The sequence below is a fragment of the Zea mays genome, chromosome 2, assembly GCF_902167145.1.
Source record: "Zea mays cultivar B73 chromosome 2, Zm-B73-REFERENCE-NAM-5.0, whole genome shotgun sequence".
Taxonomy (NCBI): Eukaryota; Viridiplantae; Streptophyta; class Magnoliopsida; order Poales; family Poaceae; genus Zea; species Zea mays.
Window position 1 is genome coordinate 206,710,719 of NC_050097.1, and position 144,179 is coordinate 206,854,897.

Consider the following 144,179-nt stretch of genomic DNA (forward strand, 5'->3'; position numbering starts at 1 on the left):
CATACCAACATTCCTTACATCCTGGGCAATAATCACTGCCAATCCATGCTGACAAGGTTTCCCTGTGTGCTGCCACTCTTCACAAGAACATTGTCTCGACTCTGCTTTCACTACATGTTTTGTCAAACAATTTGTACTATCTCTCACTTCTGCCAAGTAATTGTCGCTTTTGACAATTGTCAAATGACCCAACCCTCTAGTCTGAGCTTTCAATGTAGCCATAACAGAAGGCAATATCAAACCCTGCAGTCTTTCACCTATCCTTCTCTGCCTATGAAACAACTCCATGGTCATCTCCCTAATCTTATCAGCTAAGTCACAAACGGGTAGGTCCTTGTGATCCTTCACCTAGTTGTTAAAGACCTCAGCCATGTTGTTTGTTATGTAATCACATTTAATAGCTAGGTCGAAACCACTCCTGTACCAAAGGAATTTGTGATGTTGATCCAAATATTCAGCTATCTTTGGAACACTTCTTACTTGGCTGACATGGTGCTCAAACACTTCACTCCTATATGCCCTCGCAGCTGGATACATATGTTCAGAACCTGAGTAGCTTTTGACATAGTTGCCCATGAGATGTCGGAAGCACTCTCTCTTCTCAGCATGAGGGAAACAATGTGTCACTGCATGCATTAACCCTTTTTGAGCGTTCGAACAGATAGCCAGTACTTCAAGTTCGCCAATAGTCTTCTTCAATTGTGACATGAACCAAATCCAACTATCAACCGTCTCAAATTGGAAAAAACCAAATTCTAAAGGATACATCCAATTATGCCCATCCACACCAGTTGCTGAAGCAAGCTGCCCATTCCATCTACAGTTAAGTGCAGTCGAGCCAACACTTAGGTATGGTCTACAACCATCCCTAAAACCTGAGATGCACGGCCCTAGGGCACAAAAAACGATTGAAACAGTACTTCCTCCTTCCACTAGATGTGCAAGTATGCGAATCATGCAATACAACAACCTGCAAAATTGTCGAATTACAACTTCGAACACAAACAAAACCTAAATTCAAGACATACACATTGCTACAAATGTATGAATTAACATACCACAATGGTCGGTAATCCTTTCTTTTCCTCTCGTGCATAAATCCTCCAAGGGCAATCACCACCTTTACAATATCCGACGTATCTGGTAGTCGAAGTTACATCGATTCCAAGCTCGAACTCATGCTTTATGGCATATTGCCTCATAGCAATTTGAAATTCCTTCATGTTAGGAAACAAACTACCAGCTTGCATTGACGGATCATACATAACTGTCGGTACCCTGGATCAGGGGTACCCCTTACTACAGTATGAAGACACGGTGCCCATGCGACGATCTCTAGCCGCGCGGTGAACAGCACCTGACCCCACCACGTGGACGGCTCAAGGGGCGCCACGTGGCCAGAAAAGATGGTATATCCCGTGATGAAGTCAGTTGGACCGGACCTCCACGAGGAAGCGCCGGACCCTGTACGCACGACCCGGACCCCCGAGTACGGTACGGAACTCCCAAGTAGAGTGACAGGTCCCTTGGAGGGGGTCCGGGTCCCTCCGAATAAGGTCCGGGCCACCCATAACGAGCTCTCGGGACAAGGGATACCTTGGCCTATGCAAGGGTCCGGTACTGACACGTGTCCGGGCCTTATCCTGTGCGCTTGCGCTCCCCGCTCAGGCAGAGACTCGATGCTGCCACGTGGCTTGTTACCCGTGACATAAGCCAGCGGGTAGAGCCTGACGTAAGGCCTCTAGGCCGCGCGGTCTCTACATTTATTGCGGAGAGGACGCGCCGCCTGTCCACCCTGATGACAGGCGATGTGCCCCCTCAGCATTTAATGCGTCCTGTCCACTCCGCTGGCAGGCAGCGCCAGGGCAATCCTGCAGACGGCACTGAGAGCACCTAGAGGGGGGGGTGAATAGGTGATCCTGTGAAAACTTAAACTTATAGCCACAAAAACTTGTTAAGTGTTAGCACAATAATTGCCAAGTGGCTAGAGAGGAGTCACAACAAAACACAATACCACAAGAGATCAAACACAGAGATGACACAGTGGTTTATCCCGTGGTTTGGCCAAGACCAACGCTTGCCTACTCCACGTTGTGGCGTCCCAACGGACGAGGGTTGCAATCAACCCCTCTCAAGTGGTCCAAAGACCAACTTGAATACCACGGTGTTTTGCTTTGCCTTTCAATATCCCGTTTGCGAGGAATCTCCACAACTTGGAGCCTCTCGCCCTTACACTTAAGATTCACAAAGAAATACGGAATAAGGGAGAACTAGCAACGCACACAAGACTCAAAATCAGAGCAACAGCCCGCACACAAGTCGCAACAAGAGCTCGCAACACAACTCAATGAGTTCACAACTCAACAAGAGCTCTAGATGCTATCACAATGAACCAAATGCGTGGAATCGATGTCTTGGTGCTTAGGAATGTTGTAGGTATGCTTGGTGTACTCCTCCCTGCGCCTAGGGGTCCCTTTTATAGCCCCAAGGCAGCTAAGAGCCGTTGAGAACAAATCCAGAAGGCCATCCTTGCCTTCTGTCGTCGGGCGCACCGGACAGTCCGGTGCACACCGGACACTGTCCGGTGCCCGATTCCCTTCCTTAAATAGCGAAGCCGACCGTTGCAGATGCGGGAGCCGTTGGCGCACCGGACATGTCCGGTGCACACCGGACAGTCCGGTGCCCCCTTCCGACCGTTGGCTCGGCCACGTGTCCCGCGCAGATCGCGCGGCCGACCGTTGGCCCGGCCGACCGTTGGCTCACCGGACAGTCCGGTGCACACCGGACAGTCCGGTGAATTTTAGCCGTACATCGCCAGTCAATTCCCGAGAGCGGCCAGTTCGCCCGAGGCAGCCTGGTGCACCGGACACTGTCCGGTGCACCACCGGACAGTCCGGTGCCCCAGACCGAAACAGCCTTTTGGCTGTACACAGCCAACTCTCCTCTTTTCTTCTTCTTCCTGTTTCTGATACTTAGACAAGTATATTAGTACACAAAACCAATGTACTAAGACTTAGAAACATACCTTTGCTCTAGATTTGCACTTTGTTCATCCATGGGCATTGATTCACATTTAAGCACTTGTGTTGACACTCAATCACCAAAATACTTAGAAATGGCCCAAGGGCACATTTCCCTTTCAATCTCCCCCTTTTTGGTGAGTTATGCCAACACAACATAAAGCAACTAGAACAAGTGCAATATCACTTCAAATAAAAACTCAAATTTATTTTGATTCAATTTGGCATATATGGATCATCCTTTGCCACCACTTGGTTTGTTTTTGCAAATCAACCACAGAATCCTATCTCTAAGTCAAATCCACTTGTAGAGACATAAAGAGAGGTTTTCCAAAGAAAATTGATTCAAGATTCCAAAAACTCCCCCTTTTTCCCATAATCAACACTTCTCCCCACAAGAGGCCAACTTTTGACAAAAGAGACAATGCAAGAGTTTTGACAAACCAAAAGCTCTATCCTACTATTTTCAAAGTTTCTCAAGTGGTAGCTGATCCATTTATTGCTTTGGCCTTTATTTTCTCCCCCTTTGGCATCAAGCACCAAAACGGGATCAAACTTGGCCCTTTAACCCCATTGCCTCACCAAAATCTTCAATTAAGAGCAAATAGGCAATAAGAGTTTAAAGATGAACTTGGAATAAGTTACCCTCTCATCGGAGTGCAGTGGAAGTCTTGCATGGTCCAAGTCCACCTTTTCCCTTTTAAATCTCCTTCGAGACTAAAACAAGCAAACTCAAGCATATGGTTAGTCTCAAAGGGTCAAGTTGTAACACATCTCCCCCTAAAACTGTGCATCACTTTGCAACGGACTTGTGAGGTCCAGGGAGTGTTTGTACAACTTGAGCACCACAATAAACAACAAAATGCAGAATGAACATGATCAAAAGCATAAACATATGTATGCTACATTTCAATCCAAGTTCCGTGAATCTAAGACATTTAGCTCACTACGCAACCTGCAAAAGGTCTTCTCATCTAGAGGCTTGGTAAAGATATCGGCTAGCTGGTTCTCGGTGCTAACATGAAACACTTCGATATCTCCCTTTTGCTGGTGGTCTCTCAAAAAGTGATGCCGGATGTCTATGTGCTTTGTGCGGCTGTGCTCAACAGGATTTTCCGCCATGCGGATAGCACTCTCATTATCACATAGGAGTGGGACTTTGCTCAGATTGTAGCCAAAGTCCCTGAGGGTTTGCCTCATCCAAAGCAGTTGCGCGCAACACTGTCCTGCGGCAACGTACTCGGCCTCAGCGGTGGATAGGGCAACGGAAGTTTGTTTCTTAGAGTTCCATGACACCAGGGACCTTCCTAAGAATTGGCACGTCCCCGATGTGCTCTTCCTATCGACCTTACATCCAGCATAGTCGGAGTCTGAGTATCCAACCAAGTCAAAGGTAGACCCCTTTGGATACTAGAGCCCGAAGCAGGGCGTAGCAACCAAATATCTAAGAATTCGCTTCACCGCCACTAAGTGACACTCCTTAGGATCGGATTGAAATCTAGCACACATGCATACGCTAAGCATAATATCCGGTCTACTAGCACATAAATAAAGTAAAGACCCTATCATTGACCGGTATGCTTTTTGATCAACGGACTTACCTCCTTTGTTGAGGTCGGTGTGTCCGTCGGTCCCCATCGGAGTCTTTGCGGGCTTGGCGTCCTTCATCCCAAACCGCTTTAGCATATCTTGCGTGTACTTCATTTGGGAGATGAAGGTGCCGTCCTTGAGTTGCTTCACTTGGAACCCAAGGAAGTAGTTCAACTCGCCCATCATTGACATCTCGAATTTCTGCGTCATTACCCTGCTAAACTCTTCACAAGACTTTTGGTTAGTAGAACCAAATATTATGTCATCGACATAAATTTGGCACACAAACAAATCACCATCACATGTCTTAGTGAACAGAGTTGGATCGGCTTTCCCAACCTTGAAAGCATTAGCAAGTAAAAAGTCTCTAAGGCATTCATACCATGCTCTTGGGGCTTGCTTAAGTCCATAGAGCGCCTTAGAGAGCTTACACACGTGGTCGGGGTACCGTTCATCCTCGAAGCCAGGGGGTTGCTCCACGTACACCTCCTCCTTGATTGGCCCGTTGAGGAAAGCGTTCTTCACATCCATTTGGAACAACCTGAAAGAATGGTGAGCGGCATATGCTAGCAGAATACGAATTGATTCTAGCCTAGCCACAGGAGCAAACGTCTCCTCAAAGTCCAAACCTGCGACTTGGGCATAACCTTTTGCCACAAGTCGAGCCTTGTTCCTCGTCACCACCCCGTGCTCGTCCTGTTTGTTGCGGAACACCCACTTGGTTCCCACAACATTTTGCTCGGGACGAGGCACCAGTGTCCAAACTTCATTGCGCTTGAAGTTGTTGAGTTCCTCCTGCATGGCCAATACCCAATCCGGATCTAGCAAGGCCTCCTCTACCCTGAAAGGCTCAATAGAAGAGACAAAGGAGTAATGCTCACAAAAATTAACTAATCGAGATCGAGTAGTTACTCCCTTGCTAATGTCACCCAAAATTTGGTCGATGGGATGATCCCTTTGAATCGTTGCTCGAACTTGGGTTGGAGGTGCCGGTTGCGCTTCTTCCTCCATTACGTGATCATCTTGTGCTCCCCCTTGATCGTACGCCTCCTTTTGATGAACCTGTTTATCGTCTTTAGATGGGGGATGCACCATTGTTGAGGAATAAGGTTGATCTCGTTCATCTTGTTCTTGTGGCCGCACTCCTCCAATTGCCATGGTTCGTATAGCGGCCGTCGGAACATCTTCTTCATCTACATCATCACAATCAACAACTTGCTCTCTTGGAGAGCCATTAGTCTCATCAAATACAACGTCGCTAGAGACTTCAACCAAACCCGATGATTTGTTGAAGACTCTATACGCCTTTGTATTTGAGTCATAACCTAACAAAAACCCTTCTACAGCTTTGGGAGCAAATTTAGAATTTCTACCTTTCTTCACTAGAATGTAGCACTTGCTCCCAAATACACGAAAGTAAGATACATTGGGTTTGTTACCGGTTAGTAGCTCATACGAAGTCTTCTTGAGGAGGCGATGAAGGTAGACCCTGTTGATGGCGTGGCAAGCCGTGTTCACGGCTTCCGACCAGAAGCACTCGGGGGTCTTGAATTCTCCAAGCATCGTCCTCGCCATATCGATTAGCGTCCTGTTCTTCCTCTCTACCACACCATTTTGCTGTGGTGTGTAGGGAGCGGAGAACTCGTGCTTGATCCCTTCCTCCTCAAGGAACTCCTCCACTTGAAGATTCTTGAACTCGGACCCGTTGTCGCTCCTTATCTTCTTCACCTTGAGCTCAAACTCATTTTGAGCTCTCCTTAGGAAGCGCTTGAGGGTCCCTTGGGTTTTAGACTTATCCTGCAAAAAGAACACCCAAGTGAAGCGGGAAAAGTCATCAACAATAACTAGACCATACTTACTTCCCCCTATGCTCAAATAGGCGACGGGTCCGAAGAGGTCCATATGCAGCAGCTCCAGGGGTCTTGAAGTGGTCATCACATTCTTGCTGTGATGCGCTCCTCCCACCTGTTTACCTGCTTGACAAGCTGCACAAGGTCTATCTTTTTCGAATTGTACGTTAGTCAAACCTATCACGTGTTCTCCCTTTAGAAGCTTGTGAAGGTTCTTCATCCCCACATGTGCTAAGCGGCGATGCCACAGCCAGCCCATGCTAGTCTTAGCAATTAAGCATGCATCTAGACCGGCCTCTTCTTTTGCAAAATCAACTAAGTAGAGCTTGCCGTCTAATACACCCTTAAAAGCTAGTGAACCATCACTTCTTCTAAAGACAGACACATCTACATTTGTAAATAGACAGTTATATCCCATATGACATAATTGACTAACAGATAGCAAATTATATCCAAGACTCTCCACTAAAAACACATTAGAGATAGAATGCTCATTGGAGATTGCAATTTTACCTAGCCCTTTTACCTTGCCTTGATTCCCATCACCAAATATAATTGAATCTTGGGAATCCTTATTCTTGACGTAGGAGGTGAACATCTTCTTCTCCCCCGTCATATGGTTTGTGCATCCGCTGTCGATAATCCAGCTTGAACCCCCGGATGCATAAACCTGCAAGGCAAATTTAGGCTTGGGACTTAGGTACCCAACTCTTGTTGGGTCCTACAAGGTTAGCACAAATATCCTTAGGGACCCAAATGCAAGTTTTGTCTCCCTTGCATCTTGCCCCTAATTTTCTAGCAATCACCTTTCTATCCTTTCTACAAATTGCAAAGGAAGCATTCAAAGCATGATATATTGTAGAAGGTTCATTTACTTTCCTAGGAACATTAACAACATTTCTCCTAGGCATATTATGAACATCATTTCTCCTACCAACATTTCTATCATGCACATAAGAAGAGCTAGAAGCAAACATTGCATGAGAATCAAAGACATTATATGCATTACAACTCCTATAAGCATTTCTAGGTTGTCTTATATCATAGTACATAAAGGCATGGTTCTTTTGCACACTACTAGCCATAGGGGCCTTCCCTTTCTCCTTGGCGGAGATGGGAGCCTTATGGCTTGTCAAGTTCTTGGCTTCCCTTTTGTAGCCAAGTCCATCCTTAATTGAGGGGTGTCTACCAATCGTGTAGGCATCCCTTGCAAATTTTAGCTTATCAAAATCATTCTTGCTAGTCTTAAGTTGAGCATTAAGACTAGCCAATTCATCATTAAGCTTGGAAATTGAAACTAGGTGTTCACTACAAGCATCAATGTCAAAATCTTTACACCTAGTACAAATTACAACATGTTCTACACAAGAATTAGATTTATTTGCTACTTCTAGTTTAGCATTTAAATCATTGTTGACACCTTCTAAAGTAGAAATGGTTTTATGACACGTAGATAATTCACTAGAAAGCACTTCATTTCTTTTAACTTCTAAAGCATGAGATTTTTGTGCCTCTACAAATTTGTCATGCTCTTCATATAAAAGATCCTCTTGTTTTTCTAAGAGTCTATCTTTTTCATTCAAGGCATCAATCAATTCATTAATTTTATCTACTTTAGTTCTATCCAATCCCTTGAACAAACTAGAGTAATCTATTTCATCATCACTAGACTCATCATCACTAGAAGAATCATAAGTGACATTGTTTTGATTACATACCTTCTTCTCCCTTGCCATAAGGCATGTGTGACGTTCGTTGGGGAAGAGGGATGACTTGTTGAAGGCAGTGGCGGCGAGTTCTTCATTGTCGGAGTCGGAGGAGGAGCAATCCGAATCCCACTCCTTTCCGATATGTGCCTCGCCCTTGGCCTTCCTGTAATGCTTCTTCTTTTCCCTCTTGCTCCCGTGTTCCTGGTCACTATCATTGTCGGGACAGTTAGCAATAAAATGACCAATCTTACCGCATTTGAAGCACGAGCGCTTCCCCTTGGTTTTGGTCTTGCTTGGCTGTCCCTTGCTTCCTTTAAGCGCCGTCTTGAAGCGCTTAATGATGAGGGCCATCTCCTCATTATTTAGCCCGGCCGCCTCAACTTGCGCCACCTTGCTCGGTAGCGCCTCCTTGCTCCTCGTTGCCTTGAGAGCAAGGGGTTGCGGCTCGTTGATCGGACCATTCAAGGCGTCGTCCACGTATCTTGCCTCCTTGATCATCATTCGCCCGCTAACGAATTTCCCAAGTACTTCTTCGGGCGACATCTTGGTGTACCTAGGATTTTCACGAATATTGTTCACCAAATGAGGATCAAAAACAGTAAAGGACCTTAGCATTAGGCGGACGACGTCGTGATCCGTCCATCGCGTGCTTCCGTAGCACCTTATTTTGTTGATAAGGGTCTTGAGCCGATTGTATGTTTGAGTTGGCTCCTCGCCCCTTATCATTGCGAACCGTCCAAGTTCGCCCTCCACCAACTCCATCTTGGTGAGTAAGGTGACATCATTCCCCTCATGAGAGATCTTGAGGGTGTCCCAGATCTGCTTGGCATTGTCCAAGCCGCTCACCTTATGGTACTCGTCCCTGCACAAAGAGGCTAGCAACACAGTAGTAGCTTGTGCATTTTTATGAATCTGTTCATTAATAAACATGGGACTATCCGTACTATCAAAGTGCATTCCACTTTCTACAATCTCCCATATGCTAGGATGGAGAGAGAACAAGTGACTACGCATTTTGTGACTCCAAAATCCGTAGTCCTCTCCATCAAAATGAGGAGGTTTACCAAGTGGAATAGATAATAAATGAGCATTAGTACTTTGAGGAATACGAGAGTAATCAAAAGAAAAGTTCGAATTAACCGGTTTCTTTCTCTCGTATTCGTTGTGGTCGTCGTCCTTTTGGGAGGAAGTAGACTCATCGATGTCGTAGTAGACGATCTCCTTGATGCGTCTTGTCTTCTTCTTCTTCCCATCTTTGCGTCTGTGGCCCGAGCCCGAGTCGTTGGACTTGTCATCCCTTGGCTCGTTGACGAAGGACTCCTTCTCCTTGTCGTTGATCACGATTCCCTTCCCTTTAGGATCCATCTCTTCGGGCGGTTAGTCCCTTTGTGAAGAGAACGGCTCCGATACCAATTGAGAGCACCTAGAGGGGGGGTGAATAGGTGATCCTGTGAAAACTTAAACTTATAGTCACAAAAACTTGTTAAGTGTTAGCACAATAATTGCCAAGTGGCTAGAGAGGAGTCACAACAAAACACAATACCACAAGAGATCAAACACAGAGATGACACAGTGGTTTATCCCGTGGTTCGGCCAAGACCAACGCTTGCCTACTCCACGGTGTGGCGTCCCAACGGACGAGGGTTGCAATCAACCCCTCTCAAGTGGTCCAAAGACCAACTTGAATACCACGGTGTTTTGCTTTGCCTTTCAATATCCCGTTTGCGAGGAATCTCCACAACTTGAAGCCTCTCGCCCTTACACTTAAGATTCACAAAGAAATACGGAATAAGGGAGAACTAGCAACGCACACAAGACTCAAAATCAGAGCAACAGCACGCACACAAGTCGCAACAAGAGCTCGCAACACAACTCAATGAGTTCACAACTCAACAAGAGCTCTAGATGCTATCACAATGAACCAAATGCGTGGAATCGATGTCTTGGTGCTTAGGAATGTTGTAGGTATGCTTGGTGTACTCCTCCCTGCGCCTAGGGGTCCCTTTTATAGCCCCAAGGCAGCTAAGAGCCGTTGAGAACAAATCCAGAAGGCCATCCTTGCCTTCTGTCGTCGGGCGCACCGGACAGTCCGGTGCACACCGGACACTGTCCGGTGCCCGATTCCCTTCCTTAAATAGCGAAGCCGACCGTTGCAGATGCGGGAGCCGTTGGCGCACCGGACATGTCCGGTGCACACCGGACAGTCCGATGCCCCCTTCCGACCGTTGGCTCGGCCACGTGTCCCGCGCAGATCGCGCGGCCGACCGTTGGCCCGGCCGACCGTTGGCTCACCGGACAGTCCGGTGCACACCGGACAGTCCGGTGAATTTTAGTCGTACATCGCCAGTCAATTCCCGAGAGCGGCCAGTTCGCCCGAGGCAGCCTGGTGCACCGGACACTGTCCGGTGCACCACCGGACAGTCCCACCGGACACTGTCCGGTGCACCACCGGACAGTCCGGTGCCCCAGACCGAAACAGCCTTTTGGCTGTACACAGCCAACTCTCCTCTTTTCTTCTTCTTCCTGTTTCTGATACTTAGACAAGTATATTAGTACACAAAACCAATGTACTAAGACTTAGAAACATACCTTTGCTCTAGATTTGCACTTTGTTCATCCATGGGCATTGATTCACATTTAAGCACTTGTGTTGACACTCAATCACCAAAATACTTAGAAATGGCCCAAGGGCACATTTCCCTTTCAGGCACACATGTCCAGTCCATTGTCAAACAGTGCGCCCGTGCTGCGCGGCGCACTGTGCTCATCATCCCTTATACAAGAAGCTTCCCCTACACGCCAATGCTACGCAGATCTCGGATGTCAGGGCGCAAGAAGATTGCTCCAGCAGCAAACATTAGTAGCTCCAAGTACTACATCCGTTATGTTCCTAGGCCCACATGTCGGGGCTCAGTACCCTTGTACATGCCCCCTTAGCTATAAAAGAGGAGGCATGCAACGTTACGAAAGAGGGCTCTTTTAGACCAAGCTTAGACTTAGACTCTCAGCTCTCAAGCTTCCATAGCAATCCAACACACAGTGGAGTAGGGTATTACGCTCCGGCGGCTCGAACCACTCTAAATCCCCACGTGTTCGTGTGCTCGGTGATCGCTTAGCAAGATAGGCAAAACACTTAAGCCCTTCCTCATCTTAGGATTTAGGGCGGGTGCATTCCGCCACCCGGCCGGAGAATTCCCTCTCTGACATTTGGCACGCCAGGTAGGGGGCTAGGCATTAGGTTTTTGCTTGTTTCCTCGCTCAGCATGATGTTGCAAATCGTGGAGCACCGCACCGAGACTTCAACGGATTTCCTGGTGGAGGAAGAAGTTGTTTCTTCCACGCCACAGGTTCCCAACCGCCTAGTGCCGGGCACTGCTGCTGTACACGCTGCACGGCAGCATACAACAGCGCAGACATCCCGGACTCCATCCAGGACGGCTCCGGGAGCATTGTCAGCAGCCAGGGAGTTGCTGCGTCGCCCTCCTAGCTCCACGGCCTCACCGAGGGCCATGAAGTAGTGGCGGGACGATGTCAACCGACTGCTCGGCATGGCACATTCTACCTCGACTCGATCGAGGCCACGGTCATCCTGGCGCCAACATGAGGCGTCAGTGTCTAAGCGCTCGCCCTCAGTGAGGGGCGCACAGACCAACGACCTCCGGGCAGAACTCAACCGCAGGCGTGCGGGAGAGGACACCCGGGTCTCTTTAGAGAGGGCACGAGAACGCCGCCAAAACATCGAGGGTCACAACCTCGATCAAGATTTCGCTGCGGTAGCACCGCAGGCCCCAATGGGCACCTGGTCCCAAGCGGGTGTCCCCTTGGCCGGCATAGGCTGCGCCGCTCTCGGGGATCATCTCTGTGCGGCGTCATGGTCGTCCAAGTTTCGGCCACACCTGCCGGAAAAGTACGACGGTACGTCAAACCCGTCGGAATTCCTGCAGGTGTACGTCACCGCTATCACAGCAGCAGGTGGGGAACACCGTTGTGATGGCGACATATTTTCATGTCGCCTTGTCTGGATCTGCCCGGACTTGGCTCATGAACCTCGCCCCAGGGTCAATCTACTCCTGGGAAGAGCTCTGCGCGCGGTTCGTTGCGAACTTCGCCAGCGCTTACCAGCAGCACGGTGTGGAGGCCCACCTCCACGCGGTAAGGCAAGAGCCCGGGGAGACTCTCCGGACATTCATCTCCCACTTCACCAAGGTGAGAGGTACTATACCTTGCATTTCCGATGCTTCCATTATCACGGCCTTCCGCTAGGGAGTACGTGATGAGAAAATGTTGGAGAAGTTGGCCACGCATGATGTGGAGACTGTCCCCACACTCTTCGCTCTGGCCAACAAATGCGCCAGAGCTGCCGAGGGCTGTGCATGGCACTCGGCCCCACAAACTGGGGCTGCCCAGTCGGGTGGCTCGGGTGCCGTCCCCCGGGACGGTAAGAAGAAAAAGAAGAAGTACCTCGACTACCAGAAGTCGTGGTCCACCGCTCTAGTCGTTGCAGCCGCGACCGGGGGCCAGGGCGACTGCAACAAATGCCCACGGCCGCAGAGGGGTAACAGCGGCTCATGCCCTGTGCACCCCAATGGTCGCCACAGCGCCGCGGAGTGTCACGAGATCATTGACCTCGCGAAACGCGTCAGCGAGCGGCGCGAGCAGTCTTCTAAGGACGGCTCCCCACCTCATCGCCGACCTGGCAAAGAAAAGGTCGACGACAGCGAGGTGGCCGCGGCTGAACGGGACCTCGGGTATCAGTCACCCGAGGGGGACCTGAAGGATGTCTTCGCCGGAGGCTCCTACTCCGGTGGGGACAACTAGATGGACCCCCAGAGGGACCCCGTGCTCCCTAGTCTACGGGGCCGAAGCCTGCCTTCCCCCGAAAACCCTTCTGGACTCCCCACGGGTCCAGGCTTCTGACAAGTCCATGCAGAAATGGCTATAACACGAGGACGAGGACTCCCTCATCAAACGCAAATGGGAACCCAGGGTTGGGACCTAGTCCTACGGCAAGTACCAAACCAAGAAGGGCTCTGCAACTCTCCCCCAACTGGGAAGGACCCTTCAAGGTGACGGGAATACGCCGACCCGGGGGTGACTATCTTGCTATGACTGAAGGAGTACCTCTTCCTGGCCACTGGAGCATCTCTGTAAGTTCTATCCATAGGAGCAAGTCTGAGGGGTCGAATTTTTCTCCCTTTTGTAACTAGGTAACACATACGTGTACGCCAACCTGGTGAGGTCCGCCCTCATAAGCCCGGCCTGTTGGTCTGCACCCATGCATGACAGGTTATAAAGAAAAGATTTACCCCCTTAGATGTGCCTCTATGATAGTTTTATCCTACTGCTCCATGGTCTTACCTTGCAGTTTTTCGGATGTTATTTACCTAACCTACCCGAATAGTTCCCTTTCCATCAGACATAATGACATCTGAATTGAACAGCCAGGCTTGCAGTTTAGGACCTCTCTGCGAAAGCAGGAGGGCCCGACAACCTGGGGACCGGTTCTAAAGAACGGGAGCCCATTCCATGGGGTAGTCCGGAGTCTGTGTGGCCGCTTAGCCTGGTCCCGTACCCAAAAGACTGCACACTCCACCACTCCGTGACAAGTACCCTAGTATTTGGAGCTATAAGTCCTGTGGGTCCGGCAACCCGGGGTCCAGAACTAGAGAATGAACACTTGTCTCCTGGGGTGGTCCGGAGCCCGTGTAGCCGCTCAGCCTAGTTCCGTACCGTGGGCCTGCACGCTCCACCACTCTGTGACGGGTGCCCTAGTATCTAGAACCACCATCCAGGGGTCCGGACGCACAACTTGGCCTCCCAGACTAGACCCTACAGGTCCCGAGCATGTATCAAAGGATGGCTAGTGTCAGATGGCGGGTCCTGTGGGTGTACTACTAATGCTCCCTAGCCGAAGCTGTGTGCAGGCCCAGGTCCCAGTCGAGGCTACCTCCTGGGGGCCATCGCCAACTCCTTCTTAGGTATGCTGGTCTGCAGCCTCGACAAATCGAGCCTACGTCCCAGGGGGGCAGGTACCAAGGAGGAATCGGTTACACCACACACAACAGGGACAAGTGGTACATAGATAAGTGCTAATAGTGCTTGATAAATAGTACTCAAAAGTACCTTACAAAAAGCAAAAGTATTACATTCGCCTTCAAGCAGAGTTCTAGCTCCATCTCTGCTCTACAGGTATGAACTACCTCCACACCAGTAGGGCCGCGTGGGTAGCTAGCTCCGAGCGGCTCACCAGCGGAGGCGACCACCTCTGCACCGACGGCAGCGACCACCTCTGCACCGACGGCTCGCCAGCGGCGACGACTACCTCAACTCCGAGCGGCTCACCAGCATAGGCAACCACCTCTGCAACGGGCAGCCTCCCCAGCGGTGGCGACCACCTTAGCATGCGCACCATGGCAAAGAGGTCCTCGCCTCCGTCCCCCTACGGGGTGAGGACAAGACCATCCAAGCCATGGAGCTGGGAGCACGGCGGAAGGCGGTGCTTGCGGTCTGGCCGGGACCGCGTAGCCGAAGTTCGCCTCCTTCACAAGGCTGGTGATCATCCTTTTCCTCCGAATGCTGGAGGAAGAGGCAGGCACCAGCCCATGTGGGAGGCGAAGCCGCAGCTCAGCTCGCTCCCCACCACCGCAAGGCTGATGAACATCCTTGAAGCCAAGCACCGGTGGAAGAGCGCCGCTCCCGCAAGACCACGCACCTCCAGCAGAGGGAAGACAAGACCGGTAGCACCGGCCCACTAGGGAGGACAAAAGGCATGAACTCTCTAGCGGCAAGCTCATCGGGTGGATGATGCCGGCGGAAATCCTTCCGCCGAGCGCCGGCGCATTCCATCCAAGCAGGCAGTATACCATTTCGAGCACTCACTCAGTCTGGGCACGCTCGAGATGAAGTCATAAGGCCATGGCAAACTACGGCAACACGAAGCAGAGACCTTGAAGGCAAAGGGGCGTAGAGAGCTCAGAGGCGAAAGGACGCCGCGAGTGGGAGAGAAGCAAGGCATGGCTGCTACTCGAGGGATGAACCCCTCTTTAAAGGCAGACTCCCCTGCTCCCGCCTCGAAGCGCCGCAAGAAGTCTCCCCTGATGCACACTGGGTATCAATCCCATGACACGGGGGCCCGGTCCCACTGGTCATACAGCTGGCATGCTGGCCTTCGAGTGCAAAGAAGGTGAACCGCCGCACAGGAAGCGTGCTATCGCCCCGTGGTAGTACGCCTCCTTCATCTTCGCTACGACCAACGGTCAAGAAGGCGAACCGCCGCACAAGGAGCATGCTACCGCCCCACGGTAGTGCGCCCCCTCGTCTTCGTGCAACTAGTGGTCCAACCTCTAGCATGGGGGCCTAGGCCCACATGTCATGCACCCGGCGCGCTGGTTTCTGGGTGCAGAGAAGTCACACCATCGCTCGCGCCAATACCGCGTCTCCTCAGGGTCATCGCAGAAGACTGAGAAGATAAATTTTCAAAACCAATGTAGTGACTCGAGGCACCCCGCGCATGGCCCAACAAAGACATTAAGTGCGGAGGTCACGGGCCAGTCAGCCGCGGAGACAGGTGTGGCAGTCGGCGTGACCATGGGCGGACCGGTAGTAATTGCATCAACGGGTGCGCAGGGCCAGCGAGCCAATCGCCAATCAAACTTTGGCCCCACCTACAGGCTCGTATCCTCCCCTGTGGCGGGCCTGGGGGCCACTGTCGGTACCCTGGATCAGGGGTACCCCTTAATACAGTGTGAAGACACGGTGCTCGTGCGGCGATCTCTAGCCGCGCGGTGAACAACACCTAACCCCACCACGTGGACGGCTCAAGGGGCGCCACGTGGCCAGAAAAGATGGTATATCCTGGGATGCAGTCAGTTGGACCGGACCTCCACGAGGAAGCGCCAGACCCTTGTACGCACGACCCGGACCCCCGAGTACGGTACGGAACTCCCAAGTAGAGTGCCGGGTCCCTTGGATGGGGTCTGGATCCCTCCGAATAAGGTCCGAGCCACCCATAATGAGCTCTCGGGACAAGGGATACCCTGGCCTATGCAAGGGTCTGGTACTGACACGTGTCCTGGCCTTATCCTGTGCGCTTGCGCTCCCCGCTCTGGCAGAGACCCGATGCTGCCACGTGGCTTGTTGCCCGTGACATAAGCCAGCGTGCAGAGCCTGACATAAGGCCTCTAGGACGCGCGGTCTCTGCATTTATTGCGGAGAGGACGCGCCGCCTGTCCACCCTGCTGACAGGCGATGTGCCCCCTCAGCATTTAATGTGTCCTGTCCACTCCGTTGGCAGGCAGCGCCAGGGCCATCCTATAGACGACACACCTGTCCAGTCCATTGTCAAACAGTGCGCCCGTGTTGCGCGGCGCATTGTGCTCATCATCCCTTATACAAGAAGCTTCCCCTGCACGCCGATGCTACGCAGATCTCGGATGTCAGGGCGCAAGAAGATTGCTCCAGCAGCAAACATTAGTAGCTCCAAGTAGTACATCCGTTATGTCTCTGGGCCCATATGTCGGGGCTTAGTACCCTTGTACATGCCCCCTTAGCTATAAAAGGGGAGGCATGCAACGTTACGAAGGAGGGCTCTTTTAGACCAAGCTTAGACTTAGACTATCAGCTCTCAAGCTTCCACAGCAATCCAACACACAGTGGAGTAGGGTATTACGCTCCGACGGCCCGAACCACTCTAAATCCTCGCGTGTTCGTGTGCTCGGTGATCGCTTAGCAAGATAGGCAAAACGCTTAAGCCCCTTCCTCATCTTAGGATTCACGGCGGGTGCATTCCACCACCCGGTCGAAGAATTCCCTCTCCGACAATAACCCTCTTCTCATTTGGCAGGTAGTGTCGGGTACCGTAACTAGGGGTACCCCCAATGCTCCTTAACCTGGCTGGAAAACATCCTCAAAACAGACCGTAAAGACCGGTAAGCGCGATTCAAAGTTGAAGCCTCAGGGACGCGATCTCGTCTCGCCCGAGCCCGGCCTCGGGAAATAACAGTAGTCCCAGACGGATTCACGCCTCGCCCGAGGGCCTCCTCAGGCAGTGGGCGCACCCTCGGCTCGCCCGAAGCCAAGCTCGGGCAAACTTTGTCGTGCAGCGACCTCGGCCAAATCGCCTTACCAACCAACCGTATCGCATGCGCATTTAATGCGGGAATCGCCTAACACCTTATCTTGACACACGCGCCTCAGTCGGCAAGGTCGAAGTGACCGCAGTCACTTCGCCTCTTTACTGATCGTTCTGACAGGAAAACAACACTATTCACCCCGTTCCGACTACTGTGCCAACCACCAGGGTAAAACTAACGATAGTAAGTCACGACCTCCCCCGAGTTCAGCCTCGGAAGCAACAGGGAGCTCCACCTCGCCCGACCTCAGGCCTCGGCCTCAGCCTCGGCCGCGGGAGAAGGTCTCCGCCTCGCCCGACCCCAGGCCTCGGCCTCAGCCTCGGCCTCGGGAGAAGGTCTCCGCCTCGCCCGACCCTGGGCCTTGGCCTCGGCCTCAGGAGGAGTCACATCCTCGCCCGACCTCAGCCCCGGCCTCAGGAGAAGTCTCCGCCTCACCCAACCTAGGCCTCGGACCGACTACGCCACTAGGGATACATCATTACCCTACCCCTAGCTAGCTGCCTCAGGCTACAAAGGAACAAGACCGGTGTCCCATCTAGATTACTCCGGTAACTGGTAATGATGGTTCCCTGCGGGCGTCCATGACGTCGGTAGTTCTCAACTCTCTACGAATGCAAAGAAACATCAGCAGGACCCCTGCCGCACCGCCAGCTACGCTTCTACAGGGCTCAAGTACTTCTCCGCCGGCCACGTTAGCACACAACTACACCCCCATTGTACAGCTGGACCATCTCCTTATATCTATAAAAGGGGATGCCTAGGGCCTTCCTGAAGGGGGGCGAAGTGGGAGAAACGCAGAGGAGGCTAACTTAGACAGCTCACCTCAGGGCCGGACCCTCTCCCTCTCTCTCTCGCGCGCGACGCTTGTAACCCCTACTACGAGCACCCCGACGCAAGATAATATAAGCCTCATCCTCCCTCTTGTGTTCCATCTTGCATCAACCCATCTGGGCAGGGACACACAACGACAAATTCACTGGTCGGTTGAGGGTCCTCGCGGGTCCAAAACACCGACAGCTGGCGCGCCAGGTAGGGGCCTGCTGCTTGTTGACAAATACTTTCCCGTTGAGTTCCAGATGGACAATCTTCAGCAGTCTCTTCAGCCAGGGACGGTGCTCCACTTTGGGAGTCTCGAGATCATGTCCCCCGACGGCAGCTACGACATGGTACTCCTCCCCTCGTAGCACGACAACAACGACGGTCGCCGGCTCGCCCAGCGGCGGCGAACTCGACGACGACATCTCCCCGCAGCAGAAGAGGAACATCCGGGTTTGCCCCACCACCCTCCTCGCCGGAGGAGGAGAAGACAGAGCAACCGTGGCCAGGCACGAGGCGGCACTTCGTCGGCTGTCGGACCAGAGCGAGCCGACGACGCCGGCACCCCTGCGGGGGACATGTCGGGTGTTGTCCTCGCACCTGAGACAACGACGGGTGTCGCTACCCAGCAACGTGTCAACCCCAAGCGGACTGATGACGTTGGCACCCTTGCGAGGGACTTGTCGGACATTAGTCTCGCACCTGAGATAACGACACACTCCATCCCCGATGCAACTTCACCACCGTCCATCAACCAGGAGGTACCATCTGTTTTCCATCCTGTTCCCTTTAGATTCAGCTTCGATCCACCAAGCGACCCCGCTTTGGTGAGCGCTTTCGCAGGGGCATATCCTGACCTTCCAGGGTACCATATGTGGTCAACTTGGGACCGACTGTTGGCCGTCTCAACCTCCAGACCCGCGGGTTCCGAGGAAGAAGACGACCCTGACTTCAGTTGGGATTTCTCCGGACTCCGTGATCCCAGTGCCATGCGAGACTTCATGTCCGCATGTGACTACTGCCTCTCCGGTTACTCTGACGATGACCATAGCCTTGGCGACGAGGGTCACGACCCAACTCGCGAGTGCTTTCACATCGATCAGGGGGATCACGACGAAGACGACCACCTCGGCATGCCTGAAAACGACGACGCCTGTGCGCCTGCGTCTCGCATTGAGATTCCGCGGGAGCTAGCTGTGGTCCGAGTCCCTGCGGGGGGTCAGGACACACAGCTCGAGCAACTCCGCGAGATACAGGCCAAGCTCGACGAAGAAACGGGGCGACTTGTGCAGCTCCGACAAAACATCGAGCAGGAGTGGGCAGGCCGGGCACTCGCCGGAGGAGTGCGTCATTGGGTCCGGGACGTCCAGCGCCGTATCATTGACGATGCCAGGGCAGGGCTGGCCCCGGCCTTCAGCAGGGCCGGCCAGAACCTAGCTGCAGCGGCGATGTTACTTCGAACAATGCCGAAGCCATCCACCACCGAGGGGCGACGTATCCAAGGCGAACTCAAGGATCTCCTGGAAGATACCGCAGTCCTGCGAGCCGAGAGCTCTGCCTCCCGAAGGCGAGGATGCCCCTCGGAGCATCGCGCAATGTCCCCCCGACGCATGCGGGAGGCCTCGGTCCACACCGAGCGCACAAGGGACGAGACGCCTGCAGCCCCGGACCGCCTCGGCAGCGAACAACACCGCCGCGACCGTCGAGTCTGCCTCGAGGAAAGGGTGCGCCGAGGCTACCATCCCAGGCGCGGAGGACGCTACGACAGTGAGGAGGATCGGAGCCCCTCACCCGAACCACCAGGTCCGCGAGTCTTCAGCTGGGCCATACGACGGGCACCGTTCCCGGCCCGGTTCCGAGCTTCGACCACCATTACCAAGTACTCAGGGGAGACGAGGCCGGAGTTGTGGCTTGCGGATTACCGGCTGGCGTGCCAGCTGGGAGGGACGGACGACGACAACCTCATCATCCGCAACCTCCCCCTTTTCCTCTCCGATGCTGCCCGGGCCTAGCTGGAGCATCTGCCTCCTGCGCAGATCTCCGACTGGGACGACCTGGTCAAGACTTTCGCTGGAAATTTCCAAGGTACGTACGTGCACCCTGGGAACTCGTGGGATCTCCGGAGCTGCCGCTAGCAGCCAGGGGAATCCCTGCAAGAGTACATCCGGCGGTTTTCCAAGCAGCGCACCGAGTTGCCCAACATCACCGACTCGGACATCATTGTAACACCCTGAATTTGGGGGTATAAAATTTCTTTGCTCATATTCACAAATTCAGGTGTTACTTCCCTTTTCTCATCCTTCCTCATTCTTTTCTTTCTTATTTCTATAGGAGAGAAGTGCTTATTTTATTTGTAATTATAGTTTATTATGTTAAGCCCTAAGGGAGTATGAATTGTTGCATCATGTTGAACCCGAGATTTCACTTTTGCTTGGTGCATAATTCTTTGAAAGTTTGATTTGAATTTGTGGCTCATTTGGATTTGAATCAATTGGAGAAAATAAAAAGAAAAAGAGAAAACAATTCCAGAATAAAAAGAAAAGGAAAAGAAGCCCACTCCCCCGCCCTCCTCGGCCTTTCAGCCCAGTCGGCCCAATCCCGCTCGCGCGCCCTCTTCCCCCCCGCTCTCTCTGCCTTGGCGGGCCCGCCCGTCAGCGCAGCCGCTTCTCGCGCGCCCGCCTCCGCTCTCCCCTCTCTCTCTGCTCGCGGGCCCGGGCTGTCAGCCCCGTCGTCCCCGCGTAACCGCCGCCGAGCTGCGCGCGCCCGCCTTCCCCGCGCCCACGTCGCGCGTGGAGCTCGCAACTGACCCGCCCCTGGCCACTTGAGCCCCGAGCCCCACTCGCCCTCTCCCCCTCCCCCATTTGCGCTCCAGTAGACCCTCTTCCCCCCTCGCTGCGCGCACGCAGAGCGCCGCCGCCATAACCCCCACCGTCCCGAGCTCGGTTCCCCGTCGCCGTTGGAACTCCGCCGCGCCCTTTGCCCCGGTGAGCTCCGCCCCGACGTCCGCAACCCGGGACGCGCCCCAAATCCCTCTCCCCCTCCCTATTTCTCTCTGCCCGCGCTCACCCGCCGTTCCCCGTGCAGCCGCGGAGGTCCCCCACTGTCGCCCCGGGCCACCGTCGCGCCATTCCCGCCGCCGAGGAGTCCCCGGAGCCCGCCTTGAGGTAAGGGACCTCTCCCGCCCCTATCGACCTTTGTTTTGCTCTCTGCCGCGTGTAATTCCTCGCCGGAGTAGAGTAATCCCGCCGCCGAGCCGCTCCGCCGTGAACCGCCCCCCTCCGGTGCTCCTGCCCCGACCCAGACCCCACCAGAGGACTCCCCGTGCCCTCCCCAACCTTCCCGGCCACTCAGGTCGCCCCAGAGGCCCGCCAAACGCCCGCGCCCCTCGTCTCCGGCGAGCCCTCCGCCGCGGGGACGAGCGCCGCCGCCCCAGCTAGCCGTAGGAAAGACCCAGGCCGCCCACCCGATCCCCGCCGTTCATCCTAGATCGGGCGGCCCTGATTCAACTCGCCCGGACCCAATCCTGGCCGTCCGCCGGAGATCCAGCGGCCCAGGCCCACTTTCCCCGCACCCCGTCTCCCTGCCGTTTGGGCCCCGCCTGTCAGCCCGCCCCGCGCGCGCTCTGCCCGCCGGCCCCGCCTGTCAGCCTGCCCGCGCCCCGCGCTGCCCGCCCGGTCCCGCCTGTCAGTCGCCCAGGCCGCCGCGCGCTCGCGCGCCCACCCGCAGGATCTAATCCTGGCCGTTCGCTTTAGATCTGACGGCCGTAGTAGCCCGATACCCCTTCGCCCGCGCGTTTTCTTAAAGAGACCCCCGGTTTTCTGGAATTTGAACCCGCCGTCCCTGGTTTCTCGCAGATAAGTCCCTGGACCTTTTATTTAATTCAAAATAGGTATTTAGGGTATAATTTTAATCCCCAAACTTGTAAAATTCATAACTTTGTCATATGAACTCCAAATGAGGTGCTTCAAATTGCAAAATGCTCATTATGTTTTTGTCTATCTATTCAAACAATGTTTCCCTATTGTTTCCATGTACCAATTAATAGTTAATCACTAGTAAGACTATTGGAACCTTATTTGAGATAATTAGAAATTGGTAGACTTTAATAAAAGTTGGATTACTTAAGTTTATGGACCTAAACACCTAAGTTTAGGAGCTTAAAACCAGGTAATGATTTAATTCCACCACTGACTTAAACTTGATTAGTGGATAATGAATCACTTTGTATAGTCCTCTACTCCAGACCTAGGGAACACCAGAGTGCCTATCCCTTTTCAACTATGAACTTGTGATCTCTCTGCTGCATATGTTTGGAATGTTGCTTTTTGTTTGTTATCTTCCCAAGTGCATAGTGTGAATGATTACTTTACGTAGACAACGAGCAGTCTGTGTTTCCCGAGGAAGTTGCAGAGGAAGTCCCTGATCAGCAGTTTGGTGAAGGCAAGTGTCCTCTGTCCCATTATGTCCTATTCATTTATAACTTACTACCCCGCACTACTTACTTGAAACCTAAGGATTGACTAGCTTTACATTTTACTTTATCCTTGATGACCTTATGGGCTATTATGGTTAGCACTTTGCTATCGCTTTAACATAATCAATGAACATGATGTGACTATTTATGATACTGTTATCCTGATGATGTTGATGATCTTGTGATACTCTAGGGGGCTCAGGCTGTTTCCTGAGTACCTCTCCGTAAGGACTGGTTCGTTGAGAGACCACCCGGGATAACAGTGCAACCATGAGGGTGAAATGGGATGCCCTTAGCTGATTAATTAGATGAACTAGAGGTGTAGTTGCTTAGCCGTCGTGCCGTCAATGGGGTCCAGGCACAGTGCTTGCTCTGCCGAGGCTGAGTGCCGAGGTTCTTTCATTTTGCTCTTTGTTAGTCACTCTCCTGCGGGGAGGGGTACTGTGTTTATCAAACTGGAGAAACCTAACGGGCAGCTATGATCTCTAGGGAATCTTTGTAAAAGCTACGTAGTGATGCCCTGCCGGACCACCTAGGTAGTGGTCAATGGGGATTAGCTCTCCCCGGGTAGAAAGGGAATCATGACTCATGGGTAAAGTGTGCAACCTCTGCAGAGGGTAGTGAAACTGGTATATCAGCCGTGCTCACGGTTAAGAGCAGCCTTGGGATCCTCTTTGATTAGAGATACAGATGGTTCGAGATACAAGGATTATGTTATGGTTTTGGTTCGACTATGATGATGTTGTTCCTCGATGAGGAAATGGTTTACGGGTTGGTTAATGCTAAAATCTGGCTCCTACTAATGATAAATACCTGACCAACTAAAAGCAACTGCTTGAGCCTAACCCCACATAAAGCTAGTCCACTTCAGCCAAACGGGACATTTGCTGAGTACGTTGATGTGTACTCATCCTTGCTTTACCACAAAACACCAGGTTGTCCGCATTGTAACCACTGCTCAGGAGAAGGAGAAGCCGTGGAAGGAGACTTCCAGGAGTTCCAAGACTACGATGAATTTTAGGTGTGGGTTGGCGGCAACCCCCAGTCAGCTGCCTGTGAAGGCCTTATCTTTACTGCGTTTCGCTAGTACTTTGATTTACTTGTTAAGACAATGACTATGTGGATGTCTATGACTCGGTGATGTAATAAGTACTCTTTTATGTTATTATTCGAGCATTGTGTGATGATGTTCATTTATGTAATCGCTGTGTACGTGAGTTCTGATCCTGGCACGTACATAGTTCGCATTCGGTTTGCCTTCCAAAACCGGGTGTGACATAAGTGGTATCAAAGCCCATGCTGACTGTAGGACCGCTGACCTAGAGTAGCACTGGTCGTACTAAGGACTATTGACCCTCCCCCTCACCTTGACATCTGATGTTACTTCAAAAAGTCGGTCACCTCGACCAACCCTATGTTTTACTATCTATCTATACTATACCTTGTTAAAATTTTTATCTTATTCTATCTTGGGTTTATTCACTTGTCATATTAGTTCTGCTCTTACTCTTGTGCTTGCGATGTCTTTTGTAGATGGCTCGTCTTAGACACACTGCACGTAAGTCGGTGATTCCTTTCCTGCCGTCTCGACTTGCGGAGCGTCCTCTGCACCGCACCGTGTCTGGTCAGTCGAGTCACCTGGAGAGGCTGCACCACCGCCTGCGTGAGGAGCAGGAACGCCGGCGCCAGCACAGAGAGCAGCAGGGCTCTTCCTCCCAAACCCAGCGAGAGGTGGAGTCTGTGAGGCCCCGTTCCTCTGTGGCCCAGCTGGAGGCGCCCCCTGCACCACCGCGGGACGCCCCGGCTGTTGGAGGAGCTACTGGAGGAGACCCCGATGACGACGACTCAGACCACAGCACGGAGTCTTCTGAGCCGCAGGAGGCAGAAGGATGGGTCGCCCGACCCATCACCCGTAACGCCGCTCGCGGTTGTCACTTCCACGACGCACTCGACACCTTGCTGCGCCAGGCTTTCGACCGGCACACCTGGTCGATCGAGTATCGTTGTGTAGTCTACCAGCATAGTCGCGGGAGGTACCCGGACCACTGGGAGGCTACCTGCCTAGTTCGCCGTCCGGAGGATGACCTCCGGGGTGCGGAGGCCGTTTCGGAGCACTACTCTATCTCCGAGAGGGACACTGCAGATGTAACACCCTGAATTTGGGGGTATAAAATTTCTTTGCTCATATTCACAAATTCAGGTGTTACTTCCTTTTCTCATCCTTCCTAATTCTTTTCTCTCTCATTTCTATAGGAGCTAAGTGCTTATTTTACTTGTAATAATAGTCTATTATGTTAAACCCTAAGGGGGTATGAATTGTTGCATCATGTTGAACCCTAGATTTCACTTTTGTTTGGTGCATAATTCTCAAAAGGTCTAATTTGAATTTGGGGCTCATTTGAATTTGAATCAAATAGAATAAATAAAAGAAAAGGGAAAAACAATTCAGAATAAAAGGAAAAGGCAAAGCAGCCCACTTACCCGCCCTCCTCGGCCTTTCGGCCCAGTCGGCCCACCCCGCGCGCGCCTCTCTTCCCCCCCTTCTCTCTCTGCGCAGCGGGCCCGGCCTGTCGGCGTGCCCGCCTTCCGCGCACCCGCCTTCCTCTCTCACTGCTCGTCCGGCCCTACCTGTCGGCGCCCGCCTTCCCCGCGCGCGCCCGCTCCCTCGCTCTCTCTCTCTGCCCGTGGGCCCAACCCGTCAGCCCCGCTTCTCTCGCGCCCGCATCCGCTTTCTTCTCTCTCTCTGCGTCGCAGGCCCAGGCTGTCAGCCCCGTCGTCCCCGCGTAACCGCCGCCGAGCTGCTCGCGCCCACCTCCCCCGCGCCCACGTCGCGCGTGGAACTCGCCCCACCTCGCCCTCGGCCACTTGTGCCCCGAGCCCCACTCGCCCTCACCCTCTCCCCCCATTTGCGCCCAGTAGACCCTCTCTCCCCCCCTCGCTGCGCGCACGCAGAGCACCGCCGCCATAACCCCGCCGTCCCGAGCTCGGTTCTTCGTCGCCGTTGGAGCTCCGCCGCGCCCTTAGCCCCGGTGAGCTCCGCCCCGACGCCCGCAACTCGGAACGCGCCCCAATTCCCTCTCCCCCTCCCTATTTCTCTCTGCCCGCGCTCACCCGTCGTCCGCCGTGCAGCCGCCACCGTCGACCCGGGTCCCCGTCGCGTCTCCGTCGCCGCCGAGGAGTCCCCGGAGCCCGCCTTGAGGTAACGGACCTCTCCCGCCCCTATCGCCCCTTGTTTTGCTCTCTGTTGCGTTTGATTGCTCGCCGGAGTAGAGTAGCCCCGCCGCCGAGCCGCCCCGCCGTGAATCGCCCCCCTCCGGTGCCTCTGCCCCGACCCAGACCCTACCGGAGAACTCCCCGCGCCCTCCCCGACCTCCCCGACCACTCGGATTGCCCCAGAGCCCCGTCAGTCGCCCGTGCCCCTCGTCTCCGGCGAGCCCTCCGCCGCGGGGACGAGCGCCGCCGCCCCAGCTAGCCGTAGGGAAGACCCAGGCCGCCCATCCGATCTCCGTCGTTCAACCCAGATCGGGCGGCCCTGATTCAACTCGCCCGGACCTAATCCTGGCCGTCCGCCAGCGATCCAGCGGCCCAGGCCCACTACCCCCTCACCCCGTCTCTCTGCCCGCCAGGCCCCACTTGTCAGTCCGCCCGCGCGCGCTGTCCGCCCGGCCCCGCCTGCCAGTCGCCCGCGCCCGCGCTGTCCGCCCGGCCCCGCCTGTCAGCCGCTCCCGCCACCGCGCGCCCGCGCGCCCGCCCGCAGGATCTAATCCTAGCCGCCGATCTGAGATCCAACGGCTGTAGGCGCCCGATACCCCTTCGCCCGCGCATTTTCTTAAAGAGCCCCCCTGTTTTCTGGAAATTGCGCCCGCCGTCCCTGGTTTCTCGCAGTTAAGTCCCTGGCCCTTTTATTTAATTAAAAATAAGTCCTTAGGGTATAATTTTAACCCCTAAACTTGTAAAATTCATAACTTTGTCATATGAACTCCAAATTAGGTGCTTCAAATTGCAAAATGTTCATAATATTATTATCTATCTGTTTATGCAATGTTTCCCTGCTGTTTCCATGTATTAATTAATAGCTAATCACTAGGATAGGATTAAGACTATTGAAACCTTATTTAAGATAATTGGAAATGAGTAGACTTTAATAATAGTTGGATTACTTAAGTTTATGGACTTAAACACTTAAGTTTAGGAACTTAAACCAGATAATTATTTAATCCCACCCCTGACTTAGATCTGATTAGTAGATAGCAAATCACTTTGTGTAGTCCTCTACCCCCAGACCTAGGGAACTTTAGAGTGCCTATCCCTTTCTTGTTATGAACTTGTGGCCCCTCTCTGCTGCATATGTTTGGTATATTGTTTTCTATTTGTTATTTTCCCAAGTGCATAGTGTGAATGATTGCTTTGCGTAGACAACGAGCAGTCTGTGTTTCCCGAGGCAGTTGCAGAGGAAGTCCCTGATCAGCAGTTTGGTGAAGGCAAGTGTCCTCTGTCCCATTATGTCCTATTCATTTATAACTTACTACCCCGCATTACTTACTTGAAACCTAAGGATTGACTAGCTTTACATTTTACTTTATCCTTGATTACCTTATGGGCTATTATGGTTAGCACTCTGCTATTGCCTTAACCTAATCAATGAACATGATGTGACTATTTATGATACTGTTATCCTGATGATGCTGATGATCTTGTGATACTCTAGGGGGCTCAGGCTGTTTCCTGAGTACCTCTCCGTAAGGACTGGTTCGTTGAGAGACCACCCGGGATAACAGTGCAACCATGAGGGTGAAATGGGATGCCCTTAGCTGATTAATTAGATGAACTAGAGGTGTAATTGCTTAGCCGTCGTGCCGTCAATGGGGTCCAGGCACAGTGCTTGCTCTGCCGAGGCTGAGTGCCGAGGTTCTTTCGTTTTGCTCTTTGTTAGTCACTCTCCTGCGGGGAGGGGTACTGTGTTTATCAAACTGGAGAAACCTAACGGGCAGCTATGATCTCTGGGGAATCTTTGTAAAAGCTACATAGTGATGCCCTGCCGGACCACCTAGGTAGTGGTCAATGGGGATTAGCTCTCCCCGGGTAGAAAGGGAATCATGACTCATGGGTAAAGTGTGCAACCTCTGCAGAGGGTAGTGAAACTGGTATATCAGCCGTGCTCACGGTTAAGAGCAGCCTTGGGATCCTCTTTGATTAGGGATACAGATGGTTCGAGATACAATGGTTATGATATGGTTTTGGTTTGACTATGATGATGATGTTCCTCGATGAGGAAATGGTTTATGGATTGGTTAATGCTAAAATCTGGCTTCTACTAATGATAAATACTTGACCAACTAAAAGCAACTGCTGGAGCCTAACCCCACATAAAGCTAGTCCACCTCAGCCAAACGGGACATTTGCTGAGTACGTTGATGTGTACTCATCCTTGCTTTACCACAAAACACCAGGTTGTCCGCATTGTAACCACTGCTCGGGAGAAGGCGAAGCCGTGGAAGGAGACTTCCAGGAGTTCCAAGACTACGATGAATTCTAGGTGTGGGTTGGCGGCAACCCCCAGTCAGCTGCCTGTGGAGGCTTTATCTTTACTGCGTTTCGTTTAGCACTTTGATTTACCTGTTAAGACAATGACTATGTGGATGTCTATGACTCTATGATGTAATAAGTACTCTTTTATGTTATTATTCGAGCATTGTGTGATGATGTTCATTTATGTAATCGCTGTGTACGTGAGTTCTGATCCTGGCACGTACATAGTTCGCATTCGGTTGCCTTCTAAAACCGGGTGTGACATAAGTGGTATCAAAGCCCATGCTGACTGTAGGACCGCTGACCTAGAGTAGCACTGGTCGTACTAAGGACTATTGACCTTCCCTCTCACCTTGACCTCTGTTGTTACTTCAAAAGTCGGTCACCTCGACCAACCCTATGTTTTACTATCTATCTATACTATACCTTGTTAAAATTTTTATCTTATTCTATCTTTGGTTTATTCACTTGTCATAATAGTTCTGCTCTTACCCTTGTGCTTACGGTGTCTTTTGTAGATGGCTCGTCTTAGGCACACTGCACGTAAGTCGGTGATTCCTTTCCTGCCGTCTCGACTTGCGGAGCGTCCTCTGCACCGCACCGTGTCCGGACAGTCGAGTCACCTGGAGAGGCTGCACCACCGTCTGCGTGAGGAGCAGGAACGCCGGCGCCAGCACGGAGAGCAGCAGGGCTCTTCCTCCTCACCCCAGCAGGAGGTGGAGACCGTGAGGCCCCGTTCCTCTGTTGCCCAGCTGGAGGCGCCCCTTGTTCCACCGCGGGACGTCCCGGCTGTTGGAGGAGCTACTGGAGGAGCCACTGGAGGAGATCCCGACGACGACTCAGACCACAGTACGGAGTCTTCTGAGCCGCAGGAGGCGGAAGGATGGGTCGCCCGACCCATCACCCGTGACGCCGCTCGCTGTTGTCACTTCCACGACGCACTCGACACCTTGATGTGCCAGGCTTTCGACCGGCACACCTGGTCGATCGAGTATCGTTGCGTAGTCTACCAGCACAGTCGCGGGAGGTACCCGGACCGCTGGGAGGCTACCTGCCTAGTTCGCCGTCCGGAGGATGACCTCCGGGGTGCGGAGGCCGTTTCGGAGCACTATTCCATCTCCGAGAGGGACACTGCAGAGGCGGCTATGCAGGATGCAGCACGACGTGCACTCTCTCAGTACTGTTCTTTGTTCGGTGGCGTGGCCGACGGTCTTAACCTTCGGTACTACCCCCGCCGCCCTACTGGCAGCACAGAGAGTGTGGTTGTCTCACCTGTTGGTGAGGGTAACCCTAGGTTGAGCAGCACAGTTAACCTAGTCGCAGTGCTTAACACTGAGCTGGACCACTCTCTGGACGAGCTAAGCAGGGCTCGAACGGAGATTGCGGTGTTGCGTGCTGAGCTGGCAGAGCGCCATCACCAGGAGGGTGGTTTTCCCGCACCTGTTGGGACTCAGCACCCATACCGCTCCCCGCCACGTGGTCACCACACTTATGGTTCCCCTGTCTGTAAGACCAGGATAGATCTGGATCCTTAGATCGCTAGCGTTGGAGTTTGTAATAATTCTTAAGTCAGATGTCTCAGTCTTAGGAAGTCAGTTTAGTTTGTTTATCAGTTGCTTCCATTTAGTTTAGTTTGCTTATCAGTTGTTTGCATGCTTGTTATGATGAACTTGTACTGGATTTGAATCTTTGTAATGACTGTAGCCAACATGTGGGTTTCCCCTGCAGTTTGGCTTAGCTAGTAATATTAATGAAGTCAGTTGTTTAGTTGGGAAGCCATTTACTCTTACTTTCCTTTCTTATCTGAGAAGCTGTATTGAATCATGAATGAGGATCAGTGAAGCTCTTTGTTCACTCAGTGTCATGAAGAATTCTGTATTCTCTTTTCTTATGCTGAAGGGTTGTAAGATCAATGCTGATGTGTGAATGTCTTCCACAGATGTCTGACAACAGGCGCCGATGCAACAGGCGTGCTCAGCAAGAGCAGCATGACCAGCAGGAGGAAAATCAGAGGCAGCCTCCCCCGCCACCCCCGATGTCAGTGGAGCAGATGTTCTTGATGCAGACCCAGGCAGTGCAGGCCATTGGGCAGACTCTGGCAGCCATGCAGCAGGCTCAACAGCAGCCCCAACCCCAGTTGCAAGTGCAGATGCCCCAGATGCCACGGGATAGGCGTGGTGAGTTCATGAGAGGGCACCCTCCTACCTTCGCCCATTCTGCTGACCCCATGGATGCAGAAGACTGGTTGCGTGCAGTGGAGAGGGAACTGCGCACCGCCCAATGCGACGACAGGGAGAAGGTTCTGTATGGTCCCCACCAGCTGAGGGGAGCAGCCCAGTCCTGGTGGGAGTCCTACCTCGCCACCCATGCTGACCCCGAAGCCATCACCTGGGAGGAATTCAGCGAGAGTTTCCGTCGGTACCATGTGCCAGAGGGACTGATGATCGTGAAGAAGGAGGAGTTTCTGGCTCTGAAGCAGGGGCCCATGTCTGTTAGTGAGTACAGAGACAAGTTTCTGCAGCTGTCTCGTTACGCACCCGAGGATGTCAACACTGATGCCAAGAGGCAGTACAGGTTCATGAGAGGTTTGGTGGATCCTCTGCATTACCAGCTGATGAATCACACCTTCCCCACCTTCCAGCATCTGATCGATAGGGCAGTTATGACTGAGAAGAAGCGTAAGGATATGGAAGATCGGAAGCGCAAGATGAGTGGACCCCAGTCCAGAGGCATCAGCCGTCCACGTTTCTCAGGCAGTTCATCTCAACAAGGCAGACCTGGTCACCCACAGGGATATCAGAATCAGAATCAGCGTCCACATCAGCAGCAGTTTCAGAGGCAGTACCCGCAGCAGCAGCAGCAGTATCGTCAGCACAACCAACAGGGAGGTAATCAGTATCAGAAGCAGAACAACCAGGCACCTCGCCTTCCTGCCCCAGCAGCGAATCAGAGCAACCAAGCAGCCCCAGCACAAGGAGGAGGCAGAGGATGTTTCCACTGTGGAGAACAAGGCCACTGGGCGATGCAGTGCCCAAAGAAGATGGCGCAGCAGCAGACCAACCCCAATGCTCCAACAAGGCAAGGTGTACTGCAGCCGGCAGCAGGCAATCGTAACCAAGCGTACAACCGCGGAAAGGTGAACCATTTGGAGGCCGAAGCAATCCAGGATGCACCAGATGTGGCAGTAGGTATGTTTTCAGTCGAATCTCATCCCGCAAAAGTGTTATTTGATACTGGTGCAACTCATTCTTTTGTCACTGCAACATGGGTAGAATTGCATAGCATCTCAGTAGAGGCAATGATGCCACCCATGAGGATTAATTCGGTTGGTGGCAAGGTGCAAACAGATAAAATATGTTCAAACATAATGGTGGAAATAAGGGGGATAGGATTCCCCAGTGACTTAATAGTAATAGGCACCCCTGGGATAGATGTCATACTAGGGATGAACTGGTTGATGAAGTATGAAGCAAATGTTAGTTGTGACAAGAGGACCATAACATTGAAATCCCCGTCAGGAGAAGAGGTAGTGGCCGAGCTAAGGATGCCTAAGTCAGAAGAGGGAGTCTGTCATCAGATTTCAGTTGATAGTAGGGAGCCCAACCCGCTCGAGACTATCAAGGTTGTGTCGGAATTTCCGGATGTGTTTCCCGAGGAGCTAACGGGCATGCCACCCGAGAGAAAGGTTGAATTTGCCATAGAGCTTATCCCTGGTACCGCCCCCATTTCCAAAAGAGCCTATCGAGTGTCTAGACCAGAATTGGTGGAACTCAAGAAGCAGATAGATGAGATGTTAGAGAAGGGTTACATTAGACCAAGCACCTCGCCTTGGGCCGCTCCAGTGTTGTTTGTAGAGAAGAAAGATGGTACCAAAAGGATGTGCATAGACTACAGGGCCTTGAATGAAGTCACTGTCAAGAACAAGTACCCCCTGCCAAGGATAGAAGATTTGTTCGACCAGCTTAGAGGTGCCAGCGTATTCTCGAAGATAGATCTGAGATCTGGTTATCATCAACTCAGAATCCGACCCTCGGATATACCGAAGACAGCATTCATCACCAAGTATGGGTTATATGAGTTCACAGTTATGTCCTTTGGTTTGACAAATGCGCCAGCCTTCTTTATGTACCTGATGAACAGTGTGTTCATGGATTATCTGGACAAGTTTGTGGTAGTGTTCATCGATGACATTCTCATATACTCTCAAAGTGAGGAAGATCATGTAGAGCATTTGAAGATGGTATTGCAAAGACTTCGAGAGCATCAGTTGTATGCCAAGCTGGGCAAATGCGAGTTCTGGATTCATGAAGTCTTATTTCTGGGTCACATCATAAATCAAGATGGGTTAGCAGTGGATCCAAAGAAAGTAGCAGATATCCTGAACTGGAAAGCACCGAAGGACGTTCGTGGGATCAAGAGCTTTATTGGAATGGCCGGATATTATAGGCGTTTCATTGAAGGTTTCTCGAAGATTGCTAGACCAATGACAGCGTTGCTAGCGAAGAAAGTTGAGTTTAAGTGGACCCAAAAGTGTCAGGAAGCATTTGAAGAACTGAAGAATAGATTGACTACAGCTCCTGTGCTAGTCCTGCCTGATGTTCACAAGTCATTCTCAGTGTATTGCGACGCTTCGTACACCGGATTGGGATGTGTGCTAATGCAAGAAGGGAGAGTTGTAGCATACTCATCTCGACAGCTGAAGATCCATGAGAAGAATTATCCCACACATGACCTGGAATTGGCAGCAGTGGTTCATGCTTTAAAGACCTGGAGACATTACCTGTATGGGCAGAAGTGCGACATCTACACAGATCATAAAAGTCTGAAGTACATATTCACCCAGTCAGAGTTAAACATGAGGCAGCGAAGATGGTTGGAATTGATCAAAGACTATGAGTTGGAGATACATTACCATCCGGGCAAAGCCAATGTTGTTGCAGATGCTTTGAGCAGGAAAAGTCAAGTCAATATGTTGGCCTCGCACCCAATGCCGTATGAGTTAGCCAAGGAGTTTGACAGACTGAGCCTCGGTTTCTTGAATAGTACGCAAGGAGTGACAGTGGAATTAGAGCCCACCCTAGAGAGGGAGATCAAAGAAGGGCAAAAGGATGATGAAAACATCAACAAGATCCGGCAGCTGATCTTAGAAGGAAGAGGCAAAGACTTTCGAGAGGATGAAGAGGGAGTAATCTGGTTCAAGGACCGATTGTGTGTTCCCGACCTCAAACCTATTCGGGAATTGATCCTCAAGGAAGCTCATGAGACAGCCTACTCCATACACCCAGGGAGTGAGAAGATGTACCAGGACTTAAAAAGGAGGTTTTGGTGGTATGGTATGAAAAGGGAGATCGCAGAATATGTCGCCATCTGTGATAGCTGTCAGAGAACCAAAGCGGAGCATCAGAGGCCTGCCGGATTGTTGCAGCCATTGCGGATTCCTCAGTGGAAGTGGGATGAGATCGGGATGGATTTCATAGTTGGCCTACCTCGTACCCGGGCCGGCTACGATTCCATCTGGGTGGTTGTGGACCGCTTAACAAAGGTGGCCCACTTCATACCTGTGAAGACGACATACACCGGAGCAACGTTAGCTGAGTTATACATGTCACGAATAGTCTGCCTTCATGGTGTGCCGAAGAAGATAGTGTCAGATCGAGGAACGCAGTTCACATCTCATTTTTGGCAGCAGCTACAAGAAGCTTTGGGCACCCATTTGAACTTCAGCTCAGCTTATCACCCGCAGACAGACGGCCAGACTGAAAGAACTAACCAGATCCTAGAAGATATGTTGAGAGCCTGTGCGTTGCAAGACAAGTCAGGATGGGACAAAAGGTTACCTTATGCAAAATTCTCCTACAACAATAGTTACCAGGCCAGCTTGAAGATGTCGCCGTTTCAGGCACTCTATGGACGGAGTTGTAGGACTCCGCTGCATTGGGACCAGCCTGGAGAGAGACAGGTGTTTGGCCCCGACATTTTGCTTGAAGCCGAAGAGAATATCAAAATGGTTCGGGAGAACCTGAAGATAGCCCAGTCAAGACAGCGAAGCTATGCGGACAGAAGGAGAAGAGAACTGAGTTTTGAAGTGGGAGACTACGTCTATCTGAAGGTGTCACCTATCAGGGGAGTCAGAAGGTTCGGAGTCAAAGGCAAGCTAGCACCCCGGTACGTCGGACCATATCAGATTCAAGCCAAGCGTGGAGAAGTGGCCTACCAGCTCGACCTACCAGAGAGTTTGTCAGCAGTGCACAATGTGTTCCATGTGTCACAATTGAAGAAGTGTCTGCGAGTACCAGAAGAACAGTTGCCAGTGGAGGGTTTGGAGGTCCAGGAGGATCTGACATACATAGAGAAGCCAACGCAGATTCTGGAGTTTGCAGACAGAGTCACCCGGAGGAATACCATCAGAATGTGCAAAGTCAGATGGGGTCACCACTCTGAGGAAGAAGCAACCTGGGAACGAGAAGATGACCTGAAGGCCAAATACCCTGAACTCTTTGCTGACCAACCTTGAATCTCGGGGCGAGATTCTTTTAAGGGGGATAGGTTTGTAACACCCTGAATTTGGGGGTATAAAATTTCTTTGCTCATATTCACAAATTCAGGTGTTACTTCCTTTTCTCATCCTTCCTAATTCTTTTCTCTCTCATTTCTATAGGAGCTAAGTGCTTATTTTACTTGTAATAATAGTCTATTATGTTAAACCCTAAGGGGGTATGAATTGTTGCATCATGTTGAACCCTAGATTTCACTTTTGTTTGGTGCATAATTCTCAAAAGGTCTAATTTGAATTTGGGGCTCATTTGAATTTGAATCAAATAGAATAAATAAAAGAAAAGGGAAAAACAATTCAGAATAAAAGGAAAAGGCAAAGCAGCCCACTTACCCGCCCTCCTCGGCCTTTCGGCCCAGTCGGCCCACCCCGCGCGCGCCTCTCTTCCCCCCCTTCTCTCTCTGCGCAGCGGGCCCAGCCTGTCGGCGCGCCCGCCTTCCGCGCACCCGCCTTCCTCTCTCACTGCTCGTCCGGCCCTACCTGTCGGCGCCCGCCTTCCCCGCGCGCGCCCGCTCCCTCGCTCTCTCTCTGCCCGTGGGCCCAACCCGTCAGCCCCGCTTCTCTCGCGCCCGCATCCGCTTTCTTCTCTCTCTCTGCGTCGCGGGCCCAGGCTGTCAGCCCCGTCGTCCCCGCGTAACCGCCGCCGAGCTGCTCGCGCCCACCTCCCCCGCGCCCACGTCGCGCGTGGAACTCGCCCCACCTCGCCCTCGGCCACTTGTGCCCCGAGCCCCACTCGCCCTCACCCTCTCCCCCCATTTGCGCCCAGTAGACCCTCTCTCCCCCCCTCGCTGCGCGCACGCAGAGCACCGCCGCCATAACCCCGCCGTCCCGAGCTCGGTTCTTCGTCGCCGTTGGAGCTCCGCCGCGCCCTTAGCCCCGGTGAGCTCCGCCCCGACGCCCGCAACTCGGAACGCGCCCCAATTCCCTCTCCCCCTCCCTATTTCTCTCTGCCCGCGCTCACCCGTCGTCCGCCGTGCAGCCGCCACCGTCGACCCGGGTCCCCGTCGCGTCTCCGTCGCCGCCGAGGAGTCCCCGGAGCCCGCCTTGAGGTAACGGACCTCTCCCGCCCCTATCGCCCCTTGTTTTGCTCTCTGTTGCGTTTGATTGCTCGCCGGAGTAGAGTAGCCCCGCCGCCGAGCCGCCCCGCCGTGAATCGCCCCCCTCCGGTGCCTCTGCCCCGACCCAGACCCTACCGGAGAACTCCCCGCGCCCTCCCCGACCTCCCCGACCACTCGGATTGCCCCAGAGCCCCGTCAGTCGCCCGTGCCCCTCGTCTCCGGCGAGCCCTCCGCCGCGGGGACGAGCGCCGCCGCCCCAGCTAGCCGTAGGGAAGACCCAGGCCGCCCATCCGATCTCCGCCGTTCAACCCAGATCGGGCGGCCCTGATTCAACTCACCCGGACCTAATCCTGGCCGTCCGCCAGCGATCCAGCGGCCCAGGCCCACTACCCCCTCACCCCGTCTCTCTGCCCGCCAGGCCCCACTTGTCAGTCCGCCCGCGCGCGCTGTCCACCCGGCCCCGCCTGCCAGTCGCCCGCGCCCGCGCTGTCCGCCCGGCCCCGCCTGTCAGCCGCTCCCGCCGCCGCGCGCCCGCGCGCCCGCCCGCAGGATCTAATCCTAGCCGCCGATCTGAGATCCAACGGCTGTAGGCGCCCGATACCCCTTCGCCCGCGCATTTTCTTAAAGAGCCCCCCTGTTTTCTGGAAATTGCGCCCGCCGTCCCTGGTTTCTCGCAGTTAAGTCCCTGGCCCTTTTATTTAATTAAAAATAAGTCCTTAGGGTATAATTTTAACCCCTAAACTTGTAAAATTCATAACTTTGTCATATGAACTCCAAATTAGGTGCTTCAAATTGCAAAATGTTCATAATATTATTATCTATCTGTTTATGCAATGTTTCCCTGCTGTTTCCATGTATTAATTAATAGCTAATCACTAGGATAGGATTAAGACTATTGAAACCTTATTTAAGATAATTGGAAATGAGTAGACTTTAATAATAGTTGGATTACTTAAGTTTATGGACTTAAACACTTAAGTTTAGGAACTTAAACCAGATAATTATTTAATCCCACCCCTGACTTAGATCTGATTAGTAGATAGCAAATCACTTTGTGTAGTCCTCTACCCCTAGACCTAGGGAACTTTAGAGTGCCTATCCCTTTCTTGTTATGAACTTGTCGCCCCTCTCTGCTGCATATGTTTGGTATATTGTTTTCTGTTTGTTATTTTCCCAAGTGCATAGTGTGAATGATTGCTTTGCGTAGACAACGAGCAGTCTGTGTTTCCCGAGGCAGTTGCAGAGGAAGTCCCTGATCAGCAGTTTGGTGAAGGCAAGTGTCCTCTGTCCCATTATGTCCTATTCATTTATAACTTACTACCCCGCATTACTTACTTGAAACCTAAGGATTGACTAGCTTTACATTTTACTTTATCCTTGATTACCTTATGGGCTATTATGGTTAGCACTCTGCTATTGCCTTAACCTAATCAATGAACATGATGTGACTATTTATGATACTGTTATCCTGATGATGCTGATGATCTTGTGATACTCTAGGGGGCTCAGGCTATTTCCTGAGTACCTCTCCGTAAGGACTGGTTCGTTGAGAGACCACCCGGGATAACAGTGCAACCATGAGGGTGAAATGGGATGCCCTTAGCTGATTAATTAGATGAACTAGAGGTGTAATTGCTTAGCCGTCGTGCCGTCAATGGGGTCCAGGCACAGTGCTTGCTCTGCCGAGGCTGAGTGCCGAGGTTCTTTCGTTTTGCTCTTTGTTAGTCACTCTCCTGCGGGGAGGGGTACTGTGTTTATCAAACTGGAGAAACCTAACGGGCAGCTATGATCTCTGGGGAATCTTTGTAAAAGCTACGTAGTGATGCCCTGCCGGACCACCTAGGTAGTGGTCAATGGGGATTAGCTCTCCCCGGGTAGAAAGGGAATCATGACTCATGGGTAAAGTGTGCAACCTCTGCAGAGGGTAGTGAAACTGGTATATCAGCCGTGCTCACGGTTAAGAGCAGCCTTGGGATCCTCTTTGATTAGGGATACAGATGGTTCGAGATACAATGGTTATGATATGGTTTTGGTTTGACTATGATGATGATGTTCCTCGATGAGGAAATGGTTTACGGATTGGTTAATGCTAAAATCTGGCTTCTACTAATGATAAATACTTGACCAACTAAAAGCAACTGCTGGAGCCTAACCCCACATAAAGCTAGTCCACCTCAGCCAAACGGGACATTTGCTGAGTACGTTGATGTGTACTCATCCTTGCTTTACCACAAAACACCAGGTTGTCCGCATTGTAACCACTGCTCGGGAGAAGGCGAAGCCGTGGAAGGAGACTTCCAGGAGTTCCAAGACTACGATGAATTCTAGGTGTGGGTTGGCGGCAACCCCCAGTCAGCTGCCTGTGGAGGCTTTATCTTTACTGCGTTTCGTTTAGCACTTTGATTTACCTGTTAAGACAATGACTATGTGGATGTCTATGACTCTATGATGTAATAAGTACTCTTTTATGTTATTATTCGAGCATTGTGTGATGATGTTCATTTATGTAATCGCTGTGTACGTGAGTTCTGATCCTGGCACGTACATAGTTCGCATTCGGTTGCCTTCTAAAACCGGGTGTGACAGCAGAGGCGGCTATGCAGGATGCAGCACGACGTGCACTCTCCCAGTACTGTTCTTTGTTCGGTGGCGTGGCCGACGGTCTTAACCTTCGGTACTACCCCCGCCGTCCTACTGGCAGCACAGAGAGTGTGGTTGTCTCACCTGTTGGTGAGGCTAACCCTAGGTTGAGCAGCACAGTCAACCTAGTCGCAGTGCTTAACACTGAGCTGGATCACTCCCTGGACGAGCTAAGCAGGGCTCGAACGGAGATTGCGGAGTTGCGTGCTGAGTTGGCAGAGCGCCATCACCAGGAGGGTGGTTCTCCCGCTCCTGTTGGGACTCAGCACCCTTACCGCTCACCGCCACGTGGTCATCACACTTATGGTTCCCCTGTCTGTAAGACCAGGATAGATCTAGATCCTTAGATCGTTAGCGTCGGAGTTTGTAATAATTCTTAAGTCAGATGTCTCAGTCTTATGTAGTCAGTTTAGTTTGCTTATTAGTTGCTTCCATTTAGTTTAGTTTGCTTATCAGTTGTTTGCATGCTTGTTATGATGAACCCGTGTTGGATTTGGATCTTTGTAATGACTGTAGCCAACATGAGGGTTTCCCCTGCAGTTTGGCTTAGCTAGTAATGTTAATGAAGCCAGTTGTTTAGTTGGGAAACCATTTACTCTTACTTTCCTTTCTTATCCGAGAAGCTGTGTTGAATCATGAATGAGGATCAGTGAAGCTCTTTGTTCACTCAGTGTCATGAAGAATTCTGTATCCTCTTTTCTTATGCTGAAGGGTTGTAAGATCAATGCTGATGTATGAATGCCTTCCACAGATGTCTGACAACAGGCGCCGATGCAACAGGCGTGCTCAGCAAGAGCAGCATGACCAGCAGGAGGAACAACAGAGGCAGCCTCCCCCACCACCCCCGATGTCAGTGGAGCAGATGTTCTTGATGTAGACCCAGGCAGTGCAGGCCATTGGGCAGACTCTGGCAGCCATGCAGCAGGCTCAACAGCAACCTCAACCCCAATTGCAAGTGCAGATGCCCCAGATGCCACGGGATAGGCGTGGTGAGTTCATGAGAGGGCACCCTCCTACCTTCGCCCATTCTGCTGACCCCATGGATGCAGAAGACTGGTTGTGCGCAGTGGAAAGAGAACTGCGCACCGCCCAATGTGATGACAGGGAGAAGGTTCTGTATGGTCCCCGCCAGCTAAGGGGAGCAGCCCAGTCCTGGTGGGAGTCCTACCTCGCCACCCATGCTGACCCTGAAGCCATCACTTGGGAGGAATTCAGCGAGAATTTCCGTCGGTACCATGTGCCAGAGGGACTGATGATCGTGAAGAAGGAGGAGTTTCTGGCTCTAAAGCAAGGACCCCTGTCTGTTAGTGAGTACAGAGACAAGTTTCTGCAGCTGTCTCGTTATGCACCCGAGGATGTCAACACTGATGCTAAGAGGCAGTACAGGTTCATGAGAGGTTTGGTGGATCCCCTGCATTACCAGCTGATGAATCATACCTTCCCAACCTTCCAGCACCTGATCGATAGGGCAGTGATTTCTGAGAAGAAGCATAAGGATATGGAAGATCGGAAGCGCAAGATGAGTGGACCCCAGACCGGAGGCATCAGCCGTCCATGTTTCTCAGGCAGTTCGTCTCAGCAAGGCAGGCCTGGTCACCCACAGGTATATCAGAATCAGAATCAGCGTCCGCATCAACAGCAGTTTCAGAGGCAGTACCCACAGCAGCAGCAGCAGTATCGTCAGCACAGCCAGCAGGGAGGTAATCAGTATCAGAAGCAGAACAACCAGGCACCTCGCCTTCCTGCCCCAGCCGCGAATCAGAACAACCAAGCAGCCCCAGCACAAGGAGGAGGCAGAGGATGTTTCCATTGTGGAGAACAAGGCCACTGGGCGATGCAGTGCCCAAAGAAGATGGCTCAGCAGCAGACCAACCCCAATGCTCCAACAAGGCAAGGTGTACTGCAGCCGGCAGCAGGCAATCGTAACCAAGCGTACAACCGTGGAAAGGTGAACCACTTGGAGGCCGAAGCAATCCAGGATGCACCAGATGTGGCAGTAGGTATGTTCTCAATCGAATCTCATCCCGCAAAAGTGCTATTTGATACTGGTGCAACTCATTCATTTGTCACTGCAACATGGGTAGAATTGCATAACATCTCAGTAGAGGCAATGATGCCGCCCATGAGGATTAATTCGGTTGGTGGCAAGGTGCAAACAGATAAAATATGCTCAAATATAATGGTGGAAATAAGGGGGATAGGATTCCCCAGTGACTTAATAGTAATAGACACCCCTGGGATAGATGTTATTCTAGGGATGAATTGGTTAATGAAGTATGAGGCAAATGTTAGTTGTGACAAGAGGACCGTAACATTGAAGTCCCCATCAGGAGAAGAGGTAGTGGCCGAGCTATGGATGCCTAAATCAGAAGAGGGAGCCTGTCACCAGATTTCAGTTGATAGTAAAGAGCCCAACCCGCTCAAGGCTATCAAGGTTGTGTCGGACTTTCCGGATGTGTTTCCCGAGGAGCTAACGGGCATGCCACCCGAGAGAAAGGTTGAATTTGCCGTAGAGCTTATCCCTGGTACCGCCCCCATTTCCAAAAGAGCCTATCGAGTGTCTGGACCAGAATTGGTGGAACTCAAGAAGCAGATAGATGAGATGTTAGAGAAGGGTTACATCAGGCCCAGCACCTCGCCTTGGGCCGCTCCAGTGTTGTTTGTAGAGAAGAAAGATGGTACCAAAAGGATGTGCATAGACTACAGAGCCTTGAATGAAGTCACTGTCAAGAACAAGTACCCCCTGCCAAGGATAGAAGATCTGTTTGACCAGCTCAGAGGTGCCAGCGTATTCTCGAAGATAGATCTGAGGTCAGGCTACCATCAACTCAGAATCCGACCCTCGGACATACCGAAGACAGCATTCATCACCAAGTACGGGTTATATGAATTCACAGTTATGTCCTTTGGTTTGACAAATGCGCCAGCCTTCTTTATGTACCTGATGAACAGTGTGTTCATGGATTATCTGGACAAGTTTGTGGTAGTGTTCATCGATGACATTCTCATATACTCTCAAAGTGAGGAAGATCATGTAGAACATTTGAAGATGGTATTGCAAAGGCTTCGAGAGCATCAGTTGTATGCCAAGCTGGGCAAATGCGAGTTCTGGATTCATGAAGTCTTATTTCTGGGTCACATCATAAACCAAGATGGGTTAGCAGTGGATCCAAAGAAAGTGGCAGATATCCTGAACTGGAAAGCACCGAAGGATGTTCGTGGGATCAAGAGCTTCATTGGGATGGCCGGATACTATAGGCGTTTCATTGAAGGCTTCTCAAAGATTGCTAGGCCAATGACAGCGTTACTAGCAAAGAAGGTTGAGTTTAAATGGACTCAAAAGTGTCAGGAAGCATTTGAAGAACTGAAAAATAGATTGACTACAGCTCCTGTGTTAGTCCTGCCTGATGTTCACAAGCCATTCTCAGTGTATTGCGATGCTTCTTACACCGGATTGGGATGTGTGCTAATGCAAGAAGGAAGAGTTGTAGCATACTCATCTCGTCAGCTGAAGATCCATGAGAAAAACTACCCCACACATGACCTGGAGTTGGCAGCAGTGGTTCATGCCTTAAAGACCTGGAGACATTACCTGTATGGGCAGAAGTGCGACATCTACACAGATCATAAAAGTCTGAAGTACATATTCACCCAATCAGAGTTAAACATGAGGCAGCGAAGATGGTTGGAATTGATCAAAGACTATGAGTTGGAGATATATTACCATCCAGGCAAAGCCAATGTTGTTGCAGATGCTCTGAGCAGGAAGAGTCAAGTCAATATGTTGGCTTCGTACCCGATGCCGTATGAGTTAGCCAAAGAATTCGACAGACTGAGCCTCAGTTTCCTGAACAGTACGCAAGGAGTAACAGTGGAATTAGAGCCCACCCTAGAGCGGGAGATCAAAGAAGGGCAGAAGGATGATGAAAGCATCAACAAGATCCGACAGCTGATCTTAGAAGGAAGAGGCAAAGACTTTCGAGAGGACGAAGAGGGAGTAATATGGTTCAAGGACCGATTGTGTGTTCCCGACCTCAAACCTATTTGGGAGCTGATCCTCAAGGAAGCTCATGAGACAGCCTACTCCATACACCCTGGAAGTGAGAAGATGTACCAGGATTTAAAAAGAAGGTTTTGGTGGTATGGCATGAAAAGAGAAATCGCAGAATATGTCGCCATCTGTGATAGCTGTCAGAGAACCAAAGCAGAGCATCAAAGGCCCGCCGGATTGTTGCAGCCTTTGCGGATTCCTCAGTGGAAGTGGGATGAGATCGAGATGGATTTTATAGTTGGCCTACCTCGTACCCGGGCCGTTTATGATTCCATCTGGGTGGTTGTGGACCGCTTAACAAAGGTGGCCCATTTCATACCTGTGAAGACAACATACACCGGAGCAACGTTAGCTGAGTTATACATGTCACGGATAGTCTGCTTTCATGGTGTGCCGAAGAAGATAGTGTCAGATCGAGGAACGCAGTTCACCTCTCATTTTTGGCAGCAGCTACAAGAAGCTTTGGGCACACATTTGAACTTCAGCTCAGCTTATCACCCGCAGACAGACGGTCAGACTGAAAGAACTAATCAGATCCTAGAAGATATGTTGAGAGCCTGTGCGTTGCAAGACAAGTCAGGATGGGACAAAAGGTTACCGTATGCAGAATTCTCCTACAACAATAGTTACCAGGCCAGCTTGAAGATGTCACCGTTTCAGGCACTCTATGGACGGAGTTGTAGGACTCCGCTGCATTGGGACCAGCCTGGAGAGAGACAGGTGTTTGGCCCCGACATCTTGCTTGAAGCCGAAGAGAATATCAAAATGGTTCGAGAGAATCTGAAGATAGCCCAGTCAAGGCAGCGAAGCTACGCGGACAGAAGGAGAAGAGAACTGAGTTTTGAAGTGGGAGACTACGTCTATCTGAAGGTGTCACCTATCAGGGGAGTCAGAAGGTTCGGAGTAAAAGGCAAGTTAGCACCTCGGTACGTCGGACCATATCAGATTCAAGCAAAGCGTGGAGAAGTGGCCTACCAGCTTGACCTACCAGAGAGCTTGTCAGCGGTGCACAATGTGTTCCATGTGTCGCAATTGAAGAAGTGTCTGCGAGTACCAGAAGAACAATTGCCAGTGGAGGGGTTGGAAGTCCAAGAGGATCTGACATACATAGAGAAGCCAACGCAGATTCTGGAGTTTGCAGACAGAGTCACCCGGAGGAACACCATCAGGATGTGCAAAGTCAGATGGGGCCACCACTCTGAGGAAGAAGCAACCTGGGAACGAGTAGATGATCTGAAGGCCAAATACCCTGAACTCTTTGCTGACCAACCTTGAATCTCGGGGCGAGATTCTTTTAAGGGGGGTAGGTTTGTAACACCCTGAATTTGGGGGTATAAAATTTCTTTGCTCATATTCACAAATTCAGGTGTTACTTCCCTTTTCTCATCCTTCCTCATTCTTTTCTTTCTTATTTCTATAGGAGAGAAGTGCTTATTTTATTTGTAATTATAGTTTATTATGTTAAGCCCTAAGGGAGTATGAATTGTTGCATCATGTTGAACCTGAGATTTCACTTTTGCTTGGTGCATAATTCTTTGAAAGTTTGATTTGAATTTGTGGCTCATTTGGATTTGAATCAATTGGAGAAAATAAAAAGAAAAAGAGAAAACAATTCCAGAATAAAAAGAAAAGGAAAAGAAGCCCACTCCCCCGCCCTCCTCGGCCTTTCGGCCCAGTCGGCCCAATCCCGCGCGCGCGCCCTCTTCCCCCCCCGCTCTCTCTGCCCTGGCGGGCCCGCCCGTCAGCGCAGCCGCTTCTCGCGCGCCCGCCTCCGCTCTCCCCTCTCTCTCTGCTCGCGGGCCCGGGCTGTCAGCCCCGTCGTCCCCGCGTAACCGCCGCCGAGCTGCGCGCGCCCGTCTTCCCCGCGCCCACGTCGCGCGTGGAACTCGCAACTGACCCGCCCCTGGCCACTTGAGCCCCGAGCCCCACTCGCCCTCTCCCCCTCCCCCATTTGCGCTCCAGTAGACCCTCTTCCCCCCTCGCTGCGCGCACGCAGAGCGCCGCCGCCATAACCCCCGCCGTCCCGAGCTCGGTTCCCCGTCGCCGTTGGAACTCCGCCGTGCCCTTTGCCCCGGTGAGCTCCGCCCCGACGTCCGCAACCCGGGACGCGCCCCAAATCCCTCTCCCCCTCCCTATTTCTCTCTGCCCGCGCTCACCCGCCGTCCCCCACCGTCGCCCCGGGCCACCGTCACGCCATTCCCGCCGCCGAGGAGTCCCCGGAGCCCGCCTTGAGGTAAGGGACCTCTCCCGCCCCTATCGACCTTTGTTTTGCTCTCTGCCGCGTGTAATTCCTCGCTGGAGTAGAGTAATCCCGCCGCTGAGCCGCTCCACCGTGAACCGCCCCCCTCCGGTGCTCCTGCCCCGACCCAGACCCCACCAGAGGACTCCCCGTGCCCTCCCCAACCTTCCCGGCCACTCAGGTCGCCCCAGAGGCCCGCCAAACGCCCGCGCCCCTCGTCTCCGGCGAGCCCTCCGCCGCGGGGACGAGCGCCGCCGCCCCAGCTAGCCGTAGGAAAGACCCAGGCCGCCCACCCGATCCCCGCCGTTCATCCTAGATCGGACGGCCCTGATTCAACTCGCCCGGACCCAATCCTGGCCGTCCGCCGGAGATCCAGCGGCCCAGGCCCACTTTCCCCGCACCCCGTCTCCCTGCCGATTGGGCCCCGCCTGTCAGCCCGCCCCGCGCGCGCTCTGCCCGCCGGCCCCGCCTGTCAGCCTGCCTGCGCCCCGCGCTGCCCGCCCGGTCCCGTCTGTCAGTCGCCCAGGCCGCCGCGCGCTCGCGCGCCCGCCCGCAGGATCTAATCCTGGCCGTTCGCTTTAGATCTGATGGCCGTAGTAGCCCGATACCCCTTCGCCCGCTCGTTTTCTTAAAGAGACCCCCGGTTTTCTGGAATTTGAACCCGCCGTCCCTGGTTTCTCGCAGATAAGTCCCTGGACCTTTTATTTAATTCAAAATAGGTGAAAGGGAATTAGGCTTACACCTAAGTCCTAAATAATTTTGGTGATTGAATTGCCCAACACAAATCTTTGGACTAACTAGTTTGCCCAAGTGTATAGATTATACAGGTGTAAAAGGTTCACACTCAGCAAATAAAAAGACCAAGTTTTGGATTCAATAAAGGAGCAAAGGGGCAACCGAGGGCACCCCTGGTCTGGCGCACCGGACTGTCCGGTGTGCCACCGGACAGTGAACAGTACCTGTCCGGTGCACCAGGGGACTCAGACTCAAACTCTTCGCCCTCGGGAATTCTCGGAAGCCGGCACGCTATAATTCACCGGACTGTCCGGTGTGCACCGGACATGTCCGGTGCTCCAAGGAAGCGCGGTCTCCGGAACTCGCCAGCCTCGGGTTCGCGCGGCAGCCGCTCCGCTAAAATTCACCGGACTGTCCGGTGTGCACCGGACTGTCCGGTGTACCAGCGGAGCAACGGCTCCCTTCGGCGCCAACGACTCCCTGCGGTGCATTTAATGCGCGCGCAGCGCGCGCAGATGTCAGGCATGCCCATACCGGTGCACCGGACATCAAACAGTACATGTCCGGTGTGCACCGGACATCCAGGAGGACCCATCAGTCAGAAGCTCCAACGGTCAGAATCCAACGGCAGTGATGACGTGGCAGGGGCACCGGACTGTCCGGTGTGCACCGGACTGTCCAGTGCGCCATCGAGCAGACGCCTCTAGCCAACGGTCAAGTTTGGTGGTTGGGGCTATAAATACCCCAACCACCCCACCATTCATGGTATCCAAGTTTTCCACTTCTCAACTACTACAAGAGCTCTAGCATTCAATTCTAGACACACTAAAGAGATCAAATCCTCTCCAACTCCACACAAAACCCTAGTGACTAGTGAGAGTGATTTGCCGTGTTCATTTGAGCTCTTGCACTTGGATTGCTTCTTTTCTTTCTCACTTGTTCTTGAGATCACAACTCCATTGTAATCAAGGCAAGAGGCACCAATTGTGTGGTGGCCCTTGCGGGGAAGTTTTGTTCCCGGCTTTGATTTGAGAAGAAAAGCTCACTCGGTCCAAGGGACCGTTTGAGAGAGGGAAGGGTTGAAAGAGACCCGGCCTTTGTGGCCTCCTCAACGGGGAGTAGGTTTGCAAGAACCGAACCTCGGTAAAACAAATCTCCGTGTCTCACTCGCTTATTCGCTTGGGATTTGTTTTGCGCCCTTTCTCGCGGACTCGTTTTTATTTCTAACGCTAACCCGGCTTGTAGTTGTGTTTATATTTGTAAATTTCAGTTTCGCCCTATTCACCCCCCCTCTAAGCGACTATCAATTGGTATCAGAGCCCGGTGCTTCATTAGAGCCTAACCGCTCGAAGTGATGACGGGAGATCACGCCAAGAAGGAGATGGAGACCGGCGAAAAGCCCACTACAAGCCACAGGAGCACTTCATCGGAAGAGTCCCGCACCAAAAGGAGGGAGAAGAAGAAGAGCTCCTCCAACAAAGGGAAGGAGAAGAAATCTTCTTCTCACCACAAAGAGAAGAAGGAAAAATCTTCTTCCCACAAGCCGCATCGGAAAGGCGACAAGCACAAGAGGATGAGGAAGGTGGTCTACTACGAGACCGACACTTCATCAACATCGACCTCCGACTCCGATGCGCCCTCCGTCACTTCTAAGCGCCAAGAGCGCAAGAAGTATAGTAAGATCCCCCTACGCTACCCTCGCATTTCCAAACATACACCTTTACTTTCCGTCCCATTAGGCAAACCACCAACTTTTGATGGTGAAGATTACGCTAGGTGGAGCGATTTAATGCGATTTCATCTAACCTCGCTCCACAAAAGCATATGGGATGTTGTTGAGTTTGGTGCGCAGGTACCATCTATAGGGGATGAGAACTATGATGAGGATGAGGTGGCCCAAATCGAGCACTTCAACTCTCAAGCGACAACGATACTCCTCGCCTCTTTAAGTAGAGAAGAGTATAACAAAGTGCAAGGGTTGAAGAGCGCTAAGGAGATTTGGGATGTGCTCAAAACCGCGCACGAAGGAGATGAGCTCACCAAGATCACCAAGCGGGAAACGATCGAGGGGGAGCTCGGTCGGTTCCGACTTCGCAAAGGGGAGGAGCCACAACACATGTACAACCGGCTCAAGACTTTGGTGAATCAAGTGCGCAACCTCGGGAGCAAGAAGTGGGATGACCACGAAGTGGTAAATGTTATTTTAAGATCTCTCATTTTTCTTAATCCCACTCAAGTTCAATTGATTCGTGGTAATCCTAGATATACTAAAATGACCCCCGAGGAAGTTATCGGGCATTTTGTAAGTTTTGAGTGCATGATAGAAGGCTCGAGGAAAATCAACGAGCTTGGCGACCCATCCGAAGCCCAACCCGTTGCATTCAAGGCAACGGAGGAGAAGAAGGAGGAATCTACACCAAGTCGACAACCCATAGACGCCTCCAAGCTCGACAATGAGGAAATGGCGCTCGTCATCAAGAGCTTCCGCCAAATCCTCAAGCAAAGGAGGGGGAAGGATTACAAGTCCCGCTCCAAGAAGGTTTGCTACAAGTGTGGTAAGCCCGGTCATTTTATTGCTAAATGTCCTATATCTAGTGACAGTGACCGAGGCGACGACAAGAAGGGGAGAAGAAAGGAGAAGAAAAGGTACTACAAGAAGAAGGGCGGCGATGCCCATGTTTGTCGGGAATGGGATTCCGACGAAAGCTCAAGCGACTCCTCCTCCGACGAGGACGCCGCCAACATCGCCGTCACCAAGGGACTCCTCTTCCCCAACGTCGGCCACAAGTGCCTCATGGCAAAGGACGGCAAACGGAAAAAGGTTAAATCTAACTCCTCCACTAAATATGAATCTTCTAGTGATGATAATGCTAGTGATGAGGAGGATAATTTGCGTTCCCTTTTCGCCAACCTTAACATAGCTCAAAAAGAAAAATTAAATGAATTAGTTAGTGCTATTCATGAAAAGGATGACCTTTTGGACTCCCAAGAGGATTGTCTAATTAAAGAAAACAAGAAACATGTTAAGGTTAAAAAGGCTTATGCTCTAGAAGTAGAAAAATGTGAAAAATTATCTAGTGAGCTAAGCACTTGCCGTGAGATGATTGACAACCTTAGAAATGAAAATGCTAGTTTAAATGCTAAGGTTGATTCTCATGTTTGTAATGTTTCAATTCCCAATCCTAGAGATAATAATGATGATTTGCTTGCTAGGATTGAAGAGTTAAACATTTCTCTTGCTAGCCTTAGATTAGAGAATGAAAATTTGATTGCTAAGGCTAAAGATTTTGATGTTTGCAAAATTACAATTGCCGATCTTAGAGATAAGAATGATATACTTCGTGCTAAGATTGTTGAACTTAATTCTTGCAAACCATCTACATCTACCATTGAGCATGTAACTATTTGTACTAGATGTAGAAATGTTGATATTGATGCTATTCATGATCATATGGCTTTAATTAAACAACAAAATGATCATATAGCAAAACTAGATGCTAAAATTGCCGAGCATAACTTAGAAAATGAAAAATTTAAATTTGCTAGAAGTATGCTCTATAATGGGAGACGCCCTGGCATCAAGGATGGCATTGGCTTCCAAAGAGGAGACAATGTCAAACTTAATGCCCCTCCAAAGAACTTATCTAACTTTGTTAAGGGCAAGGCTCCCATGCCTCAGGATAACGAGGGTTACATTTTGTACCCTGCCGGCTATCCTGAGAGCAAAATTAGAAAGACTCATTCTAGGAAGTCTCACTCTGGCCCTAATCATGCTTATATGTATAAGGGTGAGACATCTAGTTCTAGGCAACCAACCCATGCTAAGTTGCCTAAGAAGAAAATTCCTAATGCATCAAATGATCATGCCATTTCATTTAAAACTTTTGATGCATCTTATGTGCTTACTAGCAAATCCGGCAAGGTCGTTGCCAAGTTTGTTGGGGGCAAACACAAGGGTTCCAAGACTTGTGTTTGGGTACCCAAAGTTCTTGTTTCTAATGCCAAAGGACCCAAAACAGTTTGGGTACCTAAAGTCAAGAACTAAAATTGTTTTGTAGGTTTATGCATCCGGGGGTTCAAGTTGGATACTCGACAGCGGGTGCACAAACCACATGACAGGGGAGAAAAGGATGTTCTCCTCATATGAGAAAAACCAAGATCCCCAACGAGCTATCACATTCGGGGATGGAAATCAAGGTTTGGTCAAAGGACTTGGTAAAATTTCTATATCTCCTGACCATTCTATTTCCAATGTTTTTCTTGTTGATTCCTTAGATTACAATTTGCTTTCCGTCTCTCAATTATGTCAAATGGGCTACAACTGTCTTTTTACTGATGCAGGTGTCACTGTCTTTAGAAGAAGTGATGATTCAATAGCATTTAAGGGTGTGTTAGAGGGTCAGCTATACTTAGTAGATTTTGATAGAGCTGAACTTGACACATGCTTAATTGCTAAGACTAACATGGGTTGGCTCTGGCACCGCCGACTAGCCCATGTTGGGATGAAGAATCTTCATAAGCTTCTAAAGGGAGAGCACATTTTAGGATTAACAAATGTTCATTTTGAGAAAGACAGGATTTGTAGCGCATGCCAGGCAGGGAAGCAAGTTGGAGTCCATCATCCACACAAGAACATCATGACAACCGACATGCCACTTGAGCTACTCCACATGGATCTATTCGGTCCGATTGCTTACATAAGCATCGGCGGGAGTAAGTATTGTCTTGTTATTGTGGATGATTATTCTCGCTTCACTTGGGTATTCTTTTTACAGGAAAAATCTCAAACCCAAGAAACCTTAAAGGGATTCTTGAGACGAGCTCAAAATGAGTTCGGCTTAAGGATCAAGAAAATTAGAAGCGACAATGGGACGGAGTTCAAGAACTCTCAAATTGAAAGCTTCCTTGAGGAGGAGGGCATCAAGCATGAGTTCTCTTCTCCCTACACTCCACAACAAAATGGTGTAGTGGAGAGGAAGAATCGAACTCTATTGGACATGGCAAGAACCATGCTTGATGAGTACAAGACACCGGACCGGTTTTGGGCCGAAGCGATCAACACCGCCTGCTACGCCATCAACCGGTTATATCTTCACCGAATCCTCAAGAAGACATCATATGAACTCCTAACCGGTAAAAAGCCCAACATTTCATATTTTAGAGTTTTTGGTAGCAAATGCTTTATTCTTGTTAAAAGAGGTAGAAAATCTAAATTTGCTCCCAAAACTGTAGAAGGCTTTTTACTTGGTTATGACTCAAACACAAGGGCATATAGGGTCTTTAACAAGTCCACTGGACTAGTTGAAGTCTCATGTGACGTTGTGTTTGATGAAACTAACGGCTCTCAAGTAGAGCATGTTGATCTTGATGAGATAGGTGAAGAACAGGCTCCATGCATAGCGTTAAGGAACATGTCCATTGGGGATGTGTGTCCTAAGGAATCCGAAGAGCCTCCAAATGCACAAGATCAACCGTCCTCCTCCATGCAAGCATCTCCACCAACTCAAAATGAGGATGAAGCTCAAGTTGATGAAGGGCAAAATCAAGAAGATGAGCCACCTCAAGATGATGGCAATGATCAAGGGGGAGATGCAATTGATCAAGAAAAGGAGGATGAGGAAGAACCAAGACCGCCACACCCAAGAGTCCACCAAGCAATCCAACGAGATCACCCCGTCGACACCATCCTTGGCGATATTCATAAGGGGGTAACCACTAGATCTCGTGTTGCTCATTTTTGTGAACATTACTCTTTTGTTTCCTCTATTGAGCCACACAGGGTAGAGGAAGCACTTCAAGATTCGGATTGGGTGGTGGCGATGCAAGAGGAGCTCAACAACTTCACTAGAAATGAGGTATGGCATTTAGTTCCACGTCCTAACCAAAATGTTGTAGGAACCAAATGGGTCTTCCGCAACAAGCAAGATGAGCATGGTGTGGTGACAAGGAACAAAGCTCGACTCGTGGCCAAAGGGTATTCACAAGTCGAAGGTTTGGATTTCGGTGAAACCTATGCACCCGTAGCTAGGCTTGAGTCAATTCGAATATTATTGGCCTATGCTACTTACCATGGCTTTAAGCTTTATCAAATGGACGTGAAAAGTGCCTTCCTCAACGGACCAATCAAGGAAGAGGTCTATGTTGAGCAACCTCCCGGCTTTGAAGACAGTGAGTATCCTAACCATGTTTATAGGCTCTCTAAGGCGCTTTATGGGCTCAAGCAAGCCCCAAGAGCATGGTATGAATGCCTAAGAGATTTCCTTATTTCTAATGGCTTCAAAGTTGGCAAGGCCGATCCTACACTCTTTACTAAAACTCTTGAAAATGACTTGTTTGTATGCCAAATTTATGTTGATGATATTATATTTGGGTCTACTAACGAGTCTACATGTGAGGAGTTTAGTAGGATTATGACACAGAAATTCGAGATGTCTATGATGGGGGAGTTGAAGTATTTCTTAGGATTTCAAGTGAAGCAACTCCAAGAAGGCACCTTCATTAGCCAAACGAAGTACACTCAAGACATTCTTGCTAAGTTTGGGATGAAGGATGCCAAACCCATCAAGACACCCATGGGAACTAATGGGCATCTCGACCTCGACACGGGAGGTAAGTCCGTGGATCAAAAGGTATACCGGTCGATGATTGGTTCATTGCTTTATTTATGTGCATCTCGACCGGACATTATGCTTTCCGTTTGCATGTGTGCAAGATTCCAATCCGACCCTAAGGAATCACACCTTACGGCCGTAAAACGAATCTTGAGATATTTGGCTTACACACCTAAGTTTGGGCTTTGGTACCCTCGGGGATCCACATTTGATTTGATTGGTTATTCGGATGCCGATTGGGCGGGGTGCAAAATTAATAGGAAGAGCACATCAGGGACTTGCCAGTTCTTGGGAAGATCCTTGGTGTCTTGGGCTTCAAAGAAGCAAAATTCGGTCGCTCTTTCCACCGCCGAAGCCGAGTACATTGCCGCAGGACATTGTTGCGCGCAATTGCTTTGGATGAGGCAAACCCTGCGGGACTACGATTACAAATTAACCAAAGTCCCTTTGCTATGTGATAATGAGAGTGCAATCAAAATGGCCGACAATCCCGTCGAGCATAGCCGCACTAAGCACATAGCCATTCGGTATCATTTTCTTAGGGATCACCAACAAAAGGGAGATATCGAGATTTCTTATGTTAACACTAAAGATCAATTAGCCGATATCTTTACCAAGCCTCTTGATGAACAAACTTTTACCAAACTTAGGCATGAGCTCAATATTCTTGATTCTAGAAATTTCTTTTGCTAGCTTGCACACATAGCTCATAAATGTACCTTTGATCATGTCTCTTTCATATGCTATGACTCATGCGTTTTCAAGTCTATTTCAAACCAAGTCATAGGTGTATTGAAAGGGAATTGGAGTCTTCGGCGAAGAAAAAGGCTTCCACTCCGTAACTCATACTTCGCCATCACTCCGAGCAACTCTCTATTCCTTGGGGGAGAAACGAGCATCAAAGAAAAGGACTTCATCCTTGGGGGAGAGAGTAAAAGCTCAAAAGCAAAAGGACCGGACTTCGTCTTTGGTATAATCTTAACTCATTCATTTATGACCAAAGAGGAAGAAAAACACTATAGAGGGCTCTAATAATTCCGTTTTTTTGGCGATTCATGCCAAAAAGGGGGAGAAATGAGCCCAAAGCAAAAGGACCGCACCACCACCAATTTCAAAAACTTAAAAGTATTTATCAATTGGTATCCTATTATGTTCAAAAGGGGGAGAAAGTAGTACATCAAAACCCTCTTGAACACTAAGAGGAGGCTTTAATTTAGGGGGAGTTTTGTTAAGTCAAAGGAAAAGCATTTAAAACGAGGGGAGAAAATTTGAAATCTTGAAAATGCTTTGCAAACTCTTATTCATTTACCTTTGACTACTTGCAAAAGAACTTTGAAAAGGATTTGCAAAAGAATTTGCAAAAACAAAACTCGTGGTGCAAACGTGGTCCAAAATGTTACATAAGAAAGGAACATTCCATGCATATCTTGTTAGTAGTAATATTGGCTCAATTCCAAGCAACCTTTACACTTACATTATGCAAACTAATTCAATTATGCACTTCTATATTTGCTTTGGTTTGTGTTGGCATCAATCACCAAAAAGGGGGAGATTGAAAGGGAATTAGGCTTACACCTAAGTCCTAAATAATTTTGGTGATTGAATTGCCCAACACAAATCTTTGGACTAACTAGTTTGCCCAAGTGTATAGATTATACAGGTGTAAAAGGTTCACACTCAGCAAATAAAAAGACCAAGTTTTGGATTCAATAAAGGAGCAAAGGGGCAACCGAGGGCACCCCTGGTCTGGCGCACCGGACTGTCCGGTGTGCCACCGGACAGTGAACAGTACCTGTCCGGTGCACCAGGGGACTCAGACTCAAACTCTTCGCCCTCGGGAATTCTCGGAAGCCGGCACGCTATAATTCACCGGACTGTCCGGTGTGCACCGGACATGTCCGGTGCTCCAAGGAAGCGCGGTCTCCGGAACTCGCCAGCCTCGGGTTCGCGCGGCAGCCGCTCCGCTAAAATTCACCGGACTGTCCGGTGTGCACCGGACTGTCCGGTGTACCAGCGGAGCAACGGCTCCCTTCGGCGCCAACGGCTCCCTGCGGTGCATTTAATGCGCGCGCAGCGCGCGCAGATGTCAGGCATGCCCATACCGGTGCACCGGACATCAAACAGTACATGTCCGGTGTGCACCGGACATCCAGGAGGGCCCATCAGTCAGAAGCTCCAACGGTCAGAATCCAACGGCACTGATGACGTGGCAGGGGCACCGGACTGTCCGGTGTGCACCGGACTGTCCGGTGCGCCATCGAGCAGACGCCTCCAGCCAACGATCAAGTTTGGTGGTTGGGGCTATAAATACCCCAACCACCCCACCATTCATGGTATCCAAGTTTTCCACTTCTCAACTACTACAAGAGCTCTAGCATTCAATTCTAGACACACTAAAGAGATCAAATCCTCTCCAACTCCACACAAAACCCTAGTGACTAGTGAGAGTGATTTGCCGTGTTCATTTGAGCTCTTGCACTTGGATTGCTTCTTTTCTTTCTCACTTGTTCTTGAGATCACAACTCCATTGTAATCAAGGCAAGAGGCACCAATTGTGTGGTGGCCCTTGCGGGGAAGTTTTGTTCCCGGCTTTGATTTGAGAAGAAAAGCTCACTCGGTCCAAGGGACCGTTTGAGAGAGGGAAGGGTTGAAAGAGACCCGGCCTTTGTGGCCTCCTCAACGGGGAGTAGGTTTGCAAGAACCGAACCTCGGTAAAACAAATCTCCGTGTCTCACTTGCTTATTCGCTTGGGATTTGTTTTGCGCCCTTTCTCGCGGACTCGTTTTTATTTCTAACGCTAACCCGGCTTGTAGTTGTGTTTATATTTGTAAATTTCAGTTTCGCCCTATTCACCCCCCCTCTAGGCGACTATCAATAGGTATTTAGGGTATAATTTTAATCCCCAAACTTGTAAAATTCATAACTTTGTCATATGAACTCCAAATGAGGTGCTTCAAATTGCAAAATGCTCATTATGTTTTTGTCTATCTATTCAAACAATGTTTCCCTGCTGTTTCCATGTACCAATTAATAGTTAATCACTAGGATAGGATTAAGACTATTGGAACCTTATTTGAGATAATTAGAAATTGGTAGACTTTAATAAAAGTTGGATTACTTAAGTTTATGGACCTAAACACCTAAGTTTAGGAGCTTAAAACCAGGTAATGATTTAATTCCACCACTGACTTAAACTTGATTAGTGGATAATGAATCACTTTGTATAGTCCTCTACTCCAGACCTAGGGAACACCAGAGTGCCTATCCCTTTTCAACTATGAACTTGTGATCTCTCTGCTGCATATGTTTGGAATGTTGCTTTTTGTTTGTTATCTTCCCAAGTGCATAGTGTGAATGATTACTTTACGTAGACAACGAGCAGTCTGTGTTTCCCGAGGAAGTTGCAGAGGAAGTCCCTGATCAGCAGTTTGGTGAAGGCAAGTGTCCTCTGTCCCATTATGTCCTATTCATTTATAACTTACTACCCCGCACTACTTACTTGAAACCTAAGGATTGACTAGCTTTACATTTTACTTTATCCTTGATGACCTTATGGGCTATTATGGTTAGCACTTTGCTATCGCTTTAACATAATCAATGAACATGATGTGACTATTTATGATACTGTTATCCTGATGATGTTGATGATCTTGTGATACTCTAGGGGGCTCAGGCTGTTTCCTGAGTACCTCTCCGTAAGGACTGGTTCGTTGAGAGACCACCCGGGATAACAGTGCAACCATTGAGGGTGAAATGGGATGCCCTTAGCTGATTAATTAGATGAACTAGAGGTGTAGTTGCTTAGCCGTCGTGCCGTCAATGGGGTCCAGGCACAGTGCTTGCTCTGCCGAGGCTGAGTGCCGAGGTTCTTTCGTTTTGCTCTTTGTTAGTCACTCTCCTGCGGGGAGGGGTACTGTGTTTATCAAACTGGAGAAACCTAACGGGCAGCTATGATCTCTAGGGAATCTTTGTAAAAGCTACGTAGTGATGCCCTGCCGGACCACCTAGGTAGTGGTCAATGGGGATTAGCTCTCCCCGGGTAGAAAGGGAATCATGACTCATGGGTAAAGTGTGCAACCTCTGCAGAGGGTAGTGAAACTGGTATATCAGCCGTGCTCACGGTTAAGAGCAGCCTTGGGATCCTCTTTGATTAGAGATACAGATGGTTCGAGATACAAGGATTATGTTATGGTTTTGGTTCGACTATGATGATGTTGTTCCTCGATGAGGAAATGGTTTACGGGTTGGTTAATGCTAAAATCTGGCTCCTACTAATGATAAATACCTGACCAACTAAAAGCAACTGCTTGAGCCTAACCCCACATAAAGCTAGTCCACTTCAGCCAAACGGGACATTTGCTGAGTACGTTGATGTGTACTCATCCTTGCTTTACCACAAAACACCAGGTTGTCCGCATTGTAACCACTGCTCAGGAGAAGGAGAAGCCGTGGAAGGAGACTTCCAGGAGTTCCAAGACTACGATGAATTCTAGGTGTGGGTTGGCGGCAACCCCCAGTCAGCTGCCTGTGAAGGCCTTATCTTTACTGCGTTTCGCTAGTACTTTGATTTACTTGTTAAGACAATGACTATGTGGATGTCTATGACTCGGTGATGTAATAAGTACTCTTTTATGTTATTATTCGAGCATTGTGTGATGATGTTCATTTATGTAATCGCTGTGTACGTGAGTTCTGATCCTGGCACGTACATAGTTCGCATTCGGTTTGCCTTCCAAAACCAGGTGTGACAGTCATCGGGGCATTCCTCGCCGGCACCACTTGCCGGGACCTGGTGAGCAAACTGGGACGCAAGACTCCCACCAAGGCGAGCGAATTGATGGACATAGCCACCAAGTTCGCCTCTAGTCAGGATGTGGTCGAAGCCATCTTCCGGAAGGACAAGCAGCCTCAGGGAAGATAGAAGGAAGACACCCCCGAGGCGTCCGTCCAGCGTGGCACGAAGAAGAAGACCAGGAAGAAGGCGCAAGCAAAACCCGACGCCATTGACGCGGATCTCGTCGCTGCTGCCGAGCACAGGAATCCTCGGAAGCCTCCCAGAGGGGCCAACATGTTCGACAAAATGCTCAAGGAGTCGTGCCCCTATCACAGGGGTCCCGTCAAGCACACCCTTGAAGAGTGTGACATGCTCCGGCGTTACATCAATAAGGCGGGACCCTCGGCAGAAGGTGGCAAGGACCAAGGCAACAACAAGAAGGGGGGCGACAAGGAAGAGGAGTTCCCAGGGGTCCACAACTGCTTCATAATCTACGGCGGGCATGTGGCGAATGCTTCGGCTCGACACCGCAAGCATGAGCGCCGGGAGGTCTGCTCGGTGAAGGTAGCAGCGCCAGTCTACCTAGACTGGTTTGACAAACCCATTACCTTCGACCAAGGCGACCACCCCGACTGCGTACCGAGCCCAGGAAGGTACCCGCTTGTCGTCGACCCCGTCATCAGCAACGCTAGGCTCACCAAGGTCCTCATGGACGGAGGCAGCAGCCTCAACATCATCTACGTCGAGACCCTAGGGCTGTTGGGGGTTGATCTGTCCACGATCCGGGCCGGTGCAGCGCGCTTTCACGGGATTGTCCCCGGCAAGCGCGTCCTGCCCCTTGGGCAACTTGATTTGCCCGTCTGCTTTGGAACTCCCTCCAACTTTCGAAATGAAACCCTCACTTTCGAGGTGGTCGGGTTCCGAGGGACCTATCACGCGGTGTTGGGGAGACCGTGCTGCACCAAGTTCATGGCCGTCCCCAACTACATGTACCTCAAGCTCAAGATGCCAGGCCCCAAGGGAACCATCACCGTCGGATCCATGTACCGCCATGCTTACGAGTATGACGTGGAATGCGTGGAGTACGCCGAGGCCATCACCGAGTCTGAAGCTCTCATCGCCGACCTGGATTGCCTCTCCAAAGAGGCGCCCGACGCGAAGCGGCACGCCGGCAACTTCGAACCAGCTGAGGCGGTTAAGTTCGTCTCTCTCGACCCCAGCAACGACGCCGGCAAGAAAGTCAGGATCGGCTCCGAGCTCGACCCCAAATAGGAAGCAGTGCTCGTCGACTTTCTCTGTGCAAACGCCAAATTTTTTGTGTGGAGTCCCTCGGACATGCCCGGCATACCGAGGGATGTTGCCGAGCACTCACTAGACATCCGAGCCGGTGCCCGACCCGTGAAGCAGCACCTGCGCCGTTTTGATGAAGAAAAGCGCAGGGCCATAGGCGAGGAGGTTCACAAGCTAATGGCTGCAGGGTTCATCAAAGAGGTATTCCATCCAGAATGGTTAGCTAACCATGTGCTTGTAAAGAAAAAAGGTGGGAAATGGAGGATGTGCATAGACTACACTGGGTTAAATAAAGCATGTCCGAAGGTTCCCTACCCTCTGCCTCGCATCGATCAAATTGTTGACTCCACTGCTGGATGTGAAACCCTGTCTTTCCTCGATGCCTATTCAGGCTATCACCAAATCAAGATGAAAGAATCCGACCAGCTCGCGACTTCTTTTATCACACCTTTTGGCATGTATTGTTATACTACTATGACATTTGGCTTGAGGAATGCAGGTGCAACGTACCAAAGGTGCATGAACCACGTGTTTGGAGAGCACATCGGCAGAACGGTCGAGGCTTACATCGATGACATCGTTGTCAAAACGAGGAAAGCCTCCGACCTCCTCTCTGACCTTGAGATAACATTCAGGTGTCTAAGAGCGAAGTGCATAAAACTCAATCCTAAGAAGTGTGTCTTTGGAGTCCCCCGAGGCATGCTCCTAGGGTTCATCGTCTCTGAACGGGGCATCGAGGCCAACCCGGAGAAAATTGCGGCCATCACCAACATGGGACCTATCAAAGATTTAAAAGGAGTACAAAGGGTCATGGGATGCCTTGCGGCTCTGAGCCGCTTCATCTCACGCCTTGGCGAGAAAGGATTGCCCTTGTACCGCCTCTTAAGGAAGGTCGAGCGCTTCACTTGGACCCCCGAGGCCGAAGAAGCCCTCGGAAACTTAAAGACACTCCTTACTAATGCGCCCATCTTGGTGCCCCCCGCTGCGGGAGAAGCCCTCTTGATTTACGTAGCCACAACCACTCAGGTGGTCAGCGTCGCAGTCATAGTCAAGAGACGAGAAGAAGGGCATGCACTGCTCATCCAGAGGCCGGTCTACTTCATCAACAAGGTGCTATCCGAGACCAAGATCCGCTACCCACAAATCCAGAAGCTACTGTACGTAGTAATTCTAACATGGCGAAAGTTGTGACACTACTTCGAGTCTCATCCGGTGACTGTGGTGTCATCCTTCCCCCTGGGAGAGATCATCCAGTGCCGAGAGGCCTCGGGTAGGATAGCAAAATGGGTAGTGGAACTCATGGGCGAAACACTTTCATTCGCCCCTCGAAAGGCCATAAAATCTCAAGTCTTGGCAGACTTCCTGGCTGAATGGGTCGACACCCAATTGCCAACAGCTCCAATCCAGGCCGAACTTTGGACCATGTACTTCGATGGGTCGCTTATGAAAACCAGAGCAGGTGCTGGCTTGCTCTTCATCTCACCCCTTGGGAAACATGTGCGCTACGTGATACGCCTCCATTTTTCGGCGTCAAACAACGTGGCCGAATACGAGGCTTTGGTTAATGGGTTGCGCATCGCCCCCGAGCTAGGGGTTCGACGCCTCGACGCTCGTGGCGACTCGCAGCTTGTTATTGACCAAGTCATGAAGAACTCCCATTGCCGCGATCGAAAAATGGAGGCATACTGCAACGAAGTTCGGCACTTGGAAGATAAGTTCTACGGGCTAGAACTCAACCATATCGCTCGACGGTACAACGAGACTACGGATGAGCTAGCTAAAATAGCCTCGGGGCGGACGACGGTTCCCCCGAACGTCTTCTCCAGGGACGTATATCAACCATCTATCAAACTGACGACGCGCCCGAACCCGAGGGGACCTCGGCCCAGCCCGAGGTACCCTTGGCCGCCGAGGGTGAGGCCCTGCGCGTCGAGAGAGAGCAGCACGTGGTTACGCCAAACCTGAACTGGCAGACCCCGTACCTTGAATATCTCCTCCGAGGAGAGCTGCCCCTCGACAAGGCCGAAGCTCGCCGACTGGCACGGCACGCCAAGTCATTCGTTTTACTGGGTGATGAAAAAGAGTTGTACCACCGCAGCCCCTCAGGCATTCTCCAACGATGCATATCTGTCGCCCAAGGACAAGAGCTGTTACAAGAAATACACTCGGGAGCTTGCGGTCACCATGCAGCACCTCGGACCCTTGTGGGAAACGCTTTCCGATAAGGTTTCTACTGGCCGACCGCGGTGGCCGACTGTCGGTGTTTTGGGTCCGACCGCACACCCGGGGTTGCCCCTCGAGGTGTTTTAGGAGTAGGACGGTGTCGCCGACTGTAGCAAAATGGTTCGTGCCAGATGCACGAGGGACGATGGACGATGTTTACAGGTTCGGGCCGCTTTGAGATGCGTAACACCCTACGTCCTGGTGAGTATGCTTTGTATACGGGGTTACAAGGTTGCTCTCTAAAGCGTAGAGAGTTGAGGTGGATGGTTGAATGGTAATGGGGTCGATCCCTTTGAAGGGGTGCCCCCTAGGCCTTATATATTCAACCGTGGGGCAATACACGTGGATATGATAACAATGTGCACCTAAAAGATAGTGAACCGTTTGAGTCTATCTTCCTATGATTCTGCCGACCTATCCTCGTCTGGTTCCGTTGCATGGGGCTCCAGCGCGGGAAAGTCGGATCTTCTGTTGTGGTCGCTTGCTTAACGCTGTGGGGTCGTCCGGGCTTGCACCAATCCGGCCTTACATCAATCTGCTTTACTGATCGTCCCTCCCCAGGCCCATGAAGGAATGATCTTACGATTCATTGGGCTCTTGGGCCTCTCGTGAGGTCTTTTACCCTTCCGGTGGACCCGGGGGATATCTGTCCCCCACACCGACGCCACTAGAATCGTACGATTCTGCCGAGGGTGTCAATTCTACGCGAGACAGACGCACCTGCCCGCTCAGACCCTGCAGACAATACCTAACACTTGGTCGTTTGTCGTATGGGGTCTGGACCTCATGAGTCCCTTGCAGAAGGCACCCGGGGGCTTCACGCACCTGCTGGTCGCGATCGACAAATTCTCCAAATGGATCAAAGTCCAACCCTTAACCAGCATCGAGTCCGAGCAGGCGGTGGCGTTCTTCACAAATATCATCCATCGCTTTGGGATCCCAAATTCCATCATCACCGACAACGGCACGTAGTTCACTGGGAAAAAGTTCCTGGACTTTTGCGAAGGCCACCACATCCGTGTGGACTGGGCCGCCGTGGCTCACCCTATGACAAATGGGCAGGTGGAGCGCGCCAATGGCATGATTTTGCAGGGACTAAAACCGAGGATCTACAATGACCTCAACAAGTTTGGCAAGCGGTGGATAAAAGAACTACCCTCGGTGGTTTGGAGTCTGAGAACGACGCCGAGCCGGGCCACGGGCTTCTCGCCGTTTTTCCTAGTCTATGGGGCCGAGGCCATCTTACCCACGGACTTGGAATACGGTTCCCCGAGGACAAAGGCATACGACGACCAAAACAACCAGACCAGCCGAGAGGATTCATTGGACCAGCTGGAAGAGGCTCGAGACGTAGCCTTACTACACTCGGCACGGTACCAGCAGTTTCTGCGACGCTACCACGCCCGAAGGGTTCGGCCCCGAGGCTTCCAAGTGGGAGACTTGGTACTTTGGTTGCGACAAGACGCCCGAGGGCGCCACAAGCTTACTCCTCTCTGGGAAGGGCCGTTCATCATCGCCAAGATTTTGAAGCCCGGGACATACAAGCTGGCCAACGATCGAGGCGAAGTCTACAGCAACGCTTGGAACATCCAACAACTACGTCGCTTCTACCCTTAAAATGTTTCAAGTCGTTCATGTATCTCGCTTTCTTTACGTGTATAAATAAAGTCTAACCGTCAAGGGAGGATCAGCCTTGCCTCAGCAAAAACTGAACCTCCCTCGGGGGCTAGAAGGGGGGAACCCCCTCTGCGTCAAAATTTTCCTCGGAAAAGTTTTCCGCCAAAACGACTTCCGTGCTTTTCGACTATATCGATAACGAAATCCTAAAAACGACGAGAGGAACCTTAAATGGCAAGGCTGACCGAGCCGAGGGACTCCTACGCCTCCGGGATACGGATACCTCATTCATCACCTTCCACGAAAAGTAACTCACGCTCGGATAAGTGATTCTGCTACCGACGAACAAGTCCTAACGCAAGAAACAAGAGGAAAGAAAACACAGCTTTATACTCTGACACTAAAAATGTTTAGGCCTCAGCAGCCACAAGAAACATACGCATAGTTAAAACAAACTGTTCCTACAGGCTCAGGTATCGGCAGGGGGAGGAGCAGCACCCTCGGTGTCGTTTCCACCCTCGGCAGGATCTGGCCCGGCCTCAGACGGCGACACGGGCGGAAGGATCTCCACCTCAAAGGAGGAAGCTAGCGCCGCGCTTGGGCACTTGACAACCGCGTCAAGCCTTTGGACCTCGGCTAAGGCAGCCTCCTCTTCATCGGGTAAGCAGTACCCCTCGCTGACCCGCTCTAGATCCACGTCGTAGTGGGAAGCGAGGACGGCGAAGGCCCGCCTAACGCCATGGTGCAGCGCCCCGCGGAGTCTGCTGCGCACATGGCCGCCCAAGGCCCGCAGGTGACTCTGGGGGGAGCTACCCGAGGGGACGTCGTCGAGGCCGAAGGCCCGACAAAATGCCGAGATAGCCTCGGACATGGCCACGCGGTCGACCTCCTTCTGCTCAGCCGCCTAGGCAAGCGCCTTGCAGTTCTTAATGGACTCGTTAAGAGCCGTCTCGAACCCTGCAGACAGCTGGACAATGTTCTTCAGACACGAGGAGAAGAATGAAGACAAAAACAAAGTCACAAAGCAGACAAAACAGACCTTCGGCCCGGCCACGCTGCTGTGAAGCCATGGCTTGGGCGGACTGGGCAGACCCGATGGCCACGGCCAGGCCCTCCGCAAGGGTCCCGGCCCGAGCGGACGCCTCGGCTAGCCGCTCCGTGGCCTCAGCCAGCTGTCCCCCAAGGGCCTCAACCCGGCTCACGGCCTCGACAGCTTGGCTCCGGGATTGGTCCCACTCGCTGGTGACCTGGCCAAGCTCTAGCTGCCACTGCTGCATCTCCTCGGCCTGGGAAGCCACCTGCTCCCGGGCCAATGAAGCCTCAGCTCGTGCCGACGTTGTCTCTATCCGCGCCGCCGCTGCCTCCGACTTCAGCTCATCACAGAGCAGCCGAAGGTCCGCCACCTCGGCGCTTCGTTGGGCAAGGCGCTCATTGGCCTCAGTAAGCGCGGCCCACTGGGACCGCAGCGAATCCTAGACGTCGCTCTCGCGGCGGATGAACAACGACTTGGCGGTGCTCACGTTCGCAAGCTCCTGAGGAAGGAAAACAGGATATCACAAAGAATGCCCTGATCACGTAAGGTGTCCATCAAAATCCTTACCAGGAAGACCCTGGGGACGTCCCTGGAAAGGATTTCCATGGTCGACCGAAGCGACCTCATCGTCGCCTCGGTATATTCACAGAAATTATTCCGAGACTGCTCCTTCGACTCATCATTGAGGGAGAGGAGGGGCTCCAAGGTTTCGCGGCTCTAGAACAGGAGCAGCTGCCCACACCACTCATTGGGATTGAGCTGTGTGGGGATAAGACCGCTGCTCCCCAAGACGGGCCACGGTTCTGCGCGCCCCTCCACCGAGGCATCGGGTCCCCCTGCTGTCGATGCATCGGGTACCACCGCAGTCGATGTATCGGGCCTCTCCTCGGCTAAGGTGACAGGCCTCCGCTCCCCGACCTCGGCAACGACGGCCGCCCTCTCCTGCAGTCGAGAACGGGGAGGTCGGGGATGACCAGGGGCGGGGGCACCTCAGCCATCCCGACATCGACAGCAACAGGCGGCTCCGCGGGCGAATCAGCAACGGCCTCGGCGGGAATCGATGCCAGCGCCGGCAACAAGACAGGCAGGCTCAGAGCCGCGGCCGCGTCAACAGCCTCCCCCGGCATGATGGCTGCTCCAACAGGGGGGTCAACCTGGGAGGCTTGCCCCAGGGCGACCCGCGCCGCCTGGGCCCCTGCCGGAGGGTGCCTTGTGCGGAGGCCAGCCAACCGGCGTGGCGTGCCGCAACACCGGCTGCAGAGGCCGGCCTCGTCTTAAGGTCCTTCATGGGGGCCAGACTAGCCGAGCTCTGCCTTCGCTTGCTGAAAGAGAGAGAAGGCAAGTTCAAGACACATAGCGGAGAAACTGAAGCAGAGGTATCCTCAGATACTTACCCGCTCCGGGGCAAGGCCAACCGTGCCTGCGGGGACACCCCTCGGGCCCCGGTCTCCGCAGGCGCTGTCGAAGGTTGCCTCGCAGCCGGCTTTGACGCCGCTTCCACCTCGGACGCCCGAGGCACCGAGGGGGCGACCTGCCCAGGCGTCGTCACGACGGCCATGGGACCAACCTCCTGTACGGCCGGCGTAGGCGCTTGCTCTTGGGGGACATGCGGCTCGGCCTGACCCCCCGGAGTCACCCCAATTATCTCGGCCAAGGGGTCAAGTACCCCCTCAGCCCGCCTCCGCTCCTCGAACCGGGACCCTGATGTCCCGGCCCCAAACACTGGCGGTGCCAGCCCACCTAGAGGCTGGCTTGGCGACCCCTGGCCCAACCTCGGGTCCGGGCTGAGGCCGAGCCGGGCAGCCATGTCGTCATCTTCGTCATCATCATCATCGTCGTCGTCGTCAGGCGTGTCCGGCGACGACTCCAACGGGAACCTGTCCCTCGCTTGCCTCCGACGGCGCTTCTCCAAGGCTTCCCGAGCTCGCATCCTCTCACGAGCTCGAGCCTTTTCCGCGTCCTTCTACTCCTTGTCCTTCTCTGCGGCGAGCCTACGCGCGGTTCGGTACGCCGCGTCCTCCAGGACCGGTGGAAGGGAGAGTTTAAAACTCCTCAACCCCTGGGGACGAATGAAACTCCAACAGTAAGAGCTAAAAACGTAAAAAACTCGGCACAAAGCAGGAAGAGGACCAGACACTTACCAGGGAAACATACCCACGGTCGGGGCGCATCGCGGGCTGGCTGAGAACGCCAGCGTCCAGCCTCCCTACCGTACCCGCTACCCGCCTGAGGAGGTCGTCGGCGGAGAGGGGGGTCGGGGACATCCGCGGACCCTCCAGATCAACCCCCGACTTCATCTCTGAAAGCCGCAACCGCCGCTCTGCCAAGGGGAGCACCCTCCGACGATGTATAGCGGCGACGACCCCCGCAGCGGTAAGGTTCGTGGCTTGTAGCTTCTGCAAGGCACGCAGAATGGGATGGAGCTTCTCCTGGTTCTCGCGTGTGGCCCCCAGCGCCAGTTATTACCGGCGGCAGTCACCACTCATTGAGAAAACGACGGAAGCATCCCGTCGTCGTTTTGGAGATAAAACCACCGGTTCTGCCACCCCTTGTTCGAAGATACAAGGGAGGCGGGGATGTACTGCGCTGCCCGCTCCGACCTCAGCTAGAGGGTGCAACCACCAGCCCGCACCGCCATACAGACCTTCTTCACGTCCGTCGACGCGGCGAAGAACTCCGCGGAGAAGAGGTGGGTCCACAGGTCCCAGTGGGGGTCAATCCCCAGAAACCCCTCGCAAACCGCTGCGAAAATGGTCGCTTGCGCTATGGAGTTAGGGTTGAAGTTATGCATCTCCACCCCGTAGTAGTGCGGGAGCGCCCGCATGAAGCGGCTCGTGGCATCCCAAACCCCTGCTCGTGGAAGGGGATAAAACTTACCACGTACCCCGGCGGCGGAGTCAGGTCGGCCTCGCTCTCGGGGGCCATCCACTTAGGTTGCGGCCCGCCGGAGAGAGGACGGAGCAAACCATCGGTGACAAGGGCCCCTAGCTCCTCCACAGTAACAGTGGAGAAAGGCCACGGGGCGCGTGGCGGAACGACGGTCGCCTTATCGGCCATCGCCGAGCGGAAGCGGTGGAGGCGGAGGGGATGAGGTGCGCGGTTTTCTCTTCTCTGACTATTCTCTTAGGTTGCAGAAACCAAAGCAGAAGGCAAGCGCAAATGGCAGGGTAAAGAACCATCGCCGGCCCCTCTTCCAGGCATATAAAGGCCCAGGCGAGATCCACCTAAAACTTCGCCCGAACCCGTCGCGAAATTCAAACTCGAAGGTGAAACGGTTTTTCTGTTCCTCGAACGACTCACGCACGTGCAACAGATGCCCCGCGAATCGCCCGTCCTATCGCATTAACTCCCTGGCAGGGCACGCGACACCTCTGGCAGGCGAAGCGGGCGCTCTTTCGTCTCCGTCATGATGACCGCCTCAAAAAAGGTGTGCCACATTGTTTAAATTTATATCCTTTTTCCTTTCTCTCTCTCTCTCTTGCCACAGGGATCGAGAAAAGGGGGATATTTCGAAAGGATCCTTCTCAGCGAAGCAAGTGGGCCCTGAGCCCTCCTACTGATCAGGGGTTCGAAGGTTGCGCCCTGCGGGGCTCGGCAACCGCCCTAGAGCACTCGGGCTCCGAGCCCTTTACTAATCAGGGGTTCGAAGGCTGGCCCCTCGGAAGGGTTCGACAGCCGCCCCAGAGCACGCAGAGTCAGGGATGACCCTGGGTACGTTCGTTACATGGCCAAGGCTCGGGCTACGCTCCTGAGGTACCCTAGGACATTTCCGAGACCAGTGGGAACGATTTGTAATGGAATCCCACCGGAGGGAGGCGCCGAGCCCTCGGACCCTATCAAATGGGTCCGGGTCCAGCAAATCACCTGCAGGTACTTTTGGAGCGCGCCTCTAGGCCACTAGCCGACCCTTATCGAACGGGGCTCGGGCGTCCACTCGGATCACCCGATAGCAACTCACTGGAAACATCGTGTTCGGTGCCCTCCGAGGGTAACATGGCGCTTTCCCCTTCGTTCCTCCTTGCAGAAAGGCGACGAAGGGGCGTACAATAAAAAGCCGAGACAGTCCTTGATCGTCATCTTGCTCCGTGCAGAGGCTCGGAGGCTGCTCTCGCACCAGGCTACGGCCAAATTATCGACCACGTCGACAAACCAGCTTAAAAACTTGGAGCCTGACCATGCACCTGGGCTGCGGCCAGGCCGCATGAGGGAACAACAAGGCCGATCGAGGCATCACAAAAAGAATTAAGACCTCAGAGGAGTCAAACCACTCCTCCGAGGCCTCGGGGGCTACACCCGACGGGTGCGCTCGCGCGCACCCATCGGAACAAAATATGACCGAGAAGGGCTGGTCCCCTTGCAAAAAATCCAGCAGAACCTCCAAGCGAGTACCTACACTCCATTCGAGGCTCGGGGTCTACTGTCGGGTACCGTAATTAGGGGTACCCCCAATGCTCCTTAACCTGGCTGGAAAACATCCTCAAAACAGATCGTAAAGACCGGTAAGCGCGGTTCAAAGTTGAAGCCTCAGAAACGCGATCTTGTCTCGCCCGAGCCCGGCGTCGGGCAAGAACAGTAGTCCCGGACGGATTCACGCCTCGCCCGAGGGCCTCCTCAGGCAGTGGGCGCACCCTCGGCTCGCCCAAAGCCAAGCTCGGGCAAACTTTGTCATGCAGCGACCTCGGCCAAATCGCCTTACCAACCGACCGTATCGCATGCGTATTTAATGCGGGGATCGCCTGACACCTTATCCTGACACACACGCCTCAGTCGGCAAGGTCGAAGTGACCGTAGTCACTTCGCCCCTTTACTGATCGTTCTGACAGGAAAACAACACTATTCACCCCGTTCCGACTACTGTGCCAACCACCAGGGTAAAACTAACGACAGTAAGTCACGACCTCCCCCGAGTTCAGCCTCAGGCGCAACAGGGAGCTCTGCCTCGGCCGCGGGAGAAGGTCTCCGCCTCGCCCGACCCTAGGCCTCGGCCTCAGCCTCGGCCACGGGAGAAGGTCTCCGCCTCACCCGACCCCGGGCCTCGGCCTCAGGAGGAGTCACATCCTCGCCCGACCTCAGCCCCGGCCTCAGGAGAAGTCTCCGCCTCGCCCGACCTCGGCCTCGGACCGACTACGCCCCTGGGGATACATCATTACCCTACCCCTAGCTAGCTGCCTCAGGCTACGAAGGAACAAGACCGGTGTCCCATCTAGATTACTCCGGTAACAGGTAATGATGGTTCCCTGCGTGTGTCCATGACGTCGATAGTTCTCAACTCTCTACGAAAGCAAAGAAACGTCAGCAGGACCCCTGCCGCACCGCCAGCAGCGCTTCTACAGGGCTCAAGTACTTCTCCGCCGGCCACGTTAGCACATAGCTACACCCCCATTGTACAGCTGGATCATCTCCTTGTATCTATAAAAGGGGATGTCCAGGGCCTTCCTGAAGGGAGGCGGAGTGGGAGAAACACAGAGGAGGCTAACTCAAACAGCTCACCTCAGGGCCGGACCCTCTCCCTCTCTCTCGCGACGCTTGTAACCCCTACTACGAGCACCCCGTCGCAAGATAATATAAGCCTCATCCTCCCTCTTGTGTTCCATCTTGCACCAACCCATCTGGGCAGGGACACACAACGACAAATTCACTGGTCGGTTGAGGGTCCTCGTGGGTCCAAAACGCCGACATGTAGTCTTCAAATGATTGGTTTATAGTGTTGTCTCCAAAATTAATAGGCTCCGATTGATCCAAATTACTTGTACCACCTAAAACGGCTTCATCTCTTGTATTTTCATGTGTCTTTTCCCCCTCATTGAGTCCTAGTTGAGAATACATCTGCATCTCACTTGGAACATCATGTCTCCCTTCCTCCTCCCAAAAATCACATAGTACCATAGATTCCCTATCTAACCTCGATTTGTCTTGTACCTTATCATTGTCCTGGATGACAAGTCTCTACTAAGTGAAGTCACATATAATCCTAACCTCACTATATTTTACATAAATGAAGCACAACTGACCTCATTAACATTATTTCCACCTAATGCAACTAGCGGTAAGGAACTTGAACAAGGCGGTGGTGAAGACATTGTTGTGTTCTATTGCAGTACTCAGTGGCAAATGGAGAGACAACAGAGACAAATGACAGGGATAGATTCTTTATTGCATGCAGGGTAGTATATATACAAGTGTTCCCAAGGGGTGTGTCCCTTGGGAATAACTGTCCATGGATGGATTAGATCACATGTACAAATATTTTGTAACACTCCCCCTTGATCAATCCTAATCCATTTGATCATCTGCAATCTGTCATCAAATTCTTGATCTCCTCAAAAACCCTGTGGGAAAATAAGGAGTACACAATATCTTTTGGATAATGAGAATAATCTCACAGTCTCCAAAAGAAAATATGCTTGTAATCATCATGTATAAAAACCCCTGTGGGGAAAATCAATGATGAAGCATATAGCTTTGTTGATATTACCTCGTTAAAAACTTTGGATGAGAAAACCTTAACAAGGCAAAACTCATACAAAGAAAAGAGTGTAATATGATGGTTCAATACAGGTTATATATCATGGGGAATTACTCCCCCTGAACCTTGCAAGTTCTTAAGTCTTCTCATACCAATCCCCTCAACACATGTCTGAAATGTAGAGTATGGTAGAGACTTTGTGAATAGATCTGCAAGATTATCACAAGACTTTGTTTGCAAGATGTTTATATCCCCTTTTTCCTGAAGTTCATGGGGATAAAACAGTTTAGGAGAAATATGCTTATTGATATTACTCTTGATATAACCCGTATCCATCTGAACAACACAAGCTGAATTATCTTCATAGATAATTGTTGGTGAGTCAAGAGAACCAATACCACAAGTTGTGAGTATATGATTCACCATTCTACGAAGCCATACACATTCACGTGATGCTTCAAATAATGCAATTATTTCAGAATGGTTGGTGGACGTGGTCACCAAAGTCTGCTTAGATGATTTCCACGATATGGCAGTTCCACCTTGTAAGAATACGAATCCTGTTTGCGATCGGCCATTGTGGGGATCAGATAAATAGCCAGCATCTGTATACCCAATTAAACTAGGATCATCACTTCTCTTGTAAAAGAGTCCTAGATCCTTTGTGCCATTTAGGTATCGGAAAATATTCTTAATGCCAACCTAGTGTCTTTTCGTTGGGGCAGAACTGTGCCTTGCTAACAAATTTACTGCAAAAGCAATATCCGGCCGGGTATTATTAGCAAGATACATCAATGCACCAATAGCACTGAGATATGGGAATTCCGGTCCCAATGTCTGTTCTTCATCATCCCGTGGTCTGAATGGATCTTTCTTTAAATCCAAAGATCTGACCACCATAGGAGTCTTTGAAGGATAAGACATATGCATATTGAATTTTTCCAATACCTTTTGGGTATATGTACTTTGATGTACAAGGATTCCAGAAGGTAAATGCTCAAGTTGTAGACCTAAGCAAAATTTGGTTTTACCCAAATCCTTCATCTCAAATTCCGTCGTTAAATGATGACGTGCTTCATCAATATCAAGTTTATTCCCTATGATGTTAAGGTCATCAACATAAACTGATATGATACAGAATCCCACTTTGGATCTTTTGATGAAGACGCACGGGCAATCATCATTTTTCGTGTATCCCTTACGTAAAAGGAATTCACTCAATCGGTTGTACCACATTCTGCCCGATTGTTTTAAGCCATATAATGACTTCTGCAACTTCACGCAATACATGTTGCGCTTTGCCTTTGGATTCGGTACATCTATTCCATCAGGAACTTTCATGTATATATCAGAATCCAGTGACCCATAGAGATATGCGGTCACTACGTCCATCAACTGCAAAGATAGACGATTTTGCACTGCCAAAGATATTAAATATCGGAATGTTATTGCACTCATGACTGGTGAATAAGTTTCGTTGAAATCAACGCCGGGTCTTTGCGTAAACCCTTGTGCTACTAGCCTTGCTTTGTATCTCACTACCTCACCATTTTCATTTCGTTTCCGAATGAAAACCCACTTATATCCCACAGGGAAGATATCACGTGGTGTAGGTATTACAGCAGAGAAAACTTCTCTTTTGTAAAGCGAGGCTAACTCCGCTTCGATTGCTGCCTTCCATTTGATCCAATCCGAGCGCTTACTGCACTCTGCCATGGTCTTTGGATCTAGATCATTTTGAAGGTCCTCAGCAATCTGCTCGGAGAAATATATGTCGACATTGGTAGCTTTTCTATCATATGTTTCACCAGTCTCAACATAGTTGATGGCAATTTCATCATTCCTTAGAGACTCATCAGAATTTCCCAAATTGATGTGTCTAGGATTTTCCGATGTCCCAGCCTCGGTTATGTGCACATCCGAGCTGGGTTGTGGATCATCACAATCCACATGATACATTGTATCATATTGGTGTCCTTTTGCATTCACTATTGTTCTTTGCTTCTTAGCAACAGAACAACGCTTATTCACCATACTTCTCCTTTCTAGGAGTTGAGTGGCCTTATTCGGTACTTCCACTCTTTCTGGTGCATTCCTAGCAGGAATGAATGATTTAGTGACACCTTTGTAATTAGTGAATGCATCTGGCAGTTCATTTGCAAGTCTTTGCAAATGTATAATTTTCTGAACTTGCAGTTCAGTTTCTGAAGTACGTGGATCAGAACCTGGAACACTTTGAGTATTCCAATTTATTTCCTGGCATTCTTTTTGGTACTTAAATTCTCCCCCTAATGCCGGGAAATGTTCCTCATCAAAAATAGAGTCAGCAAAACGGGCTGTAAATAGATCCCCTGTTAAGGGTTCTAAATACTTAATGATCGACGGAGATTGAAATCCCACATAGATCCCCACTTTCCTGTGTGGGCCCATAGCTGTTCTCTGAGGTGGTGAGATTTGAATGTATACACAACATCCAAATTTACGCAAATGGGAAATACTTGGAGGATTTCCACGTACCATTTGTATTGGGGATGTTAAATGGTATGCAGTTGGTCGTAATTGTATAAGGTCAGCAGCGTGCAGAACTGCATGACCCCAACACGACGAAGGCAATTTGCAATTCATCAATAATGGCCTTGCTATGAGTTTAATCCTCTTGATTAGTGACTCAGCCAAACCATTCTGGGTGTGGACATATGGTACCGAGTGCTGTACTTGAATTCCCAGCGCCATACAATAATCATTGAATGCCTGAGATTTGAATTCAGCAGCATTGTCCATTCGGATTGAACTAATCCGATGTTCAGGAAAATTTGCCTTTAACTTGATAATTTGAGACATTATCTTGGCAAATGCATGGTTGCGTGTTGATAGTAAACACACATGTGACCATCTAGTAGATGCGTCAATCAGTACCATGAAATACCTGAACGGCCCAGAAGTTGGCATAATTGGCCCACAAATATCTCCTTGAATCCTTTCAAGGAATTTAAGCGGTTCAGCTTTAATTTTGAGATATGATGGTCTCAAAATAAGTTTCCCAGTTGCACATGCGGTGCAAACAAAATCCTGAGATTTGGGAAAACTTGTTGTAGGCAGATTATGGCCAATTGAATTGCCTGTAATTTTCCTCATCATCCCTACGCCAGGATGACCAAGTCGATCATGCCAAATCTGGAATGCATCAACATCTTGGAAAATTACCTTGTATGCAACATGTGCATTGCTCTTAATATATGTATAGTACAACCCTGACGTGAGTGATGGAATTTTCTCGCATATGCGCTTGCCATATTTATTCGGCTTGGTCAAGAAGAGAAACTCTTCTTGATTTTCATCATGGGTTTCAATATGAAATCCATTTTGCCGGATATCTCTAAAACTTAGGAGGGTACGTGTGGAATCAGGATACAATAATGCATCCTCGATCACAATTTCAGTACCCATGGGGAGGGTAATAGTTGCTCGACCAGAGCCAACTATCACAGCATCGCGTCCGGCGATGGTCAAAACTTTTCCATCTCTTTTCTTAAGAGTCTGAAAGTATTTGATCTCCCTAAGTATAGAGTTTGTGGTACAACTGTCCACAAGGCATAATTCCTCTTCCGTCGAGTTGTCATCATTATGCATCTATACATAAGTAAAAATTCTGAATAAGAATTTTATGATGCAACTTAGTACTATACATAACAGGATATTAAATATCACAATGTCGAAACAATATTACAATAATGGTATGGCGACTCAACCAATGAGTTCGCACTACACACAGGACCCAACACTGGTCTTGTAGAGTGTGTTACATCTCAACACATGAGATTGTATACCTCTACTTATTACAACAACATTATCAAGACAGTATAGAACAACCACACAAGCCACAGTGATCATGATCAAATCTCCAAGCGTGAGAGATTTATGCCAAATCTCCAAATGGATCCTTTGACATATACTCAATGATCATATCATCAGATTCATCTTCTTGTAGAAGTGGGGGCTTGTTGTCAACCACATTGAGGTGCTCTTTAGCAAGAGTGTTCTTCAGGTCACCAGAAGCCAGTGAAGAACTTCCAACCTCAATTGGTGCTTCAGTAGAATTGAAATGAGCCTCAAAACCAGGCCTATCAGACTTTGGCTTCTTTAGGGATTGTTGATACAAAAGAACAAGGTGCTTAGGGCAAGTGCAGTCCCTAGCAAAATGGCCCTCAGTACCACATTTAAGGCAAGCTCTGTTGCCCTTAGATGGTAGAGGCTTGCCATTTCCTTTTCCTTTTCCTTTACCTTTCTTGTGGAATTTGTTCTTCTTGAATTTGCGAGGTCCAGGAGGATTCTTGAAGTTTTTCTTGAATCCTTTCTTATTCTCAGTCTTATGCACATTGAAATGTACCTCAGGCAGAGGGGCGGACCCAGGAGGGCGCTGCTGAGCATTCTTTAGAAGAAGCTCATGATGCTTTTCTGCTTGGGTCAATGTGTGCATGAGTTGAGAATATCTCTGGAAATTACTAGAGCGATACTGCTGATGCAATATCCTGTCCTCTGGAAGCATGGTAGATAGAGTCTTCTCTATCTTGTCTGCTTCAGAGGGCTCTTTCTCGCAAAATTTCAATTTAGAACAAATGCTATGAAGAGCATGGTTATATTCTGCAACAGATTTAAAATCTTGCAGACGAAGGTGGTTCCACTCATGGTTGGCTGACGGCCATATGAGCTCCTTCTGCTGTTCATAGCGCTCTTTGAGAGCTTTCCACAAGTTATGAGGGCATCTCTCCATAAGGTACTCTTGCTTAAGGTCCTTATGGATGTAAAGCCTCAAAAGGAAAAGTGCTGTGTTCTTTTTAACCTCATTCACTGGATCAGTACCAGTGATGGGTGCTGCAATGGCATCAATTATCCCACGAGAAGCAAAAGTTATTTCAATATCTGAAGCCCAAGTTGGGTAGTTATGCCCATCAAGGGCGAGTTCCTCGAACTCTTTGGTTGACATGTTCCTACAGTCATTACCATGGACATCCATTAATTTACGCATAAATTAATAGTCACAATGGTGATGTTGTAAGCTCATTATGCAAAAGTTCTTTAAAATTACATATGTAACGAGTTTCTTGAAGGTTCCAAACCTTCCCATGGAATAAATACTTTGAATTTTAGTAAGCATAGTATAGATAATCCACAAATTAATGAGGTAGATCTAGTAGTGGGCAAGAAACTTGCTGCCTAAAAGCACGGTCTCTAGGCTGATAAGTTCACGGATGAACAAACCGCAGCCAATGCTTAGGTCTCCACTACCCATGCTCTACTAATTATCAAAGTAAAATTCACTAACTCTTACATGTGATATGAGTTGCCTGAAGGTTCCAAACCTTTCAATTGAATAAATACTTTGAATTTTTAGTAAGCATAGTATAGATAATCCTCAAACTAATGAGGTAGATCTAGTAGTGGGCAAGAAACTTGCTGCCTAAAAGCACGGTCTCTGGGCAGATAAGTTCATGAATGAACAAATCGCAGCCAATGCTTAGGTCTCCACTACCCATGCTCTACTAATTATCAAAGTAAAATTTCAATAACTCTATATCTTGTTATTTTGGATAGCACGTATAGGTAATCATCCCGAGGGATGTAGACCTCATAGAGATAGGCATTCCAAATGCTGCCACAAGCACGGTCTCTGGGCTACTAAATTCTATAAAGAATTTAGTGCAGCCAATGCTTAGGACTCTATCTCCCTATGCTCTTAATCCAAAATAATGTAATTTCATTTTTTTTGCATGAGTTTTATTAAGTCTGAACTTAATAAATGCTATATTTATATGCAAACATAAATGAATGCGTAAATAATAGCAAGTAGAGATATGTGAATTATTAATGTAAAACAAACAATAATTCACGAACTAAAATCTGCTATATTTACAATAAAACAGATATGTCTTTACAATATATGCAGTCTAAATCACGAATTTAGACGCCTAAGATAACTTTGAACTGAAATTACATATAAAACAGAGTCTTATACTGAATTCAGAACTTAAAAATGGTAAAACAGGCTATATTAAGCCTCTGAAAGTAGCCCAGGCGGCCTGCCAGGCGAGCCAGGCAGCGGCCAGAGGCCTGCACGCCGGCCCAGCCCAGCTGGCCTGCCCAGGCGGCCCAACAGAGGCCCAAAAGCCTTTTATATTGGGGCGGCTAGGGTTTCAAACCCTAACCGCCCCCAGCCGCCGTCGCCCATAGGGGCTGCCCAGCCGCCAACAGGAAATTCCCTGGCCGCCGCCAGGAAAAACCGGCCTCGCGTGGAGGGCGCCGCCAGGGCCGCCAGCCGTCGGCCAGCAGCCATGCGCCAGGCCATCCCGCGCCTGCGCACGGGTGGAGCCGCGCCGAGCGCGCCTCGTGGGGGCCCGCGCCGAGCGCCACAGGAGGCCGCGCCGAGCGCCAGCGGGAGGCCACGCCGAGCGGGCCATGGCTGGCCGCGCCGAGCGCCCTCGCGGGGGCTCGCGCCGAGTGCCGCCAGCCGCCGGGCGCAGGGCCGCCATCGCGCAGCCGCCGGCCACGCGTGGGGCGCCGCCGAGTGCGCCACGGGAGTAGCGCCGAGCGCCGCTGGTGGGCCGCGCCGAGAGCCCTCGGGAGCAGCGCTGAGCGCCCTCGCCGGGGCTTGCTCCCGCGCGCTCGCCTCTGGAGGAGGCCATGCCGAGCGCCCATGTGGGGCCCTCGCCGAGCGCCCACGCCGGGGAGGCCCGCGCCGAGCGCGCAGAGGCATGCCGCGCCGCTTCCCACCCCCTCCCCCCAAACGGCCGACGCGACGGCCGGATCGAGGGCCATTAGGCCCTCCCGTTGGAGGAGGAAGACGAGGCCATACCACTTGGGCGATGGCCAGTGAAGATGATGCGTCCACGTGGAGCATCGATGGCACGCGGGGGCTGCCCACGACGGGCAGCAATGGTCCCGACGACCATAGGCACTGGTGGAGATGGCGAACGACGAGCAACTGCCGCTGCAGTGGGCGGAGGTGGCGGTGGTGCCTCCAAATCGACGTCCATGGGGGCCGATGCAGACGATCCCGCGTCAAACACCGGCGCTGGTGGCGACGGGGATGCAGTGGGGAGTCCACACTCCACCACCGGCAGCGGAACCACCGCTGTCCATCCATGGAGAACGCAGAAGTGCACATTTTGCACTTGTACACGGCGTTCAGGGATCTCGTGCACCGGTGGGAGTGCAGTGGCTTGCCCAACGGTGAACGCTTCCAACATTGCATCATCAACAATATGAAAAACTTCGCGCATACGGCGTATGCGCATGGAAACGGTATGCTCCATACCTTGCTGTTGATGTGCAGATCGATTTTGCTGTTCTTGTTAAGAACAACGTTTCTTCCTTTTCTCCTTCTCTGATTTCCCCTTGAGACAGTGCTGATAACGTGTTGTGTTCTATTGCAGTACTCAGTGGCAAATGGAGAGACAACAGAGACAAATGACAGGGATAGATTCTTTATTGCATGCAGGGTAGTATATATACAAGTGTTCCCAAGGGGTGTGTCCCTTGGGAATAACTGTCCATGGATGGATTAGATCACATGTACAAATATTTTGTAACAGACATCACGGGACCTGCCATTAATTCAACCAATAATTTACAAAATTAAAGGTTAAATGTGCACGATTCATACCACAGCAAGGCACAAATATCTACCTGGAGGGGAAGAAATGGCTATGTCTGCATCATTGAACAGCTCCAAATCAACCATGGTCGATCCACTGCACACAGAGACCGAGCTAGATCTAGTTGGGGGAGGAGACACGAATGGGGGGGAGAGAAGTTGAATGAATGAAGAACAGCAGAGATAAACTCACGGGTGCGCATGGTCAGAGGCAGCGGCGCCCTTCATTCGGGTTACTGCGGACGGACGGGAGGAGAGAACGCGAAGGTCAGACGGCGCCCTTCAATCGGCGGCTCTTGGTCAGAGGCAGCGGCGCCCGGCTTATGGAGATCTCGCGAGGGAGAACGCGACAGCGATGGAGGAGATCTCGCGATGGAGAACTCATGGCGACGTCGTTGTGGGACGGAACCCGGTGTCAACGAGACTAATACTGCTCTGAACCTGTTAATGGAGTAGTCATGTCCATTTTAGAGTGTTGGCTATGCCCAGCTGTTTCATAACGGAGAAACCCTCTCCTAGGCCTCCATTTCGTCGAAGCCGCACCCGTCATGTTTCATAATGTCAAATTTCTCGTGGGGGCCAGGACGGACGAACTGCGAGCACAGGAGAGAGGAGGGCAGGAGGCACAGAAACGAGGCAAAGCCATTTGGGGGATGAGAGGAATGGAGATGACGCCCTCCTCCCGCTCCCCCGTGTCGTCCTCCTGCAGTGCAACCCGTGGCCCGTGAGGCCTCCTTCTCCTCTTCCTTGCTGGCGAGATTGATTGCATGCCGACGCGCAGCCCACGGACGTGTTCGTTCTCAGTTTTCTCACACACCGCCCAAATTAAACAATTTTGATTGTGGGGATCCTGCCTTTGCTTGCGAATATTGCAGGGCTGGCAGCTCGAGCTCCGCGTAGGACGGCGTACCCGGGTGCAAGGAGGAAGGAGAAGGGAGTAGTAAGGTAGGGGGTGTTTGCTTTAAGAAATCACTACATCTAAATTGAGGTGGTGCATCATGGATTCATTCCTCAAATTTGGTGGAATGACTCTATTTCTCATATTAGTACTAACTGACTAACTATGAGGAATGAGGTGGTGATGGATCAACTCATTCTATTCCACAAACCAAACAAAAATAGTGAGGAGTGAGACGATGATGGACTAGATCATTTCTCAAACCAAACACCCTAGTAAGCTCTTGCTCAGTCATTGGAAATGCTTGCTAACGTCATTTTGTGTCCCTGTTGCGTAGTTATTTCGATTGATAATCTTCTTGTTTGGCGAAGTGAAGTGTTGTTCTTGGCAAAACCCATCTTAGAGTGTTCATTTGTTCTTGACATTTTCAGAGACTTGCACTACACACTCCGTTTACTTTTTAATCAAGAATTGTACAATTGAATCACTAGAGACTCCTGCTGTGCAAAAACTCTAGTATCTTGAGCGGAAAGGAGAAAGACGTGGTACGGTCAACGGTGGACAATCCGGAAGCTAGCTGCCTTTTCTTTGTTCTGATTTCGCCGCCGTTGTTAGTGGCATTCTCAGCCTATGGGAAGAGACCTGAACCATTGAACCCTTACAACGAAAGGCGGCTTCTTCAGCTGAGGATTTCCCAAACTTCATCAGAGAAGGTGAAATAATCGTATTACTGATTTTGTCTTGCAACTTATGGGCCATAGACTATATATTGTATGTCATATTCCTCATAATCTGTTGTTACTGACAGTTTCATCAGATACCATTTACAACTCACCTTTCTTGTTTGGATGCGATTATTGTCGGGGACCATAATTAGGGGTACCCTCAAGACTCCTAATTCTCAGCTGGTAACCCCCATCAGCATAAAGCTGCAAAGGCCTGATGGGTGCGATTAAGTCAGGGATCAGTCCATTCGAGCGACTCGATCACGCCTCGCCCGAGCCTAGCCTCGGACAAGGGCAGCCGACCCCGGAGGATTTCCGTCTCGCCCGAGGCCCCCCTCCAACGGCGGACACATCTTCGGCTCGCCCGAGGCCCTGCCTTCGCTAAGAAGCAACCCTGACTAAATCGCCGCACCGACCGACCAAGTCGCAGGAGCATTTAACGCAAAGGCCCTGCCAAAGGCACCATAGGAAGCTCCGCCCGACCCAGGGCTCGGACTCGGGCTCAGCCCCGGAAGACGGCGAACTCCGCTCCGCCCGACCCAGGGCTCGGACTCGGGCTAAGACCCGGAAGACGGCGAACTCCGCTCCGCCCGACCCAGGGCTCGGACTCGGGCTCAGCCCCGGAAGACGGCGAACTCCGCTCCGCCCGACCCAGGGCTCGGACTCGGGCTAAGACCCGGAAGACGGCGAACTCCGCTCCGCCCGACCCAGGGCTCGGACTCGGGCTCAGCCCCAGAAGACGACGAACTCCGCTTCGCCCGACCCCAGGGCTCGGACACCGTCCTGGCCTCTGCCGACGACCTCTGCCTCGCCCGACCTAGGGGCTCGGACTCGGCCTCGGCCATGGAAGACAGACTCGACCTCGGCTTCGGAGGAGCCTCCACGTCACCCAACCTAGGGCGCAGGCTAGCCACGTCAACAGGAAGCGCCATCATCACCCTACCCCGAGCTGACTCGGGCCGCAAAGAACAAGACCGGTGTCCCATCTGGCTGTCTCCACCAGATAGGCAATGATGGCGCCCCGCATGCCCTGTGACGACGGCGGCTCTCAGCTCTCTTACGGAAGCAGGAGGACGTCAGCAAGGACACAACCGCTCCGACAGCTGTCCCTCTGCCAGGCTCCGCCACTCCTCCGACGGCCAGGACATCACACTAGTTGGGTTCCAGGATCTCTCCGGCTGCCACATTGGCATGTACTCAGGGCACTAGCTCTCCCTCGCTAGACACGTAGCACTCTGCTACACCCCCATTGTACACCTGGATCCTCTCCTTGCGTCTATAAAAGGAAGGACCAGGGCCCTCTTAGAGAAGGTTGGCCGCGCGGGACGAGGACGGGACAGGCGCTCTCTTGGGGCCGCTCGCTTCCCTCACCCGCGTGGACGCTTGTAACCCCCTACTGCAAGCGCACCCGACCTGGGCGCGGGACGAACACGAAGGCCGCGGGATTCCCACCTCTCTCGCGCCGGTCTCCGGCCGCCTCGCTCTTTTCCCCCCTTCGCGCTCGCCCACGCGCTCGACCCATCTGGGCTGGGGCACGCGGCACTCACTCGTCGGCCTGAGGGACCCCCCGGTCTCGAAACGCCGACAGTTGGCGCGCCAGGTAGGGGTAGTTGGGGAACAGCTTCCCGTCAAGCTCCAGATGGGCAGTCTCCAACAACCTCTCCAACCCGGGACGGTGCTCCGTTTCGGGAGTCTTGAGTTCATGTCCCTCGACGGCAGCTACGACATGATACTCCTTCCACCGCCGCGCGACAACGACAATGGTGGCCGACAGCCCGCCCGCCGGCGGCGGAATCGACGACGTCTTCCCCGCGTGGCGGAAGAACAACATTCGAGCTCGCCCCGTCCTCTCCCCCGCCGACGGAGGAGGAGGCGGGGCAACCAAGGCCAAGCAGGAGGTCACGCCTCGTCGGCTGTCGAGCGAGTCGACGTCCCTGGCACCCCAACGGGGGGCGCGTTGGGCGTCGACCTCGCGTTTGAGACGAAGGCGAGCGCCGTCTCCCCGCGACACGCCAATCCCGAGCAAGTGGACGACGCCAGCGCGCTTGCGAAAAGCTTGCAGGACGTCGCCCTCATACCGGAGGCGACGATGCAGTCAGTCCTCGACGTGACTCCATCACCGCTCGACGACCAAAAGGTACCAACCGATTCCCATCCTGCGTCATTTGTACTCCGCCTCAACCCGCCTAGCAATCTCGCTTTGGCGGGCGCCCTTGTAAAGGCGAGTACAAACCCTCTGGGGTTTCGCTTGCGGTCGCCTTGGGACCGGCTGACGGACGTCTCGACCTACGGGCCCTCTGGGTCCGAGGAAGATGATGACCCCAACATCTGTTGGGATTTCTCTGGATTTGGCAACCCCCGGGCCATGCGGAACTTCATGACCGCATGTGACTACTGCCTCTCCGACTGTTCCGACGGTAGCCGCAGCCTCGACGACGAGGACTGCGGCCCAAGCCGCGAATGTTTCCACGTCGATCTAGGGGGTCCCTCCGAAGGCAATCATCTCGGCATGCCGGAGGACAGTGCTCCCCCTAGGCTGGTGCCTCGTGCTGACATCCCGCGGGAGCTAGCTGTGGTCCCCGTTCCGGCGGGGGGTTACGACCTACAGCTTGAGCAAGTCCGCGGGGCGTAGGCCAGGATCAACGAGGGAGCAGGAGCGCTTGAGCCGATCCGCCGGGACGTCGGGCAGGCATGGGTGGGCCAACCCCCGGCCGGAGAAATACGTCACCTGCCCCAGGGTCTCCAGCACCGCGTCGCCGATGTCGTCAGGGTCAGGCCACCACCTGCATCCAGTGGGGTCGGTCAGAACCTGGCCGCAGCAGCGATGCTCCTCCGCACGATGCCGGAGCCATCCACCACCGAGGGTCGGCGAATCCAAGGAGAACTCAAAAATCTCCTAGAAGGCGCCGCGGTCCGACGGGCCGAGAGCACTGCCTCCCGAAGGCAAGGATATCCCTCGGAACCTCATGCCGCGACCTCCCGATTCACGCGGGAAGCCTCGGTCTACACCGGGCGCACGCGCAACACCGCGCCTGCGGCCCCGGGCCACCTCGGCAATGAGTGCCATCACCGTGACCGTCGAGCCCACCTCGACGAGAGGGTGCGCCGAGGCTATCACCCCAGGCGTGGGGGACGCTACGACAGCGGGGAGGATCGGAGTCCCTCACCCGAACCACCCGGTCCGCAGGTCTTCAGCCGGGCCATCCGGCGGGCGCCGTTCCCGACCCAATTCCGACCCCCGACTACTATCACAAAGTACTCGGGGGAAACGAGGCCGGAATTGTGGCTCGCGGACTACCGTCTGGCCTGCCAACTGGGTGGAACAGACGACGACAACCTCATCATCCGCAACCTCCCCCTGTTCCTCTCCGACACCGCTCGCGCCTGGTTGGAGCACCTGCCTCCGGGGCAGAACTCCAACTGGGATGACTTGGTCCAAGCCTTCGCCAGAAATTTCCAGGGCACGTATGTGCGCCCTGGGAATTCCTGGGATCTCCGAGGCTGCCGACAGCAGCCGGGAGAGTCTCTTCGAGACTACATCCGGCGATTCTCGAAGCAGCGCACCGAGCTGCCCAACATCACCGACTCAGATGTCATCGGCGCGTTCCTTGCCGGCACCACCTGCCGCGACCTGGTGAGCAAGTTGGGTCGCAAGACCCCCACCAGGGTGAGCGAGCTGATGGACATCGCCACCAAGTTTGCCTCTGGCCAGGAGGCGGTCGAGGCTATCTTCCGAAAGGACAAGCAGCCCCAGGGCCGCCCGTCGGAAGATGCTCCCGAGGCGTCTACTCCGTGCGGCGCCAAGAAGAAAGGCAAGAAGAAGTCGCAAGCGAAACGCGACGCCGCCGACGCGGACCTTGTCGCCGCCGCCGAGTACAAGAACCCTCGGAAGCCCCCCGGAGGTGCCAACCTCTTTGACAAGATGCTCAAGGAGCCGTGCCCCTATCATCAGGGGCCCGTCAAGCACACCCTTGAGGAGTGCGTCATGCTTCGGCGCCACTTCCACAGGGCCGGGCCACCCACGGAGGGTGGCAGGGCCCGCGACGACGACAAGAAGGAAGATCACCAAGCAGGAGAGTTCCCCGAGGTCCGCGACTGCTTCATGATCTACGGCGGGCACGCGGCGAATGCCTCGGCTCAGCATCGCAAACAAGAGCGCTGGGAGGTCTGCTCGGTGAAGGTGGCGGCGCCAGCCTACCTAGACTGGTCCGACAAGCCCATCACTTTCGACCAAGCTGATCACCCCGACCACGTGCCGAGCCCGGGGAAATACCCGCTCGTCGTCGACCCTGTCATCGGTGATGTCAGGCTCACCAAGGTCCTTATGGACGGGGGCAGCAGCCTCAACATCATCTACGCCGAGACCCTCGGGCTCCTGCGCGTCGATCTGTCCTCCGTCCGAGCAGGCGCTGCGCCCTTCCACGGTATCATTCCCGGGAAGCGCGTCCAGCCCCTCGGACGACTCGACCTCCCTGTCTGTTTCAGAACACCCTCCAACTTCCGAAGGGAGACTCTGACGTTCGAGGTGGTCGGGTTCCGAGGAACCTACCACGCGGTGCTAGGGAGGCCATGCTACGCGAAGTTCATGGCCATCCCCAACTACACCTACCTGAAGCTCAAGATGCCGGGCCCCAACGGGGTCATCACCGTCGGCCCCACGTACAAACACGCGTTCGGATGCGACGTGGAGTGCGTGGAGTACGCCGAGGCCCTCGCCGAGTCCGAGGCCCTCATCGCCGACCTGGAGAGCCTCTCCAAAGAGGTGCCAGACGTGAAGCGTCATGCCGGCAACTTCGAGCCAGTGGAGACGGCTAAGACCGTCCCCCTCGACCCCAGTGGCGACGCCTCCAAGCAGATCCGGATCGGTTCCGGGCTCGAGCCTAAATAGGAAGCAGTGCTCGTCGACTTTCTCCGCGCGAACGCCGACGTCTTCGCGTGGAGTCCCTCGGACATGCCCGGCATACCGAGGGATGTCGCCGAGCACTCGCTGGATATTCGGGCCGGAGCCCGACCGGTCAAGCAGCCTCTGCGCCGATTCGACGAGGAGAAGCGCAGAGCGATAGGCGAGGAGATCCACAAGCTAATGGCAGCCGGGTTCATCAAAGAGGTATTCCATCCCGAATGGCTCGCCAACCCTGTGCTTGTGAGAAAGAAAGGGGGGAAATGGCGGATGTGTGTAGACCACACTGGTCTCAACAAAGCATGTCCGAAGGTTCCCTACCCTCTGCCTCGCATCGATCAAATCGTGGATTCCACCGCTGGGTGCGAAACCCTGTCTTTCCTCGATGCCTACTCGGGGTATCATCAAATCAGGATGAAAGAGTCCGACCAGCTCGCGACTTCTTTCATCGCGCCCTTCGGCATGTACTGCTATGTCACCATGCCGTTCGGTTTGAGGAATGCGGGTGCGACGTACCAGCGGTGCATGAACCATGTGTTCGGCGAACACATCGGTCGCACGGTCGAGGCCTACGTCGATGACATCGTAGTCAAGACAAGGAAAGCTTCCGACCTCCTCTCCGACCTTGAAGTGACATTCCGGTGTCTCAAGGCAAAAGGCGTCAAGCTCAATCCCGAGAAGTGTGTCTTCGGGGTACCCCGGGGCATGCTCTTAGGGTTCATCGTCTCCGAGCGGGGCATCGAAGCCAACCCGGAGAAGATCGCAGCCATCACCAGCATGGGGCCCATCAAGGACTTATAAGGTGTACAAAGGGTCATGGGATGTCTCGCGGCCCTGAGCCGCTTCATCTCACGCCTCGGCAAAAGAGGCCTGCCTCTGTACCGCCTCTTAAGGAAGGCCGAGTGCTTCACTTGGACCCCTGAGGTCAAAGAAGCTCTCGGGGACCTGAAGGCGCTCCTCACCAAGGCACCTATCTTGGTGCCCCCAGCTGATGGGGAAGCCCTCTTGGTCTACGTCGCCGCGACCACTCAGGTGGTTAGCGCCGCGATTGTGGTCGAGAGGCAAGAAGAGGGGCATGCATTGCCCGTTCAGAGGCCAGTTTACTTCGTCAGCAAGGTACTGTCCGAAACCAAGATCCGCTACCCACAAGTTCAGAAGCTGCTGTATGCAGTGATCCTGACGAGGCGGAAGTTGCGACACTACTTCGAGTCTCACCCGGTAACTGTGGTGTCATCCTTCCCCCTGGGGGAGATCATCCAGTGCCGAGAGGCCTCGGGCAAGATTGCGAAGTGGGCGGTGGAAATCATGGGCGAGACCATCTCGTTCGCGCCTCGGAAGGCCATCAAGTCCCAGGTCTTGGCGGACTTCGTAGCCGAATGGGTCGACACCCAGCTACCGACGGCTCCGATTCAACCGGAGCTCTGGACCATGTTTTTCGACGGGTCGTTGATGAAGACGGGAGCCGGCGCAGGCCTACTCTTCGTCTCACCCCTCGGGAAACACCTAAGCTATGTGCTACGCCTCCATTTCTCGGCGTCCAACAATGTGGCTGAGTACAAAGCTCTGATCAACGGATTGCGAATCGCCATCGAGCTAGGGGTCCGACGCCTCGACGCTCGCAGCGACTCGCGGCTCATCATCGACCAAGTCATGAAGAACTCCCACTGTCGCGACTCGAAGATGGAGGCCTACTGCGATGAGGTTCGGCGCCTGGAAGACAAGTTCTACGGGCTCGAGCTTAACCACATCGCTCGGCGCTACAACGAGACTGCGGACGAGCTGGCAAAAATAGCCTCAGGGCGAACAACGGTTCCCCCGGACGTCTTCTCCCAGGATCTGCATCAGCCCTCCGTCAAGATCGACGACCCTCCCGAGCCCGAGGCGCCCTCGGTCCAGCCCGAGGTACCCTCGGCACGGCCCGAGGCACCCTCAGCTCAACCCGAGGTACCCTCGGTCTCCGAGGGCGAGGCATTGCGCATCGAGGAGGAGCGAAGCGGGGCCACGCCTGAACGAAATTGGCAGACCCCGTACCTGCAATATCTCCGCCAAGGAGAGCTACCCCTCGACCGAGCCGAGGCTCGGCGGATAGCGCGACGCGCCAAGTCGTTCGTCTTGCTGGGCGATGAGAAGGAACTCTACCACTGCAGTCCCTCGGGCATCCTCCAGCGATGCATCTCCATCGCCGAAGGTCAGAAACTCCTGCAAGAGATACACTCGGGGGCTTGCGGCCATCACGCAGCGCCTCGAGCCCTCGTCGGGAATGCTTTCCGGCAAGGCTTCTACTGGCCAACGGCGGTGGCTAACGCCACTAGAATTGTCCGCACCTGCGAAGGGTGTCAATTCTATGCGAAGCAGACCCACCTGCCCTCTCAGGCTCTGCAGACAATACCCATCACCTGGCCCTTCGCTGTGTGGGGTCTGGACCTCGTCGGCCCCTTGCAGAAGGCGCCCGGGGGCTACACGTACCTGCTGGTCGCCATCGACAAATTCTCCAAGTGGGTCGAGGTCCGACCTCTGAACAGCATCAGGTCCGAGCAGGCGGTGACGTTCTTCACCAACATCATCCATCGCTTCGGGGTCCCGAACTCCATCATCACCGACAACGGCACCCAGTTCACCGGCAGAAAATTCTTGGACTTCTGCGAGGATCACCACATCCGGGTGGACTGGGCCGCCGTAGCTCATCCCATGTCGAATGGGCAAGTAGAGCGTGCCAACAGCATGATTCTACAAGGGCTCAAGCCTCGGATTTACAACGACCTCAACAAGTTCGGCAAGCGATGGATGAAGGAACTCCCCTCGGTGGTCTGGAGCCTGAGGACGACGCCAAGCCGGGCCACGGGTTTCACGCCGTTCTTCCTGGTCTACGGGGCCGAGGCCGTCTTGCCCACTGACCTGGAATACGGCTCCCCGAGAACGAGGGCCTACGACGATCAAAGCAACCAAGCTAGCCGAGAAGACTCGCTGGACCAGCTGGAAGAGGCTCGGGACAAGGCCTTACTACACTCGGCGCGGTATCAGCAGTCCCTGCGGCGCTACCACGCCCGAGGGGTCCGACCCCGAGACCTCCAGGTGGGCGACCTGGTGCTTTGGCTGCGGCAAGACGCCCGAGGGAGGCACAAGCTCACGCCCCCCTGGGAGGGGCCATTCGTCATCGCCAAAGTTCTGAAGCCCGGAACGTACAAGCTGGCCAACAGTCAAGGCGAGGTCTACGGCAACGCTTGGAACATCCAACAGCTACGTCGCTTCTACCCTTAAGATGTTTTCAAGTCGTTCATATACCTCGCACCCACGCAAAGTTTAGTCATCAAGGAAGGGTCGGCCTCGCCTCGGCAAAGCCCGACCCTCCCTCGGGGGCTAAAAGGGGGGGAACCCCCTCTGCGTCGAAATTTTCCTCGAAAAAAGATCTCTTCTGCCAGAATATCTTTCGTGCTTTTTGACTACTTCGAAAAGTGGATCCTGAAAACGACGGAGTACACGTAAGCAGCCAAGGCTGACCGAGCCGAGGGACTCCTACGCCTCCGGGATACGGATACCTCACTCATCACCTTCTGCGATAAGTAACTCGCGTTCGGATAAAGTGATTCCGCGGACCGAACAAGTCTTCATGTTCGGAAGTTCTTCTGCCGAAGCGATCCTTCGAGCCTTCTCGACTGAGTCGGTGGCAGGGCCTCATGGACGGGTGAAAGTACGTGTAAGCGGCAAGGCCGACTGAGCCGAGGGACTCCCACGCCTCCGGGATACGGATACCTCACTCATCACCTTTCGCAAGAAGCAACTCCCACTCACACAAACATCCCTGTTACCGACAAAAAAGTCCAGATACTCGAAACAAGAGGAAAGGAGACGCAGCTTTACAACACAGCGAGGGCGTGTATTCTAGCCTCGGCGGCTGCAGAAGGCACACGCTACAAGACACTCTGACCCTGTAGGCTCGGGTCTTGACACTGGAAGGGGGCAGCAACACCCTCGGCATCGACGACACCTTCGGCAAGGCCCGACCTAGCCTCGGACGGCGACGCGGTCCGAGGATCTCCGCTCCGAAAGACGACGTCATCACCACGCCCGGGCAATCGCTGCTAGGGACTTCTCCGGGAATCCGGCCCGAGCAGGCGGCTCGGCCGGTTGCCCCTGGGGCCTCGGCCGACCATCTCCCAAGGGCGCCAGCCCGACCTGAGGCCTCGGCTGATCAAATCCGGCGTCGGTCCCGCCAACGGACAACCCGGCTAGGCTCCGGCCAACCAGGTTTCATTTTCGAGCCGACTCCGCCTCTGTTCGTACTGATATCGCTACCCCTGGCCTCGGCTCATCGAAGAGCGGCCGAGGGGTCCCTTTAACTAAGCTAGAGGAGCCTCGGACAGCAAGGCCGACCGAGCCGAGGGACTCCTACGCCTCCAGGATACAGATACCTCACTCGTCACCTTGACACGGGGCGACTCATGCTTGGTGAAGCGGTTCAGATAATCAACAGACGAGTCTTAGCGCTCAAAAATGAGGAAAAAACACGGCCCCGTGCCGAAATTACATACATGTTCAGGCCCCGAAAGCCGCAATGAACAAAAAACCCTGGCATTCGGGCGCCAGCCCGACCTGAGGCCTCGGCTGATCAAATCCGGCGTCGGTCCCGCCAACGGACAACCCGGCTAGGCTCCGGCCAACCAGGTTTCATTTTCGAGCCGACTCCGCCTCTGTTCGTACTGATATCGCTACCCCTGGCCTCGGCTCATCGAAGAGCGGCCGAGGGGTCCCTTTAACTAAGCTAGAGGAGCCTCGGACAGCAAGGCCGACCGAGCCGAGGGACTCCTACGCCTCCGGGATACGGATACCTCACTCGTCACCTTGACACGGGGCGACTCATGCTTGGTGAAGCGGTTCAGATAATCAACAGACGAGTCTTAGCGCTCAAAAATGAGGAAAAAACACGGCCCCGTGCCGAAAGTACATACATGTTCAGGCCCCGAAAGCCGCAATGAACAAAAAACCCTGGCATTCGAAGTGCCATTACAAACGGAACTCCGGTTCCCCCTCCGCAGGTAAGAACGACCCCACTCGATAGGGGTGGGCCTGCGGAGCAACAGAAGACCGACGAACGGCTTATCGTTACCCGCTCCAGCAGCGGCGACGACGACGACTTCTGCTCCGGGGGGCCGAACAGCGGCAGCACTGACCTCAGGGCGGATGCTGCTTCCAGGAGGCCCCCGCCCATGCCCAAACTCGTGAGGCAAGGACGGGCAGAAGGCCGTAGAGTTGGAGGTCAGCCCGTGGCCGGCCTTGGCTATCAGCGCCGGCGGAAGAACCTCTTCCAGCTGCCGTGGCAGACGCCGGCACTGCGAGCGGCTCCGAAGCCACTCGCGTCTGAGAGCCAGGCACGGTGCAGCTGCCGGCGCCACGGACGACGGCCGCCCTTCCCTCCAATCACTGAGTGAAGAAGCGGGCCGCCGCCCGCGCAGGGGCCGACCCCAACTCGGCACACTCTCCTCCCCAGCCCTGGTGATGAAAATCCTTGAGGCTGAGGGAGGAGCAGAGGCCGCAGCCCGGCTCGCTTTCCCCCACCATTAAGCTGGAGGTCACCATCTTGGGTGACCGCCGGTGGAGGGATGCAGCCGGGCTGCGTGATGAAAATCCTTGAAGCCGAACGATGGCTGAAAGGTACCAACTCCCACGGAGTTGCGTCCCTCCAACGACGAGGCAAAAAGATGGCGGGTATCCCCCATCCGGGGGCTTGGAAGGTGGAAAGACGCGGTGCATAAGGGAGCAAGAAGACACGGTCGCTTTTCGAAAGGGGTCACCCTCCTTTTAAAGGCAACTCTCCCTGCTTGCACCCCCAACCGTCACGGGCTGAGTCCTCTCCAACACGCTTCAAAGCCCTCCCCTGCGGCACGGGGGCAGGGTCCCGCATGTCATGCAGACCGGCTCCGAGCAGAAGAAGCCAAACCGCTGCGCGTGGTGCACGCAACCGCCCAGCGGTTACAAGTGACCCTCCACTTTTGCCCAGACCAACGGGCGAAAGAGGCGGACAGCCATGCAGGCGGCATGCAACCGCGCCAAGTGGACGCGCTTCTCCGACTCCCGACACGCCAGCATGGGGGCCCAGGCCCACGCGTCGCGCAACCGGCGTGCCGGATGCTGCATGCAAGCAACTGCACCGCCACTTGCGCCACCACCGCGTCTCCTCGATTGCGGAACCAATACCGCGACTCGAGGCGACCCAGCGCGCGACCCAGCAGCGCCAGCCTGACGCGGCGGTCAACGCGGCCAAAAGTGGGCTGGCAGTAACGACGGAGGCAGGCGCGCGGGAGCAGCGGTCACGTCGTCAGCCAAGCTCACGTCCCATCCGGGGGCAGCAAGAGAACCCCCTCTTACGGCGTGAAGACAATGCGCCCGTGATCCATTCCTCGAACGGCTCGCGCACGCGCAACGGCCGCCCCGCCAACTACTCGCCCCGTCGCATTAACTCCGCGGCTGGACAGGCGGCGCTTCTGGCAGGAGCAGCGGGCAACGCTTCGCCTTCGCCGAAACAACCGCGCCAAAAAAGGTACGCCGCGTCGTTCGGTTTCGTATCCTTTTCCCTTTTTTCCTCTTTCTCTATCTCTTGCGACAGGGACCGGGAAAGGGGGATACCCCGAAAGGGATCCTTCCCCGTGAAGGAACCAGGCTCCGAGCCTCCCTACTGATCAGAGGTTCGAAGGCTGGCCCCCCGAAGGGTTCAACAGCCGCCTCAGATCGCGTGGGCCCTACACCCACTACTGGTCAGAGGTTCGAAGGCCGGCCCCCCGAAGGGTTCCACGGCCGCCTCAGGCTACTCGGGCCCCGCGCCCATTACTGATCAGGGGTTCGAAGGCTGGCCCCCGAAGGGTTCACAGCCGCCTCAGACGCCGAGCGAGGGATGACCAGGGGTACGTTCGATACATAACCAAGGCTCGGGCTGCGCTCCCGAGGTACCCTAGGACATTTCCGAGACCAGCGGGAGCGATCTTGTAATGGAATCCCATCGGAGGGAGGCATCGAGCCCTCGGACCCCGTCGCCAGGGGACCGGGTCCGGCAGATCACCCGCAGGTACTTTTGGGTGTGCCTCTGGGCCCCTAGCCGACCCCTAACGAACGAGGCACGGACGTCCACTCGGATTACCCGCTTGCAGCTCACCGGAGACACCATGTTCGGCGCCCATCGAGGGTAACATGGCGCTCTCCCCCCTCCTCCTTGCGGAAAGGCGACGCAGGGGCGTATGTAAAAAAGCCGAGTCTGTCCCTGATCGCCCTCTTGCCCCGTGTAGAGGCTCGGGGGCTGCTCTTGCAAACCCGGCTCCGGCCAAACCGTTGACAGCGTCAACATACCAGCCCGAGAACTTGGGCCCCGACCGTACACCCGGGCTACGGCCAGCTCGCATGAGGGAACAACCAGACCAGCCGAAGCATTACGCAAGGCAATAAGACCTCGAAGGAGTGAAACCACTCCTCCGAGGCCTCGGGGGCTACACCCGGCGGGTGCGCTCGCGCGCACCCACCGGAACAAAATGCAACCGAGAAAGGCTGGTCCCCTTGCAAAAAAGTGCGACGAAAGCCTCCAAGCGAGTGCTAACACTCCCTTCGAGGCTCGGGGGCTACTGTCGGGGACCATAATTAGGGGTACCCTCAAGACTCCTAATTCTCAGCTGGTAACCCCCATCAGCATAAAGCTGCAAAGGCCTGATGGGTGCGATTAAGTCAGGGATCAGTCCATTCGAGCGACTCGATCACGCCTCGCCCGAGCCTAGCCTCGGACAAGGGCAGCCGACCCCGGAGGATTTCCGTCTCGCCCGAGGCCCCCCTCCAACGGCGGACACATCTTCGGCTCACCCGAGGCCCTGCCTTCGCTAAGAAGCAACCCTGACTAAATCGCCGCACCGACCGACCAAGTCACAGGAGCATTTAACGCAAAGGCCCTGCCAAAGGCACCATAGGAAGCTCCGCCCGACCCAGGGCTCGGACTCGGGCTCAGCCCCGAAAGACGGCGAACTCTGCTCCGCCCGACCCAGGGCTCGGACTCGGGCTAAGACCCGGAAGACGGCAAACTCCGCTCCGCCCGACCCAGGGCTCGGACTCGGGCTCAGCCCCGGAAGACGGTGAACTCCGCTCCGCCCGACCCAGGGCTCGGACTTGGGCTCAGCCCCGGAAGACGGCGAACTCCGCTCCGCCCGACCCAGGGCTCGGACTCGGGCTAAGACCCGGAAGACGGCGAACTCCGCTCCGCCCGACCCAGGGCTCGGACTCGGGCTCAACCCCAGAAGACGACGAACTCCGCTTCGCCCGACCCCAGGGCTCGGACACCGTCCTGGCCTCTGCCGACGACCTCTGCCTCGCCCGACCTAGGGGCTCGGACTCGGCCTCGGCCATGGAAGACAGACTCGACCTCGGCTTTGGAGGAGCCTCCACGTCGCCCAACCTAGGGCGCAGGCCAGCCACGTCAACAGGAAGCGCCATCATCACCCTACCCCGAGCTGACTCGGGCCGCAGAGAACAAGACCGGTGTCCCATCTAGATGTCTCCACCAGATAGGCAATGATGGCGCCCCGCATGCCCTGTGACGACGGCGGCTCTCAGCTCTCTTACGGAAGCAGGAGGACGTCAGCAAGGACACAACCGCTCCGACAGCTGTCCCTCTGCCAGGCTCCGCCACTCCTCCGACGGCCACGACATCACACTAGTTGGGTTCCAGGATCTCTCCGGCTGCCACATTGGCATGTACTCAGGGCACTAGCTCTCCCTCGCTAGACACATAGCATTCTGCTACACCCCCATTGTACACCTGGATCCTCTCCTTGCGTCTATAAAAGGAAGGACCAGGGCCCTCTTAGAGAAGGTTGGCCGCGCGGGACGAGGACGGGACAGGCGCTCTCTTGGGGCCGCTCGCTTCCCTCACCCGCGTGGACGCTTGTAACCCCCTACTGCAAGTGCACCCGACCTGGGCGCGGGACGAACACGAAGGCCGCGGGATTCCCACCTCTCTCGCGCCGGTCTTCGGTCGCCTCGCTCTTTTCCCCCTTCGCGCTCGCCCACGCGCTCGACCCATCTGGGCTGGGGCACGCGGCACTCACTCGTCGGCCTGAGGGACCCCCCGGTCTCGAAACGTCGACAATTATATATTTTGTAGATAGATTGGTTGAAATTCTTGGGAAACCTAAAAGTATGGAAGCAAATAAGCAGCATATTGTCTAGTACCAAACAAAATTTGTAATCATGAAGAACTTATTTCAAATACATGTGACATGTTGGATGTTGTGGATTAATTTATGAATCACAAAAGAAGTTGGGAATAACACAGTGCCCAAGATTATATGTTTTTTTCTAATATGCGGTGTCACCTTTGATATTTCATAGCTGTTGAACACTAGAAATGGCTTGCGGGCTGTCCGCGGTGGCTGCGTGGACGGTCCGCGCGTGTGCAGAATTAGTTATGATTCTCTTGTTTCTTGCGGGATTTATTGGCGATCTTCGTGGGATTAGCTCGAGAGCCCACTTATAACGGGTTCAGACTTCCCCTCATATAGAAGAAGGGATATGACCAATTGAACTCACACAATCAATCTAATCAATCATATTTATCATTTTTACCTTATACATTATTGAAAGTCGCTTAGAGGGGGGGTGAATAGGGCGAAACTGAAATTCTCAAAAATAATCACAACTATAAGCCGGGTTAGCGTTAGAAATATAATAGAGTCCGCGAGAGAGGGTGCAAAACAAATCGCAAACGAATAATGAAGTGAGACACGCGGATTTGTTTTACCGAGGTTCGGTTCTCTCAAACCTACTCCCCATTGAGGAGGCCACAAAGGCCGGGTCTCTTTCAACCCTTACCCTCTCTCAAACGGTCCCTCGGACCGAGTGAGCTTCTCTTTCTCAAATCACTTGGGAATCAAACTTCCCGCAAGGACCACCACACGATTGGTGTCTCTTGCCTCAATTACAAGTGAGTGTTTGATCACAAGAAAGAATGCCAAAGAAAAAGAAGCGATCCAAGCGCAAGAGCTCAAATGAACACTACAAATCACTCTCTCTAGTCACTAAGGCTTTGTGTGGAGTTTGGAGAGGATTTGATCTCTTTTGGTGTGCTTTGCAATGAATGCTAGCTCTTGTATAGTGGTTGGAAGCTGGAAAACTTGGATGCCATAAATGGTGGGTGGTTGGGGGTATTTATAGCCCCAACCACCAAACTAGCCGTTTGGTGAGGTTGTCTGTTCGATGGCGCACCGGACAGTCCGGTGCACACCGGACATGTCCGGTGCGACAGCCACGTCACCAACGCCGTTGGGTTCCGACCGTTGGAGCTCTGTCTTCTGGGCCCGCCTGGATGTCCGGTGGCGCACCGGACATGTACTGTTGAGTGTCCGGTGCGCCAGCATGGGCGTGCCTGACCTCTGCGCGCGTTGCGCGCGCATTTAATGCGTCGCAGGTAGCCGTTGGCGCCGAAATAGCCGTTGCCCCGCTGTTACACCGGACAGTCCGGTGAATTTTAGCAGAGCGGCTGAAGTGAATTCCCGAGGCTGGCGAGTTCCTGAGGCCGCTCTTCCTTGGAGCACCGGACATGTCCGGTGTACACCGGACAGTCCGGTGAATTATAGCGGAGTCGCCTCTGGAATTTCCCAAAGGTGACGAGTTTGAAGTTTAAGTCCTCTGGTGCACCGGACATGTCCGGTGGCACACCGGACAGTCCGGTGCGCCAGACCAGAGGTGCCTTCAGTTGTCCCTTGCTCCTTTGTTTGAACCCAATACTTGGTCTTTTTATTGGCTAAGTGTGAACCTTTGGCACCTGTATAACTTATGCACTAGAGCAAACTAGTTAGTCCAAATATTTGTGTTGGGCAATTCAACCACCAAAATTAATTAGGGACTAGGTGTAAGCCTAATTCCCTTTCAATTATAAGTAGCCCTAGTTTAGCCTTACTCTACCTCGAACCTTCACCTCTCTTTGGCTCTACGCCGACTATAAGACACACCCTAGGATCTCTCCTCCTCGGCGTGGTCCCTCCTAGGAGGCGAGATCTAAGTCTGCTGCGAAGAAGATGACCCCCCTGCGCCATCACAGACCGTCTAAGCCCCATGCATGGGCGGACGTATAGCGAAGCGGGGGCCGCGGCCCCCAGTCAATTTGCAGCAACCGCCAATTGTGTCTAGAGTCCATTTAATTAGGCCCCCACTATAATTCAATTGTAGGCCCCCAGTCCCTTATTTTTCATTGATCGCTTGGCCTGTTGGGCTTCTTTTGGAGGCCCACAACCCCACACTGCAGACCTGATCGCTCGGCTACTATATTTTGCTGCCGTAGTATCGCGTCGCCGCCATCGTTTTGCATTTGTGCTTGTGCGCATCCATCCATGACTGGTGCCTGGTGGTCTGGTTCCATCGCAGGTTAGGTAAGCCTCTTGTTTTTACTTTTCTAATTCTTCTACTGTTCTGCAGTGATCTTTTATCATTTTCTTTATCCACACCAAACACTCTAATCGGGATTTTTTAAATTAGGGCAGTAACAAATGGATAAATTTTTGATCAAGAGAGGGCCAACAACAAATTGCACGAATATTGGAGGCAGTTCAAGTGGGGATGCAGCAGCAACAACCAGGCATAATTCGACAGTGCCACAATTAGTTGATTTAAGCACTCTTTCTCGTGATCCTGCTAAAAGAAAGAGAATGGTGGATTATCACCCCAATCAGCATGAAGAGATAAGGAGGAAATATCAGTTATGGGGACCTCATCAACCTCGATCATTCAATTTTCCATATAGAGAAATCGGAAAGAACAAGAAAAGGAGGTTTAATCCTAAGTGGTTTGATCAGTATGCTAATTGGCTGGAATACAGTGAGAAGGAGGACAAAGCCTATTGTCTATGCTGTCATTTATTTAGGGATAGCACTAAAGACAATCACTATGGACATGATGCATTTGTCACAGAAGGCTTCAATTCATGGAACAAGACTGAGAGATTTGTGACTCATATTGGTGACCGTAACAGTTTTCACAACAAAGCAGTCAAGAGTTGTGAAGACCTACTGAAATTAGATCAATCAATCCCAGCGGCTTTGCATAAAAAAGTCAGATTGAAAAAAATGAGCATCTTATTCGATTAAATGCGGCCATTGATGTGTGTCGATACCTGTTGCATCAGGGACAAGCTTTCCGCGGTCATGATGAATCAAGAGATTCTGAAAACAAAGGAAATTTTCTGCAGTTGATAGAGTACACAATCAAGCAAAATGATGTCATTGCAAAAGCATTCAAAAATGCTCCTCTGAATAATCAAATGATGTCTCCAAAAATTCAAAGAGCTATTACAGAATGCTTTGCAAGAGAAATATTGGGTTGCATGATGGAAGAAATTGGTACTGATGTATTCAGTTTATTCGTTGATGAGTGTCGAGATATTTCAGACAAAGAACAAATGGGAGTGGTTCTTAGATATCTTGATAAATGTGGGTTGGTTAAAGAAAAATTTGTTGGTGTTGTTCACGTGAAAGAGACAACAACAACCTGTCTCAAGTATTGTATTGATTTCTTATTTGCAGATCTTGGTTTAAGTCTCAAACAAGTGAGAGAACAAGGTTATGATGGAGCAAGCAACATGTCTGGTGAGTTCAATGGTCTTCAAGCTAAAATTAAGGAGGAGAATGGTTCTACATACTGAAAGGGAAATGTGCCCTTGGGCCATTTCTAGTATATTTTGGTGATTAAATGCCCAACACATATTAAATGAGTAATTATATGCCAAATGATGGATGAAGTGCAAATCGACAAGAAGGTATGGTTCTAGACTTAGTACATTGATTTTTGTGTACTAATATCTATACTATATTTAAAACACCAGTTTCAACGGTCATCATGCGTCATTTTTTTACAAATAACCCCTCACAACTATTTCAAATTAATCCACTGCACGTCTATAGATGCTAAACGACGCCCGGCACGGGCTAGACTATTGCACAGGCACGTCATGCCGACCTGCTAACTGTGTGTAACGCCCTGAATTTGGGGGTAGAATTTTTTCTTCTTTTCTCTCACCAAATTCGGGCGTTACTCTCTTTTCTCTTTCCCCGTTTTGCTCCTTCTACCCAATTTCAAACCAGTATAGCGACAGGTGTCCGTGTCATGTATAAACCAAAACCTAAGTATCATGGGTGTTGCATCATGCCGAAGCACATTTCTTTGTCTGATGTTGAGTGTTCGGCTCGTTCCGTTCCGGATTTCGATTCGCGATTTAATTCCGTTTAGTGGTCGTGCACGTCGTGGGTTTTCGATCCGCGAAGTGGCTCGGCCCAACCCAGCCCGCCCCTGCCCGGCCCTGCGCGCCCCTGGCGCCCACACCCCCCCATGCGCCCCCTCCTCTCTCTCTCTCATTTGGATCTCCCGCGCAGCAACCTCCCCTCTCCCTCTTCCACCTCTATCTCCCCGTGGTGCCCTAGGAATTGGAGACGACGATCACCGGATTTTGGACCCCGAGGTGAGCTCCCCTCCCCTCCCCTTCTCCTCTCTCTCTCTCCCTCCTCTTCTTCCTCCCCCGCGCGCGCCCCTCTTTTTTTTCCTGCTCGCGCGCGCCCCTGCCCTTCCCCGCTCGCCAGCGGCGCGGCCGGCCCCGCCCGCCCCCTGCCGCGGCGGCGACCCCGCCCCCGCCCCCGTCGGCGGCGCTCCCCCGTCCCCCCCCCCCCCCCCCCCCCCCCCGCGCGCGGCGGCACCCCCCGCCCCTGCTCGGCCCCGCGGCGGCGTTTCCCCCGCCCCTGCCCGGTCCCGCGGCGGCGCTCGTCCGCCCGCCCCTCCCCGGCCCCGCGGCGGCGCTCGCCCGCCCCTCCCCGGCTCGTGGCGGCGCCCGCCCGCCCCCTGCCCGCCCGCGGCGACGCCCCCCGCCCCTCCTCCGGCTCGCGGCGGCGCTCCCCTGTCCCCTGCCCGGCCCGCGGCGCGATCCCGCCCGCCCCTGCTCGCCGGCGCGCGGCCCTCGGCGCGGCCTCCAGCCCCGGCGTGGCCCTCGGCGCGGCCTCCGGCCCCGGCACGGCCCCCGGCGCGGCCCCGGCGGCGCGGCCCCGGCGGCTCGGCCCCGGTGCGGCCCCCGCCCCCTGCTCGCCCGGCTCGGCCCCAGCGCGGCCCCTGCCCCAGCGCGGCCTCGACCCCCCCTGCGCGCGTCGTCCTGGCCCTCGACGTGGCCTCGCGCTCCCCGTTTGCCGCTAGCGCATTCCCGCGTGCGCAACCCGCGCTCGCTGCGATTATTTTTTGTTGGTAGTTAATGTCAAACTCCGTTAGTTAGCGTGCTGCGTCGCGCGCTTCGCCGCACGACGGATTTGTCTAATTTCAGGTTCTATCTATGTGTTGCGCCGTGCGCTTCGTCGCGCGATGCGACGATCCATTTTAATTTCAGGTTGTTTAAGGTGTAACGCCGCGCGTGTATTCACGCGACGTTCCACCTTGGACTCAGTTTAGTCGACGTATGCCGTCGTGCGTTTCGTCTCGCGATGCTTAACGTCTCTTCATAACTAATGCGAAGTGTCTCGTTGCGTGCTCGGTCGCGCGATGAGTCGTTAACTTCTTAATTTGTTTTAGAGTGCTATGTCGCGCGTCTCGCCGCGCGACAATCCTTTTTTTATTTATCTTCACCTGCTTATAATGATTAGACATGAAACATGACTTTACTTTACGCTAAACATAGTGTCTACATTAAATTTCCTTCCATTAAACGAGTGGTTCATTTATAATCATGTAACGTGACCGCTCCTCGACTGTCTTGTTCTCTTTCTCTCTTAGCTATAACCGCGAGCCCGCGTGGAACGTCTGTTTACTTACTGCATTCTATTGTATGGTGTACTGTTCTTTTGTATTAAATGTGTGGATGTATGTGTGTTTGCGCTCGCATAGAGAACGATCCGGTCGGAGAACCCGAGGAACTCGCAGGAGAAGCCCCTGAGCAGCAGTCGGTTGGTGGAGGCAAGTGTCCTTTGACCTATCTCTGTCCTATTCATTCTTTAATTCACCTCCCGCATTACACATTTATACTTAAGGATTGACTAGCTTTTGTTATCCATGTCCTTGTTTACCTATTTGGATCAGATTATTATTGTTTAGCTTCATGCTATTGCTCAACTCTAATCAATGAACATGATGAGATTATATATGATACGCTGTTTTCCCTTCTCTTATTATGATGTTATACTTGTGGTCTTCAAGGGGGCTCGAGCGGTTCCTCGAGTGCCTCTCCATAAGGACCTGTTCTATGGATGACCGCCCGGGAAAATAGTGCAACCATGAGGGTGGAATGGGGTGCCCTTAGCTGAATAATTAGAGGATCCGGGGTGTAGTTCGCTTCGCCGTCGTGCCATCAATGGGGCTCGGTGTATGCGACTCGCTCTGCCAAGGTTGATTTGTCCCTTGGGGAGGAGTGCGGTACATTTAGGAAACCTAACGGGCGGCTACAGCCCCGGGGAATCTTTGTAAAGGCTACGTAGTGAAACCCTGCCTATTCACCTTGGTAGTGTTTAAGGGTTTGATCGGCCCGAGGCAAGAGGTAATCACGGCTTGTGGGTAAAGTGCACAACCTTTGCAGAGTGTTTGAAAACTGATATATCAGCCATGCTCACGGTTATGAGCGGCCAAGGGAGCTCCAATGATTAGTGGTACTTGATCAGAGACATTTTGGTTTACAGGTGGCAATGAGACTGATGGTTTTGGTTATGACTATGGTGCTGGTAAGTGGTATTCTTTCCGTTTGGAAAGGATACATCGGGCTAATAACTTGGGTTAATGCTAAAACCTGGCTTTCTATTAGTAAATAATAATCTGACCAACTAAAAGCAACTGCTTGACTTATCCCCACATAAAGCTAGTCCACTACAGCCAAACAGGATACTTGCTGAGTATGTTGATGTGTACTCACCCTTGCTCTACACACCAAACCCCCCATCCCCAGGTTGTCAGCATTGCAACCACTGCTCAGGCGAAGATGAAGCTGTGGAAGGAGACTTCCAGGAGTTCCAAGACTACGACGAGTTCTAGGTGTGGGTTAGCGGCAACCCCCAGTCGGCTGCCTGTGAAGGCCGCGTTTATCTATGTTTCTTTTCCGCACTTTGATTTATTGTAAGGACTATATGGACGTCTCAGACGTATGATGTAATCGACTATTATTTCCCTTTTAATACCATTTTGAGCACTGTGTGATGATGTCCATGTTATGTAGCTGCTGTGTACGTGAATAACTGATCCTGGCACGTACATGGTTCACATTCGGTTTGCCTTCTAAAACCGGGTGTGACATAAGTGGTATCAAAGCCGTGCTGACTGTAGGACCGCTAACCTAGAATAGAATGGTCGTTCTAAGGACTATAGACCTCTGTCCCTGCCTTGACTTTGATATCCCTTCAAAAGTTGGTCATACCGACCAAACCTATGTTCTACTATATAATATACCTTGCTGAAAATTGTGTTTTATTCTAATCCTTCATTTACTTATGATTCATTATTTGCTGGTCAAATTAATTCTGTTCTCACCCTTTTGCTTGTGATGTCTTTTGTAGATGGCTCGACTTAGACACACTGCACGAAAGTCCATCATCCCCTTCTTACCCTCCCGCCTTGCTGAGCGTCCGCTTCGCCGTCCTGTGGCCGGACAGTCCAGCCACTTGGAGAGACTGCACCACCGCCTGCATGAGGAGCAGGAACGTCGACGATAGGAGTAGCAGGGCTCTTCTTTCTCGCTCCAATAGGAGATAGAGTCTGTGAGGAGCTGCTCCACTGTGCTTCCCCTGGAGGCGCCCCTGCACCACCACTGGGCGCCCCAGCCTCTGGAGTAGCTGCTGGAGGAGACCCAGATGACGGAGGTGGCGACGACAGCTCGAGCCACGACACCGACTTCCCTGCTGACCATGAGCCGGAAGGATGGGTTGCTCGACCCATCACTCGCGACGCTGCTCGCGGGTGTCACTTCCACGATGCGCTCGACACCCTGCTACGTCGGGCACTTAACCGGCGTACCTGGTCCATCGAGTATCGCTGTGTGGTCTACCAGCATAGTCGCGGGGTCTACCCGGACCGCTAGGAGGCGACCTGCTTGGTGCGCCGTCCGGAGAACAGTCTCCAGGGCGCGGAGGCCTGCTCAGAGCACTATTCTATCTCTGAGCGGGACTCAGCTGAGGCAGCCATGCAAGATGCCGCACGGCGTGCGCTTTCGCACTACTGCTCGGTTCTCGGTGGGGTAGCTGACGGTCTCGACCTGAAGTATTACCCCCGCCGTCCATCTGGCAACACAGGAGGCGTGATTGTTTCACCTGCTGGTGAGGACAATCCTAGGTTGAGCAGCACAGTCAACCTAGCCGCCGTGCTAAACACGGAGCTGGACCATGCACTAGACGAGCTGAGTAGGGCTCGTGCTGAGATCGCCCTGCTGCGGGCTGAGCGCGCGGAACGTCGTCACTTGGATGATGGTTCCCCCGCCCCTGTTGGGACTCAGCACCCGTACCGCTCACCTCGGCGTGGACGCCAGTCTTATGGCAATCCCGACTGCAGGACCAAGATAAATCTAGAACCATAGATCGTTAGAGTTGGATCTTGTAATTAATACGAAATATATACATAGAAGCTACAGTCTTAGTGTTAGTCTCGCTTTTAGTTAGTCTTAGTTAGACAGGGTAGTTTGCTATATCCTTTGCATTTATGTTTGTCATGATGAACTATGTTTGATTTGGATCTTTGTAATGACTGTCACCAGAGTGTGGGTACCCCCCCTGCATTTTGGTTTACCTATTATGTTAATGGAGTTAGTTATATAGTTGGGAAACCTTTTATTTCACTTTCCTCTTTATCTGAGAAGCTGTGTGGTCTGTGTTGGAGATCAGTGAAGATGCTCATCTGTTCAGTGTTGTTGAAGAATTCTATACTCTTTTCTTATGCTGCAAGATTTGCCAGATCAGTTCTGATGCGTGGTTGCATTCTGCAGATGTCAGAGAACAGGCGCAGAGGAGGAAGGCGTGCTCAGCAGGAAGAGGTGCCCCAGCAACAGCATCTGCCGCCCCCGCCCCCGATGTCCATCGAGCAGATGTTTCTGATGCAGACTCAGGCAGTTCAAGCCATCGGTCAGACTCTAGCCGCCATTCAGCAACACCAGCAGCAACAGCAGCAGGCCCCACCTCAGCCTCAGATGCCTCAGATGCCCAGAGACAAGCGTGCTGAATTCATGAGAGGTCATCCACCAATGTTTGCTCACTCTTCTGACCCAATGGATGCTGAAGACTGGCTGCGCACTGTGGAGCGTGAGTTGCACACCGCTCAGTGCGATGACAGGGAGAAAGTCCTGTATGGTCCCCGTCTGTTGAGAGGAGCAGCTCAGTCATGGTGGGAGTCTTACCTCGCCACCCATGCCCACCCTGACGCCATCACCTGGGAAGAGTTCAGAGGAAGCTTTCGTCAGTACCATGTGCCTGCAGGTCTGATGACAGTGAAGAAGGAGGAGTTCTTGGCCCTTAAGCAAGGGTCATCGTCTGTCAGTGAATACCGAGACAGGTTTCTGCAGTTGTCTCGTTATGCTCCTGAAGATGTCAACACCGACGCCAAGCGGCAGTACCGTTTCCTGAGAGGCTTGGTTGACCCTCTGCAGTACCAACTGATGAATCACACCTTCCCGACATTTCAGCACCTGATTGACAGAGCAATCATGACGGAGAGGAAGCGTAAGGAGATGGAGGATCGTAAGCGCAAGATCAGTGGACCCCAGCCTGGAAGCAGCAGCCGTCCTCGTTTCTTAAACAATCAATCTCAGCAGTTCAGGCAGAACCAGCGTCCACCTCAGCAGCATCAGCAGTTCCAAAGGCAGTATCCTCAGCACCAGTATCAGAACCGTCAGAGCAATCAGTCAGGAGGTCAGTTTCAGAGGCAGAATCAGTAGGCACCTCGTCTTCCTGCCCCAGCAAGCCAGCAGAACAGCCAAGCAGCACCAGCTCAGGTTGGAAACAGAGCATGTTTCCACTGTGGAGAGCAAGGCCACTGGGTGATGCAATGTCCGAAGAAGGCAGCCCAGCAGCAGTCAGGCCTCAATGCCCCAGCAAAGCAGAATGTGCCTCAGCCTGGAGTAGGCAACCGCTCTCAACCGCGCTACAATCATGGAAGACTGAACCACTTGGAGGCTGAAGCAGTTCAGGAGACCCCCGGCATGATAGTAGGTATGTTCCCAGTCGACTCCCATATTGCAGAAGTGTTATTTGATACTGGAGCAATGCATTCTTTCATTGCTGCATCATGGGTAGAAGCACATAATCTTCCAATTACTACCATGTCGACCCCCATTCAAATTGACTCAGCCGGTGGTAGAATTCGAGCTGATAGCATTTGTTTGAATGTAAGTGTGGAAATAAGGGGGATAACGTTTCCCGCTAACCTTATAGTAATGGGTACTCAGGGAATAGATGTCATCCTAGGGATGAATTGGCTAGATAAGTATCAGGTAGTTATCAGTTGTGATAAAAGGACAATCAAGTTGGTGTCCCCACTAGGAGAGGAAGTGGTGACCGAGTTAGTCCCGCCTGAGCCAAAGAAAGGAGGTTGTTATCAGATAGCTGTTGATAGCAGTGAAGTAGACCCAATCGAGAGTATCAGGGTTGTGTCCGAGTTCCCGGATGTGTTTCCAAAGGACTTACCAGGTATGCCACCAGAGCGGAAAGTTGAGTTTGCCATAGAGCTTCTTCCTGGAACCGCCCCTATCTTTAAGAGAGCATACAGAATATCTAGGCCAGAGTTGGTTGAGCTTAAGAAGCAAATCGATGAGTTGTCAGAGAAAGGTTACATCCGGCCAAGCACCTCGCCTTGGGCCGCCCCTGTCTTGTTTGTGGAAAAGAAAGATGGCACCAAGAGGATGTGTATCGATTATCGAGCTTTGAATGAAGTCACCATCAAGAATAAGTACCCTTTGCCCAGAATAGAAGAACTATTCGACCAGTTGAGAGGAGCCAGTGTGTTCTCCAAGATTGATCTGAGGTCAGGTTATCATCAGCTCAGGATCCGACCTTCGGACATTCCGAAGACGACATTCATTACCAAGTATGGGTTATATGAGTTCACTGTGATGTCTTTTGGTTTGACCAATGCGCCAGCCTTTTTCATGAATCTGATGAATAGCGTATTCATGGATTACCTTGATAAGTTTGTGGTGGTATTCATTGATGACATTCTGATTTATTCCCAAAGCAAAGAAGAACATGTAGATCATTTGAGGATGGTATTGCAGAGATTGCGAGAGCACCAGTTGTATGCAAAGTTGAGCAAATGTGAGTTCTGGATCAATGAAGTCCTGTTCTTGGGTCACATAATCAACAGAGAAGGCTTGGCTGTGGATCCGAAGAAAGTGGCAGACATTCTAAACTGGAAAGCGCCAACGGATGCTCGAGGAATCAAGAGCTTCATTGGGATGGCCGAATATTATCGGCGATTCATTGAAGGGTTTTCGAAGATTGTGAAACCAATGACAGCGTTGCTAGGCAACAAGGTTGAGTTCAAGTGGACCCAGAAATGTCAAGAGGCCTTTGAAGCGCTGAAAGAGAAGTTGACAACAGCGCCTGTCCTAGTCTTGCCTGATGTGCACAAGCCCTTCTCGGTGTATTGTGATGCTTGTTACACAGGTTTGGGATGTGTGTTGATGCAAGAGGGAAGAGTTGTGGCTTACTCGTCCCGATAGCTGAAGGTTCATGAGCAGAATTACCCAATCCATGATCTAGAGTTGGCAGTAGTGGTTCACGCACTGAAGACATGGAGGCACTATCTGTATGGACAGAAATGCGATGTTTACACAGACCACAAGAGTCTGAAGTACATATTCACTCAGTCAGAGTTGAATATGAGGCAGCGAAGATGGTTGGAGTTAATCAAAGACTATGAGTTGGAGATCCATTACCATCCAGGCAAAGAAAACGTAGTGGCAGATGCTTTGAGCAGAAAGAGTCAAGTCAATCTGATGGTCGCTCGTCCGATGCCTTATGAGTTGGCCAAGGAGTTTGACAGGTTGAGTCTCGGATTTCTGAATAATTCGCGAGGAGTCACAGTTGAATTGGAACCTACCCTGGAGCGGGAAATCAAAGAAGCGCAGAAGAATGATGAGAAGATCAGTGAGATTCGGCGACTGATTCTAGATGGCAGAGGCAAAGATTTTCGAGAAGATGCAGAGGGTGTGATACGGTTCAAAGACCGCTTATGTGTTCCCAATGTCCAGTCCATTCGGGAGTTGATTCTTAAGGAAGCTCATGAGACAGCCTATTCGATTCACCCTGGTAGTGAGAAGATGTATCAGGATCTGAAGAAGAAATTCTGGTGGTACAGAATGAAGAGGGAAATCGCAGAGCATGTGGCTATGTGCGATAGTTGTCGAAGAATTAAGGCAGAGCACCAGAAACCAACTGGATTGTTGCAACCGTTGCAGATTCCTCAATGGAAATGGGATGAAATCGGTATGGACTTCATAGTCGGATTGCCTCGCACTCGAGCCGGCTACGATTCTATTTGGGTAGTAGTGGACCGTTTGACCAAGTCAGCCCACTTCATACCAGTCAAGACCAACTACAGCAGTGCAGTATTGGCAGAGTTGTACATGTCTCGGATCGTTTGTCTTCATGGTGTGCCAAAGAATATAGTGTCAGACAGAGGAACGCAGTTCACCTCTCATTTCTGGCAGCAGTTGCATGAAGCCTTGGGCACACATCTGAATTTCAGTTCAGCTTATCATCCACAGACAGATGGCCAGACTGAAAGGATCAATCAAATTCTTGAAGACATGTTGAGAGCCTGTGCGTTGCAAGATCAGTCCGGATGGGATAAGCGATTGCCTTATGCAGAGTTCTCCTACAACAACAGTTACTAGGCCAGTTTGAAGATGTCACCATTTCAGGCGCTTTATGGAAGGAGTTGTAGAACTCCGTTGCAATGGGATCAGCCTGGGGAAAAGCAAGTGTTCGGGCCAGACATTTTGCTTGAAGCCGAAGAGAACATCAAGATGGTTCGAGAGAACCTGAAGATAGCGCAATCAAGGCAGCGAAGCTATGTGAAAGGGAATTAGACTTACACCTAGTTCCTAAATAATTTTGGTGGTTGAGTTGCCCAACACAAATAATTGGACTAACTAGTTTGCCCAAGTGTGTAGATTATACAGGTGTAAAAGGTTCACCCTCAGCCAATAAAAAGACCAAGTTTTGGATTCAAATAAAGGAGCAAAGGGGCAACCGAAGGCACCCCTGGTCTGGCGCACCGGACTGTCCGGTGTGCCATCGGACAGTGAACAGTACCTGTCCGGTGCACCAGGGGACTCAGACTCAAACTCGCCACCTTCGGGAATTTCCAGGGCGACTCGGCTATAATTCACCGGACTGTCCGGTGTACACCGGACAGTGTCCGGTGCGCCAAGGGAGGTCGGCCTCAGGAACTCGCCAGCTTCGGGAAACGCCAACGGCTAGTCCGCTATAATTCACCGGACTGTCCGGTGTGCACCGGACTGTCTGGTGCGACTCCGAAGCAACGGTCGTCTCCGCGCCAACGGCTCTCTGCCGCGCATTTAATGCGCGCTCTGCGCGCGCAGAAGTCAGAATCGCCCGTGCTGGCACACCGGACATCAAACAGTACCTGTCCGGTGTGCACCGGACACCCAGGCGGGCCCACAAGTCAGAAGCTCCAACGGTCAGAATCCAACGGCAGTGATGACGTGGCAGGGGCACCGGACTGTCCGGTGTGCACCGGACTGTCCGGTGCGCCATCGAGCAGACGCCTCCAGCCAACGGTCAAGTTTGGTGGTTGGGGCTATAAATACCCCAACCACCCCACCATTCATTGCATCCAAGTTTTCCACTTCTCAACTACTACAAGAGCTCTAGCATTCAATTCTAGACACACCAAAGAGATCAAATCCTCTCCAATTCTACACAAAGCCCTAGTGACTAGTGAGAGTGATTTGCCGTGTTCATTTGAGCTCTTGCGCTTGGATTGCTTCTTTTCTTTCTCACTTGCTCTTGAGTTCACAACTCCATTGTAATCAAGGCAAGAGGCACCAATTGTGTGGTGGCCCTTGCGGGGAAGTTTTGTTCCCGGCTTTGATTTGAGAAGAGAAGCTCACTCGGTCCGAGGGACCGTTTGAGAGAGGGAAGGGTTGAAAGAGACCCGGCCTTTGTGGCCTCCTCAACGGGGAGTAGGTTTGCAAGAACCGAACCTCGGTAAAACAAATCTCCGTGTCTCGCTTGCTTATTCGCTTGGGATTTGTTTTGCGCCCTCTCTCGCGGACTCGTTTATATTTCTAACGCTAACCCGGCTTGTAGTTGTGTTTATATTTGTAAATTTCAGTTTCGCCCTATTCACCCCCCCTCTAGGCGACTATCAATTGGTATCAGAGCCCGGTGCTTCATTAGAGCCTAACCGCTCGAAGTGATGTCGGGAGATCACGCCAAGAAAGAGATGGAGACCGGCGAAAAGCCCACTACAAGCCACGGGAGCACTTCATCGGAAGAGTCCCGCACCAAAAGGAGGGAGAAGAAGAAGAGCTCCTCCAACAAAGGGAAGGAGAAGAAATCTTCTTCTCACCACAAAGAGAAGAAGGAAAAATCTTCTTCCCACAAGCCGCATCGGAAAGGCGACAAACACAAGAGGATGAGGAAGGTGGTCTACTACGAGACCGACACTTCATCAACATCGACCTCCGACTCCGATGCGCCCTCCGTCACTTCTAAGCGCCAAGAGCGCAAGAAGTATAGTAAGATCCCCCTACGCTACCCTCGCATTTCCAAACATACACCTTTACTTTCCGTCCCATTAGGCAAACCACCAACTTTTGATGGTGAAGATTACGCTAGGTGGAGCGATTTAATGCGATTTCATCTAATCTCGCTCCACAAAAGCATATGGGATGTTGTTGAGTTTGGTGCGCAGGTACCATCCGTAGGGGATGAAAACTATGATGAGGATGAGGTGGCCCAAATCGAGCACTTCAACTCTCAAGCGACAACGATACTCCTCGCCTCTTTAAGTAGAGAGGAGTATAACAAAGTACAAGGGTTGAAGAGCGCCAAGGAGGTTTGGGATGTGCTCAAAACCGCGCACGAGGGAGATGAGCTCACCAAGATCACCAAGCGGGAAACGATCGAGGGGGAGCTCGGTCGGTTCCGGCTTCACAAAGGGGAGGAGCCACAACACATGTACAACCGGCTCAAGACTTTGGTGAACCAAGTGCGCAACCTCGGGAGCAAGAAGTGGGACGACCACGAAGTGGTAAATGTTATTTTAAGATCTCTCATTTTTCTTAATCCCACTCAAGTTCAATTGATTCGTGGTAATCCTAGATATACTAAAATGACCCCCGAGGAAGTTATCGGGCATTTTGTAAGTTTTGAGTGCATGATAGAAGGCTCGAGGAAAATCAACGAGCTTGGCGACCCATCCGAAGCTCAACCCGTTGCATTCAAGGCAACGGAGGAGAAGAAGGAGGTGTCTACACCAAGTAGACAACCAATAGACGCCTCCAAGCTCGACAATGAGGAAATGGCGCTCGTCATCAAGAGCTTCCGCCAAATCCTCAAGCAAAGGAGGGGGAAGGACTACAAGTCCCGCTCCAAGAAGGTTTGCTACAAGTGTGGTAAGCCCGGTCATTTTATTGCTAAATGTCCTATATCTAGTGACAGTGACCGAGGCGACGACAAGAAGGGGAGAAGAAAGGAGAAGAAAAGGTACTACAAGAAGAAGGGCGGCGATGCCCATGTTTGTCGGGAATGGGATTCCGACGAAAGCTCAAGCGACTCCTCCGACGACGAGGACGCCGCCAACATCGCCGTCACCAAGGGACTCCTCTTCCCCAACGTCGGCCACAAGTGCCTCATGGCAAAGGACGACAAACGGAAAAAGGTTAAATCTAACTCCTCCACTAAATATGAATCTTCTAGTGATGATAATGCTAGTGATGAGGAGGATAATTTGCGTTCCCTTTTTGCCAACCTTAACATAGCTCAAAAAGAAAAATTAAACGAATTAGTTAGTGCTATTCATGAAAAGGATGACCTTTTGGATTCCCAAGAGGATTGTCTAATTAAAGAAAACAAAAAACATGTTAAGGTTAAAAAGGCTTATGCTCTTGAAATTGAGAAATGTGAAAAATTATCGAGTGAGCTAAGCACTTGTCGTGAGATGATTGACAACCTTAGAAATGAAAATGCTATTTTAAATGCTAAGGTTGATTCACATGTTTGTAATATTTCAATTCCCAATCTTAGAGATGATAATGTTGACTTGCTTGCTAAGATTGATGAATTGAATGTATCTCTTGCTAGCCTTAGATTAGAGAATGAAAATTTAATTACTAAGGCTAAAGATTTTGATGTTTGCAAAGTTACAATTTCCGATCTTAGAGATAAGAATGATATACTTCATGCTAAGATTGTTGAACTTAATTCTTGCAAACCCTCTACATCTATTGTTGAGCATGTATCTATTTGTACTAGATGTAGAAATGTTGATGTTGATGCTATTCATGATCATATGGCTTTAATTAAACAACAAAATGATCATATAGCAAAATTAGATGCTAAAATTGCCGAGCACAACTTAGAAAATGAGAAATTTAAATTTGCTCGTAGCATGCTTTATAATGGGAGACGCCCGGGCATTAAGGATGGCATTGGCTTCCAAAGGGGAGACAATGTTAAACTTAATGCCCCTCCTAAGAACTTGTCTAACTTTGTTAAGGGCAAGGCTCCCATGCCTCAGGATAACGAGGGTTACATTTTGTACCCTGCCGGTTATCCCGAGAGCAAAATTAGGAGAATTCACTCTAGGAAGTCTCACTCTGGCCCTAATCATGCTTTTATGTATAAGGGTGAGACATCTAGCTCTAGGCAACCAACCCGTGCCAAGTTGCCTAGAAAGAAAACTCCTAATGCATCAAATGATCATGCCATTTCATTTAAAACTTTTGATGCTTCTTATGTGCTTACTAGCAAATCCGGCAAAGTAGTTGCCAAATTTGTTGGGGGCAAACACAAGGGATCAAAGACTTGTGTTTGGGTACCCAAAGTTCTTGTTTCTAATGCCAAAGGACCCAAAACAGTTTGGGTACCTAAAGTCAAGAACTAAAATTGTTTTGTAGGTTTATGCATCCGGGGGCTCAAGTTGGATACTCGACAGCGGGTGCACAAACCACATGACCGGGGAGAAAAGGATGTTCTCCTCATATGAGAAAAACCAAGATCCCCAACGAGCTATCACATTCGGGGATGGAAATCAAGGTTTGGTCAAAGGACTTGGTAAAATTGCTATATCTCCTGACCATTCTATTTCCAATGTTTTTCTTGTTGACTCTTTAGATTACAACTTGCTTTCTGTTTCCCAATTATGTCAAATGGGCTACAACTGTCTTTTTACTGATGCAGGTGTCACTGTCTTTAGAAGAAGTGATGATTCAATAGCATTTAAGGGTGTGTTAGAGGGTCAGCTATACTTAGTAGATTTTGATAGAGCTGAACTTGACACATGCTTAATTGCTAAGACTAACATGGGTTGGCTCTGGCACCGCCGACTAGCCCATGTTGGGATGAAGAATCTTCATAAGCTTCTAAAGGGAGAGCACATTTTAGGATTAACAAATGTTCATTTTGAGAAAGACAGGATTTGTAGCGCATGCCAGGCAGGGAAGCAAGTTGGAGTCCATCATCCACACAAGAACATCATGACGACCGACAGGCCGCTTGAGCTGCTCCACATGGATCTATTCGGCCCGATTGCTTACATAAGCATCGACGGGAGTAAGTATTGTCTTGTAATAGTGGATGATTATTCTCGCTTCACTTGGGTATTCTTTTTACAGGAAAAATCTCAAACCCAAGAGACTTTAAAGGGATTCTTGAGACGGGCTCAAAATGAGTTCGGCTTAAGGATCAAGAAAATAAGAAGCGACAATGGGACGGAGTTCAAGAACTCTCAAATTGAAGGCTTCCTTGAGGAGGAGGGCATCAAGCATGAGTTCTCTTCTCCCTACACACCTCAACAAAATGGTGTAGTGGAGAGGAAGAATCGAACTCTATTGGACATGGCAAGAACCATGCTTGATGAGTACAAGACACCGGACCGGTTTTGGGCCGAAGCGGTCAACACCGCCTGCTACGCCATCAACCGGTTATATCTTCACCGAATCCTCAAGAAGACATCATATGAACTCCTAACCGGTAAAAGCCCAACATTTCATACTTTAGAGTTTTTGGTAGCAAATGCTTTATTCTTGTTAAAAGAGGTAGAAAATCTAAATTTGCTCCTAAAACTGTAGAAGGCTTTTTACTTGGTTATGACTCAAACACAAGGGCATATAGGGTCTTTAACAAGTCCACTGGACTAGTTGAAGTCTCATGTGACGTTGTGTTTGATGAAACTAACGGCTCTCAAGTAGAGCAAGTTGATCTTGATGAGATAGGTGAAGAACAGGCTCCATGCATAGCGCTAAGGAACATGTCCATTGGGGATGTGTGTCCTAAGGAATCCGAAGAGCCTCCAAGTGCACAAGATCAACCATCCTCCTCCATGCAAGCATCTCCACCAACTCAAATTGAGGATGAGGCTCAAGATGTTGAACAAGAGGATCAAGAAGACGAGCCACCTCAAAATGACGGCAATGATCAAGGGGGAGATGCAAATAATGAAGACAAGGAGGATGAAGAACCAAGGCCGCCACACCCAAGAGTCCACCAAGCAATCCAACGAGATCACCCCGTCGACACCATCCTCGGCGACATTCATAAGGGGGTAACTACTCGATCTCGGGTTGCACATTTTTGTGAACATTACTCTTTTGTTTCCTCTATTGAGCCACACAGGATAGAGGAAGCACTCCAAGATTCGGATTGGGTAGTGGCGATGCAAGAGGAGCTCAACAATTTCATGAGGAACGAGGTATGGCATTTAGTTCCACGTCCTAACCAAAATGTTGTAGGAACCAAATGGGTCTTCCACAACAAGCAAGATGAGCATGGTGTGGTGACAAGGAACAAAGCACGACTTGTGGCCAAGGGATATTCCCAAGTCGAAGGTTTGGATTTCGGTGAAACCTATGCACCCGTAGCTAGGCTTGAGTCAATTCGCATATTATTAGCCTATGCTACTTACCATGGCTTTAAGCTTTATCAAATGGACGTGAAAAGTGCCTTCCTCAACGGACCAATCAAGGAAGAGGTCTATGTTGAGCAACCTCCCGGCTTTGAAGACAGTAAGTATCCTAATCATGTCTATAAGCTCTCTAAGGCGCTTTATGGGCTCAAGCAAGCCCCAAGAGCATGGTATGAATGCCTTAGAGATTTTCTTATTGCAAATGGATTCAAAGTCGGTAAAGCCGATCCTACACTCTTTACTAAAACTCTTGAAAATGACTTGTTTGTATGCCAAATTTATGTTGATGATATTATATTTGGGTCTACTAACGAGTCTACATGTGAAGAGTTTAGTAGGATCATGACACAGAAGTTCGAGATGTCTATGATGGGGGAGTTGAAGTATTTTCTAGGATTCCAAGTGAAGCAACTCCAAGAAGGCACCTTCATCAGCCAAACAAAGTACACTCAAGACATTCTAACCAAGTTTGGGATGAAGGATGCCAAACCCATCAAGACACCCATGGGAACAAATGGGCATCTCGACCTCGACACGGGAGGTAAGTCCGTGGATCAAAAGGTATACCGGTCGATGATTGGTTCATTACTTTATTTATGTGCATCTCGACCGGACATTATGCTTTCCGTTTGCATGTGTGCAAGATTCCAATCCGACCCTAAGGAATCACACCTTACGGCCGTAAAACGAATCTTGAGATATTTGGCTTATACTCCTAAGTTTGGGCTTTGGTACCCTCGGGGATCCACTTTTGATTTGATTGGTTATTCGGATGCCGATTGGGCAGGGTGTAAGATTAATAGGAAGAGCACATCGGGGACTTGCCAGTTCTTGGGAAGATCCTTGGTGTCTTGGGCTTCAAAGAAGCAAAATTCGGTCGCTCTTTCCACCGCCGAAGCCGAGTACATTGCCGCAGGTCATTGTTGCGCGCAATTGCTTTGGATGAGGCAAACCCTGCGGGACTACGGTTACAAATTAACCAAAGTCCCCTTGCTATGTGATAATGAGAGTGCAATCAAAATGGCCGACAATCCCGTCGAGCATAGCCGCACTAAGCACATAGCCATTCGGTATCATTTTCTTAGGGATCACCAACAAAAGGGGGATATCGAGATTTCTTACATTAATACTAAAGATCAATTAGCCGATATCTTTACCAAGCCTCTTGATGAACAATCTTTTACCAGACTTAGGCATGAGCTCAATATTCTTGATTCTAGAAATTTCTTTTGCTAGCTTGCACACATAGCTCATTTGAATACCTTTGATTATATCTCTTTTATATACTATGACTAATGCGTCTTCAAGTCTATTTCAAACCAAGTCATAGGTATACTGAAAGGGAATTGGAGTCTTCGGCAAAGACAAAGGCTTCCACTCCGTAACTCATACTTCGCCATCACTCCAAGCATCTCTCTATTCTTTGGGGAGAAATGAGACTTCAAAGCAAAAGGATTTCGTCTTTGGTATAATCTTAACTCATTTACTTATGACCAAAGGGGAAGAAATTACTTCGAGGGCTCTAATGATTCCGTTTTTGGCGATTCATGCCAAAAAGGGGGAGAAATGAGCCCAAAGCAAAAGGACCGCACCACCACCGCACCACCACCAAATTCAAAAAAAAAACTTAGTGCTTTCCAAAAGTATTTATCAATTGGTATCCTATTGTGTTCAAAAGGGGGAGGAAGTAGTATTTCAAAAATGGTATATCAAAACCCTCTTGAACACTAAGAGGTGGATCTCTTTTAGGGGGAGTTTTGTTAAGTCAAAAGAAAAGCATTTGAAACAGGAGGAGAAAATTTCAAATCTTGAAAATGCTTTACAAACTCTTATTCATTTACCTTTGACTATTTGCAAAAGATCTTTGAAATGGATTTACAAAAAGAATTTGCAAAAACAAAACATGTGGTGCAAACGTGGTCCAAAATGCTAAATAAAGAGAGAAACATTCCATGCATATCTTGTAAGTAGTTTTATTGGCTCAATTCCAAGCAACCTTTACACTTACATTATGCAAACTAGTTCAATTATGCACATCTCTGTTTGCTTTGGTTTGTGTTGGCATCAATCACCAAAAAGGGGGAGATTGAAAGGGAATTAGACTTACACCTAGTTCCTAAATAATTTTGGTGGTTGAGTTGCCCAACACAAATAATTGGACTAACTAGTTTGCCCAAGTGTGTAGATTATACAGGTGTAAAAGGTTCACCCTCAGCCAATAAAAAGACCAAGTTTTGGATTCAAATAAAGGAGCAAAGGGGCAACCGAAGGCACCCCTGGTCTGGCGCACCGGACTGTCCGGTGTGCCACCGGACAGTGAACAGTACCTGTCCGGTGCACCAGGGGACTCAGACTCAAACTCGCCACCTTCGGGAATTTCCAGGGCGACTCGGCTATAATTCACCGGACTGTCCGGTGTACACCGGACAGTGTCCGGTGCGCCAAGGGAGGTCGGCCTCAGGAACTCGTCAGCTTCGGGAAACGCCAACGGCTAGTCCGCTATAATTCACCGGACTGTCCGGTGTGCACCGGACTGTCCGGTGCGACTCCGAAGCAACGGTCGTCTCCGCGCCAACGGCTCTCTGCCACGCATTTAATGCGCGCTCTGCGCGCGCAGAAGTCAGAATCGCCCGTGCTGGCACACCGGACATCAAACAGTACCTGTCCGGTGTGCACCGGACACCCAGGCGGGCCCACAAGTCAGAAGCTCCAACGGTCAGAATCCAACGGCAGTGATGACGTGGCAGGGGCACCGGACTGTCCGGTGTGCACCGGACTGTCCGGTGCGCCATCGAGCAGACGCCTCCAGCCAACGGTCAAGTTTGGTGGTTGGGGCTATAAATACCCCAACCACCCCACCATTCATTGCATCCAAGTTTTCCACTTCTCAACTACTACAAGAGCTCTAGCATTCAATTCTAGACACACCAAAGAGATCAAATCCTCTCCAATTCTACACAAAGCCCTAGTGACTAGTGAGAGTGATTTGCCGTGTTCATTTGAGCTCTTGCGCTTGGATTGCTTCTTTTCTTTCTCACTTGCTCTTGAGTTCACAACTCCATTGTAATCAAGGCAAGAGGCACCAATTGTGTGGTGGCCCTTGCGGGGAAGTTTTGTTCCCGGCTTTGATTTGAGAAGAGAAGCTCACTCGGTCCGAGGGACCGTTTGAGAGAGGGAAGGGTTGAAAGAGACCCGGCCTTTGTGGCCTCCTCAACGGGGAGTAGGTTTGCAAGAACCGAACCTCGGTAAAACAAATCTCCGTGTCTCGCTTGCTTATTCGCTTGGGATTTGTTTTGCGCCCTCTCTCGCGGACTCGTTTATATTTCTAACGCTAACCCGGCTTGTAGTTGTGTTTATATTTGTAAATTTCAGTTTCGCCCTATTCACCCCCCCCTCTAGGCGACTATCACTATGCAGACACAAGAAGAAGAGAGCTGAGTTTTGAAGTCGGAGACTTTGTCTATCTGAAAGTGTCACCGATCAGAGGAGTCAAAAGGTTCGGAGTCAAAGGCAAGCTAGCACCCCGCTACATTGGTCCGTACCAAATTCTCTCAAGGCGTGGAGAAGTGGCCTATCAGCTCAGTCTGCCAGAGAATTTGTCTGCTGTGCATGATGTCTTTCATGTGTCTCAGTTGAAGAAGTGCTTGCGTGTGCCAGAAGAGCAGTTGCCAGTGGAAGGTCTTGAAGTCCAGGAGGACTTGACCTACGTTGAGAAGCCAGTGCAAATCCTTGAGGTTGCAGACAGAGTCACTCGAAGGAAGACCATCAGAATGTGCAAAGTCAAATGGAATCACCACTCCGAGGAAGAAGCAACCTGGGAGCGTGAAGATGATCTGATGGCTAAATACCCTGAGCTCTTTGCTAGCCAACCCTGAATCTCGAGGGCGAGATTCTTTTAAGGGGGATAGGTTTGTAACGCCCTGAATTTGGGGGTAGAATTTTTTCTTCTTTTCTCTCACCAAATTCGGGCGTTACTCTCTTTTCTCTTTCCCCGTTTTGCTCCTTCTACCCAATTTCAAACCAGTATAGCGACAGGTGTCCGTGTCATGTATAAACCAAAACCTAAGTATCATGGGTGTTGCATCATGCCGAAGCACATTTCTTTGTCTGATGTTGAGTGTTCGGCTCGTTCCGTTCCGGATTTCGATTCGCGATTTAATTCCGTTTAGTGGTCGTGCACGTCGTGGGTTTTCGATCCGCGAAGTGGCCCGGCCCAACCCAGCCCGCCCCTGCCAGGCCCTGCGCGCCCCTGGCGCCCACACCCCCCCATGCGCCCCTCCTCTCTCTCTCTCATTTGGATCTCCCGCGCAGCAACCTCCCCTCTCCCTCTTCCACCTCTCTCTCCCCGTGATGCCCTAGGAATTGGAGACGACGATCACCAGATTTTGGACCCCGAGGTGAGCTCCCCTCCCCTCCCCTTCTCCTCTCTCTCTCTCTCCCTCCTCTTCTTCCTCCCCCGCGCGCGCCCCTCTTTTTTTTCCTGCTCGCGCGCGCCCCAGCCCTTCCCCGCTCGCCGGCGGCGCGGCCGGCCCCGCCCGCCCCCTGCCGCGGCGGCGACCCCGCCCCCGCCCCCGTCGGCGGCGCTCCCCCGTCCCCCCCCCCCCCCCGCGCGCGGCGGCGCCCCCCGCCCCTGCTCGGCCCCGCGGCGGCGTTTCCCCCGCCCCTCCCCGGCTCGCGGCGGCGCCCGCCCGCCCCCTGTCCGCCCGCGGCGGCGCCCCCCGGCCCGCGGCGACGCTCCCCCGTCCCCTGCCCGGCCCGCGGCGCGATCCCGCCCGCCCCTGCTCGCCGGCGCGCGGCCCCTGGCGCGGCCTCCGGTCCCCGGCGCGGCCCCGGCGGCTCGGCCCCAGCGCGGCCCCTGCCCCAGCGCGGCCTCGACCCCCCCTGCGCGCGTCGTCCTGGCCCTCGGCGTGGCCTCGCGCTCCCCGTTTGCCGCTAGCTCATTCCCGCGTGCGCAACCCGCGCTCGCTGCGATTATTTTTGGTTGGTAGTTAATGTCAAACTCCGTTAGTTAGCGTGCTGCGTCGCGCGCTTCGCCGCGCGACGGATTTGTCTAATTTCAGGTTCTATCTATGTGTTGCGCCGTGCGCTTCGTCGCGCGACGATCCATTTTAATTTCAGGTTGTTTAAGGTGTAACGCCGCGCGTGTATTCACGCGACGTTCCACCTTGGACTCAGTTTAGTCGACGTATGCCGTCGTGCGTTTCGTCTCGCGACGCTTAACGTCTCTTCATAACTAATGCGAAGTGTCTCGTTGCGTGCTCGGTCGCGCGATGAGTCGTTAACTTCTTAATTTGTTTTAGAGTGCTATGTCGCGCGTCTCGCCGCGCGACAATCCTTTTTTTATTTATCTTCACCTGCTTATAATGATTAGACATGAAACATGACTTTACTTTACGCTAAACATAGTGTCTACATTAAATTTCCTTCCATTAAACGAGTGGTTAATTTATAATCATGTAACGTGACCGCTCCTCGACTGTCTTGTTCTCTTTCTCTCTTAGCTATAACCGCGAGCCCGCGTGGAACGTCTGTTTACTTACTGCATTCTATTGTATGGTGTACTGTTCTTTTGTATTAAATGTGTGGATGTATGTGTGTTTGCGCTCGCATAGAGAACGATCCGGTCGGAGAACCCGAGGAACTCGCAGGAGAAGCCCCTGAGCAGCAGTCGGTTGGTGGAGGCAAGTGTCCTTTGACCTATCTCTGTCCTATTCATTCTTTAATTCACCTCCCGCATTACACATTTATACTTAAGGATTGACTAGCTTTTGTTATCCATGTCCTTGTTTACCTATTTGGATCGGATTATTATTGTTTAGCTTGATGCTATTGCTCAACTCTAATCAATGAACATGATGAGATTATATATGATACGCTGTTTTCCCTTCTCTTATTATGATGTTATACTTGTGGTCTTCAAGGGGGCTCGAGCGGTTCCTCGAGTGCCTCTCCGTAAGGACCTGTTCTATGGATGACCGCCCGGGAAAACAGTGCAACCATGAGGGTGGAATGGGGTGCCCTTAGCTGAATAATTAGAGGATCCGGGGTGTAGTTCGCTTCGCCGTCGTGCCGTCAATGGGGCTCGGTGTATGCGGCTTGCTCTGCCAAGGTTGATTTGTCCCTTGGGGAGGAGTGCGGTATATTTAGGAAACCTAACGGGCGGCTACAACCCCGGGGAATCTTTGTAAAGGCTACGTAGTGAAACCCTGCCTATTCACCTTGGTAGTGTTTAAGGGTTTGATCGGCCCGAGGCAAGAGGGAATCACGGCTTGTGGGTAAAGTGCACAACCTCTGCAGAGTGTTTGAAAACTGATATATCAGCCGTGCTCGCGGTTATGAGCGGCCAAGGGAGCTCCAATGATTAGTGGTACTTGATCAGAGACATTTTGGTTTACAGGTGGCAATGAGACTGATGGTTTTGGTTATGACTATGGTGCTGGTAAGTGGTATTCTTTCCATTTGGAAAGGATACATCGGGCTAATAACTTGGGTTAATGCTAAAACCTGGCTTTCTATTAGTAAATAATAATCTGACCAACTAAAAGCAATTGCTTGACTTATCCCCACATAAAGCTAGTCCACTACAGCCAAACAGGATACTTGCTGAGTATGTTGATGTGTACTCACCCTTGCTCTACACACCAAACCCCCCCATCCCCAGGTTGTCAGCATTGCAACCACTGCTCAGGCGAAGATGAAGCTGTGGAAGGAGACTTCCAGGAGTTCCAAGACTACGACGAGTTCTAGGTGTGGCTTAGCGGCAACCCCCAGTCGGCTGCCTGTGAAGGCCGCGTTTATCTACGTTTCTTTTCCGCACTTTGATTTATTGTAAGGACTATATGGACGTCTCAGACGTATGATGTAATCGACTATTATTTCCCTTTTAATACCATTTTGAGCACTGTGTGATGATGTCCATGTTATGTAGCTGCTGTGTACGTGAATAACTGATCCTGGCACGTACATGGTTCGCATTCGGTTTGCCTTCTAAAACCGGGTGTGACAGTGTGTCGGGCCAGCCCGTTAGCCCGTCGATCCATTTAATTAAATCAGCGTAACGACGCCCGATACGGGCTAGATGCACGCGGGCCACAACTATGGCACAGGCACGTCATGCCGGCCTGCTAACTGTGTCGGTCCAGTCCGTTAGCCCGTCGATCTATTTAATTAAATCAGCGTAAAATGTTAAAAAAAAACAATACATGAGGTGGGGTTCGAACCCATGCCCTAATAGAAACTGTCTAACCAGTAGAACATCACGCTAAGATGTTTTTAATATTGAATATAAATTGTATATAGGTATGTACATTTTTTAAATAAAAAATAATCGTGTCAGGCCGGGCCAGCACTACGGGCCGAGGCTACAGCCCAAGCACGGCACGACGTTCTTGGCTCTTGCAAGCATCATGTCGTTTCTGAGACCATATTGGCGCAATGGACTACATGGTGTTTGAGGTTGCTGAATTGGATGGAGCAGCAATGATTTGTCACATTAACAGCAAAATGAAATGTTATTTGTTGGTTTTAAACGTTAGTAATTGCTACGAATTAGCATAATTTATATGGAGCGCATCCCGTTTTTATTGATGCCTGACTTTAGCAATCACTCCATATTTTGATCTATCTTTTTTATAAGTTTAACCTCATGTGACTTATTTTATAAACTTGATCTCATAAACTTTCTCTTATTTGATCTCTGTATGATGGAATTATGTCATTTTATAATCTATGTTCATTCAGTCAATCGTTGTGAACTCTCTTCTAATCGCTCACTTCATTTGCCGTGTTGTACCAAGACATATTTGCATGGAGTAAACAATAACATCAGTTAGCCAAATCAAAAAATATATTATACAGAGAGCGGAGACAATCAATAAAAAATCTTGAATTTTTTTGATGGATAGTTTACATGGATATTGTTGTAAGTCGTCACAACGCACGGGCAACCGACTAGTATTTATCTAAGTGCTAGAATCAGAGAAAAGAGAAAAAGGAAAAGAGTTGGCTGGAGCAGCCAAGACTCAGCGCAGTCTGGCACACCGGACTGTCCGGTGGTGCACCGGACAGTGTAATAGCCAAGACTTAGAGGGGGGGGGTGAATAGGTGATCCTGTAAAAACTAAAACTTACAACCACAAAACTTGATTAAGTGTTAGCACAATGGAATTAAGTGGCTAAGGACCGAGCTCTTGTGAAACACAATGGTCGCAAAGAAAACAAGCACAAGAGACACGATGATTTATCCCGTGGTTCGGCCAAGTATAACACTTGCCTACTCCACGTTGTGGCGTCCCAATGGACGAGGGTTGCACTCAACCCCTTTCAAGTGATCTAATGATCGACTTGAATACCACGGTGTTTTTCTTTCTTTAATTCTTTCCCGTTTGCGAGGAATCTCCACAACTTGGAGTCTCTCGCCCTTACAACAAATATCAAAGTGAAAGCACTAGAGTAAGGGAGGGAAGCAACACACACAAATCTGTAGCAATACGCACACACACAGCCAAGACTTGAGCTCGAATGAATCGCAACAAGTTCACCACTAGAACGGAGCTCAAATCACTAAGAAAGTCAATCAAGTGCGCGGAGACGGAGTGTGGAAGATTAAGAATGCTCAAAGTATGCTTGGGTGTCTCCTCCATGCGCCTAGGGGTCCCTTTTATAGCCCCAAGGCAGCTAGGAGCCGTTGGAGGCATTCTTGGAAGGCAATTCTTGCCTTTTGTCGGGTGGCGCACCGGACAGTCCTGTGCACCATCGGACATCCACTGTTCATTGTCCGGTGCAGATCTCCTTCCATTCCTGGCGTAGCCGACCGTTGGATCTTCGGGCTGGTTGGCGCACCGGACACTGTCCGGTGCCCCCAGCCGACCGTTGGCGTGGGCCACGCGTCGCGTGCGGATTGCGCGGCCGACCGTTGCGCTGGCGGCCGTTGGCTCACCGGACAGTCCGGTGCACCATCGAACAGTCCGGTGAATTATAGTCGTACGACGCCGACGAATTCCCGAGAGTGGCCAGTTCGCCAGAGCTCAGCTTGGCGCACCGGACACTGTCCAGTGCACCACCGGACAGTCCGGTGTGCCAGACTGCGCTGAGTCTTGGCTGCTCCAGCCAACTCTTTTCCTTTTTCTCTTTTCTCTGATTCTATCACTTAGATAAATATATTGGTACACAAAAACCAATGTACTAAGTCTAGAACCATACCTTCTTGTCGATTTGCACTTCATCCATCATTTGGCATATAATTACTCACTTAATATGTGTTGGGCACTTAATCACCAAAATATACTAGAAATGGCCCAAGGGCACATTCCCCTTTCAATCTCTCCCTTTTTGGTGATTTATACCAACACATCAAAAAGCAACAAATGGAAGTGCAACATCAATGCAATTGAGAACAAAAATAGTCTTTGACAAGATTTGACATATTTGGATCGTTCTTTGCCACCACTTGGTTTGTTTTTGCAAATTAAAATTATTTTCCTATCTCTAAGTTAAACACACATGTTTAGACTCAAAGAGAGATAATCCAAGAGTAAAACTGATCAAGAGCCAAAAACTCCCCCTTTTCCCATAATCAAGCATTCTCCCCACAAGAGACCAAACTTTGATAGTAAGAGTTATTTTGACAAATCAAAAGTTCTACTCTACTCTTTTTCACAAGTGGTAGCTGATCCATTTGCTTTGGCCCTTATTTTCTCCCCCTTTGGCATTAAGCACCAAAACGGGATCAATCTTGGCCCACAAACCCCATTGCCTCACCAAAATCGTCAAGTACGAGTAAAAAGGCAATAAGAGTATGGAGATGAACTTGGAGTAAATTACTCTTTCATCGGAGTGCAGTGGAAGTCTTGCATGGTCCAAGTTCACCTGTCCCTTTCAATCCACCTTTGAGACTAAATTAAGTAAACTCAAGCACACAGTTAGTCTCAAAGGGTCAAGTTGTAGCATTTCCCCCCCTAAATATGTGCATCATTCACACATGGACTTGTGAGGTCCGGGGATCTCTTGCACAACTTGAGCACCATAAATAAGCAATAATATGCATAAAGGAACATGATCAAAGACATAAAACATATATATGTTATAGATCAATCTAAGTTATGCGAATCTAAGACATTTAGCTCACTACGCAGCCTGCAAAAGGTCTTCTCATCTAAAGGCTTGGTAAAGATATCGACTAGCTGGTTCTCGGTGCTAACATAAAACACTTCAATATCTCCCTTTTGCTGGTGGTCTCTCAAAAAGTGATGCCGGATGTCTATGTGCTTAGTGTGGCTGTGTTCAACAGGATTATCCGCCATGCGGATTGCACTCTCATTGTCACATAGGAGTGGGACTTTGCTCAAATTGTAGCCAAAGTCCCGGAGGGTTTGCCTCATCCAAAGTAGTTGCGCGCAACACTGTCCTGCGGCAACATACTCGGCCTCAGCGGTGGATAGGGCAACGAAAGTTTGTTTCTTAAAACTCCACGACACCAGGGACCTTCCTAGGAATTGGCACGTCCCTGATGTACTCTTCCTATCAACCTTGCATCCAGCATAATCGGAGTCCGAATATCCAATCAAGTCAAAGGTAGACCTCTTTAGATACCAGATCCCGAAGCAAGGCGTAGCAACTAAATATCTAAGAATTCGCTTAACGGCCACAAGGTGACATTCCCTTGGGTCGGATTGAAATCTAGCACACATGCATACGCTAAACATGATATCCGGTCTACTAGCACATAAATAAAGCAAGGATCCTATCATAGACCGGTATGCCTTTTGATCAACAGACTTACCTCCTTTGTTGAGGTCGACATGTCCGTCGGTTCCCATTGGAGTCTTTGCAGGCTTGGCGTCCTTGTTGGAACTTGCTCTCAGCAGCAAGGAAGCCAACAAGGGTGAACGGTGGTGACAACAGGGTTACGTGCACGGGGGCAATAGCTCTGTTGATCTAGCCTCTCACGGGCACTGTGCGGGGGTATTTATAGGTAGCTGAGTGCCCAACGCCTTGTGTTAAGGACGCATGTGCCCTCAGACACCTAGTTTATCCCCAGAATATTCCCATAAAGCAGGGTTACAAGTCGTAATTACAAGAATGCCTTTACAAACTAGGCCCGTAACACAAAGGCGGCCACGCGGGGCCCGTTACAATGGGCCAGATCACACGTGGGCCTTAGAGCAGGACGAGGCCGTGCTGCGGGGAGACGTCACTGCTGGCCTTCGTCTGGTGCTGAATGAAGCGAAGAGTGTCCCTTCCCATTTTGTCTTTGGCAGACCAGCGACTGCAGCGAAAGGCGACGAGCGAAGGGTGGCGTCTTTGCCTTCGCCCCAACATTTGCCCTTCGAGGGACCAGTTCGACGAAGTCACCTGGTGCCGAAGACGTCGCTAGATGGCGGAGACGCTGCCCTCGCTCGAAGTGGTTCCGCGGGGGTTTTTGATGTGACCGTTGATGGACGGCGTACTGTTGGATTGCGGGTTTCCCGAAGCGCCACGTCCTGTCGGATTGCGGGTTTCCCGAAGAGCCGCGCCCTGTCTATAAAAGGGGGGCGGGGGTCGGTGCCTTTTGAACTTTTCCTTCCGCGCTCCGCGAAAACCCTAGCCGCCCGCCGTCTTGCTGCTCGCCTGCCCGCCGTCTTGCTGCTTGCCGGAGATCTGGCTCGAGTGAAGCAGACCGCCCACCGCCGCCGACGGTACGTAGCAATGCCGTCCTCTTCTTCTTCCACCGACACCACGCCGCCGGCGGCCGCCTCGTTTGAGGAGACGTTGAGTAGCTTGATGGTGGAGGAGTTGCGCGCCGGCGACTCTGTTGATTTTGGTGTGTCACGGATGACGTCAGCCCGCGTTGAAGATATGCAGCGGTTGGGCTACTTTGGCGGCGGAGTTGCTCGTGCTCCGGGGACGGAGGAAGTCCCCGAGCCGGAGGGTGAGTTGGTCGTTTTCGAGGCGTTCTTCGCCGCCGGTCTCCGCTTGCCTGCGCACCGGTTTGTTGGCGAAGCCCTGCGTAGATTCAACGTTCAAATACATCAGCTGACACCGAATGCCATGGTGGCGCTGGCGAAGTATGTCTGGGCGACGACTTCGTACGGCGGACAGCCGTCGGTTGAGGTTTTTGCGAAGAATTATTGTTTGCATTGGCAGAAGAGGATGGTTGGGGACGGAGTCGCCCAGTTTGGGTCATGCACATTCACGCCGAAGACCGGCAAGACCACAATGCCAGTAGTGGAGTTGGTTCCGTGCGCCCGCAACAAGTGGGCAATTGGAATGAATTTTGGTTTTACGTTGCTGAGGGTGCTGTCGAAGGCCATGAGGGACTCCCCGTGTCTGAGATGTGCTCTCATTATTACTCTGCGTATCCGCCCTTTGAAGTGGCAGAAGAGGATGCAGACGAAGGGGCCCTTCGGTGCGCCGCCGGTCAGAGCAGTGGGCGTGATTTAGTTGAAGAGTTCGTGGCGTACAGGGTATGGCCCTTGTCGCACGGCTGGGCGTTGGGCGAAGTGTGCCCTCGCCAGATGCCTTTTCACGGAGGAAGGGTGGTGCGAAGTCCTGCCTTCGCACTGAATTTGCGAAACCGCGACCCGGCCGCCTTTGTGCGTGATGCGGAGGACCTGGCGGTGCGGCTCGTGGGACGTTACGTGCCGAGGACGGAAGGCCAGCGCAGCTTTGATATCCGTGGGTCGAATGACCGTTTGAACAGGGTCTTCGAATTAAATCAATTGCCGTACGACGGCTATCCCGGTCAAGATGAAGCGGACCGCCGTGGGAAGAAACCGGCGGTGGAGACTGGAGACGACCCTGCGCCGGCGGCCGCCCCTTCCTCGAAAAAGAGAAAATTAGGTACTGCGATGGGAGGACTTGGGGTGTCTGACAGTTTTGCTAGAGAATTGATGAGGACGTGTGCGGCCCCGGGGGAAAGGATGTCTTCGCCCGAGCTCCGGGAGTCTTCAGCTCGGATGCTGAGGGTTACCGGGGGCTGCTGGCCTAGAAATGTTCCTATCCCCTGCGCGGCTGAGGAGGACTGTTTTACATCTCGTATGGTTCATCGGTGGAGAGTTTTTCCTTACGGGCGAAATATCGGTGCTGTTGTGTGGGCAGTGATGGACAAGGATCGCCAAGGTGCGGCGCAAAAATGCCAGGCGACTGTCCGGCTGCATGAAGCTAGGCCGAAGAGGCCGCGGGGGGCTCCGAAGGCTGCGGCCTCCGGCGGAGGCAAGCCGCCGCTGGCGGCGAAGGCGGGCGCCGCTGCACCTAGCAAGGCGCCGGAGGCGACGGCGGGCGCCGGAGTCTCCAAGTCAACGAGGGTGGTGCCGCCGGCCAGCGGAGTGGCGGAGGCTTCGAAGGCGGCCCAAGCGTTGCCGTTGTCGGGCAAATGCGTTGCCGACTTCGGCACCGATATTACTGTGGACGACTATCTTGGTGGTAAGTCGCTGGCCTATTATTGTTATATATATATATTTTTTTTTAATTTGTTGACGCGTTGCAGGGCCGGGCGAGGGCCAGCTTGCTATAGCTGCGCCTGGCGCGGCGATCGCGACGGCCGTCATGGTGCCGAAGGCGAGGGGCGAGGCGCTTGGCGCCGAAGGCGAGGTGTCGGCCCTCGCGTTGGTCAGGGACGAGGCGGGCGTGGCGACCCGCCGGCTGAAGGGAGTGACGGAGGCGCTGAGTCAGGCGACGGAGGCGCTGAGCCAGGTCCGCTGAGCTATGGTCTCTCCCCCCCTTTCTTTTCTTTTTTTACGTCAATGGCCTTACGTGTGCTCTGCAGGTGGCTGACTTCGCCAGCCGTACTGCATCGGGGGCCCTCACGGCAGCTGTGTCTGCCGAAGTCGAGAGACTTTGGACACAACATGCTGACGCTGTCCGTGAGAAGTCGGCCTCCGACAGCAAGTGCCGTAAGCTGACGGACAGGGTGGCCGCCCTAGAGAGGGAGAAGGCCGACCTTCGGCGCCAGCTGGCGGCAGAGAGGAGGGAAGCCAACGAGGCCGTCGCCAAGGGGCAGGCTGCGCAGGCGGAGGCCAAGCTGGCGCGGGCGGAGGGCAATCTTGCCAAGGAGCTCGCCGAACATCTGCAAGAGCGGCTCACCGCCCTGGAGAGCCGCGCGAAGGAGGCCGAGGCCGCGATGCATGCGGAGGCCGAACGGACGCGCACACAGCTTATGGATACATATCGTGAGCTGGGTGCGCGGACCAGTGACTTCGAGGTGCCGGACCGAGAGCCCGGGCTTCGCTGTCTGCAGTGGGTGCAGGAGGAGCTGCTGGAACTTCCAGCCGTTGCGGGGGGGTTGATGTCGTACGCCTCCCTAGTCACCTGCGAGGGGGCGATGAACGCTCTCTCCCGCAAAGGGTGCCGGCACTTTGAGGCCTTCGACCAGGCGGATGAAGAATTTGAGCGAGATATCTATAAGGTCGAAGACCCCATTGTGAAGGAATCCACCGGGGCCCTTTATGACCGGATGTGGGGTCTGTACGGTCGTGAGGTGGTCAGGGAGCGGGCCGAGACTGCGAGGGCTCAGGTAACGTTGTTGTTTGTTTGGCGTTTGCTGTATGCAGGCTGTGCGTGTGTTTGCTGAATCTATGTGTCTTGTCCTAGGCGGAGCGCGGCGAGCGGGTGGACGACTTCGGGGCTCTGAACAGCGCGCTGCCAGACCCGGAGCCGACCCTCGCGGAGGCTGTGACTGGGGTCGCCCTGGAGCCAACCCCGGAGACCGCAGCGATCGCGACGGCTGCCCCCACATCCGCTGTGGCCGGCGAAGACCTGCCCCCGAAGGTGGCCGAAGGCGCCCCTGATGCCCCCGCAGCTGCTGTGCCGAGTGCTGAAGATCCCGCGGCGGTGGCGGCGGAGCCAACGGCGGAGCTAACGGCGGAGGCTCCCGCAGCGTCAGGGCCTTCGCAGGTGGCGTAGTAGGTGTTTAGAGTTGGGGACTTTTTGGATGCTGTGCTGAATTTTGGTTGCTGCGCAGGTTCAAGATTTTGGGCCTGCGCACGCAACCGCTACTACTGAGTTTTTGGCGGCTTCGACCGCGGAAGGTGGGAATGAATATGGTGGGTCTGTATCTGAGTTTTTTGATTTTACTGACTCTGGGAGTTCGGTTGAGTGGACTGAGGAGTCGTCGGAGGAGGACTTGGATTATTTTGCGGCCTTGGACGTGGCTGCGGCGGAGGCTTCGCCACACGCCGCGGACACGCCAGACGTGCCAGGTCCTAGGACCGGGCGCCGACGACGAAGGGCGGTTGCAAAACGTAGGGTTAGCGCGGAGGAGGGGGCTCGGCTCCGTGTGAGTAGGGCTGGTCGTCAGGAACTATTGTCTTTGCCGGCCGCTGCGAGTACAGGGGAAAAAGAACTGCGAAGTCTTTTTGCGGGTGAGGAGCTTAGGATAATGTTATTTAATTATAGAGAGATGGGGCTTATTCCTAAGGTTGAGCCGATGTAGAGTGTGGTGCCCTCGCTTGTATATGTGTGGGGGTTTGTACGATGAAGTTGTGCGCCCTCGCGTGCCTGTGCCTGCGAGGACGTTGTGTGCCCTTGTTTGGTATGGTTGGTTATGCTGTGCTGTTGTGATTATAGTCGTTCTTAGCACGGATGGTTTGATGCTATCGTTTCTGCTTTTGTTGTGCTAGTTCGGCTGCGCCCTTAGGCGGCTTCTGCGCGGAGTCTTTGCGATAGACTTCGGGTTTTTTCGCACTTGTTGTGCTTAGTCCGGCTGCACCCTTAGGCGACTTCTGCGCGGATAGTCTTCGCGATAGACTTCGGATTTTTTCGCACTTGTTGTGCTTGGTCCGGCTGCACCCTTAGGCGACTTCTGCGCGGATAGTCTTCGCGATAGACATCGGATTTTTTCGCACTTGTTGTGCTTGGTCCGGCTGCACCCTTAGGCGACTTCTGCGCGGATAGTCTTCGCGATAGACATCGGATTTTTTCGCACTTGTTGTGCTTGGTCCGGCTGCACCCTTAGGCGACTTCTGCGCGGATAGTCTTCGCGATAGACATCGGATTTTTTCGCACTTGTTGTGCTTGGTCCGGCTGCACCCTTAGGCGACTTCTGCGCGGATAGTCTTCGCGATAGACATCGGATTTTTTCGCACTTGTTGTGCTTGGTCCGGCTGCACCCTTAGGCGACTTCTGCGCGGATAGTCTTCGCGATAGACATCGGATTTTTTCGCACTTGTTGTGCTTGGTCCGGCTGCACCCTTAGGCGACTTCTGCGCGGATAGTCTTCGCGATAGACATCGGATTTTTTCGCACTTGTTGTGCTTGGTCCGGCTGCACCCTTAGGCGACTTCTGCGCGGATAGTCTTCGCGATAGACATCGGATTTTTCGCACTTGTTGTGCTTGGTCCGGCTGCACCCTTAGGCGACTTCTGCGCGGATTTGTCGCACGCGAGGGTGGCTAGCGCTTAGCCTCGCGGTGACTTCGAATTGGTCGAATGCCGAAGACCGTTGTCGCGGTCTTTTTTCGACACATGTTTTTGCGGGGGATTTTTCTCACATATATTACATGGCTCCGCCTAGTTAAAAACCTCACCCCCCGGGAGGAAAAGAGTGCGGGCCGGTACAAGATTGTTTGCAGCGAATTACAAGGGCGAAATCAGCCCTAAATGGGTCAAACAAAAAATTTGTGAAGGTTGTCGATGTTCCAGGAGTGCTCCAGGTCCTCGCCATTTGGCGTTGTGAGCCTGTAAGCGCTGGGGGAAGCTTTTGACTTGACTATGAAGGGGCCCTCCCACTTGGGCTCCAACTTGCCCTTGGACTCCGTCCGAGCTGTTCGGACGAGAACGAGGTCCCCCTCGCTGAACTCCCTCGGGATGACTGCGCGGTCGCGCCATGCTTTGGTCTGGGCTTGGTATTTGCTTAGGGCCTGTAGGGCGAAGACCCGGTCTCCGTCAATGAGATCTTTTGAAGTTGGCTCGTCCACGTCGGGGACGGCTGACGGAACTGTACGCGGGGACCCATGCTTTATTTCTTGCGGGGTCATCGCCTCCGATCCGTATAGAAGGCGGAAAGGAGTGAACCCGGTCGCCCTGCACTCAGTTGTGTTTAGCGCCCAGACTGCCTCCGGTAATAAATCGGTCCATCTGCCTTTTTTCATCGAGGAGCATCTTTTTGACAGCTGTGAATATTTTCCCATTGGCACGCTCCACGACCCCGTTGGACTGCGGATGATAGACCGAAGCGAAGGCAAGCTTGGTGCCGATGGAGAAACAAAAATCCTTGAAATCTTGGCTGTTGAACTGCTTGCCGTTGTCAACTGTTAGCTCGGACGGTACTCCGAAGCGGCAAACGATGTTCTGCCAGAAGAATTTTTGGGCAGTCTTTGATGTGATTGTGGAAACAGCCCTCGCTTCAATCCATTTGGTGAAGTATTCGACGGCTACGAAGGCGAACTTAAGGTTCCCCTGAGCGGTGGGCAGGGGCCCGACGATGTCCAGGCCCCAGCGCTGGAGAGGCCATGTATGGGCAATCAGCTTTGTATATTGCGAGGGGTTGCCTGACCGAGGAGAGAACTTCTGGCAGGCTTCGCAGGACCTTGTGACCCGATTTGCGGCGCAGATCATTGCGGGCCAGTAAAACCCTTGTCGGATCACCTTGGCAGCCAGGGCCCTTGGCCCTGCGTGCGAGCCGCACGTGCCACTGTGGACTTCACGTAGGATCTGCATGCCTTCGGTTTCGGTGACACATTTAAGCATTGGCTGACTGACCCCTTTCTTGTATAATTGGCCCTCAATCAGTGCGAAGTCCCGGCTTCGATGTCTGAGGCGTTTTGCCTCACTGACGTCAGTTGGATGATAGTACCCCTGTAGGAACAGGGTTATCGGTGCCCGCTAGTCTTCGGTCATGATTAGGTTGACTATACGGTGGCCCTCGCTATCATTAGTTATTTGGAGCCCTTTGGGGCTCCGGACGGCGGGCGTGCCGATGGTGTGAAAGAACACGTCGGAGGGCAAGGGCTCGCCCCTGGCGGCAGCCTTGGCCAATGCGTCGGCCTCCTCGTTCTTGGCCCTATCCACATGCTGCAGGGTGAATCCCTTGAACTGTCTCTCGAGACTTCGGATAGCCGCGAGGTATTGCATGAGCGCGGGGTCCTTTGCTGCATAGTCTTTCTCGATCTGGCCGGCAACTATCTTGGAGTCTGTCTTGATGATACATGTGGTGACTCCGAGGGCCCTTAGCTTGCGGAGGCCGAGGATAACCGCTTCATAGTCTGCGATGTTGTTTGTGCATCTGTCGGACTCCAGAGCGAAGCTGAGGCGTGCTGCATATCTGTGTTTGACTCCGGTTGGTGAGGTGACGATTGCAGCGACGCCTGCCCCCGCATGGCACCATGCGCCGTCGCAATGGATGGTCCAGACTTTTTCTGTGGACGGGTCCGGCTGTGCTATTGGCCCAGTCCAGTCGACGACGAAGTCTGCCAGGACTTGCGACTTGATGGCTGTCCTGGGCTCGAAGCTGATGTGGTAGCCGGAGAGTTCGGCTACCCACTTGGCAATCCTCACCGATGCCTCCGGGTTTCTGAATAGTTCGCCGAGCCCTCTGTCAGAGGTGACTCGGACCTTGAATGCTTCAAAGTAATGGCGCAGTTTGCGCGAGGACATGACAACTGCGTAGGCGATCTTCTCCAGCTCTGTCATGTTGCATTTGGACGGTGTCAGGACTTCGGAGACATAGTAAATAGGGCACTGTCTGACTGTGCCTTCAACGGTCTGCTCCTGCACTAGTGCCGCGCTGACCGCGTGCGGCGAAGCCGCGACATAGAGCAATAGGGGGAGCGAGGAGTCGGGGCTTGTGAGGATGGCCAGCTCCGATAAGTACTGTTTTAATGAGGCGAAGGCCGCTGCTTGCTCCGGCCCCCAAGCGAAGTCTTTCGCACCGCGAAGTGTTTTGAGGAAGGGGAGACTTCGCTCGGCGGACCTGGAGATGAATCTGTTGAGAGCGGCCAATCTGCCTGTCAGACGCTGGACGTCCCTGACGGACTGCGGAGGCGACATATCGACGATGGCCTGGATCTTGGTTGGGTTGGCCTCGATGCCGCGGTGTGACACCAGGTAACCCAATATCTTGCCCTGGCGAACACCGAAGACGCACTTTTCCGGGTTCAGGCGGAGTCGTGCATCTCGCATGTTCGCGAATGTCTCGGCGAGGTCGGCGAGGTGGTCCTCCTTATTCTTGCTGGCGACGACAATGTCGTCCACATATGTAAATATGTTTCTACCGACCTGCCCTTCGAGTACTGTTCTGGTGAGTCTGGAGAAAGTGGACCCCGCATTCTTGAGTCCCTCCGGCATCCTGATGAAGCAATAAGTGCCGAAGGGTGTTATAAAGCTGGTGCTAGCCTTGTCTTCCTCCTTCATGTATATCTGGTGATAGCCGGAGAAGCAGTCAAGGAGTGACATGACCTCGCATCCGGCCGCGCTATCGACTATTTTGTCGATCCGCGGCAACGGGAAGTTGTCCTTCGGGCAGGCCTTATTGAGACTGGTGAAGTCTATGCACATTCGCCATTTCCCGCTTTTTTCTGCACCATTATGACATTGGAGAGCCACGTGGGGTAAGCCACTGGCTCGATGAATTTAGCTTCTAGGAGGCGGTGCACTTCCGCCTTGGCGGCCTCTGTCTTTTCGTCGGACATTTTGCGGAGCCTTTGCTTTTTTGGTCGCACCGAAGGGTCGATTCCCAAGCTGTGCTCAATTATGGATCGGCTGACTCCGACCAGGTCTAGGGCGGACCAGGCGAAGACATCTTTATTCTTGGCCAGGCAGCAGAGAAGCTTCTCTTCTTCATGTGACGTAAGGTCTTCGCTGATAGTGACTGTCTGCTTGGGCGTGGCCTGATCAAGGGGAACAGTCTTGGTTCCGTCTTGGCTCTGCAACTGTTCCTTCTCGTGCTGCTTGTCGGTTGGGCTGGCGGGCGCGGGGACCTCGCGCTAGGTCGTGAGACAGTGTATGTTCCTCTGACCAGGCACGAAGTCCCGCTCTATGTTGCGCGCCGTCTGCTGGTTGCCGTAGATCGTGATGGCGCCTAGCGGACCTGGTATCTTCATACATAGGTACAGTCCGTGGATGGCAGCTTCGAACTTATTGATGGAGCCCCGGCCCATGATGGCGTTGTACGGATATACCATGTCGACAATGTCGAAGGTTACTTGCTCACTCCGGGCATTGGGTGCTACACCGAAGGAGAGGGGAAGCTCTATTTTGCCAACGGGAAAGGTGCCCTTGCCGCCGAAGCCATACAACGGATTGTCCGAAGGCTTGAGCAGACTGTGGCTTATACCCATGCAGTCGAAGGCGTGGAGGAAGATGATGTCCGCCTGGCTGCCGTTGTCGACTAGGACTTTGTGTAGGTCCCAGCCTGCCACGCTGCAATTGATGACCATAGCGTCGATGTGGGGGGCGCTGCGCAGGTCGACGTCTCGTGCATCGAAGGTTAGCGGTATGTGGGACCACTTCGTCTGCACGACTGGGCCGGTGACCGCGACATGGTTGATGCTGCGGTAGTGGTCCCGCTTCTGCCGCTTGGTGTCGAAGTCAGTGCTGGACCCCCCTGTTATCATGTGAATGACTCCGCGATATGGTTGATCGGCGAAGTCTTCCTGCTTTGGGGCATGGGGGATGTTTTGGTGTTGCTGGTGTGGTGGTGGGGGTGGAGGAGGTACGATTTGTACTTCCTGATGGTGTTGGTAAGCGTGGTGCGGTGGATGCGGAGCGGGAGCGTGGATATATGGTGGGGGGGGGTGGCTGGTAATTATGCGCGACAATTCTGGGATTGTCGGCTGGCTGCGCCCGCGCCATTCTGTCTCTGGTGGCCTTCGTTTCGGGGCAGTCTTTGGTTTGGTGGGCGCAGTCTTCGCCGTGGAAAAGGCAGTAGAACCGGCGCGGCGGCTGCACGCGCCCTCGGCCCCTGCCACGAGTTCCGTTTCCGCGGCCTTGGGGGGGATATTCCTGGCGACGAGGGGGTCAGCAGCAGGCTGCTGGTTTGCGATGTTGTGCACTTGCTGTTGACTGCGGCCATCTCGACCGGAGTCTGGTTGCGGAGTCCTCGTCCATGTGCGGCTGGACTGCGGGGCATCTTTGGGCTTCCGCTGTGACTCAACTTTGCGCTGGTGGAGCTCTTCGGATTTGGCATATTTTTCAAAGAGCTGATATAGCTCCTGAAGGTTCTTGGGTGGATCTCTGATACAGTGGCTGTAGAGGACGTCGGCCCGAAGGCCACTGATGTCGTAGTGGATAGCGATCTGATCATCGACGGAGGGCAGCTGTGACTTGAGCGTTAAGAATTTACGGTAATACTCCCGCAGAGTCTCCTTTTCCAGCTGTTTGCAAAGCGAGAGCTCGGCCAAAGCGTTGGTGTCTGGGCGGTACCCTTGGAAGTTGAGAAGGAACTTGTCCCTGAGACTTCTCCACGAATCAATGGACAGCGGAGGCAATCTGGTGAACCAGGTGAGTGCTGGGCCCTCTAGGGCGATGATGAAAGACTTCGCCATTGTGGCGTCGTCCCCTCCGGTGGATGCAACGGCGACTTGATAACTCATTATGTATTGTGCCGGATCGGTGCTGTCGTTGTACTTGGGATATGCCCCTGCTCGGAAGTTAGCTGGCCAAGGCGTCACTTGCAGGTGTGGCGCCAGGGGACTTCGCTCGTCGAGGTAGTTGACCCCTTGGAATGGCGCGCCGTGCTGGAAGGCGTAGTCATGTTGGGGGAAACGCGGGTTCTCCGGTTGCGCCCGGTGTTGCAGGGGTGGGCCATGCTGCAGGCCGAGGTGGCCTTCGCGCGTGTCCTCCGGTTGCGCGCGCTGCTGGAGGGGTGGCTCTTGCTGTAGACCGAGGTGGCCTTCGCGCTGCATCAGCGCGATCTCGCGCTCGAGGTCTTGGGCCTTCTGCTCCTCGTCGCGTATCATCTGCCTTACCTTGGCTAGTGCGGACACACGTTGGCGCTTGGCTTCCAGTATCTCTTTCTGCCTCTGGAGATTGCGGTTCTTGAGGCGCAGGGCGCGCAGCTGTAACTGTTCTTCTGTTGAGACGCCGAGGACCTCGCCGTCCTCGGTGAGATCCGCGCCCTCCACTGGGGCGAAGCCTGGGGGCGGCTGCGATTGTCCTTCGGGCCCGCAGGTGCGGAAGGTGTCGTCTTCGCAGGTGCGGGGAATGTTGTCTTCAGTGGGCTCTTGGTGGGTGGATTGGGTGAGGGCGAGGGCCTTGCCCTTTCTTGCGGCCAGCAGTGCTGCCTTCGCAGCCTCGTCAGCCTTCGGGTTAGCTCTCTTGGGTGCCATCGTGGGTGGTCTTGTCGTAGCACGAACGGTGGGCACCAAATGTTGGAACTTGCTCTCAGCAGCAAGGAAGCCAACAAGGGTGAACGGTGGTGACAACAGGGTTACGTGCACGGGGGCAATAGCTCTGTTGATCTAGCCTCTCACGGGCACTGTGCGGGGGTATTTATAGGTAGCTGAGTGCCCAGCGCCTTGTGTTAAGGACGCATGTGCCCTCAGACACCTAGTTTATCCCCAGAATATTCCCATAAAGCAGGGTTACAAGCCGTAATTACAAGAATGCCTTTACAAACTAGGCCCGTAACACAAAGGTGGCCACGCGGGGCCCGTTACAATGGGCCAGATCACACGTGGGCCTTAGAGCAGGACGAGGCCGTGCTGCGGGGAGACGTCACTGCTGGCCTTCGTCTGGTGCTGAATGAAGCGAAGGGTGTCCCTGCCCGTTTTGTCTTTGATAGACCAGCGACTGCAGCGAAAGGCGACGAGCGAAGGGTGGCGTCTTTGCCTTCGCCCCAACAGTCCTTCATCCTGAATCGCTTGAGCAAATCTTGTGTGTACTTCGTTTGAGAGATGAAGGTGTCGTCCTTTAGTTGCTTCACTTGGAACCCAAGGAAGTAGTTCAACTCGCCCATCATAGACATCTCGAATTTCTGTGTCATCAACCTGCTAAACTCTTCACAAGACTTTTGGTTAGTAGAACCAAATATTATGTCATCGACATAAATTTGGCATACAAATAGATCACCATCTGTCGGGGACCATAATTAGGGGTACCCTCAAGACGCCTAATTCTCAGCTGGTAACCCCCATCAGCATAAAGCTGCAAAGGCCTGATGGGCACGATTAAGTCAGGGATCAGTCCACACGAGTGACTCGATCACGCTTCACCCGAGCCTAGCCTCGGCCGAAGGCAGCCGACCTCGAGAGACTTCCGTCTCGCCCGAGGCCCCCTTTTTATGGCGGACACATCACCGGCTTGCCCAAGGTCTTGGCTTCGCTCAGAAGCAACCTTGACTAAATCACCACACCGACTGACCAAATTGCAGGGGCATTTAACGCAAAGGTGGCCTGACACCTCTATCCTGACACGCGCCCCCGGCAGAGCCGAGGTGACCGCCGTCACTCCACCGCTCCACTGGCCAGTCTGACAGAAGGACAGCGCCACCTGCGCCTGCAGTGCCACTCGACAGAGTGAGTCTGACAGGCAATCAGGCCTTGCCAAGGGCGCCACGACGAACTCCGCTCCGCCCGACCCCAGGGCTCGGACTCGGGCTAAGACCCGGAAGACGGCGAACTCCGCTCCGCCCGACCCCAGGGCTCGGACTCGGGCTAAGACCCGGAAGACGGCGAACTCCGCTCCGCCCGACCCCAGGGCTCGGACTCGGGCTAAGACCCGGAAGACGGCGAACTCCGCTCCGCCCGACCCCAGGGCTCGGACTCGGGCTAAGACCCGGAAGACGACGAACCCCGCTCCGCCCGACCCCAGGGCTCGGACTCCGCCCTGGCCTCGGCCGAACGACCTCCGCCTCGCCCGACCCCTTGGCTCGGGCTCGGCCACGGCAACTGAAGGCAAGACTCAACCTCGGCTTCGGAGGAAACCCCACGTCGCCCTGCCTAGAGCACAGACCGCCACGTCAACAGGAAACGTCATCATCATCCTACCCCGAATCGACTCGGGTCACGGAGAACAAGACCGGCGTCTCGTCCGGCCAGCTCTGCCAGAGGGGCAATGATGGCGCTCCACGAGCTCTATGACGACGGCGGCCCCCAGCTCTCTTACGGCAGCAGGACAACGTCAGCAGGGACTCGACCGCTCCAACAGCTGTCCCTCCATCAGGCTCCGCCGCACCTCCGATAGCCACGACATCACGCCAGCAGGGTGCCCAGATCTCTCCGGCTGCCACATTGGCATGTACCAAGGGCGCTAGCTCTCCCTCCGCTAGACACGTAGCACTCTGCTACATCCCCATTGTACACCTGGATCCTCTCCTTACGACTATAAAAGGAAGGACCAGGGCCTTCTCAGAGAAGGTTGGCCGCGCGGGACCGAGGACGGGACAGGCGCTCTCTTGGGGCCGCTCGCTTCCCTCACCCGCGTGGACGCTTGTAACCCCCCTACTGCAAGCGCACCTGACCTGGGCGCGGGACGAACACGAAGGCCGCGGGACTTCCACCTCTCTCACGCTCGGCTCCGGCCGCCTCGCCTCTCCCCCCTCCGCGCTCGCCCACGCGCTCGACCCATCTGGGCTGGGGCACGCAGCACACTCACTCGTCGGCTTAGGGACCCCCCTGTCTCGAAACGCCGACAGTTGGCGCGCCAGGTAGGGGCACGCTGCGTGCTGACGAATAGCTCCCCGTCAAGCTCCAGATGGGCAGTCTCCAGCAACCTCTCCGGCCCGGGACGGTGCTTCGTTTCGGGGCTCTCGAGTTCATGTCCTTCGACGGCAGCTACGACATGATACTTCTTCCACCGCCGTGCGACCACGACAATGGCGGCCGACAACCCGCCCGCCGGCGGCGGAATCGACGACGTCTTCCCCGCGTGGTGGAAGAGCTATATTCGGGCTCGCTCCGTTCTCTCCCCCGCCAACGGAGGGGAAGGCGGAGCCGTCAAGGCCAGACGGGAGGCCGCGCTTCGTCAGCCGTCGAGCGAATCGACGCCCCCGACGCCCTGACGGGAGGCACGCCGGACGTCGACCTCGTGTTCGAGACGGAGGCGAGCGCCGTCCCCCCGCGGCACGCTGACCCTGAGCAAGAAGACGACGCCGGCGCGCTCGCGGAAAGCCTGCAGGACGTCGCCCTCGAACCAGAGATGACAGCGCAACCAGTCCCCGATGTGACTACGTCGCTCCTCGTCGACCAAAAGGTAACGACTAACTCCCATCTTGCGTCATTTCGACTCGGCCTCCACCCGCCAAACGACCTTGATTTGGCGGGCGCTCTCATTGAGGCGAGTGCAACCCCACTGAGGTTCTGTATGCGGTCGCCTTGGGACCGACTGACGGACGTCTCGACCTACGGGCCCTCTGGGTCCGAGGAAGATGACGACCCCAGCATCGGTTGGGATTTCTCCGGACTTGGCAACCCCAGTGCCGTGCGGGACTTCATGGCCGCATGTGACTACTGTCTGTCCGACTGTTCCGATGGAAGCCGCAGCCTTGGCGACGAGAGCTGCGGCCCAAGCCGCGAATGTTTCCACATCGAGCTAGGGAATCCCACCGAAGGCAACCATCTTGGCATGCCGGAGGATGGTGATCTCCCTAGGCCGGTGCCTCGCGCCGACATCCCACGGGAGCTAGCTGTGGTCCCCGCTCCGGCGGGGGGTTACGACCCACAACTCGAGCAAGTCCGCGAGGCGCAGGCCAGGCTCAACGAGGGAACGGGAGCGCTTGAGCCGATCCGTCGGGACGTCGGACAGGCATGGGTGGGCCAACCCCTGGCCGGAGAAATACGTCATCTGCCCCAAGGTCTCCAGCACCGCGTCGCCAACGACGTCAGGATCAGGCCGCCGCCCGCATCCAGCGGAGTCGGTCAGAACCTGGCAACCGCAGCAATGCTCATCCGCGCGATGCCGGAGCCGTCAACCACCGAGGGTCGGCGGATCCAGGGAGAACTCAAGAATCTCCTGGAAGGCGCCGCGGCCCGGCGGGCCGAGAGCACTGCATCCCGAAGGCAAGGATATCCCTCGGAACCTCATGCCGCGACTTCCCGATTCATGCGGGAAGCCTCGGTCTACACCGGGCGCACGCGCAACACCGCGCCTGCGGCCCTGGGCCACCTCGGCAACGAGCACCATCGACGCGACCGTCGGGCTCACCTCGACGAACGGGTGCGCCGAGGCTATCACCCCAGGCGTGGGGGACGTTACGACAGCGGGGAGGATCGGAGTCCTTCGCCCGAACCACCCGGTCCGCAGGCTTTCAGTCGGGCCATCCGACGGGCGCCATTCCCGACCCGGTTCCGACCCCCGACTACTATCGTAAAGTACTCGGGAGAAACGAGACCGGAGCTGTGGCTCGCGGACTACCGCCTTGCCTGCCAACTGGGTGGAACGGACGATGACAACCTCATCATCCGCAACCTCCCCCTGTTCCTCTCCGACACTGCTCGTGCCTGGTTGGAGCACCTGCCTCCGGGGCAGATTTCCAACTGGGACGACTTGGTCCAAGCCTTCGCTGGCAATTTCCAGGGCACATACGTGCGCCCCGGGAATTCCTGGGACCTTCGAAGCTGCCGGCAACAGCCGGGGGAGTCGCTCCGGGACTACATCCGGCGATTCTCGAAGCAGCGCACCGAGCTGCCCAACATCACCGACTCGGATGTCATCGGCGCGTTCCTCGCCGGCACCACTTGCCGCGACCTGGTGAGCAAGCTGGGTCGCAAAACCCCCACCAGGGCGAGCGAGCTGATGGACATCGCCACCAAGTTCGCCTCTGGCCAGGAGGCAGTCGAGGCTATCTTCCGAAAGGACAAGCAGCCCAGGGCCGCCCATCGGAAGAAGCCCCCGAGGCGTCTGCTCCGCGCGGCGCCAAGAAGAAAGGCAAGAAGAAGTCGCAATCGAAACGCGACGCCGCCGACGCGGACCTTGTCGCCGCCGCCGAGTATAAGAACCCTCGGAAGCCCCCCGGAGGTGCAAACCTCTTCGACAAGATGCTCAAGGAGCCGTGCCCCTACCATCAGGGGCCCGTCAAGCACGCCCTCGAGGAGTGCGTTATGCTTCGGCGTCATTTCCACAGGGCTGGGCCACACCGCCGAGGGTGGCAGGGCCCACGACGACGACAAGAACGAAGATCACCCAGCAGGGGGGTTCCCCGAGGTCCGCGACTGCTACATGATCTATGGAGGGCATGCGGCGAGTACCTCGGCTCGGCACCGCAAGCAAGAGCGCCGGGAGGTCTGCTCGGTGAAGGTGGCGGCGCCAGTCTACCTAGACTGGTCTGACAAGCCCATCACTTTCGACCGGGCCGACCACCCCGACCATGTGCCAAGCCCGGGGAAATACCCGCTCGTCGTCGACCCCGTTGTCGGCGATGTCAGGCTCACCAAGGTCCTGATGGACGGGGGCAGCTGCCTCAACATCATCTACGCCGAGACCCTCAAGCTCCTGCGCGTCGATCCGTCCTCCGTCCGAGCAGGCGCTGCGCCCTTCCACGGGATCATCCCTGGGAAGCGCGTCCAGCCCCTCGGGCGACTCGACCTCCCAGTCTGCTTCGGGACACCCTCCAACTTCCGAAGGGAGACCCTGACGTTCGAAGTGGTCGGGTTCCGAGGAACCTACCACGCCGTGCTAGGGAGGCCATGCTACGCGAAGTTCATGGCCGTCCCCAACTACACCTACCTGAAGCTCAAGATGCCGGGCCCCAACGGGGTCATCACTGTCGGCCCCACGTACAAACACGCGTTCGAATGCGACGTGGAGTGCGTGGAGTACGCCGAGGCCCTCGCCGAGTCCGAGGCCCTCATCGCCGACCTGGAGAACCTCTCCAAGGAGGTCCCAGACGTGAAGCGCCACGCCGGCAACTTCGAGCCAGCGGAGACGGTCAAGGCCGTCCCCCTCGACCCCAGTGGCGACACCACCAAGCAGATCCGGATCGGCTCCGGGCTCGACCCCAAATAGGAAGCAGTGCTCGTCGACTTTCTCCGCGTGAACGCCGACGTCTTTGCGTGGAGTCCCTCGGACATGCCCGGCATACCGAGGGATGTCGCCGAGCACTCGCTGGATATTCGGGCCGGAGCCCGACCCGTCAGACAGCCTCTGCGCCGATTCGACGAGGAGAAGCGCAGAGCGATTGGCGAAGAGATCCACAAGCTAATGGCGGCAGGGTTCATCAAAGAGGTATTCCATCCCGAATGGCTTGCCAACCCTGTGCTTGTGAGGAAGAAAGGGGGGAAATGGCGGATGTGTGTAGACTACACTGGTCTCAACAAAGCATGTCCGAAGGTTCCCTACCCTCTGCCTCGCATCGACCAAATCGTGGATTCCACTGCTGGGTGCGAAACCCTGTCCTTCCTCGATGCCTACTCAGGGTATCACCAGATCCGAATGAAAGAGTCCGACCAGCTCGCGACTTCTTTCATCACGCCGTTCGGCATGTACTGCTATGTCACCATGCCGTTCGGCTTGAGGAATGCAGGTGCGACGTACCAGCGGTGCATGAACCATGTGTTCGGCGAACACATCGGTCGCACGGTCGAGGCCTACGTCGATGACATCGTAGTCAAGACTCGGAAGGCTTCCGACCTCCTCTCCGACCTTGAAGTGACATTCCGGTGTCTCAAGGCAAAAGGAGTCAAGCTTAATCCTGAGAAGTGTGTCTTCGGGGTGCCCCGAGGCATGCTCCTAGGTTTCATCGTCTCCGAGCGAGGCATCGAGGCCAACCTGGAGAAGATCGCGGCCATCACCAGCATGGGACCCATCAAGGACTTAAAAGGGGTACAGAGGGTCATGGGATGCCTCGCGGCCCTGAGCCGCTTCATCTCACGCCTCGGCGAAAGAGGTCTGCCTCTGTACCGCCTCTTAAGGAAGGCCGAATGTTTCGCTTGGACCCCTGAGGCCGAGGAAGCCCTCGACAACCTGAAGGCACTCCTTACAAAGGCGCCAGTCTTGGTGCCGCCGGCGGGCGGAGAAGTCCTCTTGGTCTACGTTGCCGCGACCACTCAGGTGGTTAGCGCCGCGATTGTGGTCGAGAGGCAGGAGGAAGGGCATACATTGCCCGTTCAGAGGCCGGTCTACTTCATCAGCGAAGTGCTGTCCGAGACCAAGATCTGCTACCCACAAGTTCAAAAGCTGCTGTACGCTGTGATCCTGACAAGGCGGAAGCTACGACACTACTTCGAGTCCCATCCGGTGACTGTGGTGTCATCCTTCCCCCTGGGGGAGATCATCCAGTGCCGAGAGGCCTCGGGCAGAATCGCAAAGTGGGCGGTGGAGATCATGGGCGAAACGATCTCGTTCGCCCCTCGGAAGGCCATCAAGTCCCAAGTGTTGGCGGATTTCATGGCCGAATGGGTCGATACCCAACTACCAACGACTCCGATCCAACCGGAGCTCTGGACCATGTTTTTCGACGGGTCGCTGATGAAGACGGGGGCCGGTGCGGGCCTGCTCTTCATCTCGCCCCTCGGAAAGCACTTGCGCTACGTGCTGCGCCTCCACTTCCCGGCGTCCAACAATGTGGCCGAGTACGAAGCTCTGGTCAACGGATTGCGGATCGCCATCGAGCTAGGGGTCAGACGCCTCGACGCCCGCGGTGATTCGCAGCTCGTCATCGACCAAGTCATGAAGAACTCCCACTGCCGCGACCCGAAGATGGAGGCCTACTGCGACGAGGTTCGGCGCCTGGAAGACAAGTTCTTCGGGCTCGAGCTCAACCACATCGCTCGGCGCTACAACGAAACCGCAGACGAGCTGGCGAAGATAGCCTCGGGGCGAACGACAGTCCCCCCGGACGTCTTCTCCCGGGACCTGCATCAACCCTCCGTCAAGCTCGACGACGCGCCCGAGCCCGAGGTACCCTCGGCCCCCGAGGGCGGGGCATTGAACATCGAGGAAGGGCAGAGCGGGGCCACGCCAGACCAAGATTGGCAGGCCCCGTACCTGCAATATCTCCGTCGAGGAGAGCTACCCCTCGACCAAGTCGAGGCTCGACGGGTAGCGCGACGCGCCAAGTCATTCGTCTTGCTGGGCGACAAAGAGGAGCTCTACCATCGCAGCCCCTCGGGCATCCTCCAGCAATGCATCTCCATCGCCGAAGGTCGGGAACTGCTGCAAGAAGTACACTCGGGGGCTTGCGGCCACCACGCAGCACCCCGAGCCCTTGTTGGAAATGCTTTCCGGCAAGGTTTCTACTGGCCAACGGCGGTGGCTGATGCCACTAGAATTGTCCGCACCTGCGAAGGGTGCCAATTCTATGCGAAGCGGACACACCTGCCCGCTCAGGCTCTGCAGACAATACCCATCACCTGGCCCTTCGCTGTATGGGGTCTGGACCTCGTCGGCCCCTTGCAGAAGGCACCCGGGGGCTACACGCACCTGCTGGTCGCCATCGACAAATTCTCCAAGTGGATCGAGGTCCGACCTCTGAACAGCATCAGGTCCGAGCAGGCGGTGGCATTCTTCACCAACATCATCCATCGCTTTGGGGTCCCAAACTCCATCATCACCGACAATGGCACCCAGTTCACCGGCAAAAAATTCTTGGATTTTTGCGAGGATCACCATATCCGGGTGGACTGGGCCGCCGTGGCTCATCCCATGTCGAATGGGCAAGTAGAGCGTGCCAACGGCATGATTCTACAAGGGCTCAAGCCTCGGATCTACAACGACCTCAACAAGTTCGGCAGGCGATGGATGAAGGAACTCCCCTCGGTGGTCTGGAGCCTAAGGACGACGCCGAGTCGTGCCACGGGCTTCACGCCGTTTTTCCTGGTCTACGGGGCTGAAGCTATCTTGCCCACTGACCTGGAATACGGCTCCCCGAGGGCGAGGGCATACACCAAACAAAGCAACCAAGCTAGCCGAGCGGAATCGCTGGACCAGCTGGAGGAAGCTCGGGACAGGGCTTTGCTACACTCGGCGCGGTATCAACAGTCCTTGCGACGCTACCACGCCCGAGGGGTCCGGTCCCGAGAACTCCAGGTGGGCGACCTGGTGCTTCGGCTGCGACAAGATGCCCGAGGGAGGCACAAGCTCACGCCCCCCTGGGAAGGGCCATTCGTCGTCGCCAAAGTTCTGAAGCCCGGAACATACAAGCTGGCCAACAATCAAGGCGAGATCTACGGCAACGCTTGGAACATCAAACAGCTACGTCGCTTCTACCCTTAAGATGTTTTCAAGTTGTCCATATACCTCGCACCTACGCAAAGTTTAGTTGTCAAGGAAGGGTCGGCCTAGCCCCGGCAAAGCCCGACCCTCCCTCGGGGGCTAAAAGGGGGGAGACCCCCTCTGCGTCGAATTTTTCCTCGAAAAAGGATCTCTTTTTAGCAGGGTTTCTTCCGTGCCTCTTGACTACTTCGGAAAGCGGATCCTGGAAACGACGAGGTACACGTAAGCAGCCAAGGCTGACCGAGCCGAGGGACTCCTACGCCTTCGGGATACGGATACTGTCGGCGTTTCGAGACAGGGGGGTCCCTAAGCCGACGAGTGAGTGTGCTGCGTGCCCCAGCCCAGATGGGTCGAGCGCGTGGGCGAGCGCGGAGGGGGGAGAGGCGAGGCGGCCGGAGCCGAGCGTGAGAGAGGTGGAAGTCCCGCGGCCTTCGTGTTCGTCCCGCGCCCAGGTCAGGTGCGCTTGCAGTAGGGGGGTTACAAGCGTCCACGCGGGTGAGGGAAGCGAGCGGCCCCAAGAGAGCGCCTGTCCCGTCCTCGGTCCCGCGCGGCCAACCTTCTCTGAGAAGGCCCTGGTCCTTCCTTTTATAGTCATAAGGAGAGGATCCAGGTGTACAATGGGGATGTAGCAGAGTGCTACGTGTCTAGCGGAGGGAGAGCTAGCGCCCTAGGTACATGCCAATGTGGCAGCCGGAGAGATCTGGGCACCCTGCTGGCGTGATGTCGTGGCTATCGGAGGTGCGGCGGAGCCTGATGGAGGGACAGCTGTTGGAGCGGTCGAGTCCCTGCTGACGTTGTCCTGCTGCCGTAAGAGAGCTGGGGGCCGCCGTCGTCATAGAGCTCGTGGAGCGCCATCATTGCCCCTCTGGCAGAGCTGGCCGGACGAGACGCCGGTCTTGTTCTCTGTGACCCGAGTCGATTCGGGGTAGGATGATGATGACGTTTCCTGTTGACGTGGCGGTCTGTGCTCTAGGCAGGGCGACGTGGGGTTTCCTCCGAAGCCGAGGTTGAGTCTTGCCTTCAGTTGCCGTGGCCGAGCCCGAGCCAAGGGGTCGGGCGAGGCGGAGGTCGTTCGGCCGAGGCCAGGGCGGAGTCCGAGCCCTGGGGTCGGGCGGAGCGGGGTTCGTCGTCTTCCGGGTCTTAGCCCGAGTCCGAGCCCTGGGGTCGGGCGGAGCGGAGTTCGCCGTCTTCCGGGTCTTAGCCCGAGTCCGAGCCCTGGGGTCGGGCGGAGCGGAGTTCGCCGTCTTCCGGGTCTTAGCCCGAGTCCGAGCCCTGGGGTCGGGCGGAGCGGAGTTCGCCGTCTTCCGGGTCTTAGCCCGAGTCCGAGCCCTGGGGTCGGGCGGAGCGGAGTTCGTCGTCTTTCGGGTCTTAGCCCGAGTCCGAGCCCTGGGGTCGGGCGGAGCGGAGTTCGCCGTCTTCCGGGTCTTAG